This window comes from Sebastes umbrosus, chromosome 1 (genome assembly GCF_015220745.1).
Source record: "Sebastes umbrosus isolate fSebUmb1 chromosome 1, fSebUmb1.pri, whole genome shotgun sequence".
NCBI classification, from domain to species: domain Eukaryota; kingdom Metazoa; phylum Chordata; class Actinopteri; order Perciformes; family Sebastidae; genus Sebastes; species Sebastes umbrosus.
The window spans coordinates 8,465,677-8,598,861 of record NC_051269.1 but is presented as its reverse complement, the minus strand read 5'-3'; the positions used below and the strand labels follow the sequence as shown (position 1 = coordinate 8,598,861).

At 42.6% G+C, this 133,185-nt stretch overlaps 12 protein-coding genes and 1 long non-coding RNA gene across 18 annotated transcripts; 9 read left to right on the top strand and 4 right to left on the bottom strand.

The window, feature by feature from the left end:
• The first annotated feature begins 1,097 nt into the window (after window positions 1-1,097).
• tsen2 (TSEN2 tRNA splicing endonuclease subunit) lies at window positions 1,098-14,551 on the top strand. The gene is made up of 12 exons (XM_037784840.1): window positions 1,098-1,472; window positions 7,580-7,646; window positions 7,737-7,776; window positions 7,886-8,101; window positions 8,348-8,537; window positions 8,879-8,953; window positions 9,553-9,603; window positions 9,815-9,959; window positions 11,886-11,922; window positions 13,096-13,207; window positions 13,279-13,368; window positions 14,222-14,551. Exons 1-12 carry the CDS (start codon window positions 1,302-1,304, stop codon window positions 14,279-14,281), a joined length of 1,254 nt encoding a protein of 417 aa, XP_037640768.1. The 5' UTR covers window positions 1,098-1,301; the 3' UTR covers window positions 14,282-14,551.
• A 1,093-nt stretch (window positions 14,552-15,644) lies between these two features.
• Window positions 15,645-30,326, top strand: LOC119492271 (RNA-binding protein 39-like). Its single transcript, XM_037776606.1, is given in 16 exon segments — window positions 15,645-15,802; window positions 17,469-17,531; window positions 20,706-20,755; window positions 21,606-21,753; window positions 21,755-21,783; window positions 23,530-23,583; window positions 23,674-23,791; window positions 25,663-25,815; window positions 26,114-26,260; window positions 26,382-26,447; window positions 26,794-26,992; window positions 27,091-27,177; window positions 27,740-27,845; window positions 29,388-29,493; window positions 29,722-29,800; window positions 29,878-30,326. Coding segments are annotated over 15 exon segments (1,497 nt in total). The 5' UTR covers window positions 15,645-15,802; window positions 17,469-17,480; the 3' UTR covers window positions 29,982-30,326.
• Window positions 30,327-32,424: 2,098 nt separating this feature from the next.
• LOC119484820 (pyruvate dehydrogenase [acetyl-transferring]-phosphatase 1, mitochondrial-like) lies at window positions 32,425-36,567 on the bottom strand. Its single transcript, XM_037763938.1, has 5 exons — window positions 36,519-36,567; window positions 35,714-36,256; window positions 35,518-35,570; window positions 34,516-35,062; window positions 32,425-33,206 (listed from the first exon to the last, which is right to left on the bottom strand). The coding sequence occupies exons 1-5, from the start codon at window positions 36,565-36,567 to the stop codon at window positions 32,932-32,934; spliced, it is 1,467 nt and encodes a 488-aa protein (XP_037619866.1). The 3' UTR covers window positions 32,425-32,931.
• A 6,086-nt stretch (window positions 36,568-42,653) lies between these two features.
• cnbpb (CCHC-type zinc finger, nucleic acid binding protein b) lies at window positions 42,654-53,544 on the top strand. Of its 2 annotated transcripts, none has more exons than XM_037769043.1 (5): window positions 42,654-42,766; window positions 45,834-45,952; window positions 46,601-46,666; window positions 47,780-47,978; window positions 53,133-53,544. In XM_037769043.1, the coding sequence occupies exons 2-5, from the start codon at window positions 45,850-45,852 to the stop codon at window positions 53,221-53,223; spliced, it is 459 nt and encodes a 152-aa protein (XP_037624971.1). In that variant the 5' UTR covers window positions 42,654-42,766; window positions 45,834-45,849; the 3' UTR covers window positions 53,224-53,544. The 2 variants fall into 2 exon arrangements, with proteins under 2 accessions (XP_037624971.1, XP_037624963.1); XM_037769035.1 differs by having other exon boundaries at window positions 52,621-53,544.
• On the top strand, window positions 47,985-52,614 carry LOC119487952. Of its 2 annotated transcripts, XR_005206833.1 has the most exons (9): window positions 47,985-48,193; window positions 48,262-49,184; window positions 49,221-49,255; window positions 49,362-49,396; window positions 49,433-50,048; window positions 50,254-50,546; window positions 50,583-51,407; window positions 51,550-52,342; window positions 52,396-52,614. It is a non-coding gene; the product is annotated as an uncharacterized LOC119487952 (long non-coding RNA). The 2 variants fall into 2 exon arrangements; XR_005206832.1 differs by having other exon boundaries at window positions 48,262-50,048; window positions 51,550-52,412; window positions 52,466-52,614.
• A 3,838-nt stretch (window positions 53,545-57,382) lies between the features above and the next one.
• Window positions 57,383-64,461, top strand: isy1 (ISY1 splicing factor homolog). Its single transcript, XM_037769021.1, has 11 exons — window positions 57,383-57,537; window positions 58,436-58,458; window positions 60,202-60,253; window positions 60,388-60,453; window positions 60,824-60,866; window positions 62,068-62,180; window positions 62,267-62,384; window positions 62,481-62,603; window positions 62,781-62,902; window positions 63,187-63,276; window positions 64,259-64,461. The coding sequence occupies exons 1-11, from the start codon at window positions 57,535-57,537 to the stop codon at window positions 64,364-64,366; spliced, it is 861 nt and encodes a 286-aa protein (XP_037624949.1). The 5' UTR covers window positions 57,383-57,534; the 3' UTR covers window positions 64,367-64,461.
• Window positions 64,462-65,644: 1,183 nt separating this feature from the next.
• On the top strand, window positions 65,645-73,645 carry zgc:77375 (uncharacterized protein LOC402927 homolog). The gene is made up of 9 exons (XM_037794897.1): window positions 65,645-66,740; window positions 68,734-68,925; window positions 69,608-69,720; window positions 69,959-70,052; window positions 70,132-70,165; window positions 70,643-70,817; window positions 71,260-71,436; window positions 72,192-72,369; window positions 72,610-73,645. Exons 1-9 carry the CDS (start codon window positions 66,642-66,644, stop codon window positions 72,805-72,807), a joined length of 1,260 nt encoding a protein of 419 aa, XP_037650825.1. The 5' UTR covers window positions 65,645-66,641; the 3' UTR covers window positions 72,808-73,645.
• Window positions 73,646-75,801: 2,156 nt separating this feature from the next.
• Window positions 75,802-94,422, top strand: pcif1 (phosphorylated CTD interacting factor 1). 4 transcript variants are annotated; one of them, XR_005206585.1, is made up of 17 exons: window positions 75,804-75,982; window positions 80,303-80,461; window positions 80,634-80,758; window positions 81,166-81,291; window positions 81,423-81,556; window positions 81,670-81,824; window positions 82,806-82,953; window positions 83,093-83,176; window positions 83,691-83,790; window positions 85,285-85,444; window positions 86,273-86,442; window positions 87,777-87,863; window positions 87,970-88,154; window positions 89,141-89,234; window positions 89,548-89,723; window positions 89,894-91,473; window positions 91,570-94,422. XR_005206585.1 is itself a non-coding variant. In XM_037767124.1 (16 exons), exons 2-16 carry the CDS (start codon window positions 80,335-80,337, stop codon window positions 90,273-90,275), a joined length of 2,253 nt encoding a protein of 750 aa, XP_037623052.1. In that variant the 5' UTR covers window positions 75,802-75,982; window positions 80,307-80,334; the 3' UTR covers window positions 90,276-94,422. The 4 variants fall into 4 exon arrangements, 3 of the variants coding, with proteins under 3 accessions (XP_037623052.1, XP_037623039.1, XP_037623061.1); XM_037767124.1 differs by having other exon boundaries at window positions 75,802-75,982; window positions 80,307-80,461; window positions 89,894-94,422; XM_037767111.1 differs by having other exon boundaries at window positions 89,894-94,422.
• Window positions 94,423-95,338: 916 nt separating this feature from the next.
• Window positions 95,339-103,169, top strand: LOC119486777 (deoxynucleotidyltransferase terminal-interacting protein 1). Its single transcript, XM_037767148.1, has 13 exons — window positions 95,339-95,676; window positions 96,677-96,747; window positions 97,352-97,448; window positions 97,993-98,091; window positions 98,332-98,391; window positions 98,465-98,521; window positions 99,175-99,236; window positions 99,326-99,368; window positions 101,573-101,631; window positions 101,793-101,853; window positions 102,571-102,642; window positions 102,776-102,831; window positions 102,938-103,169. The coding sequence occupies exons 1-13, from the start codon at window positions 95,602-95,604 to the stop codon at window positions 103,047-103,049; spliced, it is 924 nt and encodes a 307-aa protein (XP_037623076.1). The 5' UTR covers window positions 95,339-95,601; the 3' UTR covers window positions 103,050-103,169.
• Window positions 103,163-106,458, bottom strand: polr2j (RNA polymerase II subunit J). The gene is made up of 3 exons (XM_037767161.1): window positions 106,220-106,458; window positions 104,489-104,597; window positions 103,163-103,335 (listed from the first exon to the last, which is right to left on the bottom strand). The coding sequence occupies exons 1-3, from the start codon at window positions 106,360-106,362 to the stop codon at window positions 103,234-103,236; spliced, it is 354 nt and encodes a 117-aa protein (XP_037623089.1). The 5' UTR covers window positions 106,363-106,458; the 3' UTR covers window positions 103,163-103,233.
• Window positions 106,459-108,708: 2,250 nt separating this feature from the next.
• On the top strand, window positions 108,709-113,747 carry ube2c (ubiquitin-conjugating enzyme E2C). Its single transcript, XM_037781399.1, has 7 exons — window positions 108,709-108,872; window positions 109,294-109,423; window positions 109,872-109,899; window positions 110,334-110,420; window positions 110,691-110,895; window positions 111,962-112,021; window positions 113,596-113,747. Exons 2-7 carry the CDS (start codon window positions 109,317-109,319, stop codon window positions 113,631-113,633), a joined length of 525 nt encoding a protein of 174 aa, XP_037637327.1. The 5' UTR covers window positions 108,709-108,872; window positions 109,294-109,316; the 3' UTR covers window positions 113,634-113,747.
• A 1,441-nt stretch (window positions 113,748-115,188) lies between these two features.
• On the bottom strand, window positions 115,189-118,099 carry zgc:109913 (regulator of G-protein signaling 9-binding protein). Its single transcript, XM_037786163.1, has 4 exons — window positions 117,898-118,099; window positions 117,605-117,808; window positions 115,976-116,118; window positions 115,189-115,589 (listed from the first exon to the last, which is right to left on the bottom strand). Exons 1-4 carry the CDS (start codon window positions 118,097-118,099, stop codon window positions 115,407-115,409), a joined length of 732 nt encoding a protein of 243 aa, XP_037642091.1. The 3' UTR covers window positions 115,189-115,406.
• Window positions 118,100-126,665: 8,566 nt separating this feature from the next.
• LOC119484816 (E3 ubiquitin-protein ligase RNF182) lies at window positions 126,666-131,446 on the bottom strand. The gene is given in 10 exon segments (XM_037763926.1): window positions 126,666-127,745; window positions 127,748-127,772; window positions 127,871-127,897; window positions 127,900-127,947; window positions 127,949-128,043; window positions 128,046-128,102; window positions 129,631-129,754; window positions 130,742-130,882; window positions 131,097-131,216; window positions 131,393-131,446. Coding segments are annotated over 10 exon segments (891 nt in total). The 3' UTR covers window positions 126,666-127,545.
• Between the last annotated feature and the right edge of the window lie 1,739 nt (window positions 131,447-133,185).

Below are 133,185 nucleotides of genomic sequence, written 5' to 3'. Positions count from 1 at the left end.
GGAAACAACAAATCAGAGTCGAGCTGGAGCCTTGCCGTCTCTGAGCAGCTGTCAATCAATCGCAAACTCCGATCAAACAGTCAAACTAGGCAGCGCTGATCAAATATGAATCAATATTCTGTTACTGTAATGCCTATTTCTCACATAAGATGTTTTCAGAATCATCTGAGAAAGTTTGTTACCCGGCAGCCATGTTGAGATCAGTTGAGGAAATACCAAGCACCGCCCACCAGACGGAGCAAACTTTCTCATTTTACAGCTAAACAGTACACTACAAGATGTTTCTGAAATCATCTGAGGAGAGAAATAGGCATTACAGTAACAGAATATTGATTCATATTTGATCAGCCCTGCCTAGTTTGACCATTTGATCGGAGTTCAGGAGTGACTGACAGCTGCCTCCGTTGAATGAACAGCCAATAGGAACGCTCTCTCTCTGAAATGACCTGTGATTGGTTAAAGTCTCCCGTCTGAAAGTCTGAAAACAGAGCCATGATGAGGTGCAGAAGTCTAGTTTTCTCTCAGAACACTAGAATTACAATATGCTGAAAGGTTATTACGTAATTTCTGCCCAATGATGCCAAAAACATTCTGCCTACTGCAGCTTTAACATTGTATTGAACATTCAATACAATGACCAAGACCTCAGTCCAAAATAAAAGACGTCCATATCGTCTCCACATGGACTTCCTCCATGGGAGACTTGAATGCCTCATCTTCACTATCCAAGCTGTTCTCAGAGTGTTATTACTGTGTTTTTCATTTAAGGGTCAGTTCACCCAAATTTACCTCTGTGCATTTTATTTGTTTATGTCTCTGTTGTTTTCACAGAAATACTGCAGCTCCTAACATATGTTGTCAGTCAGCTTTGACTTCAAAACATAAGGAATAAAAATAAATCTTTAACTTAATTTTTTTATATATTAAAACAGAAAATAAACAATACTACATTTTCTTTTGAGACTCGGTTTTCTTCTGAAATGACTTTCAACATATTTGAAGAGAACTTTTACATTTTCTGAGACTTAATTTAAAAAGATGAACAGAAGGTTTACAGAAAGAGGAACTGACGGAGGAGGCTGGCAGTTGCAGCCGGACACAGATTCGGTGACACCACAGCTCCACCAGCAAAACATGCCCGACCAGCCCCTCTGAATGAATGGAAGGTTTGACGTGTTAACAAGCTAACAGGCTAACAGCTAGCAGCGTCTCTCAGCAGCAAAGTCCGGATCCAGTAGAGGACTCCTGGTCCGACCCGGTCTGACCCGGTCCCGACCCGGTCCCGACCCGGTCCCGGCAGCATGCAGGCGGAGTTCCGGGCTCCGCGGAGACGCACCCGGGTCCGTGAGGAGTACGAGGCTCCGCTGCCGGTGAGCCGCAGTCCGGAGGAGAGGAGCGACTTCCGGGCGGAGCTCATCAACCAACACGTGCTGGTCTGTCATCCAGACCACATCCGGAAGATCCACAACCAGGTCTGAGTTAGTCCACATCATGTAGAACCAGGTCTGAGTTAGTCCACATCATGTAGAACCAGGTCTGAGTTAGTCCACATCATGTAGAACCAGGTCTGAGTTAGTCCACATCATGTAGAACCAGGTCTGAGTTAGTCCACATAATGTAAAACCAGGTCTGAGTTAGTCCACATCATGTAGAACCAGGTCTGAGTTAGTTCACATCATGTAGAACCAGGTCTGAGTTAGTCCATGTCATGTAACCAGGTCTGAGTTAGTCCACATCAGGTAGAACCATGTCTGAGATAGTCCACATCATGTAGAACCTGGTCTGAGTTAGTCCACATCATGTAGAACCAGGTCTGAGTTAGTCCACATCATGTAGAACCAGGTCTGAGTTAGTTCACATCATGTAGAACCAGGTCTGAGTTAGTCCACATCATGTGGAACCAGGTCTGAGTTAGTACACATCATGTAGAACCAGGTCTGAGTTGGTCCATGTCATGTAACCAGGTCTGAGTTAGTCCACATAATGTAGAACCAGGTCTGAGTTAGTCCACGTCATGTAACCAGGGCTGAGTTAGTCCACATCATGTAGAACCAGGTTTGAGTTAGTCCACATCATGTAGAACCAGATCTGAGTTAGTCCACATCATGTAGAACCAGGTCTGAGTTGGTCCATGTCATGTAACCAGGTCTGAGTTAGTCCACATAATGTAGAACCAGGTCTGAGTTAGTCCACGTCATGTAACCAGGGCTGAGTTAGTCCACATCATGTAGAACCAGGTTTGAGTTAGTCCACATCATGTAGAACCAGGTTTGAGATAATCCACATCATGTAAAGGCAGGTCTGAGTTAGTCCACATCATGTAGAACCAGGTTTGAGTTAGTCCACATCATGTAGAACCAGGTCTGAGTAAGTTCACATCATTTAGAACCAGGTCTGAGTTAGTCCACATCATGTAGAACCAGGTCTGAGTTAGTCCACATCATATAGAACCAGGTCTGAGTTAGTCCACATCTTGTAGAACCAGGTCTGCAATAATTCACATGAAGAACCTTGTTTGAGTTAGTCCACATCATGTAGAACCAGGTCTGAGTTAGTCCACATCACGTAGAACCAGGTCTGAGTTAGTCCACATCTTGTAGAACCAGGTCTGCGATAATTCACATGAAGAACCTTGTCTGAGTTAGTCCACGTCATGTAACCAGGTCTGAGTTAGTCCACATCATGTAGAACCAGGTCTGAGTTAGTCCATGTCATGTAACCAGGTCTGAGTTAGTCCACATCATGTAACCAGGTCTGAGTTAGTCCACATCATGTAGAACCAGGTTTGAGTTAGTCCACATCATGTAGAACCAGGTCTGAGTTAGTCCATGTCATGTAACCAGGTCTGAGTTAGTCCACATCATGTAGAACCAGGTCTGAGTTAGTCCATGTCATGTAACCAGGTCTGAGTTAGTCCACATCATGTAGAACCAGGTCTGAGTTAGTTCACATCATGTAGAACCAGGTCTGAGTTAGTCCATGTCATGTAACCAGGTCTGAGTTAGTTCACATCATGTAGAACCAGGTCTGAGTTAGTCCACATCATGTGGAATCAGGTCTGAGTTAGTACACATCATGTAGAACCAGGTCTGAGTTGGTCCATGTCATGTAACCAGGTCTGAGTTAGTCCACATAATGTAGAACCAGGTCTGAGTTAGTCCACGTCATGTAACCAGGGCTGAGTTAGTCCACATCATGTAGAACCAGGTTTGAGTTAGTCCACATCATGTAGAACCAGGTCTGAGTTAGTCCACATCATGTAGAACCAGGTCTGAGTTGGTCCATGTCATGTAACCAGGTCTGAGTTAGTCCACATAATGTAGAACCAGGTCTGAGTTAGTCCACATCATGTAACCAGAGCTGAGTTAGTCCACATCATGTAGAACCAGGTTTGAGTTAGTCCACATCATGTAGAACCAGGTTTGAGATAATCCACATCATGTAAAGGCAGGTCTGAGTTAGTCCACATCATGTAGAACCAGGTTTGAGTTAGTCCACATCATGTAGAACCAGGTCTGAGTAAGTTCACATCATGTAGAACCAGGTCTGAGTTAGTCCGCATCACGTAGAATCAGGTCTGAGTTAGTCCACATCTTGTAGAACCAGGTCTGCGATAATTCACATGAAGAACCTTGTCTGAGTTAGTCCACATCATGTAGAACCAGGTTTGAGTAAGTCCACATCATGTAGAGCCAGGTCTGAGTTAGTCCACATCATGTAAAAGCAGGTCTGAGTTGGTCCATGTCATGTAATCAGGGCTGAGTTAGTCCACATCATGTAGAACCAGGTTTGAGTAAGTCCACATCATGTAGAGCCAGGTCTGAGTTAGTCCACATCATGTAGAACCAGGTCTGAGTTAGTCCACATAATGTAAAACCAGGTCTGAGTTAGTCCATGTCATGTAACCAGGGCTGAGTTAGTCCACATCATGTAGAACCAGGTTTGAGTTAGTCCACATCATGTAGAACCAGGTCTGAGTTGGTCCATGTCATGTAACCAGGTCTGAGTTAGTCCACGTCATGTAACCAGGTCTGAGTTAGTCCACATCATGTAGAATCAGGTCTGAGTTAGTCCATGTCATGTAACCAGGTCTGAGTTAGTCCACATCATGTAACCAGGTCTGAGTTAGTCCACATCATGTAGAACCAGGTTTGAGTTAGTCCACATCATGTAGAACCAGGTCTGAGTTAGTCCATGTCATGTAACCAGGTCTGAGTTAGTCCACATCATGTAGAACCAGGTCTGAGTTAGTCCATGTCATGTAGAACCAGGTCTGAGTTAGTTCACATCATGTAGAACCAGGTTTGAGTTAGTCCACATCATGTAGAACCAGGTCTGAGTTGGTCCATGTCATGTAACCAGGTCTGAGTTAGTCCACGTCATGTAACCAGGTCTGAGTTAGTCCACATCATGTAGAACCAGGTCTGAGTTAGTCCATGTCATGTAACCAGGTCTGAGTTAGTCCACATCATGTAACCAGGTCTGAGTTAGTCCACATCATGTAGAACCAGGTTTGAGTTAGTCCACATCATGTAGAACCAGGTCTGAGTTAGTCCATGTCATGTAACCAGGTCTGAGTTAGTCCACATCATGTAGAACCACGTCTGAGTTAGTCCATGTCATGTAACCAGGTCTGAGTTAGTCCACATCATGTAGAACCAGGTCTGAGTTAGTTCACATCATGTAGAACCACGTCTGAGTTAGTCCATGTCATGTAACCAGGTCTGAGTTAGTCCACATCATGTAGAACCTGGTCTGAGTTAGTCCACATCATGTAGAACCAGGTCTGAGTTAGTCCACATCATGTAGAACCAGGTCTGAGTTAGTTCACATCATGTAGAACCAGGTCTGAGTTAGTCCACATCATGTGGAACCAGGTCTGAGTTAGTACACATCATGTAGAACCAGGTCTGAGTTGGTCCATGTCATGTAACCAGGTCTGAGTTAGTCCACATAATGTAGAACCAGGTCTGAGTTAGTCCACGTCATGTAACCAGGGCTGAGTTAGTCCACATCATGTAGAACCAGGTTTGAGTTAGTCCACATCATGTAGAACCAGGTTTGAGATAATCCACATCATGTAAAGGCAGGTCTGAGTTAGTCCACATCATGTAGAACCAGGTTTGAGTTAGTCCACATCATGTAGAACCAGGTCTGAGTAAGTTCACATCATGTAGAACCAGGTCTGAGTTAGTCCGCATCACGTAGAATCAGGTCTGAGTTAGTCCACATCTTGTAGAACCAGGTCTGCGATAATTCACATGAAGAACCTTGTCTGAGTTAGTCCACATCATGTAGAACCAGGTTTGAGTAAGTCCACATCATGTAGAGCCAGGTCTGAGTTAGTCCACATCATGTAAAAGCAGGTCTGAGTTGGTCCATGTCATGTAATCAGGGCTGAGTTAGTCCACATCATGTAGAACCAGGTTTGAGTAAATCCACATCATGTAGAGCCAGGTCTGAGTTAGTCCACATCATGTAGAACCAGGTCTGAGTTAGTCCACATAATGTAAAACCAGGTCTGAGTTAGTCCATGTCATGTAACCAGGGCTGAGTTAGTCCACATCATGTAGAACCAGGTTTGAGTTAGTCCACATCATGTAGAACCAGGTTTGAGATAATCCACATCATGTAAAAGCAGGTCTGAGTTAGTCCACATCATTTAGAACCAGGTTTGAGTTAGTCCACATCATGTAGAACCAGGTTTGAGATAATCCACATCATGTAGAACCAGGTTTGAGTTAGTCCACATCATGTAGAACCAGGTCTGAGTTAGTCCACGTCATGTAACCAGGGCTGAGTTAGTCCACATCATGTAGAACCAGGTTTGAGTTAGTCCACATCATGTAAAAGCAGGTCTGAGTTAGTCCACATCATGTAAAAGCAGGTCTGAGTTAGTCCACATTATGTAGAACCAGGTTTGAGTAAGTCCACATCATTTAGAACCAGGTTTGAGTTAGTCCACATCATGTAGAACCAGGTTTGAGATAATCCACATCATGTAGAACCAGGTTTGAGTTAGTCCACATCATGTAGAACCAGGTCTGAGTTAGTCCACGTCATGTAACCAGGGCTGAGTTAGTCCACATCATGTAGAACCAGGTTTGAGATAATCCACATCATGTAGAACCAGGTTTGAGATAATCCACATCATGTAGAACCAGGTCTGAGTTAGTCCACATCATGTAACCAGGTCTGAGTTAGTCCACGTCATGTAACCAGGGCTGATTTAGTCCACATCATGTAGAACCAGGTTTGAGTTAGTCCACATCATGTAGAACCAGGTTTGAGATAATCCACATCATGTAGAACCAGGTCTGAGTTAGTCCACATCATGTGACCAGGTCTGAGTTGGTCCACATCATGTAACCAGGTCTGAGTTAGTCCACATCATGTAACCAGGTCTGAGTTAGTCCACATCATGTAGAACTAGGTTTGAGTTAGTCCACATCATGTAGAACCAGGTTTGAGATAATCCACATCATGTAGAACCAGGTCTGAGTTAGTCCACATCATGTAACCAGGTCTGAGTTAGTCCACATCATGTAGAACCAGGTCTGAGTTAGTCCACATCATGTAGAACCAGGTCTGAGTTAGTCCACATCATGTAGAACCAGGTCTGAGTTAGTCCACATCATGTAACCAGGTCTGAGTTAGTCCACATCATGTAACCAGGTCTGAGTTAGTCCACATCATGTAACCAGGTTTGAGTTAGTCCACATCATGTAACCAGGTCTGAGTTAGTCCACATCATGTTTAACCGGGTCCACATCGGGGTTGCTATCTACTGGACTATAATTTTAATTTATATATAATTTTAATTTAAAGAGACTGTTTGTAACTTCTTACACGTATAAATCTACCGGGTCGGTGTCCCATGCGCGCTCACGTGTGGCTACACTGTTCAGACTCAGAATCCAACACACCAAAACCACAAAGTTCTATCTAGTGAAGCCCGTCTGTTAAACAGTGTTGGCCGCGGTCGGAAGACGCGGGGGAGACTGTAGCTTTGGTCTCCAGGGCCGGAGTCTCTGCTGTACTCGTAGCTCCGAGAATATCTAGTGAATGTACAGTGGACGTTTGTGCAGATATAACTGCTGCAGCTCCTCCAGACCAACAGAGGTTTCCCGTGTCTTGTGAAGTGACGGGGCTCCGCTGCGAGTTACTTTATCGACTACGACCGGGTGCCGGTGTCTCCCCTGTTCCCTCCGGCCGCGGTCGGGAGGCTGAGGCAGGAAAAGCCAACACTAGGATCAGCAGTGATTCATGGAGAGACCTTCGTCTGGTCTTCTAACATTACTGCCAAGCAGCTGAAATATAGAGTGCTATTGTGGTTTTAGCTGACATGTGTCGCCTCACTGTTTTGAGCGATGCTCGTTCATGTCTATTTAGAGCGAGCAACCGCGAGCCCGACGCTGACTTTCATTGACTTAACGGCCACAGGTGTCGCTGTTAACAAGCATTTCTGAAAGTTATAAACAGTCCCTTTAATATTTAATTTAATTTACAGGCTGAGTTAGTCCACATCATGTAGAACCAGGTCTGAGTTAGTCCACATCACAGTCTTGTCTTGTTTCAGGGTTACTTTGGTAAAGGCATCCTGTCCAGAGCCAGACCGGACCACAGCATCTCTGACCAATGGGAGCGTGAGTTCACACCCACACCATGACATCATCATCAGTCCGGTCCAATCAGGGTTGTTCACTGCAGTCAGCTGCCCTCTGTTTCTGTTACAGAACACGAAGGTTTGTTTCTACCGGTCATCTCACAGTCCAGGTGAGTGACATCACATCCTGTCTGCTCACATGTTGACTTCACATATTAGGCTTGTAGCAGCGTTGTGTTTCTAAAACACTTTCGTCCTCCTCCACCTCCTCACATGCAGGTATGATGAACTCCTGAGGTGGGCGGGTTCAGCTCTTTCTGCTCAGGGATTGGATGAAGAAGCTGTCAATCAAACCCTGCTAAACCTCTCTAAGCCAGTAGAGATGGAAGATGTGAGAGGGGTGGAGGAGCCAGGACCAAAGGAGGGAGCCTGTTCCCACACAAAGAGGCTGCGGCCGGGGTCAGAGGTCAGGCCAGAGGCCAAAAGAAGCTGCAGGTAGAGTGGTTCTCTTCTCTGTCACCAGACTCCTCTGAAAATGCTGTCAATTTTATAATCTGCTTTGTGTATTGGAAAACACGCAACTTAGAAACTAAAACATCACACGTTTTCATAAGTTGTGGGTGCTCAGCTGATTCACCATGTTTATAATGTTAATAATAATAATAATAAAAGGTTTAAAGGCTCAGCTCACCCAAATTACAAAACAAAAACACATTTTCTCTCTTCCCCTTAACATCTCAGGTTGGGCCCACAAGACCACGACCCTGATCCCAGCTCAGACCACGACTCTGACCTAGACCCTGACCCTGATCCCAGCTCAGACCAGGAATCTGACCTAGACCCTGACTCCAACTCGGACTCTGATCCTGATCCTGATCCTGATCCTTTGGTTCCAGGTCCTGGTTTCGTCCTGGTGTTCCCTGACAGTGAGGTGAATCTTCAGGCGTTTGTTTTTATTGTTATCCTAACTGTGACGTCTCACTCGGATCACAAAGTGAGTTGTTGGTGTTTCAGTTTAGTCAAAAATTATCTTAAATAAATGAAAATGAATAATTTCTCCACAGCCAGTAAATAGTTTTATCAGCATCCAGAGTCTAAACTGGAAGTTTGATCTAACGGAAGACATTTCCATTAAAGACTGGAGGGAAACGTGTTCAAACTCAGACACAAACTTTATTAATATACAAAGTGACAGCTGCTTCAGTACAACTGGATGATTCAGAAGAACTGTTGTTGTGTATAATTAGTGTATATGTGTGTGTGTCTCTGCAGGTTTGTGGGGGGGTCAGGGAGGTCCGGCGTACTCCGATCTCTCTCACAGAGTGCCTGCAACTCAGTCTGGAGGAGGTAACCCACCAACACTCCCACTAACCATCAGACTGGTTCATGTTCTCACCTCCAGTTTGAATTATTTACACTTTTTTTCTCCAGCTTGTTTCTGTCTATAAATACTACATTACCCATGAGCCCCAGCTGCTGATCAGAGAGTGAACTGATATGTATCTGAATGGTTGGTCAGAGAGCTGAAGGTCACTAATGGGTCATTAAAGGGTCATTCTGTAAATTCTTCAGCAATCAAACTGTCAATCACCTCTACCTGTACCTGGACAGCAGGTAGTGGACAGCTGACTCGCGAACTCCGACCAAACGGTGAAACTAGGCCGCGTTGATCAAATATTAATCAATATTCTGTTACCTTGATGCCTATTTCTCGCCTCAAAGGTTGAGTGTGCCTGTTTGATGTTTTTGTGGATAAAATATTTCTTTTAGTCCAAAACTGAAACTGATTTCTGTGTGATGTTTTATGCGTGACACTTTTATTGCATACATTTTGTATGAAACCCTGGCTGGCGCCCAGTTAAAAACAAATCTATAAAGGTTTGTTGCACAAGAAACCGTTGCAGCGTCTTCACTGCTCTTCATCAGCTGTCTGTCTGTACCTACAGGCCTTCTTCCTGGTCTACAGTCTGGGCTGTCTGTCTGTCTACCTGCACCAGGTAACTGTCTGCCTGCCTGTCTGTCTGAGTTAAAGGATGATTCCGTTCATTTAAACTTGAATATTATTTTCTTGTCTTGTTTGACTTTCTGCTTCTACATTTGTATTTATAAGTGATTAAATAACAAATGAAATCCTGTCACAGTCAGGGAATTCAAACTTGTTTCAGTCATTTAATGACATCATCCATGTCCTCTCCTGTGATTGGTCAGGAGCCCCTGTCAATCATCCAGCTGTGGAGGAAGTTCCGGTCCCTGCGGCCTGACTTCGTCAGCTCGTTCGCGGCCTATCAGCACTGTCGAAGCAGGGGTTGGGTCCCTAAAGGAGGAGGCGGGGCCAAGTACGGCGTTGACCTCAGTAAGACACACACTGAAACACACACAAACACACACACACACTCACACACACGGGTGTGTTCCATTTCAGGCTCATTTCAGTTTCCCTGGAAAAGAAAGAGTTAGAAATCAGTACAGTGGAAACCGCTTATAGTAGGGGTGTAACGATTCATCGACTACATCGATGTATTGATTATATTCCTACGTTCCAACTACATCGATAGGTACTCAGCAAGTTGTCCTTCACGGGGGACGTATATCGATATAAAATCGATTTGAAACGCAAAAATCGATTGTATCGATATTAAGGATTTGCACCTTGTATTTAAGAACGACAAACGTTATATGAAATTGTTTTTTAGCACTTTTATTAGTAAAGAAATGTTAAACGTTAGTCCGGTTGACTCTCCAGACATGCGGCAGCTTGCCAGCTCTGCCCTCTTCAGCGCGATCACGCATCCATGGCGTGCATGCAGACGAACGGCGCACTGGACTCCTCGCTCTCTCACCCGGTAGCGCCGTTGAGTGAGACGGGCAGCGGTCTGCATGAGCTGGCTGCATGTTTCAGGCGCTATCAATCCGCTTGGCGAAAGCGGCTTCACCTACAGGTGCTCGCCCCGTGCGCTGTCGTTTCTTCATTCAGAGAAAATGACTTTCCTTTCCAGTCATGATATCAATGTGCACGCAGCATCAGCCTCAAGTATCCAGCCGGAGACCAAAAAATAAATTCAACTAACGTTAGTCTAACGTAGTTTTAAAATGCTTTTCCGTATGTTTTCATGTATGAAAGACCCCAAATGAACCATGTATGTGGACTACTGGATTACAATAAGTGAATTATTTAAACAGTGTTTGTATAGGAATGATTAGTGTCCCAAGCTGGTTGATCACTATCAGTGGTTGCTCTCTGTATTATTGCTCTACTGTTTAAATTGAAAATGAGGACAGAAGCAGCAGGTTGAACCAATGTTTATTTAACTTGAATAGAAGTTGGTTAATTATATTTTTTGTTAATTATTGCACTGCCTCGTATCTTGAGAACTGAATTAGCAGGTCCTGAAGTTGCACTTTTTATTATTTCAAATAAAAGCTGTATGTATTTGCCATTAATCATTGTGTTTACTTGTTTATATCCATAATTAATTTATCCCTGATTCCCTTACAAGAAAAACTTTGAGGAATCCTGACCTGCACTGTCCAGTATCAGATTTTTATTTCACAGTCACACTGATGGAATTTTTGGCAAAAAAATCGATTTCAAATCATTGAATCATATCATATCTTTCACTTTAGATGAGCCAAATATAGCCCTTGAATCGTATTGGAACCATGGAAATCGTATTGTAGCGTTGTAAAAACGTATCGTTACACCCCTAGCTTATAGTGATCAAAAAGCTATGTGCACGGGGAAAGCACATGTGGTTGAAGCCGCCCTAGTCAAGTGGATTGATAATGCCTGGTCACATAATGCGTGAAAACTGAGTGAAACTCTGTCGATCCTCAACCAGCTCTGCGGCACCGCAGCACGGCAACATATGCAGACGTATGATGCCCGCCTCCCTCCATGCCACTCACCAGGTGAGCAAGTGAGGAGCCCCAGCAAAGGGCAAAGGGACGCCGATCATCTGCATGGTGCTGCGCAGTGCTGCATATGTGTTGCATGGTGCTGCATGTGCTGCATGTGTTCACTTGGCGGTTTCACACAAAACTAAATGGTACAAAAACAAACAGAGATTTTCTTGACTTGAAAATGTATGTTTTAAATTGACAAACGCATGTGTGATTCATGGCACAATTCAAACAGGATTAATAAAATACTTGTCTCTCTGTTGACTACCGTGCATATTTTTTTGTAATAAAGTCCCATGGGGTCCACCAGAAGGGGAGAGACCTCGCCTCTATTATGTCTGTCACATTTTATATGATTCACTTGTCTCTGTACTTTCAGTGTTGTATAGGAAAGGACCACCCTTCTACCATGCCAGGTAACATACACACACACACACACACACACACACACACACTATGGGGGTTGCAAAGGTTCACAGAGGACAAGACGCACATACTCACATGTGATTATTTACTAAAAGTGCCACATGTGTATAGAGTATGTACGTGCGTCTGTGTGTGATTAGTACAACTCAGCCATGCAGACGCATGATGCAAACGAAAATAAAACAATATGAATTGAATTTTGGAAATAATTGTTGATCTTTTTTCAATCAATTTTGACTTTTTTATTTTACCGTCCTTGAAACCCTTAAAGGGACTATTTGTAACTTTCAGAAATGCTTCTTAACAGCGACACCTGTGGCCGTGAAATCAACGAAAGTCAGCGTCGGGCTCGCGCTTGTGCTCGCTCTAAATAGACATGAACGAGCATTGCTCAAAACAGTGAGGCGACACACGTCAGCTAAAACCACAATATCACTCTATATTTCAGCTGCTTTGCAGTAATGTTAGCTGACCAGACGAAGATCTCTCCATGAATCAATGCTGATACTGTGTTTGCTTCTCCTGCCTCAGCGCAGGCTTCAGCAGCGGGGCTCCGTAGCGAGAAACTCGTCTCCCTCCGCCCGCAGCCGGAGTGAACAGGGAGACACCGGCACCCGGTCGGTAACGAGACGACAAGGTTTCTCTCTGTAGAGCCCCGTTACTTCCCAAGACACGGGAAACCTCTGTTGATCTGGTGAAGCTGCAGCATTTATTTCTGCACAAACGTCCACTGAACATTCACTAGATATTCTCAGAGCTAAACTAACTCTTCTGCAGTGTGGAGTGAGCACGCGAGAACGCGCGCGCTGTCTGAGTGAAGGCAGGCAGGCAGAGGAGCGGGGACGCCGGCCACACGTGAGCGCGCATATGCGAGCGCGCATGTGTCCCGACCCGATACATTTATACGCTCAGAAAGTTACAAACAGTCCCTTTAAAACCAAGTTTGAACCCTCAAACTCGAAAACATGTCGCTCTTTTTTTTATCTATCTTTTTTTTTTGTTTTAAATCTTCACTTTCTCACAAATGACTCTCTTAAAAACTCTCCTCACTTTAAAAAGTAAATTAATTAAAAATTAACTTTAAAATTAAAAAGTACATTTTTAGTAAAAAACCTGTCCTCCATACAGAAATGTCACAAATTGTCCCTCTCCTCTTCCCATAGTTATTCGGTGGTAATTGAGCGGGTTGATGGTGAATTCAGGGGCTCCACATTGCGTCCGTTTTCGTGGCGTTCTCTGGCGGCTCTCAGTAGGATCACCTCCAACGTCTCTAAGGTAACGAGTCGTCAGACGACAGATCAGGTGAGATCTGATTCAGGTGTTTCATTTCTCTGTTTGTTTTACAGGAGCTGATGTTGTGTTACATCATCTATCCAGCCGACCTATCAGAAGCTGAGCTGGACTCACCGGCCTGTCTGAGCAGACTGAAGGTTCAGGTAAACAACAGGAAGCAGCAGCAACTATTCAATAAGTCAAATTATTGATTAGTTGATTGAAAGAAAAATAATCTGAAACTTTTAATAATTCAAGAAACTTTTTGTTAAAAATTATTTTAAAAGCAAACGACCTCTGTGAATAAATGATGAAGCAGGAAGAGCTGAAAACATCAGATGTGTGTGGAGAGATGAGAAGACTAACCTTCCTCACATTAATACAGGAAACAAACAGAATGTCATATTTCCATGTAGGGCTGTCAATTGGTTAACATAGCTAATTACGATTATTTGCACATTTTTTATCTGTTCAGAATAAAAAAGGGAGATTTGTTAAGATTAATTAAGCTGATTCATTTTCTGTTGATGGACTGATCCATTATGGTGGACGAAACATGCCCAAATAAATAAATTAAATAAATAAATGACTCGATAAATGAATAAATATGTCATTAAATGTAGCAAAATAATATTGAACATAAATGTAAAATGTGACATTTACGGAAATAAATAAGTTTGGGGGAATAAATAAGGAAAAATTGTGCAGAAATGAATAAATGCGTAATACATAAATAAATATATACATGTAAAAATAAATAAATAAAATTAAGTAAATAGATAAGGGAATTAATAAAAAGCAAAATCTATATAAAAAAAAGCAAATTAAAACAGAAATAGCACTTTATGTCACATTTTATCAATTAATGGCTGCATTTATTTTTTATATTATCTTTCCTATATTTATTGACATATTTATTTACTTATTCATTTATTTTGGCAGGTGTCCTCCTCCATAATAATAAAGTTTGATCAAACAAAAGAGGCAATAAAGTGTAAAGGTCTTTTCTCTCAACAGGAAGTGATTGTCAGCAGGTGGGTTTCTTCCAAAGAGCGAACGGAGCAGGATGACATCTGACTGGCTGACAGGAGACTTCCGAAACTGATGATGTCAAAGAGTGACGTCACAAAGAGACAGAGCTAAAAATGGATAAAGGATAGGAGAATAACATTTTTGTCATGAGAGTCAGGAACAACATGAAGAGTTTGAAAGCTCAGATGTCTGAGTGTCCCTGATGCCAGCATGAATCCTGACAGGGAGTTCCAGACCAGATATGTGTGTGGTGCTGCTGCATGTTGTTACTTAAAAACAACAATAAACAATAAATGTATGAATCAAAGAGCTGCACAGCTGTGTCATGTGTAATGTTCCTGTTTTATATGTGACCATGTTTTAACCTGCTGTTGATACAAACTCAACATGTCCTCCATGTTCACCTGTTTGTCTCTATAATGTGCACCAGCCTCTGAGGGTTGATTTACTTTCTTTAATTTCAATTTCTGTGTGTTTCATTGGAATGATGTGAAGAGATTTGTGCTGCCAAAAACAAATAAGTAAAATAATGCACAAAGAAAATAAAACAGTGGTGATTATTTAGGTTTAGGTTCTTTTAATACAGGGGTCAGCAAACTTTAAAAGAGCCATTTTAGGCAAATAAAAAAAAAGAAATCTGTCTGGAGCCGCAAAACATTTGATCATTGTGATGAAGGTAACACAGTTTATAGTCTTAAGTATTTAGTATATAAGTCTAATGCAGTGAGGGCCAAAGAGCAAATGTACTATGGAGTATTAGGGCCACATTGAGGGAAAAAACATCTGAGATTTCCAGAATAAGTCATATTATTACAAGAAAAAAAGTCGTAATATTACGAGAAGAAAGTCATAACTTTACGAGAAACAAAGTCGTACTATTACGAGAATAAAGTCATAACTTTACGAGAAAAAAGTCATATTACAAGAATAAAGTCATAACTTTACGAAAAAAAGTCATAAAATTTGGAGAATAAAGTCATTACTTTACGAGAAAAAAAAGTCATGAGTATAAAGTCCTAGCTTTACGAGAAAAAAAGAAAATGGCACGTACAATTACTACTTTATAATATTATGACTTTATTCTCATAATACTACGACTCTTTTTCTCGTAAACCTCTGACTTTATTCTCGTAATATTGTGATTTTATTCTGGTAATATTATGATTTTATTCTCTAAATCTCAGATTTATTTTCCTTCCTCAATGTGGCCCTGATACTCTTTCGTATCGTCGTACCATAGACCTACAACAATGATTAATAAAAATGAAAATGTACACAAAAAAAGATCCGCAGGGAGCCACTGGAGAGGGGCTAAAGAGCCGCATGTGGCTCCGGAGCCCTGCTTTAAAATATCTATGATGCAGCTACAAACAGCATCACTTCCATACTAGTCATTATTCTGTGTTATGATCTCGCGGCAGGAATATCTCGCGAGAACAGCGAAGCTCCGTTCAGCGCCATTTAGAGCACGCAGTATCGTCGCGAGGGCAACTACCGAGAAGCGACCGTTAACCGGACAGAGATCCGGTCTGCTGGTGATCCTCCTCAGAGCCGCTGTGTGTTCAGGTAAACCTCTCTCTCCAAGCTGCCCCGGTGTTCTGCCGGTAGATACCGGGGAAACACCTGCTCGGCTCCGTCTCGCTGCTCCACACCGACAGACTCCTGAGCTAACAGCTAGCTGCTAACGGCTAACAGCTAACAGTTAGCAGTTAGCCGTTAGCTGTTAGCTGCTAGCCGTGGAGGACTCAGGTAGAGTTCACCTGATATCAACCCGGCTGAGGTCACAGCACCGGGCTGAGGGACCCACCGGACACGCATTAACGGGAGCTGAACGGTGACGTCCGGTGGTTGTTAGCGGGACACTGAGCGACGTGTTTAGCTCTTAGCTGCGTGGCCAACAGCTAATGTAGCCTCCGAGCTGTTCTCTGAGTGACTCTGTGTGTCATGTTATTCTACTCTAGTCAAAGTATCACGAGTATCAAGAACATATAACAGCATTTGTATTGTTCTATTCAAGTAGTATTTACTTTACTATAAGTATTCTGCGTATCAAAGTACTCCGAATTTATGAAACTATTTGTGTCGAAATAGTTTTTGCTTTAGTCAAAGTATCATGAGAATCAAAGTACTCAGAATATATGAAACTATTTGTATGGAAGTATTATTTACTTAATTTAAGTATCATGAGTATCAAAGTACTCAGAATATATGAAACTATTTGTATTGAAGTATTATTTACTTTAGTCAAAGTATTCTGGGTATCAAAGTACTCAGAATATATGAAGCTATTTGTATGGAAGTATTATTTACTTAATTGAAGTATTATAAGCAGCATTTTAATGTTGGACAAGAACTCATATAGTTTTATCAATATAAATACATCTTATTTATTCATTCATCATACTTTTTAACTGTCAGATAAATGTACAAGTACTTCAGAAAAGTACTGAACGGACTGTCTGTTCTAACCTCTGACACTGACCACGTGTACATCAGATTATTGATCAGATACTTATCAATATTTACTCTTCATGACAATATTTAGGATTTAACTCTAAAACACACCGGAGTGCTGCTGTGTGTTAATGTCACATCATTTATTGAGTTTTCTTTATGTGCATTCGTCTCCTCACAACTAAATCAAGTACGGTTCCATTAAGTTAGAAACATGTGATGCTAACAAAACTTTTATTCTGTTTAAATCTAGAAGACGGTGGACGGCAGCAGTGTGTAGTGTGTTGGGCAGGTGGTTAATGCGTCCTGCTGCTGTCCAATCAAAATACAGAACATTGATGACACAGCAGAAACCACTCGGTCTCTAAAAGCGAGGAGATGATATACATAATATAATATGAGATAATATAAAATGATGATATTGAGTCTTTATTGATCCCCAGAGGGAAATTCAGCTGATCCATTTGTCTCTGTGGTTATTAACCCTGTCAGTCCAAGCTGAACGCCGGCGTCTAGCCCCCTGTTTAAGTAAGGCTCTAAAACGAACCAATTGGTCTATCTTATTGTCAATAAACAGATCAATAGCCTTGGTCCTTATGATCAAATCAAACTATTTTGATTGGTTGTAACTCCTTCGTGTGTGTTATTATGGTGACCGTTGATTTTAGATTTGAGTTAAGGTGTCACTAAATCTTTATTTTTCTTTATCAACTCTTGCCTGTCCTATTTATTATTTATGCTACATGTTTATATAATGTGTGTGTTTGTGTGTGTGCAGAACAGCAGCAGAATGGCAGACGACCTGGACATTGAGGCGATGCTGGATGCTCCGTATATGAAGGTGAGACTCAGTCTGTCCTCTGTGGTTCTAAGACTCTCAGCCGGACTCTACTGCTCCTCACAGCTCACATAGAACCACATCTGAACGTGGTCCTCATTCCTCCTGTCTCCTCCTGCTTGTTGTCTCAGCCAGCAGATAAGTTTACAAGAATTTGAGGATACGTGGCAAACTAACCTAAACAGTTAGACTACATACAGACAGCTTTTGTTTTAGTTCGTATAGACGATCGTTACGTTGCGCCTATATTTTATGATAACACGGAGGCTCCGTAGTCTGCAACAGGATGGCCTTCCGACTTCGTCAACGACACAAAGTTGTGGCGTGTGTGACTATTTCAGCCTTCTCTCAGCTGCATCCCCGTCTCCGGCGGTGTGAAACAGACTTGAGAGCAAGTAAAAAAATAAATATTAAAACATAATTCAAAGCGGTAAACACCCACAGCATATAGCCAGCTGTCCTTCCTGCATCTGTCAGTTTAAACTGTGTTGCTTTTAGCCTGGATTATGATTGTAACTTCTTTGTATTTGTGTAATATTATCATATGATCCGTGCACCGAGCTCTGATTGGTCAGTAGGCGGGGCTTTTATACGAGTTGATCTCTTATCTGGAACATAACCTGCTCCGGAGCAGGTTAGGTGTGCAGCATAAGTTAGGATCTACCCTGGTAAGAAGTGAACCATCATTGTAGGACGAAAACCCCGAAGTTACCTCACTAACCACAAATCCTGCTTCTTAGTACAGGCCTCTTGTTGCAATTCAGATTTAAAAACAATGAAGACAAGGAAGAGCTGGGCATGAGCAAAGTTGTATGTAATATGTGCAAATTTGATGTGAAATATTGTTGAAATACCACAAATCTCAGAAATTCCTTGGTATCTCATGCTTCTGTGACTATCGATTCCTATGTATTGATGCTTTCCCACAATTACACGCTGTATCATGTTTCAGTTTGTTTAGGGCCGGAGCCATGGCGGAGAGAATAAAAAGCACACAACACCTTGGTGCTACTAAACCTGAGGAGCGCACCCTTTTTTTCCCCTGATAAAGCTACACTATGAACAACAAACCTGCGTTGAAATCAGCAGGAGGAGAGTTAGTAACGATACCTGTTAGCAGCCGGTGGGCAGCACAGTCCTGGTGGCTAAATATCAGAGCTACTAACATTAATGGAGGTGCCATTGAGTTATTATTATGAGGCGTTCAACCGCTGCTCAGGAAAAATGACTATAGGGCGATGGTAAATTACAACGTTATCATGTGTTCATGATGTGTTTTTGGCAAGAAACTTTAATAAATCCAGTTGTTTGAAGGAGATGTTTTCACAGCAATATAAAATAGATCTTCAAGAGGGACTTATGACCTGTTTAACTTCCTAACACTAGCTCTAAGCAGCTTGCCAAGATTTTCTTAATCAAAGCAAATATTTAAATAATAATCATTTGAATTGTGCGTTTTTATGCAAACAACCACAATAGATGACAATAACAAAGTACAGTACAGTACTGTGTGCAGTACCCTCCCTACCCCAAAAAATAGGGCACCCCCGGAAGCTACGGTGAAATTCGAAAACTGTAATTTACCATGTATATATCGTTTTTTGTGTAAAATATATCGGAACATTGAATGACATCAGATCTAAAATGTTATTCCTTCATTTAACGCAGAGATTTCAAAAGTGGCAGATAAAATTTCTGATAAGCAGATAAAAAAAGTTGGTTTCAGACCCTGAACTAGTGTCTTACAGACTGTGATCATTTACTGCCGAGCTGAGGCCGGCAACATGAAGGAGATTCAATTTCATTAGAGGTGGGAGGAGGCACGGCACACGCTGTGTTTGTTTACTAGAAAGTTCATGTGTTTTTTGGGGCGATGAGACATGGAACAGTTGGTCTTAAAGAAAACTGCGCTAATTTGGGATTTGAAGCCGATGAAAGAGGTGAGCCCAAAAACACAGACGAGGTAACTTGTAAACACTACACTGCAGTCACTGCTAGTGGTGGGGGAAAAAATCAATTCACTCATGTATCGCAATTTCTTTTACGATTTTGAAATAGATTTTTTAATGCCAGGATCGATATGTTTGTTTCATTTGAGTCTATGTGGAGGTAGAAGAAAATTACCGCTTTTATTGTTGTAGTCTGATTAACGTGACGTCATATCCGTTCCGTATCCATCAAACAAAACAAACCGCAGTGAGCCGATATGAGAAAGTATAAAACGTCGGAGGGTCTGCGTGGATGCGACCTGCACCCTCACATTTTAAATCCAAAGTGGTAAACACTACACACCAGTAAAGTATGGGAAGACTTTGGGTTTCACACATTGCCAGGAAAAGCAGAGCTAGACATCACGGCTAAAGCTGCATGCTAACTCTGTCATGGACAGGAAACATTATCGTATTGCGGTAACGTCTATCGGTATCGCTCTCATCTCCATGGTCAAATGGGCCACCGCTACAACTTTAGAGCACCCATAAACTGACATTTATGTTAAATGCCTTCGATGGAGCTGATCATGGATGTATAAAGAGAACAGAGCTAACATTTATTGGTTACATTTTGTATACTGATGTTTGGCCTAATAACCGGTTTGACATTTTTTACACCGGCCCAACTCTAGTGTTGAGTCTCTGAGCAGTAGAGTCGGGCTGATGATGATAATGATGATGATGATGATGGCATTCCTTCATGAATAAATGCCCGTCTATCTCTCTTTGTAGACTTGCCTAACGATTTCTCACCTCTACTCCCCTGACTGCCAGTGTGATCTGTCACAAACATGAAGGTAGTAACTGTACTGTGGTCCCCATGGTAACATGACTGTGGTTCCATTGGTAACTGTAAACTTGTCACCTGGTCTGGCCTGGTCTGGTCTGGCTTTAGTGTGGAGGGTTTTGGGCTGAGTTGAGTGACTAAGACTCCTGTCTGCTTCAGGGCCCTTCAGAGGAGTCTCAGAACCCAGAACCCAAAACCAGCACAGCATCCAGCCAGCTGAAGAAGAGCTGGACTCTGGAGTCTGTCTGCTGCCGGAGCTCCAGCCCCCCTCCCACACACACACAGAGCCCGGGCTGCAGCCCGGGACTGACTGACTGACCCAGACTGACCACTGACCCCCAGCCCCCCACCCCCCAAATGTTGCTTCTGCCTCCTCATGCTGTTCTCTGTCGACCTTAGGAGGAGTCCAGGAACCAGAGCCCCAACGGACAGGAGGAGCGCCCCAAGAGGTAAACACACCTGTCTGTCTACCTGTAACAATATTAACAATTGGTGCATGCAGAGCTGAGTACTACCGTGCATATGCACATGGTATGTTGTGTGTGTGTGTGTGTGTGTGTGTGTGTGTGTGTGTGTGTGTGTGTGTGTGTGTGTGTGTGTGTGTGTGTGTGTGTGTGTGTGTGTCCACTTTTATTTGTGTGTATATACTGTATATCTAATATATACATGTTATATATCGGGGCTGCACGGTGGTGCAGTGGTCAGCACTGTCGCCTCGCAGAAAAAAGGGTCGCAAGTTCAAACCCGGCTTGAGGCCCTTCTGTGTGGAGTTTGCATGTTCTCCCCGTGTTAGCGTGGGTTTTCTCCGGGTTCTCTGGCTTCCCCCCACAGTCCAAAGACATGCAGGTTAATTGTTGATTCTAAATGTCCCGTAGGTGTGAATGTGAGCGTGAATGGTTGCCTGTCTCTACAGTATGTGTCAGCCCTGTGATAGTCTGGCTAGTCTAACCTGTCCAGGGTGTACCCCGCCTTCACCCAGTGTCAGCTGGGTTCGGCCCCAGCCCCTCTGCGACCCTGAATAAAATGAGCAAATACGGATAATGAATGAATGTTATATATCCCATGTGGGATTATGGGAAATGGTGTTTGTTAAAGGCTGCTAAAAATGGCAGTACTATAATCCGCAGTAGAAATGTACCATCCCTATTAATAATAAATGAATTATTATTAATTGTCTAGTCCCGGTTCGCTCTGTGTGTGCTCAGTGTGAGCTGCAGGTGTGTGTGCATTTTTCCTCATGTAGTACGAGGTAAACAATTAGCCTCGCTGTACTCTGATTGCCTGCCGTGTGTCTGACAGGAAGAAGCGCAGCCGCGACAGGAAGCGCAGCCGTGAAAGGAAGCGCAGCCGGAGTCGAGAGCGTAAACGCAGCCGCAGCAGAGACAAGAAAAGAAGTCGCAGCAGAGAGCGTCACAGCAGCAGAGAGCGCCGCAGCAGCAGAGAGAGGGGGGGGCCGCTACAGAGACCACCACCAGCAGTGAGTAACTCCAGCAGGATAGAGGTTGCGCCGATGGGACGTTTTTCAAACTATCGTTATCGGTGTAACTGGGCTCAGATGGTGGCCGATGGCTCCGCTGCCTCCACCAGTCACATGGGGACTCCAGCCATAAATGCACAAGCACGACAGACGTTAAATTACGTTTTAGATATTTATTATTTAGATAGTTTGAGATCCTTTTTTTTTTTTTTCAGAAAGCAATTCCCCACGCCGTGAAAAAAAAACCACATTATTCTGCCGATAGCGTTACAAACTTTACATTCCCGGTGAACAGCTGAGCAGACAACAAGCAGACAAGTGGTATTCACCTCATATCAGACCAGTTTTCAGTTTATTTCTCCCCACAAAGGTTATCGCTTGAATATATAATGCAACACTATTGGCTCTTTGCCCACGATACAAGACAGGCAGACAGGGAGGAAAAGAAATCATTCAGCTGAATTTACCAATTTGGCATTCTCTTTTCCAAATAATCCAGCCACTATCCATTCTCTGAAGTGAAATCGCACACTTTAGGACCATCCTTACACCGGCAATATGCACAAACATTAATGGTTTATAAAAGTTTGATCTTCAGTTTCCGATCTATGTATTAGTTATTTATTACTTTGATTTTGATGTTCAGTTCCAGATTTATTAATTTAGTTATTTATTACTTTGACTTAGATGTCAGTTAGTTAGGGGGGTTTATTGGCCGAGTAATCGGCTATCAGCTTTTTCCTGCTCCAAACTATCATTATTATATCAGTCTTTAAAATCCACTATAGGTCGACCTCTACAGCAGGACTAGGTGGACACACACCTGCAGTCACATGATCACTTCAGTATATTGTGAGACTTTCCACTCTGCTGAGAACACTTTGTGTCTTAACAGAAATTGTGGTTTCAAGCTACCGTCACCAACATGTTTTTTCACATTAAAAGCCTACTTACACAAAGAAGGCTGCAAGACTTTTAATGTGACGACTCTGGAGGAAGTGTTTTAACATTGATCTGGGAAAACATGACAACTGTTGTTGTACCGTTGAATCAGTGCTGTGGAAACATCGTACAGAATTTATGAAGACGAACGGGTAAACATGGAGGAAGAGTTGAGTTTGTATTAGGGCTGCACCGAATAGTTCGAAGCTTTGAAGCTTCATTTATAATGTTGACATTTGAATTCTGAATCAATATTCGAATACTCCGCAGATTTTTTTTTTTTTTGCATGTCTATTCATTGTGTTTAAACCCGGTATTTCTACACAGTTGCAGATAATGATCAGGGCTACATTAATATGATTAGTATTATACTATTTGTAGAATTAGATTCCAGCGGTGGCTGCGTAGGATTGTTTCCGACTCATGTGATCCAAACATTTCCAATAACTCCAGAGCGTTGTAAAGTCCAAAAGTCAAAATTTATTGAAAAAAGATAGATTTAAGCATTTCCAAAATTCATAACATGTTTTTATCTAATGAAATATTCTGCTTCAATCCATATTTGTTGGCGTTTCAAGATCAACACTATCACTGCGATCAAAAAACTGTTTGCTCTCTTGCTTGCCGCACACAAAGGGAGGCACGCACATGTGTCAACAGGACGGTCTAGCAGCAATCTAACAGCCCCATACATTTTTTAAGGTTGATGACGTCATAAAATATGACGACAGACGTCCGAAGCTTCAAATGTATTACATGTATATATTTACAGAACTCTGACTGTGTCTCTGTTAGTGTTTCCAGTCGCCGGCGGTCAAAGAGTAAAAGTCCCGTCAGGAAGGAGAAGAGTCCACTCAGGTGAGTTTATGACTACATGCTCATGAGCAACGGCAAAGCATGCAGAAGTGTGAGACTGAGTGCTTTGTTGGTTTGTTTGTATGTGTGCAGGCAGCCCATAGATAACCTGACTCCAGAGGAGCGGGATGCCCGGACGGTGTTCTGTATGCAGCTGGCAGCCAGGATACGACCTCGAGACCTGGAGGATTTCTTCTCTGCTGTGGGGAAGGTAAACATTGCTGCCCTCATAGTCGGGGTCCGAAATTAACAAGCGCCAAATGCGGGTACATTTTCCTTTTGGCGAGTAACTCTCGGAAGGCTGTCCACCACACTGGCGGGTAAACATTTGTACCAAAATCATGTTAATCATGTTAGAAAAACTAAACTCGATTACACTGAGAGTCTCTACCATGTTTTGGTGTCAATTAACGTTACGGGCGTACTGCTTCTGTCCTCTGCTCTCTGTGACGGAGTTTGACAGACACACACACACACACACACACACACACACACACACACACACACACACACACAAACACACACAACAGTGCCATACAACAGCGTCGGAGATGTTGGGTTTGTTTACTTTTTGAGAGATCCTTTATTAATTTGTTCAGGAAGAGGATTCACTCGTGTGGAAATAATTGAACTGAACAAACTGATCAGAGATCCTTTATTGATTTGTTTGGGAAGAGGATCTAACTGATCGGAACTGAACAAACTGAATTTCTATCTTTTGTTGCTTATTGCTAAATCTCTGAAAAGTGGTGTGTTTTTTTTATTGAACTCTGGACTCTTTATTTCCGGTGAATGTTATTGGGACTTGCGTTTGATTATCTTACACTTAACTCCCCAGATCCACTTTGTTTGAACCAATCCAGCAGCATCCAATCACGTTTCAGGAGAAAACCATGAAGAACTAACGTTACGTTACTGAGCACCAGTTGGATCCAGTTACTCTGCTGTTAAAATTATGTTACATTTGGTGCATATGGCTTGTTTAGGACTCAAGACCTGAGTTGGGACTTGACTTGGGACTTCAGTGCACAGACTTGAGACTTACTTGTGACTTGCAAAACAATGATTTGGTCCCACCTCTAGTAGCTTTTAACCAGTTAAATGTCAGGAAGGTATACGAAATAGATACCTCCCAAGCGCAGTATTCAGGCTTCAATTGATTAACTATTAATATATTTAAGTTAATTTGCTTTAAGTTTTGCTCTGGTCTCTTCTCTAAGATTGTATTCAACATAATACCGTATTATCTCAATGAAATGTACTGAAACAAATGTAAATGTGACACCGAAAGGCAAATAATTATTTTGGCCAGTAAGAAATATGCTTGGCCGGTGGATTTTATCTCCCAGTCACTTTGGCCGGTGAGTCAAAAAGTTAATTTCGGGACACTGTTCACAGTAAAAGCCTCTCACTGGTTCTCCCATTTAGACCTGGTATTAACATGTGATCTGAGGTGTAAATAACATAAGATCAGAGAGACTTTATTGTCATCCATCTACAGTATATACAGTGTGGTAGTAGAGGAACAACATTGTGTTTCCCTGGTGCAAAACAAAAAGAAATCTAGCCACAAGCAGCAGTCCCGGGTTCAAACCCACAGAAGGAAGCAGCCCAATTTCCAAAATTAAAGCCACTGTGTGGGTGACACAAAGCTGAGCAATGTCACTTACTAGTTTAATCCTGGTTAAAGAAGATTAACGTTTTAGTTCAATCAGGATAGTTCAAAGACAACTTGAGTTTTGAGTTTTTATTTCCTGCTAAGCCCCACCCTTTTTAAGACTTTTTATTGATAGCTTCCATGTTTTTTGACTGATCTTGCTCATTTATAATAGAAACGTGTGTCTCAGTCCGACAATGCAGTTTACCAAATTTTGTGTTGTTTCAGTCAAAATCCCCAAATTAGATGTCACGTTACTGTTTTTCACATTATGTAAATTAGCAAAAACATCCATCAGGGTGGCTTTTATTGCTCAAGAGGCTTTTTTAGAGAGGACATTGATATGTGTTTCAAATTATAAGTCAATTGGACTCACGGTGTGAGGGTGCAACCATTTCAAAGTTTTCACTTTTTCTGCTCTTCAGGTTCGGGATGTGAGGATGATTTCTGACAGGAACTCCCGAAAGTCGAAGGGCATCGCCTACATCGAGTTTACGGAGACTAATTCAGTTCCTCTGGCCATCGGCCTGACGGGACAAAGGCTGCTGGGAGTTCCCATCATCGTACAGGCCTCACAGGTACACACACAGAAATACCTCCATGCTGGTTAAATGGAGCAGATCTCACAAGGATTGGCAGTTCGATCCCCGGCTCCTTCTGTCCACATGTCCAAGTGTCCTAGAGCGAGACACTGAACCCCAAATTTCTCCCCGGGTGTTCTAGCAGCCCACTGCTCCTAAATGCTTAGGATGGGTTAAATTCAGAGGTCAAATTTCATGTATGTACCTGTATGTATATGACGATAAAAATAAAGTTTAAGTTAAGTGTGTGTGTGTGTGTGTGTGTGTGTGTGTGTGTGTGTGTGTGTGTGTGCAGGCAGAGAAGAACCGAGCAGCCGCAGCAGCAGCAGCAGCCAACAACCTGCAGAAGGGAACAGCAGGACCGATGAGGCTGTACGTCGGCTCTCTGCACTTCAACATCACCGAGGAGATGCTGAGAGGAATCTTTGAGCCATTTGGACGGGTCAGACATGCACACAAACACACCCACGCGCACACACACACGCACACGCACACGCACACGCACACACACACAGGTAAAGTCTTTGTGTGAGACAGGTGGTTTATGTTTGCTGTCTTCACAGATTGAAAGCATCCAGCTGATGATGGACAGTGACACAGGACAGTCTAAAGGCTACGGCTTCATCACCGTGAGTTCTTTGTCTTCATCAGCGTCGCTATCAATTATTGATCTTCTTATATTCATCTTTCAGTCTATACAAAAAAATGTTGAGTGTCCATCTCAGAGTCCTGCGTGATGTCTTCAAAGGAGTCTCTCAGTGTTTTAAAGTGTCTTAATCAGCCGTCAGACTGAAATGACTAACTAACTAACTAACTGTATGAACAGTATATGTATTTTTATGTGTATTGATGTAGATATGGATGTATCCGTTTTCACATTTTTGCTGCTTTTTTGTACAATTTGTATGTAAAGCACTCTGAACTGCTTTTGTATGATATGGTGCTATACAAATACATTTGAATTTGACCTGTCAGTTTGCAGATGCAGAGTGTGCTAAGAACGCTCTGGAGCAGCTGAACGGCTTCGAGCTGGCGGGTCGACCCATGAAGGTGGGTAACGTGACGGAGCGGGGCGACGCCTCCTCCTCGTTCCTCGACAGCGACGAGCTCGAACGCACCGGCATCGACCTTGGGACTACCGGACGCCTGCAGCTGATGGCCCGACTAGCTGAGGGTGAGGCACCACCTTTACAAACATCCACCTGCAACATCCACCCATAACCTTCATCTGCAATCTGGTCATGTTTGTGTGTGTGTTTGATCTGTGAGCAGGTACAGGTCTACAGATCCCTCCTGCCGCTCAGCAGGCTCTGCAGATGAGTGGAGCAATCGCTATCGGAGCCATGGCTGCTGTTTCAGGTACACACACACCATAGACTGTATATAAAGATGGATGACATGACAGCTCCACAAAAGTGAAGCCAAAACATCTGGATCACTCCATGGTGGCTGGCTGCAGTATAGGTCATAAATCCCACCTCCTCCATGTTAGCAGATGGAACATGGGCCAAACTAAAAAGTCAAAATACACATCAAATACATTTTTCCCAAAGATGGTTTCTGTCATTTTAGGTAGTTCTTATCACGCTGATGTTTGTTCAAGTGTTAATTTTGCTGATCAGTTTGGTTTTAATTAGTTATATGATGCTATAAAAAGGGGGTGAGACGTCATGATTGACAGCTGTTTATGCTGCACTGTTAGCTGCGAGCCACTGGCTCAGTCGTCGCCATGTTGAGAGCTGTGTGCAGGCACTATATATGCCCTGGATTTTGAATTTAGCACCTTTTAAGTGATGTGTTACAGATAAATATGGATAATACAGCAGCAGTACTGCAGTAACAGTCCGTAGGTGTTAATGTGTGAGTCCTGTATGTGTGCAATGTAATTAGATTTAAATCAAGTTTTAAATGTGTGTTTCAGCTGCCATGAATCCGTCTCTCAACATGAACTCTGCTGCTCAGTGTCTTCCCTCTCAGCCGCTAGCCACACACTGCTTCCAACTGTCCAACATGTTCAACCCCAACAGGTACGCACACTGTCTGTCTATACACCTGTCTGTGTCCAACTATCCAACATGTTCAACCCCAACAGGTACACACACACACACACACACACACACACACACACACACACACACACACACACACACACACACACACACACACACACACACACACACTTGTCTGTCTCTACACCTGTCCAACATGGTCAACCCTAAGAGGCACACACACCAGTCTGTCTCTCCGCCTGCCTGCAATACACTATATATTATGCTATATGACTACATTTCACCTTATATTCTATTTGATATACTATATTATGTCAATATGATATACTATTTTCCATCTTCATACACAGTCTATGGTATATACTGAGCTGCAAATCATAAATGAGCCTATAATCAATACATTTAAACTCTGTTAACTATTAATTAAACTCTGCATCGCATCTGGATTCAAAGATGTGGAAGAAATGGACATGCTTGTTTTTTGTTTGTTTTTTTAACTTTATCTCGAACAATTCAGTAAATTACAATTTCTAGTAGTAATATTGATTTTTGCATTCCTCAAAACAATATAAACAGATTAAAAACATGTAGGCCTATTTAAAATAAATAAAATCAACAGGGATTTGTTATTATAATTTATTAACGTACATAAAATCCAATATGCTCTCCTCAAAGCTTCCAGACTCCTTTGAAATACACAGTAACTTTACCTTGCCGATTGTAAAACGCACTTAATTCAAAGCCGACAGAAACAAAATAAAACTCACCAAAACCGTCTTGGTCTTCCCACCGTTTCAACAATCACCAACTCTGGTTCGGTCAAAATAAACCCTTAATTCACCGCTTTAGATGTAAAAAGAAACAGCTGTTATGCCCTCCTCAAAGGGACCAGACTCAATAGAAAAAAACACAGCAATTTTACCTTTGCATATTGTAAAACACTTTTCAACCGACGGAAACAAATTAAATCCCCTCAAACCCGTCTTGGTTAGTCTTTCCACTGTTCCAACAACCTTTTCACTCTGGTTTGGTCAAAATAAACCCTTCATTTATTCACCGCATTAGATGTGAAAATCTACCAACTCTACATGCTGTTTTTCGCTGCTGTCTCTCTCTGCCGTTGCTGGCCTCTTCGTGCTCGTGCTAACGTTACTGGGTTAGCTCGCTAAACGAGTCTGTCGCTGAACAACGAAAGTCGGAACAAACTTGTAAATTAGGCCTTGTAGATGTAATATGAGTGGAGATTCAGCAACTGGATTGCGAGTTTTCTCGCCTCATATTTGTTCAGACACAGATTTTGGGGGACTGCTAAGGTGAAATAAGTGAAAGTTTACCCGCATATTTTGGTGGAGAGGAAATGCATGGTGCTCATAGGATCGTGGGTGTTTTTAGGAGCTCAAAAAGACAAATCCTGTGAATGAAGGACTCCGTCCCCGGTAGAATTCAAAGGATCCTCAACATTGGAACAATCCTTCAGCGGGATCCGATGACGTAGCATCCTTGAAATTCCGCCATTGAAGAATCCTTCCATGACTTTGACAAACAACCTCTGTGTTTCAGTGAGGTGGTTCCTGGTTGGGAGATGGATATCCAGCATGATGTCATAGAGGAGTGTAACAAACACGGAGGAGTCGTTCACATCTACATCGACAAGAACTCGGCTGAGGTACACATGACCTCTGACCTCACTGTTAGTCCTCTGATCTCACTGTTGGTAAAGGAAGGCAGTAGAATTTAGTAAAGAAACGTTGATAACTAGTTACCCATAGATATAAAAGAAGTTTATTTCTATGTAGTTTCCTCAGTTCTGTTTCTTACCTGTATCTTTGGGATCCTGTGTGTCTGTCATACTTTAACCTCTAGGGTTTGACCTTTGACCTCTGCTTGTTTTCAGGGAAACATTTACGCAAAGTGTCCGTCGATACCCACCGCCATGGCCACCGTCAACGCTCTACACGGAAGATACTTTGCTGGTAAGACATCCTGACACCTGTGCTCTGTGCTGTGAACCAATCAGAAAGTAGCTGTGATGTCTCACCCTTTGTTTCAGGTAAAATGATCACTGCGGCGTACGTCCCTCTGCCCACCTACCACAACTTGTTCCCAGATTCTGCTGTCGCCACACAGCCGCTGGCCCCGCCCCCGCGACGGTGACTCACCAACAACACTGCCCTCTGATTGGACATCGGACTCTTTTATATCCTCCTCCTAGTGGTCGATACGGACGAGTCAGTTTCACTTGTGTTCGTCAGGTCTGAGACGAGGGACGCTGTTTTTCTTTCCTTCCTGGTTACTTCCTGTTCATTCTCATTAGCATTTCTGGGCGTGGTCCGTTTTGAGTATCGTCCAAAGATTGAGCTCTGTGAGCTGTGAGGAGGCCGGCCGATGATGAAGATGATGTCAGCTGATTGGTTGGTTTGAAGCCGTTTGGTATTTAAGTGTTTTCTAATCAAGAATTTGATTTTGTAAAATGTTTATTAAATTTTATTTTGAAGTCACTGACAGCTGCTGTGTCCTTTTTACATTATGTTCACTGAGAATACTGCATTCTGATTGGCTATCACACAACACCTGTGAACTTTTTAAGCGTATAAATGTAGCGGGTCGGGACACATGCACGTTCGCATATGCGCGCTCGCGAGTGGCCGGAGCCTCGTCTCCTCTTGCTTGCTTGCCTTCACTGAGACTTCTCGCATACTCGCTCCACCTCTAGACGTGAACGCGCGCTCACTACACACTGCAGGAGAGTTAGTTTAGCTCTGAGAATATCTAGTGAATGTACAGTGGACGTTTGTGCAGAAATAAATGCTGCAGCTCCTCCAGACCAACAGAGGTTTTCCGTGTCTTGTGAAGTGACGGAGCTCCTCAACGAGTTACGTTATCGTCTCGTTACCGACCGGATGCTGGTGTCTTCGGCTGCCGGCTGCGGTCGGGAGGCGATAACGTAACTCGTTGAGGAGTCCTCGCTCCCTCAGCCTGCGCAGAGTCAGGAAAAGCCAACACTAGGATCAGATCTAAATCATGTTCATGGAGAGACCTTCGTCTGGTCAGCTAACATTACTGCCAAGCAGCTGAAATATAGAGTGATATTGTGGTTTTAGCTGACGTGTGTCGCCTCACTGTTTTGAACGACGTTCGTTCATGTCTATTTAGAGCGAGCAAGCTCGATGCTGACTTTCGTTGATTTCAAGGCCACAGGTGTCGCTGTTAACAAGCAATTCTGAATCTTACAAATAGTCCCTCTAAGTAGCCTCAGAGAGATTCAGACAAATTTAATGTTTAAAATCTGAACTTGGGACTCCCTAAAAACGTCCTGCGTCACAGAGTGTTGTGTGTCTGAGGCTCACATTGGGTTGTCTCATCACCTGGATAAGCTCGCAAAACCATAACCTAAAAAGTTGCTTATTAATAATAATATTTGCCTTAAAGGGACGGTGTGTAGGATTTGACGTCATCTAGTGGTTTGGTTGCAGTTTGTAACCAACCGAGCCCCTCCGCTCACTCCTTCCTTTCCAAGACTGCGGTAACGTGAGCCGGCGAGTGCAAAACCGTGGTACCGCCGTTGGCCTCTTTCAGAGGCCATCCTTACCATAATAACACTACTTTAGGAGCAGATTTTCAAATGACATTTACCTGACTGTTGATAAATTCTCAAACTGACCATAATAACGTTGTACTGCAAAATATGTACAACTAAATGATCTATGATAATGATGTGAAACTGATATCAGTGGGTGCATCCCAAGTCTCTTATTTGACATTTCCCTTCTCCTCAATCCTCGATTGAACTGGAAGTCGTTCTGGTGCGCCAACTTGAATATCATCTCAAAGCTTATTTCTGCACGGAGGAGGGATCTCTGAGGAGCCATGAGCGAGGATACACGAGAGCAGCCTTCACAGAAGTCTTTTACTGACCGACACGCCCCCTTGTTGGATATCAGTTACTGATTGGACGTTGCAGCTGATCGGACTGATCTGATAGACGTCAACATCACTGAAGTTTCATACCGGAGTGAAGACGGACAACAGATTAAACTCAAGTGTTTCACTCCCAAGTTTTATTCTTTGTTTTCTGATTCACCATCTTGTTAAAAACATGTTAATTTGTAGGTCTGAACAACAGACTGACCACAAACAACTTTCTTCATTTTTTTTTTTTTTTTTTGCATGATCTGTTATTTACCCCCATTTACTTTTATTAAGGATACAAGTAAAGTCAGAGAGAGAAGGAGAGTCTGTCTGTCAGCAACAAACACGTTTTACATCATTTATCCTCATTTCCATTCAGTCACGTGAGGCTGATAATTCCTGAGTGTCGGGTTTGATATGAGTTACATCATTTTAATTTTCCCTGAAATATTCAGCTTAATACATAATGTCCAGTGTTCAAAAGACACCATAATCATATTCTGGGTTATTAAATACTGAATTCACAATCAAAACTAATATAAAGGCATTGTGACGGTTGAGATGGTTCCTGGTCCTCTAAGCAGGACTCAGTCCACAGTAGAAATACAGACTGCAGATGTTATTCATGTGCAGGTGTTTGTTAAACAGGTAACAGGCTACAGAGAGAAAACGCTGCTGCTCTGCCACTGAGAATAACTGTCTTTATTAGTATTAGATCAGTGAACATGTGTGCAGAGACCAACTCCATCAGAAGTCTCTACAGCTGTTAAAGCTGACTGACAGCTGATCCAGCTGTGATCAGCTGCTGCTGTCATCAGAAACGGACGTTGCTTCGCGTGACGCTTCAGAGGAAAGGATGTCTTGTTTCTCTAAAAACACATTTAGCTTGTTCGAGATGAACTGCGACTCGCCAGGAAAGTAGACGAGATCAGGCGTCAGCAGCATGGGGAGGTGTCAAAAAGCTGCGGTCAAGTCGGACAGTTTCCAGCCGTTTCCAGCCGCCTTCAAAGAATTTACAGGAAGTCACAGGAATAGTTAAATCCTGTTAAATCCGACCTGTAGGCTACTTGTAGTTAAAGTCAAACTACAAAGAGAAGACAGGCGAACACGTAACAAAGTTCAGAGTAAAAGCACAAGTTACTAATTTGTCACATGCCTGTTTACCGGGTATGTAAACTCCTGCAGGTGTCCTGATTTAAAGGTCGGGCTCGTTCAGGTGGATGACAGTGATGGTGATGTCATCGCGGTACCTCCTGGCCAACTCTGCTGGCAGGCTCAGCATCTTGGCCAGGCGGTTTGGTGCCACCGCTCCGTACCCATCATCCCCCAGGGCGTGGCGGAGAAGGTGGGTGGCCGCGTTCTGGTCCTCAAGCACTGACAGAACACGCCCCTTCCTTTCCAGCAGGAGGCGCTGCAGGCCACCAAGCGTCATGCCCGCGCCGGGAATTATGGGTCTCTGCTGCTGTAGGCCTGTACAACAACAAATTGCTTCCACTGTTTACACTGACACTTCAACTGCTGTCATTATTTACACTTCAACTTCTTTCATCAGTTACACTTCAACTGCTTTCATCATTTACACCTCAACTGCTCTCATCATTAACACCTCAGCTGCTAACATCATTAACCCTTCAACTGCTTTCATCATTTACACCTCAACTGCAGTCATCATTTACACTTCAACTGCTCTCATCATTAACACTTCAATTGCTAACATTGTTAACCCTTCAACAGTTGTCATTAACACTTCAACAGCTGTCATTAAGACTTCAACTGCTTTCATCATTTACACCTCAACTGCTGTCATCATTTACACTTCAACTGCTGTCATTAAGACTTCAACTGCTTTCATCATTTACACCTCAACTGCTGTCATCATTTACACTTCAACTGCTATTGTCATTTACACTTCAACTGCTCTCATCATTAACACTTCAACTGATTTCAGTACTTGCACTTCAACTGCTTTCATCATTTACACTTCGACTACTTTCATCTTTTACACTTCAACTGCTTTCATCATTAACACTTCATCTGATTTCATCATTTACACTTCAACTGCTGTCATGCACACTTCAACTGCTTCAACAAACAAATTGGGATCAATGACGCGCTCAGTTTGGTCGTAACCCCAAGTTTGTTTTTGTCACGTTTAGTGAAGCCTAATCTGCATAAACAGCTGTTTAAATCACACAGAAATCCAGCTGTATATGTGTTTTGGACTTTATCATCATGGATTGATCAAGGCTCTCAGTCTGTCTGTGAGCTCGCCTGTTTCACTGCAGGCAGATTCCCCTCACTGGCTACAGGAGCTGGGGAAATAAAATCCATGAATACAAACACTGCTGATTTCTTCCCATGGAGACAACATGAAAACTATTTTGGTTCAGTAAATATCAGTCAGTCAGTCTGGTGAAAGCAGGTTAGCCAGTCACAGTCCACTCAGCTGCCCAGGAGCAGCTGCCGACGGGCGGCTGAAGTCGGTGTGGATCGGATAACAGAACACTTGCACGCCGCTCACGTCTCACTCACATCGCGCTTCTAATGGGGATTCCAAGTAAGCAAAAAAGATTGTTCAACCACAGCCTTCAACTTGCTTCACTTCCATGTCTGGGTAGAATTTCCTCCTAACAAATACATCAGGACATGGTCCTGCTCTGCGATACCTCTTCAGGTGGTCTAAAGTCTCAGCGGTCAGGCCTCCTTATTATCCCACAAACTGGAACACAATCTAATAAAACTTTCTACTGCGACTTAGTGAGGATCTTAGTTCTCTTACCTGTCAGCTGTTCCCCCACCAACTGGATGACCGTCTGTCGGTGCATCAGTTCCCAGAGTCCGTCAGTCGCCAGGACCAGGAACTTGTCAGCAGGTCGGATGCGGTGTTGGGTGACCTCCGGCTGGGCACTCAGGTAGGGCGGGGTCAGGTAGTGTGGCGGCTGCGTCCGGACTGCCTCGCTGACCATAGACAGGACGTCCGGTCGCGTTTCGTAGACTCGACTCAGCATCTCTGCGCTCCATTTGAAGCGGACGTCACCGAACGCCCTGAAGGGCAGCAGCAGACCCAGCAGGCGTTCGTGGCGGACCACCGTCTTCCGCTCTGACAGCGGGTGTTCCCCCAGAATCCTTTGCAGCTCGTCTGGGTTCTGTGCGTTGTGGTCGTTGGTGAGGCTGACCGCTGACCAGCTCCCGTCTGGCTCCTTGACACCCAGAACGGCCCGGCTGTCTCCCAGGTTGGCCACGTGCAGGACACCCTTGGAGACATGGGCGATGCAAGCCGTGCTGCCAGAGAGTGCCACCCGGAGGGGGGAGGACAGAGACCACGCCTCCCCAGGGACAGACAACCATCTGTGGACAGAGAGGATTCACGTAGTGACTAACGCTGGAAGCAACCAATGAAAACAGTGGATCCAGCAGCCAGGAAATTGAACACAGAATTGTCCGATATGAACATAATTCATCTGGGCTGAGATCTGTCGGCCTCTTCCACGACAGGAACTTAACACCTGTAACTTCAGGTGTATCCATCGTCTCTGCTTTTGTTTCCTCTATTCTGCCCCCGCTTTGAGGACGAGTTTCTTACAGGTTCAGGTTCTGTGAAGAACCAGATTACAGGTCAGTAAGTTCCTGTAGTGGAAAAGGGCCGCACTTGTTTTGATTAACACAAACTGTTGAGGACTCGCATTATCTGCCTTATCTGTCACAGTGAAGGAGTTTAGAGCAGAACAGAAGGAGTGTGACTACAGGAAGAGGACCTGGGTGAAGACATGGACAGGTGGACCTGGGCTTCCACAGACAGGTCGTAGTCAAGGCGACAGAAAGCGTTGACCAGCGCTGATGTCACCCTGCCGCCATCCTGCAGCCAATCAGAGAGGAGACAGATAATGACATCACGACATGTGAAAGCTTTGTTCACTTCCTGTCAGAGGAACTGAAAGATCAGTCTGTTAACATCAAACCGGTTTGAAAATGTTGACACCAGTCCACCCCTACCTCCGCCTCCTCCCCCTCCTCCTCCTCCTCCTCCAACTCTTCATCTTCGTTGTCCAGCCTCTCCTGCCAGTAGTTTCGGAGGCTGTGGAAGGAGCTCGCTCCGCCGTCGAGGCAGCTGTGGTCTTGCGGGTGTTTGTGCCATTCCAGCAGGGGCGGTACGGCCCGTTCCTCCTCCACCGCCCGTTCAAGCTCCGCCAGCGTCCTTAACGGGAGCGTTGCCACGGCAATGTAGTACAAGAGCCTCTGGCTGACAGCATGAGCGCACGCCGAACCCGCGTGGCCGTCAAACACGCCAAACAGCACGCCGCCGCGGCCCGGCAGGCAGGTGGCGCTGCTCCGGCGGTCCTCGCTGGGATGGTTGGATGACAACATGTTGCTATGGAAACCCAGGACACCATGGGAGGCAGGGCCTCTGGGGAGGGTGTGGCTGTATTCGTTGGCCTGGTAAAAGAAGACAGACAGATCAGTCAACACGTTCTCATCCCAACTCGTCACATACCGCCGCTTTGTCGCACACCGTGGCGTCACTTTAGGTTTAGGGAAAAAAAACACTGAGTTAGGTTTAGGAAAAAACAACATGGTTGGACTTAAAACTTTTGTACAGTGAAAATGAAACCGACAGTTGTGAACAGGGGACACAATGAACAGATGATTGTAACGTGAAAGTGAAACTTAACACACAGGACACGAACAGCGGTCTCCTGGATGAACGCCTTGTGTTTGTTGGACCCATCAACCTCCCACCAAACTACATCACCACACTCCCGGCGCACATCTCTTAGTGTTTACCGTTGTTGCAGATGGCTTTATGAAGTAATTGATGGAAAGCCCGGTGCATCTTATATAGGTGCTAGAGGGTGCCTCGTACGGCGGTATCGAACGCCGACGGCCGTAACAAAGCAACGCGCTGGATCAGTAGTTTGACTGGTTGATTGATTGACACCTTGAAGTACAGATTCACTTTCTCACCTTTAACATGCGGTTGATCTGATCTGAGCTCATCTGCCCCGCCTCCTGCCCCATCCTGTACTTCCTGATCTCACTGCCTGCTCGGTAATGGAGTCTGGGGAGCTCAGGGGGAGGGGGAGGGGAGGAGAAGGAGTGACGGCACTGCCGGAGCTCAAACCTGCAACATCCACTGAAGCTTCCTGTTCTTCCCAGCATGGCCGCTCGTCAGAAGAACCAGCAGGAGAACCAGAAGAAGAACCAGCAGGAAAACCAACGGAGTGAAACCTGGAGGAGAACCAACCGACAGTGAAACCATCCCAACAACTATTACAAAACTAGCTACATAGAGTTTATTTTGGGCTCAGTTTTAAAGCTAGAGTGAAGATACTGGTATCATGTGAAACTAAAAAACCCAAGGAATCCATTGGTACCAACCATGTCATATCAACTCGTCATGAAGGAGGCTAAATAACGCTACAAAGTTACACTCAATTTTGGCGAGGAAAAACTGGCATGGCCATTTTCAAAGGGGTCCTCTGACCTCTGACCTTGAGATATGTGAATGTAAAGGGTGCCCACGACTCTCCCCTTTACAGACATGCCCACTTTATGATAATCACATGCAGTTTGGGGCAAAAACCATGCAGTTGTTTACACGCAGTACAAATGTGTTATTGGGAATGGCCGTCATGTACTTCTTTCATAATGTTCTGAATACTTATACACTTTTCCAATTTATTACAGGTTCTCAGCTTTCAGATGAAGTACACCACTTTTATGTGACATCTACTGTTGACCTGCTCTCTCCCCCTAAAGACCTCCTGGACCCCCCTAAAAAAGACAGAAACGGATCTATTGTGGGTCTCAGAGGGTTAATATCCAGTGGCTTCAGAATGTATTCAGTCAATCCTCGTCGATGTTGCTGAACAGAAGATCAGTGAAGCTGAAACTCACTGTGTGTGTGTTGAGCGTCTGATTCCTGGTTAACTCTTCATCTTCATCCTCAGTTCAGTTGAAGGAGTCTGGTTCTTGTTTCCTGAAGCAGATCGGTTCTTTTCACAGAGGCCTGTTCATGCAGCTGCACAGGTGTGCTGTTGAAGGATGTTTGTACTTTCTGTCGGTCGTCGTCTTTGTTTCTGTGTGTGACCTTTGACAGATTTCATATCTCACCCAGTAATCAGTAACCCATAAACGTCCTGCTGCAGGCCGTGAAGCATGTTTCTGGTCCACTTCAGCTCTAACGGGGCCTCAGTCCTCTTCCTGTTCACACTATAGTTGAAGAAGTTGAAGTTTTAATTTAATTTTTGCATTTTGTTTAATGGTTTTATTTCAGCTACTTTAACAAATGTAGTAAATTTAAACTGTCACTGAAATGCTGTTAAAACACATTCAGACTATACACAGCCTATTTAAAAATAAACTCATTCTGCAGTTGCACCACCATCCTGCTCACTCAGAAATATTAACACACGATCTACAGTATCTAAGCTTCATACTGATTTTTAGTATATAAACTGAGATTACACATTATGTGTTCAAAATCTCAAGCCTGCAGTCAATCCTGTGAAACCAGGTAGAGGGAACAGAGTCCCCTTAATCACCAGGGGAGGAGTCTAGAGAAGGGGAGGCTACATAAAGGCTGGGTGTGTTCGGTTCAGGTCACTTCTTGACTGAGACCATGCTGACACACCAGCAAATTGTTTGCACAAATCTGTTTGTTTGAGACCATGCTGCCAACCCAGTAAGTTGTTCACAGTGATTTTGATCATTTGTTTTAGACAACATATGGTTTATATTCTGAGTTATTTAAACATATTCTCTCTTAATTTAATGTGTATTCTTGATAGATCCTGGTACTGTTCTGGCGTGGTGTAATATAGGCCACTTACCTGTGAGCTAGAGTCAGATTGAGTAAGTAAGGCAATCTGTTAATTTTGAGAAGGAAGTGTTTGTATATTTTGTTAAATTGTATTAACTTATGTTTGTTATAATTAGGTTTCCGGATGGAGAATGTTAAAGTATTTCACCCTTAAGAAGCCGATGCATTAATAACATAAGATGACTATGTACCTCTTATTTTTTTATTACTAATTGTGGAAAGCATGGTAATATAATAGATTTCATTTGTTTATTGTGCAGACAAATCATCAACATCCATATCTTCATCCCTTATCCATCCTTCAACCTGCACCCATTATCCTCTCTGAATAAATGGTTAACTGGCTCTTGGATCCTGGTGTTTAATGTGCATCCCAGCTAGAAGTTCAATGGTCCAGCATTAATACTTTCAATCAAGGTAACAATGATCTAACTTAGGCCTAGATTATTAAGTCTTTTTTTCAATGTGTAAACATTTTAGTGGAACTGCTCTAATTGACAGCTGTCTCAGTCAGTGCTTTAAATGAACGTCGCAAAAGGACAAGCAGAGGTTTTATTCTGAGCTGAGGGGGACTTGATGCTGTGATAGATTAGAATAAGAGGGCAAAAACTGCTGTTCAAAGAAATTACTGACTGTGCATAAAAGCTGTAACTTGATACAGTCCTGAGTAACAAACTAATATCTTTAAATTCTGACATGAACTTCTGCTAATTAATGCACTTAGATACAGGCTTTAATACGGACTGAATGAATGTAGAAATAAAGCAGCGTGAGCGTGAGCTGCCATTGTTCCGTGTTGTTTTTTTCGGAGCGTTAGTCAGCTAGCTGACGACACAACCTTTTTTTAAGGAACGCCTCTCAGGTTTCTATTGCAATGAATGCCATACAGACATTTTCTAAGGCCTCTGGGCTCTGGTTGAACCTCGCTGAATGTGAATTGCTTGCCCTTAAACTGTGAAATATCCCACATCTGTAATATACCCATAAAAGAAACTGTCACATTTAGGTATTAAAATTGTTAAATTGTCAGAACAAAGATTCCAGATGTAACATAAACTTTGATCCAATAATGGATAAAACTGAGAAAAAGCTGAATCATTGGTTACAGAGGGACGTATCTATGAAAGGAAGAGTTTAACTAAGGTAGAGGGTATTTCACGTCTCACTTATGCAGCCATTTCACTTTATGCCAATAATAACACAGAAGACAATCGATAGCATGCTCTACAACTCCATCTGGAAAAATAGAACTCACTATGTTAGGAAATCTGTTATTATGAATACATATGAATCAGGAGGACTTAACTTCCTTGACTTCACCACCCTTAACAATACATTCAGTCAATTGGATTAAACAATTTCTAAATAACTCCACATCAATTTGGAACTTTATACCCCATTACTTGTTCTCCAAATTAGGTGGCCTCAAATTTATTTTAGTCTGCAATTATAAGATTGATAAAATCCCCCTAAAACTCAAATTTTCATCAACAGATGTTACTTGCTTGGTCCCTCATTTATAAGCACAGCTTCTCGCCTCACAAACACTTTATTTGGAACAATAGAAATATATTATATAAGATAAGTCATTATTTTATGAGAAATGGTTCACAAATATTATTTTGGTGACAGTTGTCTAATGATAATGGGATTTTGCTGAGTTATACAGAATTTCTCACTAAATATAGTATATGTGTAACTCCAAAGGAGTACGCTGTTGTCATGGACGCTGTTGTCATGGACGCTGTCCCATCTGGAGTCATTATGTTATTAAAAGGTACAACTGAACAGGGATTTGTACCACAGATTCCTAATCCAGGGGACATTCCCGTGGGCAGGATATGTTTCTTTTCTACCAAAAATAATAACAAAGGTATATGTCATTTATTTCAGAATGATATTGTTTGTGTGCCTTATGTTGTCAATTACTGGAACAACCTGTAAAAGACCTCAGGTGGAAGAACATCTGGACTCTATCCTATAAGTATCTTTTGACAAACTAAATAAGAGAAGTATTCTTTAAAATCCTTCACAGGTATTATCCAGCAAGTCATTATCTTGTTAAGTTTAAACAGGACATCAATGTAAACTGTTCATTCTGTGATGTACTCCCAGAAACTCTTCATCTATTCTGGCACTGTGACCATGGCAACAGGCTGTGGAAGGACTTGAGGAGATTCCCTCACCCATACATGTATCGGAGGTAAATCCATTTTTCTCCAAGACAAAGCTATCATTCTCCTGGCCTGCAGGAGTCCAAAGTTAATTAAAATTAACTGTTTTGAGCTAACAATAAAGTTATCTGGATATATACCTATTATACATATCTTTGCTTGGTGAAGCACCTTCACTCCAACAATCTCAGATATTTTCTGAACAATTGTTTCCCAGTATTTTTTTAACTTCGGACAGTCCCATACACAGTGAAACAGAGTACCCCTTCCTTCTAAACATTTAGTACAACTGTCTGGGATGCCAGGGGACCATTGGTTCAGTTTGGCCGGGGTAATGTAAGTTCTCATTAACCATTTGTATTGTAATAGTTTCATTCTCGTATTGATTGATTGTGTTTGGGCCTTTAAACATGCAAGTTCCCAATCAGACTATTGTATGTCCTCTTGAATATCCAGTCTCCATGCCTCCAGCCTGTCAATCGTAGACTCCTTATCATATGACATCAAAGCTGCGTAAAATAAAGAAATCTGACTTCTCCAATTTAAATTCAGAGGTATCAGGTTTTCAAGATGTGATAGCGGTGGTTCAGATATTATGAACTTATTTTTTGATAATATAAAATGCTTCAGCTGTAAATATTTATTAAAGTGTTTTTTAGGGATGTAATATGTCTGATATAGCTGATCAAATGTAAGAAGGTTACCATCCATATAAAGATCATCTATTTTCTGCAACCCATTTTCTGCCCAAATTCTGAAACCACCATCTGCCCTTCCTGCCTTAAAGTATACATTGCCCCATATGGGGGAGAAGCGAGAAATCGGCGGGGTATCCCCAATATGCTGATGTGCTTTATACCAAATGTCAATAGTATTTTTAACTGCAGCGTTTACTTAATGATATTCCTTTAAATGATCCTGCTTTAGATTATTAATTGCTAGCTGTTGAGTTGGTCCTGACGTTTTTAGGTCTATTATCCAACTCGGTCCAGTGTGATTTCAATTTTTCATTATTGATGTTGAATGTGAAAATACATGTATCTGGACAATTCGATATATTTTTTCCTTCCTTCATAAACTTATGATTTAAACATTGTTTTATTTGAGATGAACTTGATGGGTTATTTTTTGCTTGTGCAGTTATGGACCTACAACTGAGATGTTTGCCATCTTACAGGGTCATACGGTGATATTTTCAGCATTCAGCATTACAGCGTTGATTCTCTCCTCCGAAAACTAAAAAGCTATTAAGAAGGTAACTTTATGCACCTCCTTTAATATATGTTATCTAAATGTTTATTTCCCCTGGCTTTGTACTTGTATGATGTTCATCCTCTGGCATATGTTATTTTGTTTTGTTGGTTTTCTTACAGAGGTGTAGCTCTCTGTGTAGCTGAACCTGTTTGATCAGTTTGTGAAATAAAGAAAAGAGAAAAACAACCCGAGCGTCACAGTGCACTAGCGCGTGTGTGATGCGTCTACGGCAACAATAGAGGGATAAAATACAATAACTACAACAGTAGAAGGAAAAGGCGAAGCTGTAGCGCGTTGAGTTCACACCGTTTCACAGGAGGTCTGAGTGCTTCTGGAGGGTTCACATAATATGCATGTATAAATACTGACTCATCACTCTGAGTCCGTTTGGAGGACTGAAAGGGATTACGTGTTAAAACACCCTCAATATAGTTTCACCCATTAATTTCTAATGACTCATTTACTGAGAAAAAACACTTACAATTTAATGAAAATCGTACAAATGTATTGTGTGTGTTCAGATGTCCTGCTGTGTGGACCAAGTCATGCCACCTCATGACAGTCACATTTAATGAAGTACAGTTTCCAGAGAGAACTCATCAGGAGGGTTGATAATAATAATGTGTTTGACATTTCCCGCAGCACCTGAATGCAGCAAGACGCGTGTGTGTGTGTTTGCGTGTTTATGCGTGCGTGTGTGTGTGTGCGTGTCCGTGGTGCGCAGACCGCGTGTGGCGCAGTGGAGAGAAAACAAACAGTTTCGGGTGTTTGAGGTGAGTTTGAGCTCCAGCCGACCAATCCCCTCCGTCCTCCCCGCAGCAGGCTCTCCACCTCCGGGCTGCGCTGCCGCGGCGTCCCGCTGACTCACCCGGAGAGGAGACTCCGAGGAGCGGACAGAGTCCCGCTGGTTACCCGCTGTGGAGCCTCTGCTAACCTGATAGCAGGCTAGCTGACAGGCCTGTTTATGGGCCGAGTCTCCACACACACAACGGGGGAACCCTCAGAGCTGAGCCGGAGGAGGGACCGCCCTATCGGGCGTGAAACGGAGCTCACCCCGGAGAGGAGCCTCTAGCTGCTGGCCGCTCAGAGCCGCCTGTTAGCGGCGTTAGGCCGGGGCAGCCCGGGGGGGCGGTGCTGCCTCTGAAGGCTGCTGGTAGTGAATCATACTAACTCCAGCAAACATTAAAGGTGCTCTATACAATAATCAGAGCATTGGTATAGCAGCAAACAACTAGTGTCCATGTAAAGATATAGAGGAGTAATGTCTACCTGAGCAGAGGATGAAGTCTCTCTCCCTCTGTGTCTAGTAATCTGAGTTTTACTGTGATTTGTTGACGTGCCTTTTAGTGCATGGTTTTGCATGTGAGCATGTTGCCATTGTTTGCACATTTAAAGGGACTGTTTGTAAGAATCAGAATTGCTTGTTAACAGCGACACCTGTGGCCGTTAAGTCAACGAAAGTCAGCATTGGGTTTCGCGCTTGCTCGCTCTAAATAGACATGAACAAGCATCGCTCAAAACAGTGAGGCGACACACGTCAGCTAAAACCACAATATCACTCTATATTTCAGCTGCTTGGCAGTAATGTTAGCTGACCAGACGAAGGTCTCTCCATGAATCAATGCTGATCCTAGTGTTGGCTTTTCCTGCCTCCGCTGCGGAGCCCCGTCACTTCACAAGACACGGGAAACCTCTGTTGGTCTGGAGGAGCTGCAGCAGTTATTTCTGCACAAACATCCACTGTACATTCACTAGATATTCTCAGAGCTACTAACTCTTTTGCAGTGTGTAGTGTGCGCGCATGCACGTGAGAGTGGAGTGAGCTGTGAATGAAGGCGAGCAGGCAGAGGAGCAGAGTACAGCAGAGACTCCGGCCCTGGAGACCAAAGCTACGGTCTCCCCCGTGTCCTCCGACCGCGGCCAACACTGTTTTGCAAGACGGGCTTCACTAGATATAACTTTGCGGTTTTGGTGCTTCCGTGTAGTTTGTGTTACAGTCTTGTCTGAACAGCGCAGCCACACGCATTGGACACCGACCCGCAATGATTTATACGTGTAAGAAGTTACAAACAGTCCCTTTAAAGCTGCTAGCACTGTTAACTGTGAGCCACAGCAGCCGTCACCATGTTGATATCTGTGCGGAGGCAATAGAAATGCTCCCATTCTGGCATTTAGCACCTTTAACCAACAGTCACCTTAATACAAACAGAAAACACATGAACTCATCAGAGGTTGTTATCACACTGCTGCTGTAAATAAAGGTTAACGGTGCTCAAGGTGAGATTGGAGCATTTCTATTGCCTCCGCACGGCTCTGCTGACCGAGCTAACAGTGTTTACCTGAGGGGGAGTTGGTTGGTGGGCGATTCACTCAACGCCATTAGTCAGGACGGCGTTATCAGCTGTCACCCCCGTATGAGAGCAGTGCAGAGTAGGGATGTCACGGTACCAGAAATCTAGTAGTCGATACCAATACCAGTGAATTTCCACAATTCTCGATACCAAATTCAATACCACAGTAAAAAAACAACAATAAATCCCATGTAATTCAACACGCACTCTTTTATTAAAAACATTTGAACATTTCAAAAAACAGGCATGTAGCCTTTAAGTAATAAATAAAAATAATTGACCCATTTTGTTCATTTTGGCGTATCAGCGGCGTGTTATCAATCGATAGTCAGACGACGGACACTACATACTGACCGTGAACACATCTGGTCCGTCAGCTCAGAGAAGTAGGAGTAGGAGCAGAGGATTTGTTATGGAAGCGAAAAGCAAACGCACTTATTTGGCAATATTTCACGTTCAATCCCAACGCTATAAGGGAACCATAACGTTAATGAAGCAATCGTCGCGAGGCAGATGGAGTCGTCACAGCCAGTGTGCACGGAGCAGCGGCGCCAGGTAGACCCCCGCAGCAAAAGCTCTACCGGAGAGGCCAGACACAACGCCACCCGACGGTAAAGATCATAGTCAACGCTCTGCACATGTTGACCGTCATCTTTTCTTGTAAAATGTCCGGTGTAATCGGTGACACCGGTGTTGTCACAAGTTTATTAACTGGTGGGAAAATTTTCCTCACTGTCACATCCCTACCAACGACCATTACAGGCATCGTACGGTACCTTCGGTACTGTAGAAAAAGAGTACCGTCACTTTTTTAGAATTTTGGCATCGACTTGGTACCAAAGTATCGGTTCTCGTGACATCCCTAGCGCAGAGCGGCGGCCGTAAGCGAGCCAGTGGGGCACGCTCACATGCACGAACATAAACTAAAAGGCATGCGTGGCCGGCCCGGCTATGTCAACAAAGCATGGAGAAGCTCAGATAACAACACACACACACAGAGCGAGGGAGACTTCATTCTCTACTCAGGTAGATATAACTCCTCTATATCTTTACATAGCTAACAGTTGATTACTGCTTTATTAATGCTCTGAATCCTGTTTAGAGAACCTTTAAAAGCTCAAGATATTATTTTATAAAGTGATCAACTGATCAACAGAAATGTTTGATTTATCATGAAACCCTCCTCTGCTGTCAGGTCCTCAGTGGATCAGAGAGTCTGTTGTGGACCCACAGAATATAATCCAGTTCAGTTTGTCTCTCAGCTGGTCGGTAAAAATAGACGCAGCAGAAAACACCTGAGCACCTGAACTCATCAGATGTGTGTCATGTCCTCTAGACGTCTACACAGAGGACACGTTCAGAGTTTTCAAGTGAATATTTTAAACAGCATGTTCATGTAGAGAGTGAAGTGATCCACAGAAGACAGAGGAGACATTAACATTGTCTCTGCCTGTCTCTCTCTCTGTCTGTCTCTCTCTCTCTCTGTCTCTACCTCTCCAGCCGTTGCCGTGGTGATGAGCTGTAATGAGTGTTTCGGCTGTGGCCGCAGTGGTCACTGGGTGAAAAACTGTCCAAGCGCTGGGCGAGGACGAGCGAAAGGTCGTGGCAGAGGCAAAGGTGAGCTGCTATTATTTATAATATATTATATTATATTACATTATATATTATAGACCTTTTCATTGCTATTCTGTTGCTAGGTTAACAGCTTTGGTCCAAGTTTACTTCCTGTCAGCTACTGCATTAACAACCATAGGAACAGGAAATACAAAGGGGTCCTTTTAGAATGTTTATGTTGTCAAGTTCAAAAGGTCTATGTTATATTATATTATATTATATTATATTATATTACATCACATTATGTTATGTTATTATGATGGTGCAGATGTTCCACCAACAACAACACTTTAAGTATGGGCCCCTGAGAATAAAAGTCTTTTTAAATAGGTATAAGGTATTTTAGTTTAAGAAGTGAAATATACAGTATGTACTTAGTTACTTTCTGCCTCTGAGCAGATGAATGAATGCATTTATTTTCAATCTGTTTGTGCTCAAACTGATTTCTGTGTTGAATCATTTGATTCAGTTCACGCCTTTGTTAATAAAATTTACAGACACACCTGTAAACTGTGTGTGTGTGTGTGTGTGTGTGTGTGTGTGTGTGTGTGTGTGTGTGTGTGTGTGTGTGTGTGTGTGTGTGTGTGTGTGTGTGTGTGTGTGTGTGTGTGTGTGTGGGTGGGTGGGTGGGTGCGTGTGTTTGTGTTTCAGATCTGTTCTGTTATCGATGTGGGGAACCCGGACATGTCGCCAGAGACTGTGAGAAGACTGAGGACGGTGAGGACACACATACGTACACACACTGTGTATAGTGTTAAACAGGACTAACACTTAACTAACCCATTACCCCTTTCACACCGAGGACTCATCCAGGGTTGAACCAGGGTTGATTGTGTGTATGAAAGGGTTAACCCGCGTTGATCAACTCACCTTTGCGACCCAGGTCGAGAGGTGGGTCAGACCAGGGTCGGACCAGGGTCGATTTTGATGTGAATTGCACGGACCAGGGTCGCTAACAAAAGGGGCAAACCTATTCGCTTGCACGGTCCGTGACGCAACTGTCGCTGGTGGCCGTAGCTCATAAACAAACAGTGGGATGGCAGCAGGAATGTTTTCGGACGGACGAGAACAACATAGATGTGTGGCAAGACTTTAAGGTGCGGGAGCTCCTGGCCTCACACCTGAGCTAATTGGTTGCATTGCTCCCGGGTGTGACCCAGGTCGTATCTGAATTGTCCTGACCAGGATTCAACCCGGGTTGACTGGCTTGGTTTGAAAGGACAAGAGGAGGGTTGAACCAGGGTCAGATAACCCTGGTACAACCCTGGTCATTGGTGTGAAAGGGGTACATGACTAACATTTACTAGCACTTTAATAACCCATGATTAACACTGTACTAACCCCATGAACAACACTTTACAAACACATAACTAACATTTACTAGCACTTTAATAACACATGACTAGCACTTAACTAACCCATGACTAACACTTTAATAACAATTAACTAACACTTTACTAACCCATGATTAACACTGTACTAACCCATGATTAACCAATTACTAACCAATGACTACTACTTTACTAACCTGGGATGAACGTGTTAGTAGCTGCAGGTCAATGACATTTTGTGAATAACCCTGAACTGTCAGAAATAACCCTGCTGTAGTTCTGGGTTTAGTTAGTCCTGGTCTAAGGTTGTTGGACGACTCAGTCCTGGACTAAAGGAAGTTTGAGCCCAGGTCTGAATGTAGTCTGAGAATTCTTAGTAAATAATTTGTGATATGTATATAAAGCTGTATGAAGTGATGTTAGAGGACCAGAGAGGAGGACGTAGAAACAAACTGAACCGTGTTGAAATTGGTGAACCAGACTGCTATCGTCCCTGCAGCCTGTTATAACTGCCAAAGAGCAGGTCACATCTCCAGAGACTGCAAGGAGCCGAAGAAGGAGCGAGAGCAGCTGTGCTACAACTGTGGGAAGTGCGGCCACATGGCCCGGGACTGCAACCACGCCAACGAGCAGAAGTGCTACTCCTGCGGCGGCTTTGGACACATTCAGAAATGCTGCGACAAGGTCAAATGCTACAGGTAAACCAACAGCTACAAGTAAACTGATGCTACATATAAACTAATACTACAGGTAAACTAATGCTACAGGTAAACTAATGCTACAGGTCAACTAACGCTATAACTAAAACAGGTAAATAACGCTACAGGTAAACTAACGCTACAGGTAAACTAACGCTACAGGTCAAGTAACAGCTACAGGTCAAGTAACAGCTACAGGTAAACTAACGCTACAGGTAAACTAACGCTACAGGCAAACTGTTACTTTTGTAGCGTTACTTTTACAGGCAAAGTAACGCTACAGGTAAACTAACGCTACAGGTAAACTAACACTACAGGTAAATTAACGCTACAGGTAAACTAACGCTACAGGTCAACTAACGCTACAAGTAAACTAACGCTACAAGTAAATTAACACTCCAGGTAAACTAACGCTCCAGGTAAACTAACGCTACAGGTCAAGTAACAGCTATAGGTCAAGTAACAGCTACAGGTAAACTAACGCTACAGGTCAACTAACGCTACAGGTAAACTAACGCTACAGGTAAACTAACGCTCCAGGTAAACTAACAGCTACAGGTAAACTAACGCTACAGGTAAACTAACAGCTCCAGGTAAACCAACGCTTCAGGTAAACCAACAGCTACAGGTAAACCAACAGCTACAGGTAAACTAACGCTACAGGTAAACTAATACTACAGGTAAACGAATGCTGCAATTAAACATGAGTTCCTCACTGTGCTATTCACCCTTGGGACTCTACATGACAGAACACATAACTTGCTATGGTGAAGTAACTATGCTGATGATGTACCATCTCTATATGACACATCAAGTAACCTGGGGCCATTCTTTTGATGATATCATACATACAGTTTCAACTGATTTACTCTCAGCGCAGCTGGTAGTGGGCTTACCTGCTTAAACTCCAGGGTTCTCACATGGGTTTTTGGGGGGACATTCAATTATAACTGTTAATTTGTATGACCTGCTTTCTGCTTTTCAGCTTTTGCGATAAACCACTAAACCAGGTCGAGCATGCATATTCAAAGTGACACTGGATCAAGGCAACAACCAGCAGTTTCCTTATCCTAAAATTAAACGATCTAGTGTAGCGATACCGAAATCTCAACTAATGGTTTAATTCTCTATGCAGGAAAAACCCTGACTACAGGTAAACTAGTGTTACAGGTAAACTAACAGCTACAGGTAAACTAACAGCTACAGGTAAACTAACAGCTTAAGGTAAACTAACAACTACAGGTAAAGTAATGCTAAAGGTAGACTAACAGCTACAGGTAAACTAATGCTATAGGTAAGCTAACAGCTACAGGTAAGCTAACAGCTACAGGTAAACTAACAGCTTAAGGTAAACTAACAACTACAGGTAAAGTAATGCTAAAGGTAGACTAACAGCTACAGGTAAGCTAATGCTATAGGTAAGCTAACAGCTACAGGTAAGCTAACAGCTACAGGTAAGCTAACAGCTACAGGTAAATTAACACTATAGGTAAACTAACAGCTACGGGTAAACTAACTGCTACTGGTAAACTAACAGCTACAGATGAACTAAGAGCTACAGGTAAAGTAATGCTACAAGAGAACTAAGAAGTACAGGTAAACTAAAAGCTACAGGTAAACTAAAAGTTACAGGTAAACTAGCAGCTACAGGTAAACTAAAAGCTACTGGTAAACTAACAGCTACAGATGAACGAAGAGCTACAGGTAAAGTAATGCTACAAGAGAACTAAGAAGTACAGGTAAACTAACAACTACAGGTAAACTAATGCTACAGGTAAACTAATACTACAGGTAAACTAACAACTACAGGTAAACTAAAAGCTACAGGTAAACTAACAGCTACAGATGAACTTAGAGCTATTGGTAAAGTAATGCTACAATTAAACTAAGAAGTACAGGTAAACTAAAAGCTACAAGTAAACTAAGAACTACAGTTAAACTAATGCTACAGGTAAACTAATGCTACAGGTAAACTGATGCTACAGGTAAACTAAAAGGAACAGCTAAACTAATACTACAGGTAAACTAATACAGGTAAACTAAAAGCTACAGGTAAACTAACAGCTACAGGTAAACTAACACTCCAGGTAAACTAACGCTCCAGGTAAACTAACGCTCCAGGTAAACTAACGCTCCAGGTCAACTAACGCTACAGGTCAAGTAACAGCTACAGGTAAAGTAACGCTACAGGTAAACTAACGCTACAGGTAAACTAACGCTACAGGTCAACTAACGCTACAGGTCAACTAACGCTCCAGGTAAACTAACGCTCCAGGTAAACTAACAGCTACAGGTAAACTAACGCTACAGGTAAACTAACGCTACAGGTAAACTAACGCTACAGGTAAAGTAACGCTACAGGTAAAGTAACGCTACAGGTCAACTAACACTCCAGGTAAACTAACGCTCCAGGTAAACTAACGCTACAGGTCAAGTAACAGCTATAGGTCAAGTAACAGCTACAGGTAAACTAACGCTACAGGTCAACTAACGCTACAGGTAAACTAACGCTACAGGTAAACTAACGCTCCAGGTAAACTAACAGCTACAGGTAAACTAACGCTACAGGTAAACTAACAGCTCCAGGTAAACCAACAGCTACAGGTAAACTAACGCTACAGGTAAACTAACGCTACAGGTAAACTAATACTACAGGTAAACGAATGCTGCAATTAAACATGAGTTCCTCACTGTGCTATTCACCCTTGGGACTCTACATGACAGAACACATAACTTGCTATGGTGAAGTAACTATGCTGATGATGTACCATCTCTATATGACACATCAAGTAACCTGGGGCCATTCTTTTGATGATATCATACATACAGTTTCAACTGATTTACTCTCAGCGCAGCTGGTAGTGGGCTTACCTGCTTAAACTCCAGGGTTCTCACATGGGTTTTTGGGGGGACATTCAATTATAACTGTTAATTTGTATGACCTGCTTTCTGCTTTTCAGCTTTTGCGATAAACCACTAAACCAGGTCGAGCATGCATATTCAAAGTGACACTGGATCAAGGCAACAACCAGCAGTTTCCTTATCCTAAAATTAAACGATCTAGTGTAGCGATACCGAAATCTCAACTAATGGTTTAATTCTCTATGCAGGAAAAACCCTGACTACAGGTAAACTAGTGTTACAGGTAAACTAACAGCTACAGGTAAACTAACAGCTTAAGGTAAACTAACAACTACAGGTAAAGTAATGCTAAAGGTAGACTAACAGCTACAGGTAAACTAATGCTATAGGTAAGCTAACAGCTACAGGTAAGCTAACAGCTACAGGTAAACTAACAGCTTAAGGTAAACTAACAACTACAGGTAAAGTAATGCTAAAGGTAGACTAACAGCTACAGGTAAGCTAATGCTATAGGTAAGCTAACAGCTACAGGTAAGCTAACAGCTACAGGTAAGCTAACAGCTACAGGTAAGCTAACAGCTACAGGTAAACTAACAGCTTAAGGTAAACTAACAACTACAGGTAAAGTAATGCTAAAGGTAGACTAACAGCTACAGGTAAGCTAATGCTATAGGTAAGCTAACAGCTACAGGTAAGCTAACAGCTACAGGTAAATTAACACTATAGGTAAACTAACAGCTACGGGTAAACTAACTGCTACTGGTAAACTAACAGCTACAGATGAACTAAGAGCTACAGGTAAAGTAATGCTACAAGAGAACTAAGAAGTACAGGTAAACTAAAAGCTACAGGTAAACTAAAAGTTACAGGTAAACTAGCAGCTACAGGTAAACTAAAAGCTACTGGTAAACTAACAGCTACAGATGAACGAAGAGCTACAGGTAAAGTAATGCTACAAGAGAACTAAGAAGTACAGGTAAACTAACAGCTACAGGTAAACTAACAACTACAGGTAAACTAATGCTACAGGTAAACTAATACTACAGGTAAACTAACAACTACAGGTAAACTAAAAGCTACAGGTAAACTAACAGCTACAGATGAACTTAGAGCTATTGGTAAAGTAATGCTACAATTAAACTAAGAAGTACAGGTAAACTAAAAGCTACAAGTAAACTAAGAACTACAGGTAAACTAATGCTACAGGTAAACTGATGCTACAGGTAAACTAAAAGGAACAGCTAAACTAATACTACAGGTAAACTAATACAGGTAAACTAAAAGCTACAGGTAAACTAACAGCTACAGGTAAACTAACAGCGACAGGTAAACTAAAAGCTACAGGTAAACTAAAAGCTACAGGTAAACTAATGCTACAGGTTAACTAAAAGCTACAGGTAAACTAAGAACTACAGGTAAACTAATGCTAGAGGTAAACTAATGCTACAGGTAAACTAAAAGCTACAGGTAAACTAACAGTTAAAGGTGAACTAATACACCAGGTAATCTAATGCTACAGGTAAACTAACAGTTACAGGTAAACTAACAGTTACAGGTAATCTAATGCTACAGGTAAACTAACAGTTACAGGTAAACTAACAGTTACAGGTAATCTAATGCTACAGGTAAACTAATACTGCAGGTAAATGAACTGCAGTGGAGGTAAATAAAGCAGACAGGTACGGTTCAGTTTAGTTTTGAGGCTCTTCAGTATGTGTTGTACTTGCTGGTTTCCAAGTGAAACCAGTGTTACTGCAGCAGTGCATGTGTTTTGCTTCAGGTGTGGGGAGATCGGCCATGTTGCGGTGCACTGCAGCAAGGCATCGGAGTTGAACTGCTATAACTGTGGAAAGTCGGGTCACCTGGCGAAGGAGTGCACCATCGAGGCCACCGCCTAACTGCCACCCCTCACCCTCTTTTATCTCTTCTTTCTTTTTCTTTATTAATTTCCTGTGGTCCTCCTCTTCTCATTGGGCCAGAGACCTGTCAGTCAGCCTCACATCAGCCAGTCAGATTAGACGGAGGAAGGAGAAGGGGCGGACACACACACAAAACATTTTTTTTGCATTTCTAAAAGAAAAAAATGAATTTGTGTTTTTAGTTTGGTAGCGGTGTCATGATGTACAAAGCTTTGTTTAAGAATCCTTTCTGCCCAGCCCAGCCGATTGGCTAAGAGAGTAGAGTGATTGGGAAAAAAAGTTAAGCCCCCGCCCCACCTCTGTCCTAAAGTGGGAAGTTTCTTTCTTCCAACACGGTGATTAACTTTATTTTCTTTTTCTGGACAAAACCCAGTTTGTCTGAAAGAAACGTGATTGGCCCTGCCTCCATCAATCAGCCAATCACCTCGCAGGTCTGGCCACATCATTGCCACACGGGGGAATGAACGAGCCAATCAGAGCAGGTCACAGCAGACAACAAAAGGAACATTAATAATTCATAAATTAAAGGTGCGTTTTGTTGCTGTTTGGACCAGACGGAGCGACTCACCGATGGAGACGAAAACTAATATTTAAAAAAAAAAAAAAAAAACATCAACAAGAATTTTAAGTCTGGAGAGAGAATGTTTTCACAAAAAAAATCCAAATGTTATTTTTGTACAATATATCACTCAGAGCTACAGTAAAAATGTCATTTGGTTGTACTGCAAACTGTAAGTTTAACCTGACAATAAAAACATGGAGGAAGAAGAAGAGTACGAAAACGAGACACACTCCTGTCTGATCAGTTTTTTTTCACAACAACAACAACACAAGAAAAGTTAATTAAGGTTCTGTTTAACACATCTGTCATTTATGAATAATTACCAAGATGTTTCCTGAAAAGAACTATTTATGTATGGAGGATCATTACTGTTTAACTTTCAACGACATGCTTTACATAATACCCCAAAAGCATTAAGACAAGATATAAAAGGCAATATAAATGACAAATATAAATAGGATTTAATAGAAAAAAAACTAGTTATGCATAATTAAAATACAAAATACTTGTGGTAAGAAAAAATTATGGCATTAAGTTAGAATGATGAAAGGTCAACATTTGTTATGAGATAGTGATTTAAAATAATGACAGTAAGTGAAAACTTTGAGTTAATAAGTTTAAATTTTGACTGAGTATTTATACTTTCATTATGTCGAACTTTACATGTGTGTTTTTTTCTTTTCCTGGAGGAAATGAGCTGTCATAATGATTTGGTTCTAATTAGAGAAAAACATGGATTTCCTTTAAACACAGGTGAATATTCATTAACTTACATTTTTATAAATAAAACTTTATTCCACATGTATGTTGAATTGTATACTCACTTTTCCGTGTTCATGTGCTCTGACTGAATGACTCTTCAGGTTACACCTCCAATTAATAGGGATTAATGAATTTATTGGATGTGTATCAAACGAACACTATGTCTATTCCCCTTTGATTAGTGACAAATTAAATAACTATTTCTGGGAATATTCTTAAGAAATTAGCCAAAAAAATGACATACCCGTAAAATAAAGCGTTTACACAATGCTTTAAAAACACCCTGTCTTCTGCATGATTATAAGTGATTGTTTCGTATAATTTGGCCTGATAAAAGCATCAAAACATAATATACAATAGCCTATATATAGAGGCCCGAGGGTTGAGCGTTGGGGAACTCCATGTTAACAAAATAACACACTCTCACCTTATAGCTGTTCTTGGGCTTTCAACCATTTCACATGGTCCTCATGGAGTTTGCTCAGTTGCCATGGAACTGTAGTAAATGGAGGAAAATGTGTGTTTGAGCTTTACATGATTCAAGAACCTTCAAAAGTTCTCGACTTCACATGACATGTCAAATTATGCAGAAGATGACAGAATATTTTCATATTTTATTTTATTGTATTGTATAGTTTATTAAATTTCAATTTATTGTGTTTCTTTACATTTAGAATTAGAATCAGATTTCTGTGAATGCGTAGAAGGAATTTGACTTCAGTTTTAAAGGTCCCATATCGTGCTCATTTTCAGGTTCTTACTTGTATTTTGTGTTTCTACTAGAACATGCTTACATGCTGTAATGTTAAAAAAATATATATTTTCCTCATACTGTTGGCATGAATATACCTGTATTTACCGTCCGTCTGAAACACTCCGTTTTAGCGCATTTTGACAGAATTGCAACAGAATTGCAACAGAATTGCAACATATTTGCAACAGAATTGCGTTGCTAGGCAACAGCTTGGGTCCATGTGTACTTCTTGGCAGCTGATAACATTCACATACACTGCAACAGGAATAAACTGGGACACATTTAGAATGTTTGCGTTTAAAACTGTGTCAAGGGTCTAAATATTGTATATTTGTGACATCACAAATGGGCAGCAATCCTGACAGCTTGTTTCAAATGCAGAGTTTCTGAATACGGGCTGTGTGTATTTCCCGGTGGATTGAGCGTTTCGATACTTTCACAGTATTTATATAGGACTTAAGCCTGCTTTATAATAAAAAAACATGAAAATCTCACTTTTTATAATATGGAACCTTTAAGCTACTCTAAATGTTACACACAGAATAAATTACAGTAAGATATAAATAGACATATATACCTTCTTCAAAGACATACTGTATATATATATATATGTATGTGTATATATACATCTATGTATATATATATGTATATATACATAAATGTATATATACATATATATATTTATATATGTATATATACGTATATACAGCTCTGGAAAAAATTAAGAGACCACTTCAAAATTATCAGTTTCTCTGGTTTTACTATTTATTGGTATGTATTTGAGTAAAATTATTTTTTTTGTTTTATTCTATAAACTACTGACAACATTTCTCCCAAATTTCAAATAAAAATATTGTCATTTAGAGCATTTATTTGCAGAAAATGACAACTGGTCAAAATAACAAAAAAGATGCAGTGTTTTCAGATCTGGAATAATGCAAAGAAAACAAGTTCATATTAATTTTTAAACAACACAATACTAATGTTTTAACTTAGGAAGAGTTCAGAAATCTATATTTGGTGGAATAACCTTGATTTACAATCACAGCTTTCATGCGTCTTGGCATGCTCTCCACCAGTCTTTCTCTTTGCTGTTGGGTGACTTTATGCCACTCCTCAGCTGGGCTTTGTTTGAGGGCTTATGACCATCCATCTTCCTCTTGATCACATTCCAGAGGTTTTCAATCTGATTCAGGTCTGGAGATTGGGCTGGCCATCGCAGGGTCCTGATCTGGTGATCCTTCATCCACACCTTCACTGACCTGGCTGTGTGGCATGGAGCATTGTCCTGCTGGAAAAAACACTCCTCAGAGTTGGGAGCACCAAAGAGGCAAAGAAGAGCCAGGCTGAGGTTTGTACTTGGCTTGATTCACAAAGACAAATCTGCCCGATTCCAGCCTTGCTGAAGCACCCCCAGATCATCACCAATCCTCCAACAAATTTCACAGTAGGTGCGAGACACTGAGGCTTGTAGGCCTCTCCAGGTCTCTGTCTAACCATTAGATGACCAGGTGTTGGGCAAAGCTGAAAATTGGACTCATTGGACTCATCAGAGAAGATGACCTTACTCCAGTCCTCTATGGTCCAATCCTTATGGTCTTTTGCAAACCTCAGCCTGGCTCTTCTTTGCTTCTTTGGTGCTCTGACAATGTTCCCCAACTCTGAGGAGTGTTTTTTCCAGCAGAACAATGCTCCATGCCACACAGCCAGGTCAGTGAAGGTGTGGATGAAGGATCACCAGATCAGGACCCTGTCAAGGCCAGCCCAATCTCCAGACCTGAATCCCATTGAAAACCTCTGGAATGTGATCAAGAGGAAGATGGATGGTCACAAGCCCTCAAACAAAGCCCAGCTGAGGAGTGGCATAAAGTCACCCAACAGCAAAGAGAAAGACTGGTGGAGAGCATGCCAAGACGCATGAAAGCTGTGATTGTAAATCAAGGTTATTCCACCAAATATTGATTTCTGAACTCTTCCTAAGTTAAAAAAAAATTAGTATTGTGTTGTTTAAAAATTAATATGAACTTGTTTTCTTTGCATTATTCCAGATCTGAAAACACTGCATCTTTTTTGTTATTTTGACCAGTTGTCATTTTCTGCAAATAAATGCTCTGAATGACAATATTTTTATTTGAAATTTGGGAGAAATGTTGTCAGTAGTTTATAGAATATAACAACAAATTTAATTTTACTCAAACACATACCAATAAATAGTAAAACCAGAGAAACTGATAATTTTGAAGTGGTCTCTTAATTTTTTCCAGAGCTGTTTACATATAACAAATACAAATAGTGCAAAGAAATAAATGTTGAATTGGAATATTTAAATGTATTTTGTGTATTTTAGATATTTTTTTACTTTTATTTTATATTTGTTTATTTTATTTGTTTATTTTATTTATATATTTATTTTATATTTTATTTTATTTTAATGTAGTTTGATTTTGTATGATTGTATTGTATGTTGTTGTGGTGTAAGCTGCTGGTAGAGGCTCCTCTCCTCCAGTAGGTGGCAGTAGCAGTAGTTAATCTCTTGCAGTAGTGCAGCGATAAAGACTTCCCGGAACCGGAAACAGGAGAAGACGCTGCTGGTGTACTTCCTGTTTGTGTCGGCGTGTGTGAATCGTTAGAGATTCCTTCAGTTCTTCTTCCTCACACGGATTCTTCATCAGCTCATAAACAGCAACAGCAGCAGAGATGGTGAGCAGCAGACCTGCAGTCTGACTCTGACAGGATCTCTTCACACTCACACACAGCTAGTTACCATGATAACCTGGTAACCTGGTAACCACAGCTGGTTAACTCCACCTGGCGGGTAACGGCTCAGCTCAGTAACGATGGACAATATAAAGCTTTGAGCCTCGCCGAAACACTTAAATAACATAATTAACTAATAATAGTAGTCAAACTCAGTGATGAAAGTCTTCTGTCAGCCAGGCAGAGCTCAGGTCCTTTAAGTAGCAGATTTGTGAATGGAGTCTGGTGTGAGATGGCTGCAGCTGTATTAAGCTTGTATTAAACAATACACTCTTTCAGGTTATGGATCCACATTATGTACAAAGGTAATAGTTAATATCAAACACAATGTTGCTCTGAGCTTACAGCCAGCAGAACAACCCTCTCTGATTGGTTGGGAGGGCTGAGTGATGTTGTATGTTGTTCATTCAGACAGTCCCAGATATGAAGTGATAGATTTGTGAATGGAGTCTGGTGTGGGCTGGTTGCACCTGTCCTGGCCTCAGTTCAGCCTCCTGTTTTAAAGTAATCATTTTAGCCATTTTATCAAATCAAACCTTTTATTCGAACTTAAGATTCACATCATGTAAAAATAATGTGAAGTCTTATTATATTAACAATACTATATATGTGGTTGAACTGCTGAAGACATCAGTCTTCATTATTTTATTTTTTTGTTTACGTTTTCATATATTTCAGACACCATTATCCACCTTTTTACAAAAATAAAACCTATAAAGATGTAATTTGAATTATAATGATTTCATAATATTGATTTAATAATGTTGTCTGAATGTTTGTATTGCGTACCTGATTCATTGATCATCAGCAGTGTTATTATAACATCTGTCTATTTCTACAGGCGAGAAACGCTGAGAAGGCCATGTAAGTACTGACTGTGTACTCTGTATATACTTTGTCTGTGCTCTGTGTACTCTGTGTGTATACTCTGTGTGTAGTCGGTGTACGCTGTAGGGGTGTAATGATATATCGATCTGGATCGATATATTGATTAGGGCTGTGTATTGCCAAGAATCTGGCGATACGATACGTATCATGATACTGTAAGCAAGGAGATATATTGCAATTTTTTTAGATCTAATTTAGGGAAAACTGTCATAATATAAAGAACAGACCACTGTATGTATACAACTTAAGTAAAAAAAAGTTGACTTTTATGCATTCAGAACAGAACACAGTCCCTGTAACATCCAACATCATTCACTACTTTTTGTGCAATCTGAGCTACTTTCGGCCACAAATCTTTGCATGTAAACTATTGATTAAAAAGCAATAGTGTTTTTGAGAATTGATACAGTGTCTCAAAACATAATTTTTCAATACTCAAGTGTATCGATATTTTCTTACACCCTTAATATCGATTCAGTGACCAACGATCCAATATCATCGATGCAAAGTGAAAACATCGATACATAACAGCTTTAAAGGGGATGTATCATGCTCATTTTCAGGTTCATGTTTGTATTTTGGGTTTCTACTAGAACATGTTTACATACTTTAATGTTCAAAAAACACATTATTTTTCTCATAATATCTGTCTGAATATACCTGTATTCACGCTCTGTCTTGAGCACTCCGTTTTAGCGCATTTAAAAGGAATGGCAACGGAATTGCGTTGCTAGGAAACTGCTTGGGTCCATGTTTACATCCTGTAAGCTGATGTCATTCACATACACTGCAACAGGAAATAAACTGGGAAACATTTAGTATGTTTACGTTTAAAACTGTGAAATGGTCTAAATATTGTAGATTTGTGACATCACAAATGGACAGAAAATGCTGACGGCTTGTTTCAAACGCACAGTTTTTGAATACGGGCTGTGTGTATTTCTCTATGGATTGAGTGTTTTGATAGTTTAACAGTTTTTATATATCACTTAAACCTGCTTTATAATATAAAAGACATGAAAATCTCACTTTTTACAATATGGGGCCTTTAAGATAAGCCTTTTATTTTTGAAATTCCCATGGCACGTCTGTGTCACCATTTCCGTCCAAGCAGATTTGGTTTCTTTTTGTGAGTTGATATAAATGTAACCGATTGTGTTAAATAAACATATGATATCGTCTCATATCGATCACAGCCCCCTGAATTCAATCAAATAGAAATAAGGGTCAGACAGTTTTATCGACCGATATTGGCCTTTCACGGATACAGTATATCGGTGTTGGCGAACATGTTCTCCGATTTGCGCCGATACAAACACTCTTTTTAAACGAACATAATTCAGTAACAATGTTTTGATAGTTCATTAATATTATTATTAACTAGTTTTTCCAGTAGAGAGCGCTCTGCACAACACTGTGGCTTTCAGCGTAAATAGCCAAGAAGAAGCTCTTGGTTGAAATAAACCCTGACTTCACAGAGTTAGATGTGAAAATATGCCGTTTCCCTCTTCCTCCTTTTTTCTCTCTCTCTCTCTCTGCCTGCTGAGCAGCTGAGTGGCTCTCGTTCTTCGGAGGCAGACCATTGAATTAGCTAAATAAAATGACAAACATAAACAAAATAAAAACAAAAATTCACTGACTTCTACTGGTTCTAATGGACCGTCATGTTCTGCTATGGTTCTACTGGCTTTAACTGTGTTCCTCTGCTGTGTCTCTCAGGACGGCTCTGGCTCGGTTCAGACAGGCTCAGCTGGAGGAGGGAAAAGTCAAGGTCAGTTTATACTCTGTGTTCTACAACATTAATTATTCTACAGTTTCTTCTGTAAATCAAGCCATCACTGTAGCCTCACTGTGGCTGATGTTCAACCTGTATGATGATGTTCACCTGTCTTCACCTGTCTGCAGGAGAGGAGACCTTTTCTGGCGTCGGAGTGCAGTGAACTTCCTAAAGCTGAGAAATGGAGGCGACAGGTACACACTACGTGGTACTAATTCAAGTATTAGCTCCACTTCCTTTAGTATCACCTGTAGCTGTTCTGTCAGCCAATCATACAGGTTTAGGTTTTTGATTATGACAAATAGATACTACTACATTTCCCATGACCATCTGTTGCTTTTGCCATGGGATTGTCTGTCTGTCAGAGAAATGCACCCTGTGAGTTGTAGTTGACTTCTCTCCTTCGGTCTTTATGTCCACAGGCTTCTTGTAGCTTTTCATCTAAGAACCAGATCATTTCTAACTCAATTGTTTCATGTTTCATCGCAAACTGTCAGCCGCACTGAACATGAAGCAGAATATCTAATGTGTGTGTGTGTGCGCGTGTGTGTGTGTGTGTTCCAGATCATCAGTGAGATCTCAAAGAAGGTGGCTCAGATCCAGAATGGTGAGTATGAGTCACCCTTCTACATATTGTGTTATAAGTAAGGGATAATGTACAGCAAGCCGGTCATTGTTGTGAAATAAACCATGACAGGGCAATGCGGCGACCCGACGACGGTCCTGCATCAGGGTTTATTTCACAACAATGACCCGCTAGCTGTACATTATCGCACTTATTACACGGCTACTTACTTAAGAAATCAATAATTTGACACAAAAACGGTCCGCCAGAGTCCGACATCAGAATTGCACCCATAGCAACGGTCTGTTATACTTAGCAACGGTCTGCTATAATGAAATAACAGACCGTAGAACGCCGTGATTGACCAATCAGAATCGAGTATTCAACAAAGCTGTGTAATAAATATGCATAGTGAATGCCCTATACTGGTTGAAACCCGGTAATTTGCAATTGAATTTTGCTATTAGCTGATCTGGAGACAGGTGACGTATATGGCGTCATCTTTCGTCACCAACCAACCCCCTCTCTCCCCGCCCCTCCTATAAAACCAACATCTTCCGTCCTGACACTGCAGGCTGTTGAGAGAAGAGTATTAATGAAGAGTAGCTGTTACCCTTTTAATTAGCCTGTAAAACGCTTATGCTAATAACGAGCATACACATGGTTAGGGTAGAAAACGCTGGGGTTTAGTTCCTCTTTAAATCACATTACTAAACTGAAACTCTGTGAAGGATCTCAGATCAGTTTAGAAACACGTCTGGCTGTCTCTCTCTCTCTGACCTGTCTGACTCTCTCTCTGACCTTTCTGTCTTTAACCTGCCTGTCTCTGTCTCTGTCTCTGTCTGACCTGTCTGTCTCTCTTTGACCTGTCTGTCTCTCTCTCTCACTGACCTGTTTGTGTCTTTCTCTCTCTCTGACCTGTCTGTCTCTGTCTCTCTCTGACCTGTCTGTTTCTCTCTCTTGCTGACCTGTTTGTGTCTTTCTCTCTCTGACCTGTCTGTCTCTCTCTTACATGTCTGTCTCTCTCTCTTTGACCTGTCTGTCTCTGTTTCTCTCTGACCTGTCTGTTTCTCTCTCTGGCTGACCTGTTTGTGTCTTTCTCTCTCTGACCTGTCTGTCTCTGTCTCTCTTTGACCTGTCTGTCTCACTCTGACCTGTCTGTCTCTGTCTCTCTTTGACCTATCTGTTTCTCTCTCTCGCTGACCTGTCTGTCTCTGTCTCTCTCTGACCTGTCTGTCTGCAGCTGGTCTCGGGGAGTTCAAGATTCGGGACCTGAATGATGAGATCAACAAGCTGCTGAGAGAGAAGGGTCACTGGGAGGTCCGGATTAAAGAACTGGGAGGACCGGACTATGCGGTAAATAGAGTGATGATGTGTTTGTGAGGTATAGTGTGATGACGTGTTTGTGAGGTATAGTGTGATGACACGTTTGTGTGTTTCAGCGAGTCGGTCCGAGGATGTTGGATCATGAGGGGAAGGAGGTTCCAGGAAATCGAGGATACAAATACTTTGGAGCAGCCAGAGACCTGCCCGGAGTCAGAGAGCTGTTTGAGAAGGAGCGTACGTAAATAAACCGTCTTTACTGCCTGATTTCTATCAAACCATCCGTCACTGTTCCATCGTCTGATCGGTTCTCTCTCATTATGTGACTCCCAGCTGCCCCGGCGCTGAGGAAGACGAGGGCGGAGTTGATGAAGGAAGTGGATGCAGAGTATTACGGTTACAGAGACGAAGACGACGGAGTGCTGCTTCCTCTGGAGACGCAGTACGAGAAACAAGGTTTGATATTTTATTATTTTATTATTTATAGGGTCAGGTTATTTTATTACGTATACAATCAGATTATTCCATTACATACGCTGTCACATTATTACGTATATTGTCAGATTATTATTTTTATTGCATTATGTATGCGTTCAGATTATTTTATGTATTCAATCAGTGTATTTTGTGTAGCTGTGTTGGAGGCGGCGCAGAGGTGGAAAGCGGAGAAGGACGCTCGTCTGTCAGGAGACAAACAACAGGAGGAAGAGGAGGAGGAGGAGGAGAAGAGCATCTATACCATCCACAAGGAAGAGGTGAACTGTCCCTTTACATTCCAGGAGTTTTGTAGAACAGCAGAAGTCTTTCAGCATCACCTCTTCAGTCTCCATGAACCGACTCAGATCTGATGTGCCTGAACTCAACCTCACGTCCTGTAAACCGCTCTTCCTGCCTCAATCGCTGATTGACTAAACTAATGAACTAATGGATTGAATAATATTATTATTTTGAGACGGTCTACAGGCGGTGGAGGTGGTGGGCAGGGCTAGACGTGGAACTCCCTGTCAGTGAGGTGTGTTTGTTTTGTGTGTTTGTGCAGCCTGATGATGAGGAGAGCCGGGAGGAGCAGGAGGGAGAGGAGGGGGGTGTCACCTTCATCGCACACGTACCTGTTCCTTCACAGAAAGAGGTGAGAGACACACACACGTCTGTCTTTCTGTACATGTTTGGGATGGGGGAAAAAATCAATTCACCTATGTATCGCGATTGTTTTTTTTTTAATGCCAGAATCGATATATTTGCTTCATTTGAGTCTATGTGGAGGTAGAAGGAAGTTACCGCTTTTATTGTAGTTTAGTAACGTGACGTTATATCCGTTCCGTATCCGTCAAAAGCAAAACAAACCACTGAGCCCAGCCGAGAAAGTATAAAACGTTGGAGGATCTGCGTGGATACGACCTGCACCCTCACATGTTAAATCCAGCGTGGTAAACACTACACATCCAGTAAAGTATGGAAAGACTTTGGGTTTCACATATTAAAAGCAGAGCTAGAAATCACGGCTAAAGCTGCATGCTAACTCTGTCACGGACAGGAAACGTTATCGTATCGCGGTAACGTGCGGTCGAGCCGGCCGTCACTCTCATCTCCGTGGTCAAATGGGCCGACGCTACAACTGTAGAGCACCCGTATACTGACATTTATGTTAAATGCATTGAAACGGCCCCGATGGAGCTGACCATGGATGGATAAAGAGAACGGAGCTGACGGGAGAGCTAGAGACCACCTTGGAGAAGTTAGAGGAAGTAGACACGTGTGAATACGTCCCCATGCACCATGAGCTACACCTATGGGTGTAGACCGCCTCTCTTTTAACCTGACCCTGACCCTGACCCTGGACCTGACCCTTAAAAACAAGTCTGAACATTCAGATAGTCCTTTGAAGTAGTAAGGACCGGACAAAATGTCCTCACAACACTCTGTCTGACTGGTCTGTCTCTCTGTCTGACCTGTCTGTCTCTCTGTCTGACTGGTCTGTCTCTCTGTCTGACCTGTCTGTCTCTCTGTCTGACTGGTCTGTCTCTCTGTCTGACCTGTCTGTCTCTCTGTCTGACTGGTCTGTCTCTCTGTCTGACCTGTCTGTCTCTCTGTCTGACTTGTCTGTCTCTCAGGTGGAGGAGGCTCTGGTCAGGAGGAAGAAGATGGAGTTGTTGCAGCGTTACGCCAGCGAGACTCTTCAGGCTCAGAGTCAAGCGGCAAGAACTCTGCTGGGACTGTAACCCGTCTGTCTGTCTGTTAACTGTCTGTCTGTTGATGTAAATATCAGCTAATTTTTATACTCGGCCTGTTTCTTATTAAAACATTGTTCAGCTCAGTTATTTGTTCTCGTCGTGTTTTGTTGGTTCTACAGATTTTAAGAGAACAGAGAATCTGCAGGTCTTCAGAAGCTCTGAAGATTTAAAACCACCACAAAGAAACTTCAAATCACCTCAAAGAGTCTCAAAACCATCACAGAGACTCAAAACCACCACAAAGAAACTCAAAACCACCACAGAGACTCACAAAGACCACCTCGAGCTGATGGTTTTAAAGAAACCCTTCTGATATTCTGTTTGGATAAAGGACACTAAAGGCTGTAATAACCTTTTAAAACATGTATTAGAGCTCCCCAACACCTGGAGACACTAGAGGCCTGTACTACGAAGCAGGATATGGCGTTGGAGAGGTAACTTCAGGGTTAACCCTTAAGGGTTTTCAGTCCTACGAAGCTGGTTCACTTCTTACCGGGGTAGATCACCATGGTAACGGATGCTGAACACAACCTGCTCCGGAGAGCTCAGTGCGCGGATCGTATGGTAATATTACACACATATGAAGAAGTTTAAGTCATAATCCAGACTAAAAACAACACAGTTTAAACTGACAGATGCAGGAAGGACAGCTGGCTGTATGATGTGGTTGTTTACTGCTTTGAATTATATTTTCATACTTATTTTTTAACTTCCTCTTGAGTCCGTTCCACACCGCCTGAGAAGGGGGACGCAGCTGTAAGAAGGAACAAATAGTCATACACGCCACAATGTTATTACTGGGCCTGATTAGGTGTAATCCAGTCATCTGTTATACATTTAAAAGCTATTTATATCTAGACGAGTATCTAACTTTTGAATGTTCCTTTAAATTAATAAATCTGTTAATTTACGCATTCACACATCCGGAGTTTTTTCTTTTTCCAGCTGTTCTTTTTGCATTTAGCAGCTTCAACTGTGTTACTTTTAGCCTGGATTATGTGTTCAATTTCTTCGTATTTGTCTAATATAGTTTACTCTTTGTTAAATGTGCCGCTCTGCCTGCTGTCTGTAGACTTGTTCATGTCTGTGATTGGTCAGATGCTGCAAACACCTCCTCGTTCATGTGAACGCGCTCACAGCCAGACTGAGAAACCCTGGGTTGATTTACCGAGTTGACAACCAGCTTCGTAGGACCGCTTAGCGTGATCTCGGTTGTTAGGGTTAGTGAAGCCAGAGAAGGAGAACATACCCTGGGTATGTTGAACTCGCTTCGTAGTACAGGCCTCTGATGAGTTCACCTTTAAAGTAGACAGCATGAGAATATGTTCTGCATCTTGGGTGATCGGATCACAAGTGGACAGCTCTAACATGTTAGTTCACACCTGTGAACTAACATGTTCGCACCACTTGTGCTCCGATCTCATTTCCCCGCTCTATATGCAAATAAACACGTAACCTACATCATTTCCGTTCGCGAAGACCAAATACATTGTTGTTTTAACTGGCGGGAGACGGCAGTAGTAATAGCCTATCCTTCAAATTCGTGAATTTAGGTACATTTTATGTACCTACATAGGTACATTTTATGTACCTAAAAACATAAGATTATTGTCTACCGGCGGCCCTCGGGGACCACCAGACCAGGCAACAGCAGCTCTGTGCAGCGCACCGCAACAAAAACACTGACACATTACCGACAGTATGTTAATAATGCACTTCCTGTGCCTAGTCCTATAGCCTGTACATAAGATATATAGTATTTTAATAAAATACAGTTGTACCGACAGAATACAATAGAACACAGAAGCCGTTTATTCACATGAGGAGCACAGTGAGACCCCGTGGATCCAATCGTAAGAGCTGTCCACTTGTGATCGGATCACCCAGGACGCATGTTAATACCAGGTCCTCTGTCTCTCCTATTTCTGTCTGTCTGTCTGTCCTCTTCAGTTTTGAGCTTCCTCAGAGTGCCTCTGTCTGTCTCATAATGTGGTTTCAGTCTGCCAGCTGATTGGTTGATTGGTTGCAGCATTCTGCAGCATGTGATTGGCTGATTAATGGCTGAACGCTGCATGTGATGTCATGTGAGGAGGAAACTGCCGTCAGCCGCATTTAATCAGTGTGTGTGTTTGTGAGTGTGTTTGTGAGTGAGTGAGTGTGTGTGTGTGTGTGTGTTTGTGAGTGTATGTGTGTGCGTGTGTGTGTGTTTGTGAGTGTGTGTGTGTCCTCTCCCCCTGAGGATGTCACGGCTCTGTCAGTATAAATGAGCAGCAGACAGCTCGTGTCTGACAGACAGACAGGCGTCATGTGGTGTCGAGGTTTCCTGCAGCAGACGGTCAGATCCATGTCGACCAGCCGTCAGGTCAGTGTGTGTGTGTTGGTGTTTTGTGTTTTGCGGGGAAAGACTGATATTAAGGGGACTCACCTCCCTTGTGAGGACCTGCTTATCATCCCCATTAAGTTTTAGGGTTCAGGCTTGGTCACGTGTCCTCCTGAGTGACAGTTCAGCTGCTCATCATCACCTTTAAACTTGTTTGATGAAGTTTTAAAGAACTTCCAAACTTGACTGTAATATAATATTTACTATAATTAATAGTGGGATAGATAGAAATTATATTTATAAAAACATCTACAGCAGTTATTACAAATACATGTGAAAATATTAGACTGAAATGTAAATGTGATATCCTAAAAGAAATTGACGACTGGAAATATTTTGGTCTCAAAGTTCATCTAATTTACAATGGAAGTTAATTACTTTAAGAATATATTAGTATATGTATATATGTGTATATATACTGTATATATAAATATATATTAGTATATGTGTGTAAATATACTGTATATTTATATATATATATATAAATATATACTGTATATATATATATTAGTATATACTGTATATATGTGTGTGTATATATTAGTATATTTACATATACATTAATATATGTATATACTGTATATTTTAAAAATGCGTGTATGTATATATTAGTATATGTATATACGTATATGTGTGTGTGTGTATATATATGTATATACAGTATGTGTGTGTGTGTGTGTGTGTGTGTGTGTGTGTTTATATATATATGTGTGTATATATATATATGTGTATATATATAAACTGGAAAAACAAAGTTTGGAAACTTGTGTTTGGTGGATTATTTCTCTGTTGTTACAATGCTAATTGTCATTGTATTTTACATCGTTGGAAAGCCTGTTTATTTACCTTCGCAATGATGTCCAACTTGTAAGGATCTTGCATTTGTGGGATGAGCAGCAGAGCTGATTATGTGGGTAGCGCCCAAGAAAAATTTGCCAAAATGCTCTAAACAGTGTATTCTCATAAGGCTACCAGGAAGCCTGCAATGACTACCCTTCACCATCAGGCCCATTTGCGCTGGTGTCGACAACACAGACAATGGAACCTTAACATGTGGGGGAATGTCATGTTCAGTGATGAGTCCCGGTTCTGTCTGCGAAAGTTGGACGGCAGGGTCAAAGTATGGAGACGACGCGGAGAACGCTATGCTGATTGTTGCACCGATGGAGTAACAGCTTTTGGTGGGGGCAGTGTCATGGTGTGGGGCGGCATCTCCCTCACTGGCAAAACAAGGCTTGTCATCATTGAAGGCCATCTCAATGCGGTGAGATATCGGGATGAGATTCTGCAGCCAGTGGCGATCCTATATCTCCACAATCTGGGACCTAACTTCATCCTCCAAGAAACAACGCTCGCCCCCACAGAGCCAGGGTTATCACAGACTACCTCCACAATGTGGGAGTAGAGAGAATGGAACGGCCTGCCAAGAGTCCACACCTCAACCCAATTCAACATGTGGGATCAGCTTGGGCGTGCTGTACGTGTTAGAGTGACCAACACAACCTCGTTGGCTGACCTGCAACGAATCCTGGTTGAGGAATGGAACGCCATCCCACAGCAACGTGTGACCAGGTTGGTGACCAGCATGAGGAGGAGGTGCCAGGCTGTTGTGGCTGCGTATGGATCTTCCACCGCTACTGAGACTCTTGACGGTAGATTAAATGAATAAAGTGTCAAATAGCCAATATGTCTTGTTTGTTCCTTGTTACTGATAGAGAGTTCAATCATCTAATCCACCAAACAACTCAAAACAAGAGTCAACACCAACAGGAGAATACACTGTTTACCATTGACGGAGCATTTTGGCAAATTTTTCAGCTGTGCTGCTCATCCCACAAATGCATGATCCTTACAAGTGGGACATCATTGTGAAGGTAAATAAACAGGCTTTCCAACGATGTAAAATACAATGCCAATTAACATTGTAACAACAGAGAAATAATCCACCAAACATGACCCGTCTTGTCTCCAACAGGCGGGCGTCCTCTTCGACGTGGACGGCGTCCTGCTTCGCGGCGGCTCGTTGATTCCGGCAGCTCGTCGAGCTTTCCGAAAGCTTGTGGACCGAAACAACAACTTCCTGTTTCCTGTCATCTTCGTCACAAATGCGGGAAGCTGTCAAAGACAGCACAAGGCCCAGCAGCTGTCTCACCTGTTGGAGGTCCAGGTAGGACAGACAGGTGTAGAACAGACCTGTCACAGAGAGAGAGAGAGAGAGAGAGAGACAGACAGGTGGCGATAGATGGGTGGAGAGAGATACAGAGAGAGAGAGAGACAGAAAGACAGACGGACACGCAGACAGACAGGTGTTTTATTTTCATGTCTGCTTGTTTGTTTTCAGATTATAGTATTGTTTTAAATCTCTGTGTGATTTAAAGTGATATGATCATGCAGTTTAGGACCCTTTCACACCTCGTTTGGTCCTAACCTTCTAACTCTCCAGTTTGATCCAAACCAAAAAGATTAGAGAAAGAGGATACGAGAGGACAGGAGAGCCCGTCTACTAACCAATCAGTGTCAAGTATCGGGAGATGCAGCTCATGTAGGTGATGATGGCGGGATGTAGGTGATAATATTGACAGGACATACGTAACGTAGACGGGACGTAGGTGACGTTGACGGGACGTTGACAGGACGTAGGTAATGACAAAGGGACGTACTGTGGGTGATGAGCGTAGGTGACGATATTGACAGGACGTAGGTGACGTTCACAGGACGTACTCGACGTCGACGGAACGCAGGTGATGATGACGGGCAGGGCCGGCGCGTCCATATAGGCGGACTAGGCAATTGGCTAAGGACTTTGGCAAGGGCGTCATGTGACTCTCTCTCTCTCTCTCTGTCTGTAGATCGCCCCGGAGCAGGTGGTCCTTTCCCACAGTCCTTTGCGAATGTTGAAGAGTTTTCATGATAAATGTGTGCTGGTGTCTGGACAGGGACCAGTGACAGACATCGCCAACACGTATCCTTCACATCTGACCTTTGACTGGCTTCTTCTCCATGGCAACAGCAGCTGAGGCTCATGGGAATTGTAGTATTTAGAGTTTCAATAATTGAAATCATCCAGGAAAGTTTCTGTGTTCAGTCATATATATATATAAAAACTATATATATATAGTTTTTAAAGTTTTATACAGTGAACCACAGCGAGTGTAAAAAGTCTGAAGGATTCACGTTTGAAGCCTTGACCGTGTTGTCAGTTTGGGTTTCCAGAAGGTCGTGAGCGTCGAGCAGCTCAGAGAACATTTCCCCCTGCTGGACATGGTGGACCACAACAGGAGACCCAAGCTATCTGTGAGTACTGTACCTGTGATGGGTGACTTCAGGTCTCTGACAGCAGCTCCGTAATCTAACAGTATTTTCTCTGTTTCAGTCGTCTCTTCTGAAGACTCTTCCTAAAATAGAAGGTAACTACACATCAAATATATAATACACTGTTTATGGTTTTATTTTAATATTCTGTAGTTTGTATTCACTTTATATTTATTTATTTCATATTCTTATCTTGGTATATCTTGTTTCCGCTCTTCATTCCTACAATGATGCTGTCACAGTTCACCTTTGTCTAAGTAAAGTCAAACAGAGATCTTTGTCAGAGTGTTTTCACAAAGTTTAAATAAAGGTTTAATGGAGGGAATGGACTTTTTTTATTTACATGAGACCTGAAAAGATATTTCGACACGATAGAAACACAAGCAAATAAAATAAATAATAATATAATTTTAAAAACATATAAATGGGCTTTAAAATAAAAATAAAATAAAAGTAAGCTAAATTGAACTCAATAAACAGAAGAATAAAGAAACACAGCCCTATCTATCAATTTATGTTTCCTGGCTCTTATTTTGTTGACTAGTCCTCACTGTCTTCTTGTGTTGCCCTAGCGATCATCCTGTTCGGAGAGCCAATAAGATGGGAGACCAACCTGCAGCTACTGATTGACGTGCTCCTGACCAATGGGAATCCAGGTGGCATGTATGATCCTCAGGTGCCGGCCCAGCTGCCGGTTCTTGCCTGTAACATGGACCTGATGTGGATGGCCGAGGCCCCTTCACCACGGTAACCAACACACAACAGGAAGTCTGTTTAACCTGTTAGCTCCCATATCGCCAGGCTAGGGCTGTCACAATATCAGAGTTTCACGACAACATTATCGGGGCCAAAAGAATTTATAATAATGATATTATCTATAAAAAATTTGAAAAAATATAAAATGATGCTTTCGGTTAAATTCATCTTTAACTTTGTTTATTGTACGTTTCGTCACTTTCTTGACAAATGAATTACACTCAAAATACGAGTGTAGGGAGGTGGAGAGAGAGTCTATAACCTAAACTGTATATATAAAATAATTTAAGAGGTGCTGGATTATTTACACAATATTATCATATGTGTATTATTAACGTGATATCAATATTTCATTTTAAAATATCACGGTTATCCACAATACCGGTAAATCATGTTCATGTTGATGAGTTTTGACCCTGCTGTGTTGCCATAGGTTTGGTCACGGGATGTTCATGCTGTGTCTGGAGTCCGTCTACAGGAAGCTGACGGGTCGAGAGCTTCAGTACCAGGCGCTGCTGGGAAAACCCAGTCTGCTGACATACCAGTATGCCGAGCACCTGCTGAGACTGCAGAACCAAGACCACAAGCTAACCACTATCTATGCCGTAGGGTAACTAAACCGTCCATAACACCATCTACACCATTTGGTAGCCAAACTGTCCATAACACCATCTACGCCATTGGGTAGCCAAACCGTCCATAACACCATCTACGCCATAGGGTAGCCAAACTGTCCATAACACCATCTACACCATAGGGTAGCCAAACTGTCCATAACACCATCTACGCCATAGGGTAGCCAAACCGTCCATAACACCATCTACGCCATAGGGTAGCCAAACTGTCCATAACACCATCTACGCCATAGGGTAGCCAAACCGACCATAACACCATCTACGCTATAGGGTAGCCAAACTGTCCATCGACCATCTACGCCATTGGGTAACCATACCGTCCATAACACCATCTATGCCATTGGGTAACCAAACCGTCCATAACACCATCTACACCATTGAATAGCCAAACCGTCCATAACACCATCTACAACATTGGGTAACCATACCGTCCATAACACCATCTATGCCATTGGGTAACCAAACCGTCCATAACACCATCTACGCCATAGGGTAGCCAAACCATCCATAACACCATCTACGCCATTGGGTAGCCAAACCATCCATAACAACATCTATGCTGTTGGGTAACCAAACTGTCCAAAACATCATCTACGCCGTTGAATAACTAAACCGCCCATAACACCATTTACGCCATTGGGTAGCCAAACCTTCCACAACATCGTCTACGCCGTCAGGTGACCTAATGCCATCTACTACATTGGGTAACAAACCTCCTCTTGTTGCCTAGTGACAACCTGATGACGGATATCTACGGTGCTAACCTGTACAACCGCTACCTGGGTCAGCAGCATGCTGCCATGACGACCACCTCCAAGCTTGTTGCCCAGGGAACGGGGAGTACGGTGACGATGGCTGTGCCGGAGGAGGAGTTGGTGTCTGCTGCTGCTCAGTGTCGCTCCATACTGGTAGGTTAAAGGATGTTTTCAACTCTGGTCTTATTTATTTAGTCATCAGTAATAATAACTTTGTACTCTCCAAGTTAATATCTGAGATCTGGTTACACGGTGACATCACAGTGATCACTAAAACTAAGTCTGACGGGTCAGAAATACAGTCGTAGTTTGCTGAGTTCCCAGTGACCCTCTGATAATAACATGTTGTATTAAAGTCTGTCATTAACACAGAGTTGCTCTACCTGTCTACAGGTGTGCACAGGTGTCTATAACCCTGGCTCCCCGTTGCCTAGCGACCGGAGCAATGCCATCACAGAGACGGTGTTCCACGGTCACAGAGATCTGGTGCTCGAGCCAGACCTGGTGGAGCCGAATCACGTGGTGGAGGACGTGGAGGCTGCAGTCGACCTACTGCTGCAGCAGGAGACCTCTGTTGCCTCCAACACCTGACCTCTGACCTCTGGATGGGCCGCTACTACCTGCAAGATGAGGGTCACGTGACCTTTGAAGACATCTTAAAGGAACAGTGTTTCAAATTTCGGGGATCTATTAGCAGAAATGGAATATCATATTTCATAACTGTGTTTTCATTAGTGTATAAACCTGAAACTAAGAAATGTTTGTGTTTGCGTTAGCTTAGAATAGCCGTTAATATCTACATAGGTAGCGGGTCCTCTGGAGTCCGCCATGTTGCTCCACCATGTTTCTACAGTACCACAGTAGCTCTAGTGAGAACCTTTTGCATTTTAACATTACCTGAAAGCCAGCGTAGTTCTCCGACACGCTTTTGAAACTGCAGTAGTGTCTGACATCTGTTGCTCCTAAAGTAGTGTTATTATGGTAAGGATGGCCCCTGAGCGAGGTGAACAGCGTTACTATGGTTTTGCACCTAGAGGCTCAGGTTACAGCAGTCTTGGAAAGGGAGGAGTGAGCAGAGGGGTTCTCAGTAGGTTGCAATCTGCAACCACACCACTAGATGTTGTCAAGTCCTAAACACTGTACCTTTAAGGCAACAGATAATTTTCTGTAGGGTTGTTAGCTGGTCCAAAGAACATATTGCTAAGACGTGAAAGTCAATTATATGTTCCATTGCAACACCAGCGGCCAGCAGCAGACCTACGCCTCCGCCATTTTGGACTGTAATCAAGTTGACTACCATAATGACGCTAGTTAAACGTCCGCCTACAAACAGCCATACAAAAGTAAAAAAAATTATATCTATTCTATTGTCATAATTTTAATGTGTCTGCCGAAATGGCCTGTGTAAGCAATACAAACATTATAAATATGCATACTATTTTAACTATTTACTTACTTACTTATTTATTTAACTTTTTTGCTCGTCTGCTTCCCAGAGGAGCATAAAGTGTCCCACGTGTTAATAAAAAGCCTACAACTACATTAAATCCTGTTGATGTCATGCTACTAGCACTACTAGCTACTGGCCGATAGCCGGTTGTTTGGGAACAGAGACGTTAATACATCCACCACGGTACAGGCTTACAGCATACAGCCCATGGGTGTATTAGAAGATAATAAAAGTGATGAATTACAGCCAATCTATCCATTATTACAGCCGCATACAGCTAGCAGGAAGCTATAGTGTGTTTATTATGCCGAGGAAAATAACTCTGGATTCAGCTATTAGTGAATTTTACAACTTTTAGGACATCATGATTTTTCATCATTTTGTTCAATAAATATAAATATGATGTGAGTAGAATGGACATTCCCATTCAAAATAGCATAGCAGGATAGTCAGAGCGGCAGACATTTTTGTGTGTACCGTTGCCATTGCAAAGAACTGTGACCATTGTAACGGGCTAACTCATTCTATTTCTATGGTCAATGCACAGTGCTGAGGGGCATTTTCTTTTGAACTAGTCAGATGACCACGGCAAACCATTATATATATCATTGTTATTAGTATTATATAATTTATAAAAATATATAACTTATTGGAATCTTGTTTGCATTGCCCATGTTTCTGAAACATCATTCATCACTTCATAAGCTGTCAGTGTTGACGTGTAATGGTCTGCGCCTGCCACGAAGCTGCCCCTGAAATGTAACTAGCTAGCTCAGTTGCTAGCGTCTAGCTGCTAATTCATAAAAATGGACATATTTTTTAAAAGGAAAATACCCGACGAGCAGACACAAACATACACACACTTAATATTGTTGAATGTTGTAAAACTACACTGACAAAAAATGCTTGTAATGGAAAACAGAAGTAGTGAATCTAATGGAATGATTAATGATTTGAAATACAAATGTTATTATTAATGCGTTAATAAAAGTAAAGAAATAAATTCTAAATTTTTATTTAAAAAAAAAAAAGATTAACATTTGCAATAGTATTGTCATTGGGTTTTTAAAGACCTCTTGCAAAAGGAGGCCCCCGGCCATAAGCTGCTATTTGGAGGCCGCATGGAAAAGTCTGGGAACCTAGAAAGTAAAGGTAAAACTAGAAAAGTGTACACTTCATAGGACAGCTTGGATTCAAACGTGCACATATTGTAGGGAGACACCACCGCAGTGATGGCGACTCTTTTCATTTCCGGTACTTCCCCGGATTTGTGTATATACACGTAGAAATTACACCTTCATATAATTGAGTGTTGAGATTTAAAGGGACTATTTGTAAGATTCAGAAATGCTGCTTAACAGCGACACCTGTGGCCTTGAAATCAACGAAAGTCAGCGTCAAGCTCGCGCTTGCTCGCTCTACATAGACATGAACGAGCATCGCTCATAACAGTGAGGCGACACACGTCAGCTAAAACCACAATATCACTCTATATTTCAGCTGCTTGGCAGTAATGTTAGCTGACCAGACGAAGGTCTCTCAATGAATCAATGCTGATCCTAGTGTTGGCTTTTCCTGCTCAGCACAGGCTTCAGCAGCGGGGCTCCTCAACGAGTTACGTTATCGCCTCCCGACCGCAGCTGGCAGCCGAGGACACCGGCACCCGGTCGGTAACGAGACGATAACGTAACTCGTTGAGGAGCTCCGTCACTTCACAAGACACGGGAAACCTCTGTTGGTCTGGAGGAGCTGCAGCATTTATTTATGCACAAACGTCCACTCTACATTCACTAGATATTCTCAGAGCTAAACTAACTCTTCTGCAGTGTGGAGTGAGCGCGCGTTCACGTCTAGAGGTGGAGCGAGACAACGAGAACGCGCGCGCTGTCTGAGTGAAGGACAGCAGGCAGCGGAGACGAGGCTCCGGCCACACGCGAGCATGCATATGCGAACGCATGTGTGCCGACCCGCTACAGTTATACGCTTAAAAAGTTACAAACTGTCCCTTTAAAATAAATTTTATTTAAATTGATTATAAATGTATATTTAGATTTTCCATCAAAGAAGAACAGTTTATCTTTAAACACATGTAGAAGCTGTGAGGAGGAGGAGTCTCCATTAATGGGAGGAGTGACCTGCCCAACATGGCGGCACGACGCGGACGTTTCAGAACAGGAAGTGGGACACCAGCCGCGCATGCGCAGTGGCTCGCTCCGGGCCCCTGTAAAGATGTCTGAGCAGGCGGGGAGGGAGCGGAGCGGAGGACCCGAAACAAGCGGACAGAACCCGCGACTCTCCGTGACTTAACCGGCCAAGGTAAGGGTACGAGGCCCCGCAGAGCCGCTCCGACGGCACCGACATGCGGCGGAAGGTTCCGTCCTTCAGATGAGCCGGACTCCCGGTGCGCGGAGCGGCTCAGTTTGTAGTGAAGAGCAGAAAGGCTGTGCAGGACGCGCAGCGCTGTGGCAGGGGCGTGTCCGCCATCTTGTCTGAAGTGGCGCCTAAACAGCAGCTGTCGCTTTGAGCGGAGAGCGAGCGGGTGACGCAAAATGGCCGTTAATGGCGGGACCTAAAGGCGTCCCGTTGTCTCCTCGGTGTTTTTAGATCACTTTAGCCCGGTTCGGCCCCGTTGTGGACCGAGATAGAGAGCCGCTGTGTCCGTGTGTTCAGCTCGGGCTCCAGAGGAGCAGCCGCAGCTTTGTGTTGTCCTCCCCCCCTCTCTCCCTCACCTCCCCCTCTCCCCCTCCTCTCCTCCTCCGTGTTTGTTTGGAGAGCCGTCCAGGCGCATGCGTGTAACCATAGCGCTCGTTCCTGCGTAGAGAAGGAAAACATCAGGCTTTATTTAATCTATTCACCTCCCAGCACTCTCATTTCACCACAGTCGATACACTAATACGCTGTTCCCTTATTATTCCCTTATCGATTCATTTTTGATCAGATTAAAACCTATATTGGTCCGTTTGCCGCCACATTCAGACGGTCCGTGAGTCTGTTCATGTCAATCTGTTATCGTCTGTAACGTTAAGCTACAGCGCCTTCTGTTACTAGTCACACACCGAGCGTTACTACAGTTATACACTGTGCGTTACTACAGTTATACACTGCGTTACTACAGTTATACACTGTGCGTTACTACAGTTATACACTGCGTTACTACAGTTATACACTGTGCGTTACTACAGTTATACACTGCGTTACTACAGTTATACACTGTGCGTTACTACAGTTATACACTGCGTTACTACAGTTATACACTGTGCGTTACTACAGTTATACACTGCGTTACTACAGTTATACACTGTGCGTTACTACAGTTATACACTGCGTTACTACAGTTATACACTGTGCGTTACTACAGTTATACACTGCGTTACTACAGTTATACACTGTGCGTTACTACAGTCATACACTGTCCGTTACTAAAGTTATACACCGTCTGTTACTAGTCACACACCGTCCGTTACTAGTCACACACCGAGCGTTACTACAGTTATATACCCTCTGTTACCACAGTTATACACCGTCTGTTACTAATCATACACCGTCCGTTACTACAGTCATACACTGTCCGTTACTAAAGTTATACACCGTCCGTTACTACAGTCATACACCGTCCGTTACTACAGTCATACACCGTCAGTTACTACAGTTATACAACGTCTGGTACTAGTCATACACCGTCCGTTACCACAGTCATACACGGTCCATAACTACAGTCATACACCGTCCGTTACTAGTCACACACCGTCCGTTACTACAGTCATACACCGTCCGTTACTACAGTCATACAACGTGTGTTACTAGTCATACACCGTCCGTTACTAGTCACACACCATCCGTTACTACAGTTATACACTGTCCGTTACTAGTCACACACCATCCTTTACTACAGTCACACACCGTCCGTTACTACAGTCATACACCGCCGTTACTAGTCATACACCGTCCGTTACTGGTCATACACCGTCTGTTACTACAGTCATACACCGTCCGTTACTAGTCATACACCGTCCGTTACTAGTCAAACACCATCCGTTACTACAGTTATACACCGTCTGTTACTACAGTCATACACCGTCCGTTACTACAGTCATACACCGTCCGTTACTACAGTCATACACCGTCTGTTACTACAGTCATACATTGTCCGTTACTAGTCATATACTAGTTATACATTGTCCGTTACTAGTCATACATTGTCCGTTACTAGTCATACATTGTCTGTTACTAGTCATAAATTGTCCGTTACTACAGTCATACACCATCTGTTACTACAGTCATACACCGTCTGTTACCACAGTCATACACCGTCCGTTACTACAGTTATACACCGTCTGGAACTACAGTCATACACCGTCTGTTACTACAGTCATATACCGTCCGTTACTACAGTCATACACCGTCTGTTACTACAGTCATACACCGTCCGTTACTACAGCCATACACCATCTGTTACTACAGTCATACACCGTCTGTTACTAGTCATACACCGTCCGTTACTAGTCACACACCGTCCGTTACTACAGTTATACACCGTCCGTTACTAGTCACACACCGTCCGTTACTACAGTCACACACCGTCCGTTACTACAGTCACACACCGTCCGTTTACAGTCATACACCACCGTTACTAGTCATACACCGTCCGTTACTAGTCATACACCGTCCGTTACTAGTCATACACCGTCCGTTACTAGTCATACACCATCTGTTACTACAGTCATACACCGTCCGTTACTACAGTCATACACCGTCCGTTAATAGTCATACATTGTCCATTACTAGTCATAAATTGTCCGTTACTAGTCATACATTGTCCGTTATTTCAATGATACACCGTCCTTTACTGACATCATTCACTGTCTGTTACTTTTGTAGATTTCTTCATTAATCGATTAATCTGAATATTCCTTATAATCTGTAGGGTAAATTTAGATTAATTTGTAGGCTAGCTATTGATCCTGATTAATCGATTAATCGTTCGGTCTATAAAGTGTCATAAAACAGTCAGTTTTTCAAAGTCAAATAGATTCAGTTTAATCCAAAACAGAAAATCATTGGAAAAACTGGAACAAGATGGTGTTTGTTTAATTTAATCAAAATAGTTTCTTATTGATTTGAAGAGTTTAACAACATATCATTTCTTCAAATGCTCACTACGCACCATCAGTGTAACGTTTCTCATTAAAAATAGTTTAACATGACACATTGGTTGGTTACAACAATAAACTTCTTCTGTAATAATACATTTTTATAAAGAGGAAAAGACACTGTATTGTTTATAAACTCATTTGTCATTTTTCAAGATACAAAGTCAAAATGTCCCAGTTTCTTCAATGTGTCATTTTATAGACAATCATTAGTCAATGAATCCCAAAAGTGATCAGCAGACTAATTGATAATGGAAATATAATTATTAGTTATAACAGAATGTGAATCAGGGTTTAACCGTTTCAAACTCACATTGGTGTAGAGAGTAGCGTATTTCCCATCAAGGAAAGTTGTGTATTTATTTCACTTTTATGACATAATCTAAAATTCCATCCTCAGCAAGTCAGTCGTTCCTCAGTTTGAACAAGAACTGCAACAACTAAGGCGCAAAATTAACATTTGCCTCCCGTTCGCTTCCATTCTATGCAAGGCAAATCCCATCTTCAGACTGGCATGGAGTTCAACTTTGGTTAGCTTTCAGGCGAATATTGCCACGGCAGGCGATGGTCAAGAGGCACATCAAATTGAACAATTTAATGCTTAATCCACACACGGTGGAGGAAAGCACATTACTATTGCCATTGGAGGCGGGGCTCCGTTCATTCCTATGGAAGTTGCTCAGTGGCGCATGATGCCAAAATGGCTCGACTTTCGTCTGAAAAAATACCCGGATCTTCCGACGACCTTCCGCATCCATTAGGCCCATGGAACGTGCAGTAGCGTCCGCTCAGTCACATGACTCGGTCATGGGGTCCAAACGTCACGCCGTTGTCAAGGTTTGCCCTGTCGTTACAGTCTGTGTCTCATTCACATGAACGGAGGAAGGGAAATAACTCTGGATTTGGATATTAGTGCGTTTTACAACTTTTAGGACCTAATGATTTAAATAAGGACTATTAGAGTGTTCGTACTGGGAAGTTGATTCACCTCAAAAAAATTATCCGCTGGGTTACAGACGGCTCTTTCCCAATATAAGTTTATGGGAAAAAGTATTTTTGCGCCCAATTGCATCACGTGACTGACATGGAAGTTGTTATACCGCCATTTGGCCGCTACGATTTTGGGATCAACTACCGGTGCACTTCCTGGGGGCTTGGTTGAAGCATGGAAGCATTGTGAAGCATTATGGAAAATGAGCCAAACAGCAAGCTTGTGACCAGCAGCAGCGCCGGGTCTAAACGGTGCCTCCGCTTGGGTAATAGCTACCAAGCTAACTAGCCAGCCAGCTGCTCTCTTTTCCGCAAGCTGCGACCACACCACTGACGTGGGTTCTGTTGTCAACATAACAACTAACAACAATCGCCATTTTCTTTTGTACTAGTCAAATTACCAAAGCAAGCAGTTAATTTACCCTTCGCTCCTATTTTATTTCTGTGATCTCACCCCTGTTTTATTTTGAAAGTTAAAGTGTGTCTTCCTGTCCAGGCAGGTCGATGTCATTCTGACGAGCAGCTGAGATGTCCAATGACAGCCAGGGACCGGTGAAGGGGGAGGCGACCATGATGCCGTCTCCCTCTGGCTCCGCCTCCTCTCAGGGACCGCCCCTATCTCCGTCCACCACCTCCAAACCACCTGAGCTCCCAGGTACAACTGTCTGTCTCTCTACCTGCCTGTCTGAACTCCAAGGTACACCTGTCTGTCTCTCTACCTGTCTGAGATCACAGGTACACCTGTCTGTCTCTCTACCTGTCTGAGATCACAGGTACACCTGTCTGTCTCTCTGACCTGTCTCTCTCTCTCTCTGTCTCTCTGACAGATGAACTGGTCCAGGCTGGATGGTCTAAGTGCTGGTCTCGGAGGGAGAACCGACCGTATTATTTCAACAGATTCACCAACCAGAGCCTGTGGGAGGTCCCAGTTCTGGGTCAGCATGATGTCATCGTGAGTAATGTCACTGGTTCTTTTAATGTCTGAAAGGACAGGTGCATGCAGGTGTTTTAACAACAGCAAGGAAGTTAGTTATTGTAGTTTGTCAGCAGGTGGAGCTGATTAAGATACTTCACAGACTCTTATAGTTTGGGTCATACTCTTGCACATTTTAGTCTCTCCATCACCAATGAATGTGAATAAATCCACTTAGAAATCATAGAAAAAAGACGCTACAGACCTTGCCTGAGAATCATCATGTTTTTAGTTTTCTTCAGTGTCAAAGTTATCCAGTGATAGCTGTCTGTACATCCATGCTACACTGCAAACAGGAGCTGCTAAAAGTTAATATGTAGTACATAATGTATACAGTTAGTATGTACTTTGGAACTGAGACTGTCTGTCCGTCTGTCTGTATGAAGTCTGATCCATTAGGTCTGAATGCAGCCCCAGCAGAGGGTGGAGAGAGTAACCTAGGTAACGGTCAGAGGAAGAGGAGGAGCTCTGAGGAGCAGGGGGCGGGGCCCAACAGCATCAAACGAGTCAAGGTAAAAAAAATAAATGGTCATGGATCAGTTTACGACTTTAAAGCTGACATTTAAAGTAGTCACTGGTGTGCAGTGTATTGTGGGAAACTGCATACTCAAATTTACTTGATAATCTGACCTGTTGTTTCCAGGGTGAGCCCACCACGCCCATCTCTCCCAGCACCCCTGGGGTCAAACCCTGGAACTCTGCCCCTGAGGACAAACAGGCCCAACCAGCCACGCCCACAACCCCAAGCCCCGCCCCTGCTCCATACAGACCAGCAGTGTGAGTGCTGAGGCCATGCCCCTCCCCCTTTAGCATCTTTAGCTTCTCTGTTGATAGCATTTTTGAGGTTTAACGTTTATGTTGTTGAAGTTGTTTATTGTTGTTGTTTTCAGTATCTACTGGGACCTGGACACCCAGACCAATGCTGTGATCAGAGAGCATCCCCCCGCCAACCACCTGCCCCCCCACCCTGAGATCGAGCTGCAGAGAGCTCAGCTGGTCACCAAACTTAGGCAACACTACCACGAACTGTGCCACCAGAGAGAAGGTACCCTCACACCTGATGATTCACTGTTGATAAACAAACAGCTTTACGTAGCTCTTAGATGGTCGGGCCATCGCTGAGAGTAAGGGTACATGTCCACAGCCTCCATCCGCTCCACGCTTCCCATTCATTTTCCATGTAAGCAGCCATGCAGTGCATTCTGGTAACGTGGTAGCGTGATTCGAAAGGCAGGGCGTCACGTTGGCCGCTCCTCATTTGCATAAAGTTGAGGTCTAGGCTACGTTATGCAAATCATGGGCGTTCGGCACGACTCGCCGCCTCTTGAAACTCCATAGAAGCTTTTAAACTAACCCTTGTTGATCCAAAATAAAGACAGATTCAGAAACTGCATGGCTCACTTCTTGCACAAAATGTTTTCAGAAACACATTTTGGAGAACTATTTACGTAATGTCGGAGAAGAAAGTTTCAAAACAAGTTGCAATGTTGGTTCCAGTTTGAAAGCTGGGAGCAGCAGCCCATGAGGGTACGCGTTCGTCCAATCAGGTGCCTAGTGCCTTGTGTCTAGAGGCAGCCCATCAAGCGTCCAATGCTCGGGAAGCAAGGCGATCCCTCGGGATAAAAAACGCCCTTGTGGACATGTACCATAAGGGTGCTCTGATAAGGATCACTGATTGCTGGAAGCAGTATCAGCCAATACAGATCACCGGGTCTATTTCAAGCCTTCTATTTATCAGTTTAGTTTTTGTTTTTCTGAAAGGATAAAGTTTGTATTTAGTATCGGTGTTCCAACAGTTCAGTGTCAGTTTAGTGTCAGTTTTAGTTTACTATACTAACCCTGGGCTGTACCTCTGCGGCCCACTAGATGGCACTCTGAGGCTCACCAATGGGCCCTGACCCAGTGGTTGAGAGTGGCTGCTCTAGGGTAATGATACCTTCTGAAAGTCAATGTACTGCATGGAAGCGAATTGTAAGTCTGTCTGTGTCTGACTGACTGACGGTCTGTCTGTCTGTCTGTGGTTCAGGTATTGATCCGCCCCGGGAGTCGTTCAACCGTTGGCTACTGGAGAGGAAAGTAATCGACAAAGGTCACGACCCCTTACTGCCGAGTGACTGCGACCCCGTCATCTCCCCGTCCATGTTCAGAGAGGTCATGAACGACATTCCCATCAGGTACCTGTTTGTCTGTCTGTCAGTCAGTTACTACAAACTGCACACTAAAGTGTCTGTATTGAAAAAGTCTCTCCTTACCTGTTTTGATTATCTATTTTTATATTGGTAATGTATTAATATCTGTGTGTATGTGTCTAAGGTTGTCGCGTATCAAGTACAAAGAGGAGGCCCGGAAGCTGCTGTTTAAATACGCTGAAGCTGCCAAGAAGATGATTGACTCCAGGTAGGTCACAACAGACCTTTTAAAAGTACCGACTTCAGTACCCCAAGTTTAATTGTCACCAATACCTAATCCAGCTATCTGAATCAGTAATGGCCTAATATCCGACCAATCGGTATTGGTGCATTCCCAGAGCGTTATTTAGCCCCCGTCTTGTCAAGCTAGTATGACATGGTTGGTACCAATGGATTTCTTAGGTTTCTAATTTCATATGATGCCGGTATCTTCAGCTTCTAGCTTTAAAACTGAGCCTGCTACGATCTCTGAAAGACAGAACAGAGGCCGGATGGGTTGGCAGATTTTTAAGAGGTTAATGCTCTGAATGTTGTATAGAGAAATAGAGCTTGTCGTTTAATCTGTTGATTATTTTCTTGATTACTCAATTAGTTGTTTGGTCTAAAAAATGTCAGAAAATGATGAAACAAGTTGATCAGTGTTTCTCCCAAGTCTTCTCCTAATCGATTCATCTTTGCAGCTCTATAGAGAACCTTTAACCTTTGACCTCTGACCTGTACAGGAATGCGAGTCCAGAGAGCAGGAAGGTGGTGAAGTGGAACGCTGAAGACACCATGAGCTGGCTGCGCCGAGATCACTCCGCCAGCAAGGAGGACTACATGGTAACCGCTGACCCTTGACCTCTTCTGGTTTTTACTGTGTAAATTCTTCTTAAGATGTCCAGTCTGGCTGTTTCATGACGAACACCGTGTTCGTGTGCAAGGTGGTTCATGAATGTACCTGGTTCCAGAGCACCTTAGGTCAAAGATCAGATCTGTGGTGGCGCAGGCTGTTGGGCAGACCCGGTAAACCCGAATGTATGTAGCGAGGCTGAGCTGGGCTGGCTGTGACCCGTATCAGCGAACTCCCACCTCTGTAAGAAATGTCTGCAATGTTGAAAGGATGGGTTCATGGAGACTGAGGGGGTCATGTTCAGATTTTCCATTGGGGAAGCAGCTGTTATGAGTTGTGGCCAGAGGGTTGTTGGTGCCTGTTGTGGCAGCAACCAAAGAACCTGCTGGTGGACAGCAGCTGTGAAGGAATCCTTTCAGGTTGGTCGGACTAGAGGACTCTTGAAGCAGCAAATCAATATCGGAAGCACTGCAGCTGCTGTGGTCACAAAAACTCTGGTGTTAGTTTACAGAGATCATGGACATTTTGGGGATGTCTCGGTTGAGACACCTCTTAAATGTCTAGTGGAGGTCGGAGACGGTACCTTAGGACTGGCAGATCGGGTTGGTTGTTCCCATATTTAATAGGGGGGACTGGAGAATGAGCTCCAACTATCAGGGTATCCCACTGCTCAGCCTCCCTCGGAAAGATGATGTCAAGCTGTTGAAAAGAGACTCTGGCTGATTGTTGAATCTCAGATTCAAGAGGACTGATGTGGATTATGTCCTGATCAGGGCTCTAAACTAACCATCCTCCCAGAACTGTCCCATAATACAACCCAATCTGTCCCAAAATGAATGTGGACCGTCCCAAATTTAAAATCTTTAGTTAATTATTCAAAGTGACCTTTAATATATAATGAACATCAAAAGTGGTTTATTTTTGTTCATTAATTTATAATTGATCCCCAAAAAAAATATTTTAAAAAGTTTTCCTTTTTTATTTATATATATATATATACATATATATATATAGGAGGTTTAATAAGAACGGTGCGCTACAGAAAACATTTGGTTTTAACTAATGCGCAATGTTGAGGTGCTTGGGCATTGACGTTGTGTTCCCGCCCTTATAAGATATAAACCTAGTTCATAAATGGCATTTTGCTTCCTCCTTTTAGACAGTGGATGTATGTTTGTGAACCAGTGATTTGATTTAAATGACATGACTCTCGTCTCTCGAGACGTACTGTGGCAGTGTGGGGCACCGGGGCCGTCACTGTGAGCCATTCTGTCCTTGTTAAATTAGAGTGAGAGGTGTGATTACATATCAGGCCTTGGAACACCTCGGGGTCCTCCAGGAAAAGCTGACGGATGTCTGGGCTACCTGGCTCAGTCTGCTGCCACCACAGCCCGAACTGAACGGATGATTGTTTATTCACAAGCTGAAGACATGTTCATTGTGCCAGGATGTAATGTAGTTACTGTGTGTGTGTGTTTGTGTAGGACCGTCTGGAGCACCTGAGACAGCAGTGTGGTCCTCACGTCACCGCTGTCGCCAAAGACTCTGTGGAGGGAATCTGCTCCAAGATCTACCAGCTGTCTGCAGAGTACAGCCGCCGGATGAGACAGACACACCTGAGTCTGCTGCAGGACCCCCCCACAGGTACACACACATACACACACAAAATCTCTATAAACAGATTATGCATTTACATGTAGAATCTGTAGGCAGCAGGACAAGATTTTGGCACAGACTGGGGTAAATAAACAGTCTTTGAATTACATAAATTGGGTCTCATTGTAAAGTTGAGTCTCTTGTGGATCCAATAAGCCCAACTGTATTCATGTGTGATGATGTAAGTCCCCATAGGAGACATTTCATATAGTGAGACCATTTGAAACCTGACCTCCCTGTATAAATGACCTGTGGTGACCTCTAGGATAATCACAGCCTCATGAAACTTTACAGCCACAAACTAGAGACCTAGAGCATTCAGAGGATGGATGGCTTTCCTAGATAGGAATAAAAGTGTTCACTGTCTGTCTGTCTGTCTATCGATCTCCTGCGCTCCGTTTCAGTAGCGGGGACAGCACCGATACACAAGCTCCCGCTATCCATCTGAGAATAACTAATAATAATGTTGATGCATGTTGACTATACATTCAGCCATACTAATTAAAAAACAAACCAAGATCAAGTTTTAAAAAAATGGTCTCACTACTATGAAATGGCTGGTATGGGAACTAACATCATCACACATGAATACAGTTGGGCTCATTGGATCCACAAGAGTCTCAGCTCTACAGTGATACCCAATTTATGTGATTCAAGACTGTTTAGGGACCCCAGTATGCAGAGATATTCATGTGGGACTTTTAGTAAATTACCTGCCATACCCACAGGTACTCACACGTACACACCTGAGCCCTGCCTGCAGGTAGCTTTGTTTCCTGTGTTGGTTATTAATGTGTTGTTTGTGTGTGTGTTCAGAGGCGTGTGCGTCCCCCCAGCAGTCCCGGTTGGTCTACTGTTACCCTGTGCGTCTGGCGATCCCCTCGCCGCCCCTCCCTCGAGTCGAGCTGCACTTTGAGAATGACGTGGCATGTCTACGCTTCAGAGGAGAGATGGTCAAAGTCAACAGAGGTCACTTCAGCAAACTGGTCAGTACTGATGGCAGTACTCTGAGTACTGAGAGAGACTACTGATACTGATGTTACTACGACAACATAGAAGGTACACATTCAGGTGTAACAGCAGGTGGCTGATGAGCACAGGAAACTACTAGACACTCTGTCATGGCTTTTAATGTGAAACTTCTCCGCAAGAAGTGTTGAGTTCAATTGACCCCTTGCTAAGCCCCACCCCTTTGTTGTTAGCAGCTGCTACTCCGTCATGCTGTCGGAGCTAGCATGGAGCCCACACTGTTTTTTTGTTCAACCAGAAACAGCAGCTATATCGCTCTCGCCAAATACACCAGACTCCATCGACAAAAACAGTAATTTTACCACGACCATAAAACACATTTCAAAGTCGACAGAACTCACCAACCGTGTCTTGGTAAGTCTTTCCAATGTTACAACAATCGAAGATGTGAAAATATTCTGGCTCTACAGCTGTTTTCCCCCGCTGCTTCTCTGATGTCTGACCTCCCTCTCGCTTTTCTCACGATATTTTCACACCTAATGCGGTGAATTAAGGGAATCCACCAAACCAGAGCTGGTGATTGTTGAAAAAGGGGGAAAGATGAACAAAGGTAGTTTTGGTGACTTTTATTTAGTTTCTGTTGAGTTTGAATTAAGTGTGTTTTTACGACGCGATAAAATTACTCTTTCTGTCAATGGAATCTGGTGTATTTGGCGAGAGCGATATAGCTGCTGTTTCTGGTTAAACAAAAAGGATTTTACTCTTTAACAAAAACATCTATGACTAGCTCAAAATCCACAAAACCGGCCTGAAAATGTTGAGAATCTTAAACGATTGTATGTCTATGAAGCAGAGTCGTATAGTTGATGGACCCTGGTCAGAGCTGGCCGGTGATCAGCCTGTCTGTTAAAGGGGCGAGACTTAGCGAAGGGTCAATTGACAGAAGCTTAAATGTGATTTTAGGAAAAGGGTCAAGCCGTCGGGAGTTCACACGGCGGTGAGTTTGACCAATCACAAACCGGTAAACATGGAGGATGTGTAAAATAATTAAAAATAAAGGCCCTGCTCTGTATTGAAGAAGTTGCGGTAGTTCCAACAATTACTAATAATCCTATATTAGCAATTTTAGCAGTGAAAAACACAGTAAGTAGCTGAAGTCAACCAGCGGAGGGCGACATTCTTTCAGTAAAATGTAAATCTGTCTGCCTTTTGTGGAAGATTGTGTGTGTCTCTGTCTGTCTGTGTCTGTGTCCGCACAAACATGAATATTGCTGTGGGCGCCAGCACATCTGCAAGAGGACTGATTGTCTGTGTGTGTATGTCTGACTCTCTGCCTGTCTGTGTTGTCCAGGAGTTGTTGTACAGGTACAGCTGTATAGACGATCCTCGCTTTGAGAGGTTCCTGTCCAGAGTCTGGTGCCTCCTCAAGAGATACCAGGTCAGCTGACTCTCTGTTAACCAATCAGGGTTCACCTGATCTCACCTCATCTGTGCTTGGTAACGACTCATTGATTGGTGAGTTAACGAGGTGTGTGTGTGTCCAGGTGATGTTTGGCAGCGGAGCTAACGAGGGGACGGGTCTGCAGGGGGCGCTGCCGGTGTCTGTGTTCGAGGCGTTGATCCGACAGTTTGGAGTTTCCTTCGAGTGTTTCGCCTCGCCGCTCAACTGCTACTTCAAACAGTTCGGCTCTGCCTTCCCCGACACCGACGGCTTCTTCGGATCCAGAGGGTGAGACAGGTGTTAACACCGCTACACACTGTCTGTCTGTCTGTCTGTCTGTCTGTCTGTTTTTACCCATGAGGTTCAACAGGTGGGATACACACAGACAGCTAGTACAGACTATTAAAAAAAAGTCTGTATGTTACTGTCGTATGCATCAGAATCATATGTTGGTGGTATATGTTGGTATTTAATAGTATTACAGCAGTATATTCTAAAAAAAAAAAATGTGAAAAGGTAGCACATCCCAGACTTTTAAGTCAGGGAGGACTAAATACTCACATTTCATTTGTTTATTTGGTTCACAATATTTGTAGGCCAACCAGGGAGTTAGCATCGCCCTGGTTCCCTTGACAAAAGGCCAATTGGATTTTTCCATTGGGTTTTGGATTATTGCAGAAAACAAGCTCTGTGGCAAAAGCAAGTTCATGACACTTACACTTTTCGTTCAGCAAGATAACACCACCAAATGAACACCACTTTTATGATTTTTGAAGCGTGAATGCAAACGCCAGAAGTAAAAAGCATACGTTAGGCTATAAACAAACTACACCATGGTTGCATGAGCGCGAGAATTAACAACGAGGCTGTAAAGGCAGACGAGTCGGCGTGATGACGTTTAGTAGTCTCATTTAGCCACTTGTTAGCAACCATCATATATAAGCTTCAGAATTCACTAATGGAATATTTACTGACGTATTTTATATCGTAGAACCAAGCATTAAAATCTATTCAGCTTGTGTTAACCACAGACCTTATCTCAGGCATCTAACTTTAAAACCATTGACTTCCAGACGAGGGAACCGGAAGTAATAAAATGCTAACTCATTTCCGGGTTTTAGGACTCATTCCTGCACCACTCTATAGGACTTTGGTTTTAACACTCCACTGTAAATCCCATTGTTGAAGCACAACCTCCTTCTCCGTAACAGTATTACAGTAGTTTTACAGTCTTATTACAGTATTATTAACCCATTATATGTGTGTGTTTTCAGGCCGTTCCTGTCTTTCTGTCCAGTCAGCGGCTCGTTTGAAGCCAACCCTCCGTTCTGTGAAGAGCTGATGGAGGCCATGGTGACACACTTTGAGGTCCGTCCATTAGATTGTATATTAGATTGTACCATACTGGTCCGCACTGGTTTGAACCAGTCTGTACCTGCTTATACTGATCTGAGCCAGTGTGTTGCTGCTTTTATCAGTACCAGTATGAACCAGGCTACCCTAGTCTGGATCAGCTTGCGTCATACTGGTCCGTACTGGTTTGGTACTGGGTCTTAAACCAGGCTGTATGGGTATAAACTGGGCTGTGCGAGTCTTAAACCAGGCTGTACGGTTCTGAACTGGGCTGTACTGGGTCTTGTAGATACAGGTCAACATATTGCAGTCTGTCTCTGTCCATCAGGCGCTGTTGGAAAAGTCCTCTGAGCCTCTGTCTTTCATCGTCTTCGTCCCTGAGTGGCGTGACCCTGTGACTCCGGCTCTGACCCGCATGGAGGGAAGTCGATTCCTCCGTCACCAGCTGAGCGTCTCGGCCTACGAACACGAGTATCGCTCCGGGAGTCAGCACCTCTGCAAGAGGTACTAACACTGCACTGTACTACACTGATACACTGTACTGTACTGATAACTAAACTCAACTCCAGAGTACAGCACTGCAATGATACTGCACTATATTTTCCTACGCAGTAGTACCTATGTTGGTCCCTGCAGGGAGTAGATTTACTACATTAAACTCTGTGTATTTTCAGAGATGAGATGTACTACCGGGCGGTACACGGTACTGCAGTAATCTTCCTTCAGAACGACGCTGGTTTTGCGAAGTGGGGGCCGACTCCAGAACGTCTGGCCGAGCTAAGTGCAGCATACCGCCCATCCCCCGCCCGACCTGCCTCCCTGTCCTCTCCTGGCCCCGCCCCTATTGCTCCTATTGCCCCTATTGCCCCTGGAGACAAAGACTCTGCCCCCAAGGCCGCTGAAAGGACGCAGAGTGCCGTGACGTCACCTGGTGGCCATGACGATAACAACAACACCAACAACAACACCAACAACAACAACAACAACAACAGTAGTAGTAGTAGTAGTAGCAGTAGTAGCAGCAGCAGTCCTCATGACAAGACGGCCGCCGTGTAAAAGGGGCGGGGATTGTAGTGTGACCACGCCCCTTCGCCTGTGTAAAGTTTATCTGTTTTTGATCGTCGTCTCGTCTGTTCAGATTGTCCTTCACCAGCACCTGTAGCATCTGTCCACATACCCACAATACCGTTCTGCCGCCGCCAGCAGGGGGCGGCACCAGAGTTATTCCTTTCTGTTGGCTTTCACCGTCTCCCCTCACATCAGCTCTTCTGATTGGTCGGAGCTCTGACATCACAGCGTTTGGAGCTTTTTTTTTCACCTGCAACTGATTCACGTCCAGGTGTGGCTGCTCCCGTTGCTCAGCAACAAGCAGTCAATAAGAAGATGTAGTTGAGCTCCAGCAATAAAAAACCTTTTCACTCACCTGTGATGTCATCTTTGATGTCACTGGAGGACTTCTGATTGGTCCCCACACCGACAGGGCTTGGTGATTGGTTGACAAGGCAGCTATCGTTTCTATTGGACTCGTCTTTCTTTATTGAGTCGGACAGAATCTTCAGGCCCCGTCTCCTCGGGACAACCTGGCCAATAGGTGCGCGTCCTTCACAGGAAGAACCTTCTCAGCCCGCAGTGCATTGTGGGAAACTCAGTGGGCAGGAGGTGGTGGAGCGTTCGCAGTGAGGTCATATTTGCTTGTGTAAGGAGGCGGAGTCAGAACTGGGGCTCAGATTGTGTCTCAGACTGGTCAGCAATGATAGACGACTCAGAGGTCCCATCAGACTTCCTGTGGTGTCTTTATTGAACAGGAAGTTTGATCAGAGATGTGACAGGTTGGACCAGGTGCGTTTGGCACCAGGTGGAGCTGTTGGAGACGGTCCTCCGTGTTAAATAGAGTTGTGAAGTGTGAGAAGTTAATTCAGGGTTCCTGTTCCGTTCTCATCGACAGAACCCCGTTTACCACATAAAGCAACCTTTTTCTCCTTATACGACTTTTGTTCTCGTAGCATAACTTTTTCTCAAAAATATTTTTCTTGTCATGTAAACTTTTTTTTTTAAAAAGTATGAAATATTATGTATTTTTTTTTCTCAGCATTTTTCTTGTAATAAGACGTTTTTTCTAAAAACTGACTATTTAGTCCAAATGAATTTGTTTCAGTTTAATACTCTAATATTGTAGAGCATGAACTTTTTGTCAGAGCCCTGTTTCGGAAAGCGTGTTGAGTGAAATCTCTGAATTGGTTAACCCTGAGATGAGGTAAACTCTGAATTGGTTAACCTTGAGATGAGGTAAACTCTGAATTGGTTAACCCTGAGATGAGGTAAACTCTGAATTGGTTAACCCTGAGATGAGGTAAACTCTGGATTTCAGTTCCAGGAAGAACTCTGGGTCAGTTACCATGGTAACTGACTCTGTGAACCTAACCTGCTCTCTGGCAAGTTTTCCCCAACAAACCCTGAGTTTCTCTCTGTCGCCTCCCTCTTACAGAACCGGACACATGTAATGTAGGCTACAGCCTAATACACAATCAGATTTATTTATTTAACACTTCATCCATTGAGGAAATGTCATTCTGGTAAACGAATTAATGGACAACACTGAATAAAAATTGTGTTATTGACACTTCTCCCCGCGCTTACTTTCTTTAGAGATTACTGTGCACAGTCAGCATATACCTGTATTAACATTTCCGCCTCATTTTTACCTGTTGCCATGGTGAATCGTAGTATCAGAGCTCTATTGATGATGGCTTTTTATGTTCAGGTTCAACCTACTCCGATTTGATTGAACTGACTCTGGAACCTCAGGATTAGTGAACTCAGAGTTTGTTAAACCTGCTTTCTGAAACGGGGCCCTGGTTTGATTTAGTGTTTACAAACAGATCTTAAAAAGGAATTGTTAAATAACGAAGAATACTCAAGGAACCAGCGACTCCTCACACTTGGTAACTTGACACCATGGATGTATAATAAGAACTGGATACCGGACTCCAAGGTGGCGCCTATTCAGTCCAATTAGAATCGCTCACCTGGTACATACGCCAAAAAAGTTTCTAGCTTGCAGGTTTACTTCCGGGGCATGCGGCCCGCTGAATGCAGTAGTAGTTTCTCTCGATGTTCCCGCTAGACTTTACATTGTGATGACGTCACAGATTTTTATATCGAGGAAAGTTTTACAAATATAAAATCTTCATGGATCATAAAATCATAATAGTCATAATTGACCTTTGCAGTTCAAGATGTCCTGTTAACTGTCTCATTTACAATGGTGGCCTATGGGGAAAATGCTTTTTGGGCTGCAGGGGGATTTTTCGCTGCAATACCACGAGTGGCCACTGAGCAAAATCGGAAGCGAGGCTGAGCGGCGGCGCAGTATCCAGTTCTTATTATACATTCATGCTCGACACCAGCAGCAGACTGTCTGTTCTCTGATTGGCTGATGAGTCGTCCTATCGGGCGTCTGTCTTCGTGTGACAACAGTTTCTGCCCCAGCTGTGTAGATACTGTACAGTTAAACTGATATGAAGTCTGTTGATGTTATTTTCCTCATCTGCTGTTAAATTGATTGAAAAAACAAATTTAATTGTTCTTTTTTTATTTGATTTAATTTAACATTTTTTTAAAAAGAGATGGAGATCTGTTTTCTGTATTATACAGCTTATGATAGTTTGTTTTAAACTAAACCAAAGTGTTATTAAGAAAATCTATATCTTGTATGTAAAAGTAGAAGTGTGTATGCATCGGTAATGCTGAAGTCTAACCAGCAGAATACTCCTCCACATTATTTTTATAATTCTCAGCTGTTCTCTTTTCAGTAACTGTTTGTTTTTATGTTTGTTTTGGGGTTATTTTGTTTTTTTTGTTGTGCATGAAACCTTTTGGACTCTAAATGATGTCGTAATCCTGAATGTGTTTTTTAGGCCGAGTCTTCGGGCCGCGTGGTGTCGCCACATCTTCATCGCCGCGTCACGGGAAATCACACTAAAAAAGTGTAAACGTTTTCTTTAAAGGAGCAGTCCAACATTTAGGGATATTGTGTTTACTGCAAATCTTGAGTTGTTGGAAGATTATTTTTCCTGCTAAGCTAGCAGTTCCCCCCTGCTTCCAGTCTTTGTGCTAAGCTACGCTAATGTTGGAATGTCCCTTTAATATTTCTAGAAAGCGAGTAACACTTTGGTATTCCTGTGAAACTACATTACAGTCACCAAAGAAAACAAATTGGAGATGTTTTATTGTAATTAAGAGTTATTTTTCCTAATTCTGGGATCTGTATCTTATAAAAAGTTCTTGTGATTATGAGATAAAAAAAAAAAAAAAATTGTGATTAAGAAGGTCTCTTGTAATTATAGGAACATTTGATTAGTTTTCTGGTCATTATAACGTCTGCATTTCATAATTTCAAGAAAACTTTTTTTTTTATGATTCGAATAGAATAAATACGGAATTATGTTCTTGTAATTATGAGATAAACTGATAATTACGATAAAACTTTAATCACAAGAGAACTGTTGTATGTTTTTGGATAGTTGTTTTGCAATTACATCTTCTCTTGTACTTGAGATCCATGTCTAATACTTGGAACATAAATTACAACAAAGATCTCGTAATTATTAGACAAAGGCCATTTAACTAAGTAATTATTTTTTTATCTCATAATTAATTGAACTTTATTTCTTTATTTTGAGAAAATATTTCATGAAAGTTTTCTTGTATTTATGACATCCGTCGGGCTATCTCATGGTAACAAAATAAAGATCTTGTAAGTAAAAGATAAAATAATTATACTTACGAGAAGATCTTGCAATTACTATGTGATAATATAATAACGAGAGAGATCCCAGTAATCTTTAGCTGCAAGATTTTTTTTATTTCAAGATCTTTAAGTTTTAATTAAGAGCTAGCGTCTCATAATTATAAAGTTATAAAACAGAAGTCCTAATTACAACATGACGCCTCCAGTAATTTTGTCTTGATTCAAACCATCAAGTTGTTTGGATTCCCTCCGATTCAGTGAAACCTCTCGAGTCTGGGTTAAATATGAAATAACCATCATTGTGATGTCACGTGGCGATGCTGCCGGGCGGTGAAGACCCGGCCATGTTTGTGGTTCTCACAGCTGGAGAATGTAAATACAGTCTGTCCTTCATCCTGCCTGCAGACAAAATGCAGCTTCACTCTCCCAGTAAAAATATATCCAACCCAGTTACTCACCAGTCCAACTCGTCTTTCTCACGCTCTGATGATGGGATATTTACACATGTTGTACTGTCCATACAACACAGGACACAGGAAGTGTCCAACCATGAAAAGTTAAAAAATAAATACACTTTACAATTAACCCGGTTAGATAATTAACACACAAGAGGAATAATTAAAATATTCATTAAATAAATCTAAACTATGCAAGTCAGATCAAATCAGATTTTGTGACCAGACGTCATTATCTGATGTGTCTATGGAAGTATATCTAAGGTTTTTCTCCTGTATCACTGCAAGAATACCAGAACGCTATTAAAATGGCAAAATATCTCACAATTTGAGAAAACATTTTGTAATAACGACTTCCAATCTCACTATTTCAAGAGAACTGTATTTTCCCTTAATTTTTTAGATCTGCAATAAGTGCAGAATAAAGGTATTTATGGAATAAAAAATATTCTATACATTATCTGATAACTGAAAAATCAGGACAGTAGAAAACAGTACTGATCTGTACCTCTTTTCTCCATATCTAATAGTTATATATCTAATAAGATAAATATAACGTAGTTATTAGATAAAGGGTTTGTATTTATTGGTTATGCATATCATAATTAGCAGAACTTCATCACATAATTGAATTTGATCTCATTTTCTTTTAGAAATGACCATGTAAAAGACTAAAGGCATCTCATTATTTCAAGCAAACTTATTGTTGTAATTGAGATTCATATCTCCACATATCATGAGCTCGAAGTATTTAATGTTAGCTATGCTCCTTAAAATAATAATAACAACAATAGTAATAATAACGTAATAAATAAATACTAAATAAACCGTTTCTTCTGGATTTGTGGAGATGGTGCTTTTATTGTGAAGTGCTGACCGGAAGATGGTTGGTGTTGTTGTTAGCATGTTAGCATGCTAGCTTCACACAAGCGGAAGAGACGGAGTGAAACAAAGATCTGTTCTGTTGAGTATCGATCATCAGTTGATCAGTTTATCAGTAAACTGCTCTCAGCCTCTCGGTAACTTCACGTTAACCGTCAGCACGGTGACTCTCGGTAACGAACCGGTAACGTGACTTTGTGATATATTAGTGAATATAGATTAAACACAGCTTTACCTGCTGTTAGCCTAGCCTAGCACAGTTAGCTCGTCTGAACCGGACCGGACCGTTTGTACCATGGGAGCCCACCGCAGTGAGGGAGGCCGGGACTGGCTGCAGCAGGACGGACCCGAGCAGCCGGAGCAGAGCCCGGTACGGACCACCTCTAACCGGGGCTAGCATGTTAGATTAGAGAGCTGTCTCAACCAGAACTCATTATATTATATTATATCATATAATATTATATAATGTTATGTTATATTATATTATATTATATTATATTATATTATATTATATTATATTACATCATATCATATTATATTATATTATATTACATTATATAATGTCATATTATATTATATTATATTATATTATATTATATTATATTATATTATATTACATCATATCATATTATATTATATTATATTACATTATATAATGTCATATTATATTATATTATATTATATTATATTATATTATATTATATTACATTATATAATGTCATATTATATTATATTATATTATATTATATTATATTATATTACATCATATCATATTATATTATATTATATTACATTATATAATGTCATATTATATTATATTATATTATATCATATCATATTATATTATATTATATTATATTACATTACATCATATCATATTATATTACATTACATCATATCATGTTATATTATATTGTATTATATAATATAAATTTATATTACATCATATTACATATATCATATTATATTATGTCATATAATATATCATATTACATCATATCATATTATATCATATATCATATCATATTATATTACATCATATCATATATTATATTATATTACATTAACGCATCATATCATATTATATCATATCATATAATATATTATATTACATCATATCATATATTATATTATATTACATTACATCATATCATGTTATGTTATATTATATTAGTTTTATTTTGTTATTGAAGAAAATAAACTGAAACTCTTTGTAGACATCATGTTAGAGTACCATTAACAGTTTTACAGTTTTAAATGTTTTTCTTCAGTAATGTTATTATAAAATGTTTCTCTCCTCTGATGTCAAATTAATATGTCCTTAATTAATTAATTGATTATTTTGTGTGTACGTGTGTGTGTGTGTGTAGAAGCCATGGAACTTAATGATCAAACACAGACAGATTCACAGAAGAGGACGACGCTCACACATGACAGTCAGGTCAGGAGTGGTGTTCTGGTTTATACTGGGTCGTACTAGTCCTGAAATGCAGTAGAGTTCAGTAAAGAAACGCAGTAGAGTTCAATAAAGAAACGCAGTAGAGTTCAGTAAAGAAACGCAGTAGAGTATAGCAATAATTCTGTTGCAGATATTCAGAATGTTCATTCTGGATATCTGAAATTTAAAGTCCAATACACATCAGTTGAAAAAGTGATGTAATTTTTCATAGGGTGAATGACGTTGCGGACATCTGAAATGTTCATTTTGACTAGGAAGAATTACACGGAGAGCTCTGCTTGCTCGCCGCCTCTACCGTGTCTTCTAACGTAATACCAGAGAACGTCTCTCTCTCCGTGTCTCTCTGCAGAGCATGTGTGATTGTCAGTAGACCCTGCTTGCAGTAGCAGAACCAACAGGTACGGGAGGGGTAGAGCGACGGGAGATTGTCCACTAATTAATTGATCGCGGATGGCGTTGTTCTCTCGGACAGATTAAAGAATGAAAATAAAAATTGCTAAAATGGGTCGCCAACTTGGGCGACCTTTAATATACCTGGGTGGCCCACTCAAATAGATTGTGTGTGTGTGTGTGTGTGTGTGTGTAGCTACACTGATCCTCAGGTGTCCATGGACCTGTTGAGGGCTGTGCTTCAGCCCAGCTTCAACGATGACATCATGGCTGTGTTCAAGAAGTACAATAAGGTCAGAGGTCTCTCTTCGTTGGTTCAAGTATACATTTTTTAACCGGCCACTGTCAGCCAAACAACCGGAGATTGCTGATATATTCGTGCAGGTGTTCTAGCGGCAGAGCATCGGAAAACACACTTTATTCAAACTTGACAGAAGCAAAATAAATCTCACCAAAACCGTCTTGGTTAGTCTTTCCAACAATGTAAAATAAACCCTTATTTCACAGAGATTAGATGTGAAAATATGCCGGCTCTAAGCGCAGTTTTTCCCGCTGTCTCCCTCTCTGCCTGCAGAGCAGCTGAGCAGCTCTCGTTCTTCGGAGGCAGATCATTAAATTAGCAAATCAAATGAAAAAAATTGACCAAAAAAAACAACAGGCGATGTCCTCAGCCAATCGCCATTAGCTGATGTATTCATCCATTTGCCCAACTCTAGTTTGTAACCAGGTGTGAGAAGGTGGGAGCAAGTGGGAACCGGTTGGAACCAGTTGGAACCAGTTGGAACATGTGTGTGCAGATGTGTCAATGATGTTCTCATGTTGCTGTTTTTGTTCTAGTACTTTGAGAAAGCGGCGGAGAACGTGAAGGTGAACGTTGGAGACGACGTTCAGACCGATCTGCTGATCAGAGAGGCCTGCAGGAACATCCTGGAAAATGTGAGATCACCCTGCTGGTCATGTGACCACCTGTACTTACCTGTGTATCTGTCTCATCACCAACATGAACGCTCATAAACAGAAAGCTAGCGATTGGCTGAAATCAGCTGTCACTGTGACATCACACCAGGTGTCATATGATTGGCTGCAGATCCTACAGGGTTCTGACCTCATGAACTTTGACCTCATCTGTGTGTTTCTCTGTGTGGTTACCATGGTTTCCTCTGATGTCATCACCAGGCGAAGCAGCTGTTTCCAGAGGTGGAGGCGAAGAGGGCGGGGTCAGAGGCTGCCATCAAGGTAGGAACTGACCAATGAGAGCATCAAGAACATGTACCTGGTCCAGTTCTGATCTGGTTCTTTGTCCTTTTAGAGGTCCAGACCTGCTGATGAAGACTACACCCAGAGAGGAAGCCCCGTCCCCAAGAAGGTACGGTCACCTCTTACCTATCAGGTGTTTGCTCAGCAGTCAGGTGATGAGGTTCAGGTGGCATCACTTTGTAAAACTTTGGTGACAGTCCAGTAAAACCTGTGTTTACAGCGTTTCTCCTTTCATATTATTAAAGTTACTTAATGTCAGAGTTTAATCATCACACAGACAGGTGTGACAGGTGACATACAAGTGTGTAACATGTGTGACAGGTGTATAACAGGTGACAGACAGGTGTGTAACATGTGTGACAGGTGACATACAAGTGTGTAACATGTGTGACAGGTGTATAACAGGTGTGTAACATGTATACCAGGTGTATAACAGGTGACAGACAGGTGTGTAAAAGGTGTGACAGGTGAAAAACAGGTGTGACAGGAGATGGAGCAGTCAGTGGTTTGATCCCTGGCCTCTGCCTGTGGGCAAAATACTGAACCCCAAACTGCTCCCGAGTGTGAGTGAGTGTCGCTCCTGATGAGCAGGTGGCACCTTGTACGGCAGCCTCTGCCTCCAGTGTGTGCTGGATGCATGTGTGTGTGAATGGAGGAATGTTGGCTCGTGTTGTGAAGTGCTTTGAGTGGTTGCTGAGACTGGGAAAGCGTTGTGACAGGTGATTAGCTGCATCATTAACTGCGATCATTGTGTGTCTACAGAGAAGGACTCGTCCAGGTGCGGCGGCGAACTCCTCCGATCGACCTCACACCTTCTCCACTCAGTGAGTATCTGACAGCAAACAAGTGACATCATCATCAGTATTCAGGTAGATTCCAACACCTGACCAACCTGTGACTGTCCTGTCCTCAGAGTGAAGCCCAAGGCTGAACCCATCAAGAGAGAAGGACCGAAGGTGAGTCAGTTAAAGGAGCAGTTCACACAAACTGACATTCACTCAGGTGTATCTACATCGATATAGAGCCCCCCTGTTCCAAACTTATCAAAATAGTGTGGTGTGGCTCGTAGGGCTGTAGCCTACCGAATAGTTTGAAGCTTCATTCATAACGTTGACATTCAGATTTTTATTAATACTTTACTGAAACACTGCACTCAGTCCATCTCCTCGTCTCTCTGTCTCTCTCTCAAGCACGCACACAGTCACAGCGAGCGCGGCGCGGTGCTCCTCGTCTCGGTCTGAAGTCCAAAAGTCAAAATGTATTGATGAAACATAGATGTAATCATATTCATATCATCATTGTAGAGGCTGGGTCCGAGCCACTTTGTTCACCTCGTATTTACACCGTCAGCTGGCTGGGTAAGTAGACTGGCTTGCTGGCGCACCGTGACGAGATATTCACTGAATTTGACAAAAAGTGTATTCGATTAGAATCACAGCGGAGCGGAGGCATTTAAACTTTTGTATTATATAAGTTAATATTTAAGTTGTCTTGGCAACATATCTTCCAATATTAGGCTATTTAATATGCTATTAATTAATTAATTATTTATTTGGCATATTTCCCAACGGCCATTTTGATTATTTAATCTGGGACAACTACACGCGATGGTGGCGTTATGTCAACGTTATTAAACTTCTAAACATCAAACTATTCGGTACAGCAGTAAACAAGAGAGAGGAATATAAAGTGGCGACTCCTTACCTTTGAAGTGGTCATCAAGTCTGAATATGTGTCCGTTATTTATATTCCTTTAGCCTGTAGGGCTGTTTGTTTATTTTGTCTGTCCCATATAGACGTCTGTCCCAAATATAGGCCGGTTGAGTCAAGTGACTGAAGCAAATAAAAGCCTGGGCTATTTATGTCATTTTTATGTTATTACAGCTAAAAAACTAAAAGTGAAATTAATTTATTCATTTTTATTTTTATTAGATTTTTACCCAGGTCATATAGTTTACAGTTTAGTTTTTCTTAAAGGATAGCGTTTTTATTTAGTTTCAGTTTACTAACATTATGTTACCATAAAAGCAGTGGTGCAGAAATTACTTTTAACGTGAGGGCAAAGAAGAAACATTTAGGAAATCAACGTTAACATTAAAGGGACTATTTGTAACTTTCAGAAATGCTTGTTAACAGCGACACCTGTGGCCGTTAAGTCAACGAAAGTCAGCGTCGGGCTCGCGCTTGCTCGCTCTAAATAGACATGAACGAGCATCGCTAAAAACAGTGAGGCGACACACGTCAGCTAAAAGCACAACATCACTCTATATTTCAGCTGCTTTGCAGTAATGTTAGCTGACCAAACGGAGGTTACTCCATGAATCACTGCTGATCCTAGTGTTGGCTTTTCCTGCCTCAGCGGGGCTCCGCAGCGTGTCTCCCTGCTCTCTCCGCCCGCAGCCGGAGTGAACAGGGAGACACCGGCACCCGGTCGGTAACGAGACGACAAGGTTTCTCTCTGTAGAGCCCCGTTACTTCCCAAGACACGGGAAACCTCTGTTGATCTGGTGAAGCTGCAGCATTTATTTCTGCACAAACGTCCACTGTACATTCACTAGATATTCTCAGAGCTACTAACTCTTCTGCAGTGTGGAGTGAGCGCGCGTTCACGTCTAGAGGTGGAGCGAGCTGAGCGAGAACGCGCACGCTGTCTGAGTGAAGGCGAGCAGGCAGAGGAGGAGAGGCGAGCGTGCATGTGTCCCGACCCGGTACATTTATATGCTTCAAAAGTTACAAACAGTCTCTTTAACAGAAACCGGCGTGTTGATAATCCTACTATATCATGCGTTGGTCAGGTAAGTAAGCAGGACTACGGCGCTGTCTTGCTGGCGCTGCCGTTTGGACAAAACGTTCCGTGATGCTTCCGCTTTCAGAGGTGTTCGTGCATAGCAGTTGTCCTGCTGTGATGAGCCATTTCCAGTTTGCTGAGTTCACAGAGCACCACAGTGTCGGGCTTGCGCGGTCTCTGTCCAATACTTCCACACTTTAGAGGATTGTTGGCGAGGTTTTCAGTTGCAGTTTGTTCTCTGGGGGAATGCATGCTTTGACCAGGCGCAGCCACTCTTGAGACGCCCCGAAGCACGTTATGCAAATCAACGTATTTCTGTAATCTTTGACCGAATGACCTACTGAATAGTGTGTGTGTGTGTGTGTGTTTCAGTGGGATCCGGCCAGACTGAACGAAAGCAGCACGTTTGTTCTCGGCTCCAGAGCCAACAAGTGAGTCAACATCAAGTAAACATGTAAACATCATGTCAACATGTAATCCTTGTGTATACATCATGACGTCAACATGCCAGTAAGGTCACAATGTCTGTGTGTTCATGAAAAACCGCTGAACAGGAAGTGAGTCATCATGTGTTGTTGTGATGTCCCTGCAGAGCGCTGGGGATGGGCGGGACCAGGGGACGCATCTACATCAAACACGCTGATCTGTTTAAGGTAAACAAACAGTGTCTGTGTGTGTCTCACTGTAGCTCTCTGATGTCTGTACAGTTTATTGACGCTCTGAAACTCACTGTGAATGTGTAGAAATGTCTTTATTCATGTGATGAGGCATTATATTTGTATTCACAGTAAAACATGTTGTTAGCAGGCGACAACCTCCGGGGTCTGAGAAGTGAAGCCAATGCTGAAGTACCTTAAACTTGCATTCTTTCTAATTGCTAGCAGGGGGCGACTCCTCTGGTTGCAAAAAGTATAGAAGTCTATGAAAAAATGAGCCTACTTGTCACTTGATTTATTACCTCAGTAAACATTGTAAACATGAAAAAGTTTGTGCCCAATGATGCCAAAAATATACTGCCTACTGACACTTTAATGACATCAGCTGTTCTGTGAAAGACAACAGATGGCTGTCATGTTCAAGTACAGACACCAAACATCTGTTTCTGTCTGAGTGCTGAAAAACAGACGTTTCTGAAATGTTTCCAGTTGACAGTAAAGTCCTCAGTTGTCGGGATACTTCACTATCACGTTTCAGCGTTCACGTGTCAAAACAGCTGTTTATAGTTTTTAATATTTTGGGTCTTTTATTAGACAGTTGAAAGGAAGTCAAACAAAGTCTGACTGGAGACACATCAACACTTAACATGTGTGACATCTGGTGTGTGTGCTATACTTTTAAATGACGTGTGTGTGTGTGTGTGTGTGCGTCAGTATGCAGCAGATACAAAGGATAAGCAGTGGCTGGCAGAGAGACACCACATGAGAGCAACAGGAGGGAAGATGGTGAGGGGACAAATCATTTAATAGAAACAACATTTAGCCGCTGAAGGCTGCTCAGACTATCCCACTGTCATACTGCACATGAATGCACCACTGCTACACCTGACTCTCTCTCTGTGTGTGTGTGTGTGTTCAGGCCTACCTGCTGATCGAGGAGGACATCCAGGATCTGTCTCGCAGTGACGAGTACAAGTGAGTTTGACGTCACTCCTCTGTCTCCATGGTTACCAGCTCAACAGATGTGACTCTGTCTGTGGTTACCGTGGTAACAGCTCTGTGTGTATGTTTGTGTGTGCAGGGACTCTCCGGACGTCAAGATGGACGAGTTGAAGCCGTTCTCAGTTCCTTTGTGGATGGTGGAGAAAATGCAGAGAGCTATGGAGGCTCAGAGAGACGCTGCTGACCTCTGACCCCCACACACACACACTGGACTGATCACATGACCTCTGACCCACCCACTGATCACATTTTGTTATTGTTGCTGCAGTTTTTTTCTAAAAAAATGAAATAAAAACAAACCCTGCAGGTTGTGTCATCGCATTTTATTTACAAAAATAAATCAATAATCAAACAGAAAGTGATGTCATCAGGGCGTTACTCGATCCCTTCCTGTTTGTCCTTGATGGCGACTCTGAAGCGTTCTTCCAGCAGAGAGAGCTCGCTGATGAGATCAGTGATGGCATTCGTAAACGCTTCCTGTCAAAATAAAAGCCTGATGAGATGCTGGACCCATCTGACTCATCTCAGGTGAGTATGTGTTATAAGAATGGCACGTTGAGGACAATTTACAAGTAGAGATATTAGTTGATGACGCGCAAAATCGGTGGAGCGCTTACTTTGATCTGGCCTCTACATTACCCGGCTCGATCTGCTCTGTGCAACACGCCACGGCTCCTTCAAAAATAGAATAGGCGTGTTGTGTGTATATTTTGATCAGAGCAGAGACGCTTCTGAAACTCGCTGCAGCGCCTCCAGTGAAATCACAAGCATTGTTTAGAGTGGCTGCGATTAGCGCCGGCGGCCGCACCGCAGCCGTAACACCGGGCCCGGTGGAATCCAAATGTGGTGCGCTTGGAAGGTGTGTGTGTTAGATTAGAGGTGTTGCCTCCAGATGCTGCCACCTTCATCACACAAAGTTTACAGATTGCCTCATTAAAGTTATCAGGTTCCCTATTAGCACTGGGTTTAAATAAAACTTTTTGCCAAATAGGCATATCTGCTTTTCGCTCTGTCACCAAATCCTCTGCCAACGTGTTGTCAGTCAACTTTTCTTCCTCATTTCTCCTGCTACTCTGTGCTGCTACTCTGCTGCTGTACAGACACTTTCGCTTTATAATAGCAGCGTCTGTTGTCAAACTATGTGTTGATAACATGTTTAACAATACGACGGTGGGGGCCGGTGACACTGGCAAGCCTAGTGCGTTACCTATGACTGGGACTGTACCTGTGGACCATACCCGTGGACCGTAGTCGGGCGCCTACGCTACTTGTGGACCGTAGTCGGGCGCCTACGCTACCTGTGGACCGTAGTCTGGCGCATGCGCTACTTGTGGACCGTAGTCGGATATGTGTGTTACCTGTGGACCGTAGTCGGATGTGTGTGTTACCTGTGGACCGTAGTCGGGCGCCTACGCTACCTGTGGACCGTAGTCGGGCGCCTGCGCTACCTGTGGACCGTAGTCGGGCGCCTACGCTACCTGTGGACTGTAATCGGGCGCGTGCGTTACCTGTGGAATGTAGTCGGGTGTGTGCGTTACCTGTGGAATGTAGTCGGGCGCGTGCGTTACCTGTGGAATGTAGTCGGGTGTGTGCGTTACCTGTGGACTGTAGTCGGGTGTGTGCGCGTTACCTGTGGACTGTAGTCGGGTGTGGTCTGCACTCTGATGACGATCTTGTGTTCCAGAGGATGAGGAACTTTATAACCAGCAAACAGAACTTGAGGATCCTTCAGCAGCTGACTGACACACACAAAGAAACACACACACACACACACACACACACATCTGGTCAGGATCTGAAGTTTTTACCACATAAAGAAGGTTTAAAAAAGCAGCTCTTAGTGTGAACACCATGGTGTCGCTGAACACTATTTTAAACACTATGTGATATAATCGTATTGATTATATAGTTTGGAGTAATTGTGGTAATAACGGTGTAACTAACTGATCTATGACCAATAGTCCTTGAATGTCTCAGATTGATCTTTTCACAATAAGAGCTGTTGCACTGAGCCTGTAGCCTGCTAGCACTGTTTAACAGAAACCCTGCTATCTTGTTAGCATTCTGTGAGCCTTTCAGCACTGTTTATTAGGAACCCCAATCTGACCCAGTAGTCCTGTGATGACATCATGAAGGTTATAATATTTGTGTTTGTTCAGCTGTACGATCACTGAAGAGTTTCTGTTATTCTGTCCATCACATTTATATCAACAAGGGTAGACTAAATAACAGAGACACCTCTCTGGCTGGGTGTACCTAATAAACTGACCACTGATAAAGATTACTTTATAAAGAGAGGTAAAATACACAAATACTCTAAATATCCAGTGATGGTATATGCTGATATTCTACTCCTATTAGATAGTTATTATAGGTCTATAAATACAGTATGTTTATGATAATTATTAGACTTCCCCACGATTATGGCCAAAATGATAAACACGATTGTTTTGATCAATATCAAGATCACAATTTTTTATTTAACAACAAGCAGTGCTGTCTGTCTTTGTTTATTGACTTTTCTAAGGCCTTTGATACCGTTGATCACATCACTTTAATTGGACGTCTTTCAACTATCGTTTTTTCTAAACAAGCAGTTGGTTGGTTTGCAAATTATCTCACAGGCAGAACCCAGGCTGTTCAGATTGACGGTTCTGTCTCGGAGGTATTGCAAGTAAAAAAGGGGGTCCCTCAAGGTTCAGTTCTGGGCCCGTTATTATTTACTATATACATAAATAACCTTGGACAGAATATTCCAAACTCAGCCTTTCATTTCTACGCTGATGACACTGTCATCTACTGTTCTGCACCCACTCCTGCTAAGGCCCTTGAATACCTACAACATGCTTTTGATATGGTACAAGAGCTGCTTTGTCATCTGCAACCCTGATCTTAATGCAGACACAACAAAATGTATGTTCTTTACCACTTCAGAAATAGCAAGATCAGCACTATCAGAGAACGTTGTAACGAGAAATGGTCAACAAATTGAGTTGGTATCTACTTTTAAATATCTAGGATTCATAATTGACGACCACTTGTCTTTTAAGGAGCACATTCAGTATGTTGTAAAAAAGCTGAAGCTCTTATCAGGATTTTACTACAGAAACAAGTCTTGCTTTTCTTTTCGTGACACACTGACTATGGATGAAGTACCTCACACTGAAACAATCACAACTCTCCCTTTAACTGGTTGTTTAGTATAATGTCCGTCTGGTTAACTCGCACAGCTTCTGCAGGGTGTTAGTTTAGTGAGCCTCTGCTGATGTTGATGAGAGCTGTTAGCCTCCGGTGTGTAGCCTGTTAGCATTGTGTTAGCATGGTGTTAGCATGGTGTTAGCTCAGAGAGCTAGCCTCTTACGCTCGGATGATGTTGCCCAGCGTGTGGTCCTCCTTGTTCAGCGTGAACAAACAGGCGTTGGGCACTTTGGTGTCTTTGCTGATGCTGATCTTCTTCTCTCCTTCAAACAGCAGGAACGACTCGAAGGCGGGAGGAGCGTTCATCTTCTGTCTGAGAGAGAGAGAGCACCGAGAGCAACCGGAAACACGCTGCTGGTTCAAAACAACAAGACTTCCGGCTTCTTCTTCTTCTTCTTCTTCGTTGTGTTTAATGGCGGGTGGTATCTGCCGTTAAAGGCGCATTACCGCCTCCTACTATGCTGGAGTTATATCCTCCCTTGAGCTAGTTTAGGGGTCAGCAACCTTTACTATCAAAAGAGACATTTTAGGCAAAAATAACAAAAGAAATTCTGTCTGGAGTCGCAAAACATGTGATCATTGTGATGAAGGTAACACAGTTTATAGTCTAGGTATATAGTATATAAGTCTAATGCATTGAGGGCCAAATGTACTACGGAGTATTAGAGCCACATTGAGGGAAAACAAATCAGAGATTTACAGAATAAAGTCATAATATTATAATGAGGAAAAAAAGTTGGAATATTACAGAATAAAGTCATAACTTTACGAGAAAAAAATAAAATAGCACGTAAAATTACTGCTTTATAATATTATTACTTTATTCTCATAAACTTATGACATTATTCTCATAATATTACGACTTTCTTTTCTCGTAAACCTCTGACTTTAATCTCGTAAAATGATTTTATTCTCGAAATCTCAGATTTATTTATTTTCCTGAATGTGGCCCTAATACTCCGTTGTACCATGGACCTATAACAAAGATTCATAAAAATGAAAATGTACACAAAAAAAAATGTTATTCCTTTCCATTTTTATAAATCCCCAGGGAGCCAGTGGAGAGGAGCTAAAGAGCCACATGTGGCTCCGGAGCCGCAGGTTGCCGACCCCTGAACTAGTAGAAAAGAAAAGACCCAAAAAAGGAAGAAAAAATGAATTATCTTCATTAATCCAGTTTCTTTTCAAAATTTGAACAATGCTTTATATTTTCCTTCCTCAATAGGCTACTAAATAAATTCATAAGATTCAACACTCCCATCGCACAATTCTTTAATTCCTTCTTTAGTTTTTCTCTATTTGTTTCATACCTCTGGCAGAGATAAATAATGTGTTCTACCGTTTCTTCTCATAAGCCACATTGACATAGACCTGATGGATGTTTCCTCATTAACTGCATTGTTTTATTTAACCCTGTCTGCCCTATAACCTCAGTCTTGATATGATTGTTTGCTCTCTAGAGTTTTTTCGTATTGTTATCAATCCTCCCACTTTTTGCTTTATTTCATATGGATGACTCCCTTTGTTTCCTTCATCCCAATGCTTTTGGTCAGTCATCTTTGGCTTACCTCCATAATGGGGTCCTGTTACAGAGCTTGTTTAGGGAGAGAATCCAGTGTTGGAAATTAACTTTTTTGTCCGCCTGCCACTGTGGCTGGTGGATTCAAAAATCTACCAGCCACTCAATAGATTACCATTGTTTTTTTTGGCTGGTGAGTGAAGCAAATCTAGCATCTATTTGCATATTTTACAAGCATTTGGCTGGTGGTTGCCTGGTGCTAATTTCCAACCCTGACAGAATCTGCCATTTCATTTCTCTCAATGCCCCTATGAGCTGAAACCCACATAAACCTGACTGCTGTCTCTATATGATGTAGCCTGAATGGTAATTCATATATTTCATAGAGTATATCTGGTCTGCTTTGGGTGACGTGGACTGCAGTGAAACCAGCGCGCATTTTAGAAATTGATTTTGCTCTATCCACTGCAATGCTATTACAATAGCTAACATTTCAACTGTACTGTTAAAGTGGCAGTAGGCCGAATATCAGCATATTGTAATTCAAGTGTTTTGAGAGAAAATTAAACTTCTGCACCTCCTCATGGCTCTGTTTTCAGGCTTTAAAAAATCTAATACGTGACGGGAGACTTTGGCCAATCACAGGTCATTTTAGAGAGAGAGAGCGTTCCTATTGGCTGTTCATTCAACGGAGGCAGCTAACATTACTGCCAAGCAGGTGAAATATAGAGGGATATTGTGGTTTTAGCTGACGTGTGTCGCCTCACTGTTTTGAGCGATGCTCGTTCATGTCTATGTAGAGCGAGCACAAGCGCGAGCCCGACGCTGACTTTCGTTGACTTAACGGCCACAGGTTTCGCTGTTAACAAGCATTTCGGAAAGTTACAAATAGTCCCTTTAAGAAAGTGATGAAGGGATTGGGACTATTCAGAGGCCAAGAATCCTGTCCTTTTCTTCACTTGCTTATTAAATATCATGGTAAACATTTTGAAGATTACTGGTCTTAGTTTTGAAAATAACTTGTCGCTCAGCTCTCAACTCTGACGTCACCATTAAACGTAGTTCCGGATGTTCCTCCTGACCAATCACATCGCTGCTCCCTCCGTCCGCGCTCTTCTCATTGGTCAGGAGGAGGTGGTTTGTTTTTGAAGCTCGGCCGCTGATTGGCTGTGAGTGTGAGGAAGAGCCGGTTTAAACCGGGGGGGCGGGAGCGAGCTCAGTTTGAATCAGCAGCAGCTCGGACCAACAACACACTCCAACTCACCAACACACCAACTACAGGGTTATAGTCCCACAGGTACAGTCCTCACCTGGAGGTGTTTGTTCTGTGTGTACCGTTACCTGTTTACCTGCATCTACTGTCTGTTTCTCTGTGCTTTAGAGAAGAAACAGGCTAACGGAGGAGCTAGTCTCCAGTTAGCAGGCTGAGCTACCTACTGTTAGCATGAAGCTAACACACAACCAGAGCTAAACATACTGCTGTTAACTACCGACGGTTACCGGATCACCGGCTGGTTATCCCCGTTAACACCAGACTGTGTAGTTTATAGTTTAACCAGTACATGTTGTTCAGTGATGTTATATCCGGTACATAACATGTAGCTAATGGTAGTTTAAGGGAGAGTTTATCCGCTGTATCAGAGCTGTGTGTCGGTGTCTGTCTCCCAGTCTGTCCTCCATCTGTCTGTCTCTCTGACCGACCGTCTGTCTGTCTCCAGCAGTAACAGCACCATCAGTACTCATGGCCTCCCAGAACATGGACCCGGCAGCGGCAGCAGCCTCCTCCACAGCCGCCCTGAAGGGCAGTGAGAGCGGCGGCAGCGCGACCAGAGGCTCGGTGTCCAAACGGTGAGACAGCATGTAAACGGGTCTCAGGGTTCAGGGTCTTCTGATCCAGGGCTCAGGGTCTGATGATGGACCTGAGGTCTCTGGTGGAAAATAATAATATTGTGACTCTATGAAGCCTGAATCTCACTGTATTCCTTCAGTTTGACAACATTGACACATGATGTTTATCTTGTTCAAGCAGCTCTGAAGCCTGAAATTCACTGATTATATATTTTATTTATTGGTTATTAACTCGTGTAATATATACTGATGTCTGTCATGCATGGAATTTGTCTCAACATAAACAAAAAGTAGTTTTACAGGTTTGTTAACTTGTGTTTATATATAAACCTGTAAAACTAGTTTGTTTGTGTTGAGACAAAGTCAATAAAGCCTCAAGTACAGTGAGATATAAAGGTGAGGGTTGGTGCACCACCATAACAATACAATTGTTTCTGTGTGTCTGCAGGCTGCAGCAGGAACTCATGACTCTGATGGTGAGTTTATATCTCATTTATATACTTTATATGGGTGTGACATTAGGTGACTTCTCTCTGCGTCAATTTATTATTCGTCCCGCGTGGGCAATTTGTGTTGCAGCAAGCATAACGACACACTCACAAAACAATATAACATAAAGTAGATGGCATACATAATTGTCCCGGGTTGTTCAAGCTCATCTGGAGCACAATTTAAAGGTGCTAAATGTGAGATTGGGAGCATTTCTATTGCCTCAGCACGGTTCTCAACATGGCAACAGTTGAGCCACCGTAGTGCCCACGTAGTCATACAATGTGTGTATTTCAGTATATGCCAGTATTTGAGTGTTAAGAATTATGTCCAATGAGCAAGTGACCTGTCTCTCTCTCTCTGTGTTGATGATGCGTTGTTGACATCACGTGACCTCTCTCTGTGTGTGTTGATGATGCAGACGTCGGGTGATAAGGGGATCTCAGCGTTTCCAGAATCGGATAATCTCTTCAAATGGATCGGGACCATCGACGGAGCGCAGGGGACGGTACGTACAGACAGACAGAGAGCAGTGATTGGTTAATAATTAATGGTGACATCAGAACTGCACCATAAACACTGTCTGATCAGACGACCTCAGGGGAAACAAAATCCCCTGCAAGCTTCTGTTTACCTGTCTTCTCCGACCTGTCTGTCTCTTAGGTGTCAGAGGGTCTCAGGTACAGGTTGTCTCTGACCTGTCTGTCTCTCAGGTGTATGAAGGTCTCAGGTACAGGTTGTCTCTGACCTGTCTGTATCTCTACTGTCTGTCTCTCAGGTGTACGAAGATCTCAGGTACAGGCTGTCTCTGGAGTTTCCGGCTGGCTACCCGTATCAGGCTCCTCGTGTGAAGTTTGTCACTAGCTGTTTTCACCCCAACGTGGACGACCAAGGTTTCATCTGTCTTGACATCCTGAAGGACAAATGGTCGGCGCTCTACGACGTCCGCTCCATCCTGTTGTCAATCCAGAGCCTACTAGGAGGTAACCAGTTGACCCAGTTTAACCAGTTTAGCTCCTGGCTCACCAGCAGTGGTAAAACTGTAATAAGTGATAATCCAACTGTGGCCATCCAACAAAGATATTTGCCCCCTGATAAAAAGCTGTTTTCTCTTTTTATAATTAACATTTTATTCAATTCACAGTTTTATTCAGTAAATGAAATGTAACTGCTAGAGATGCACCCACCTATTTATATTTATTATGTAGAATGAAAAAAATAGAACTTAAATTTGGGACATTGGTTGTTGTATCTGGGACAATTGAAAGTAGAATTTGGGACAGTTGTGGGACACGGAGTTAAGAAGTTAATTCCGAGCCCAGCTCCCCGCCACCAGGAGGCTGCTTCACTGGGAGTAGAGCGTGTGGCAGCTCCAGAAGACGTACCCCCAGTTAACAGTTCAGCCAGTGCAAACCTCAGCACTGGAGGTCTGCTCCTGGGTGACTCCTCACCGGATCAGCAAACTCTCTGTTACTACCGTTAGACCGGTTAGACCCAGCGCTCCACCAGCTCGCTGTGACTTCAGGTGCTGAGGTTTGTGCTGACCTGAATTTGAGTTACTGCAGCCGATGACTGGGCGTCCGTCTACTGAAGCCGCTGAGTGCCGACCGCTCTCCTCCCGGCGGGGTGGTCTCCTGGCTGCAGGGAGGACGAGATTAAGGTGTTGGTCATTTGGATTTAGTCCAGCGTTGTTTGGAGCAGGTGGCTAGGCATTACCTGTTGCACCTTTTTTAAACAACCAGTTTTATTCTTTTATAAATTAATATTTATAAATAAAACAACATATTGTGTTCTGCACCTGTAAAACGGTTTTTGCTTGTTAAATGCAAATAAACTCCTAACTAACCTGTAAATAAGTTGTGACCAACCAGTAACTAACCTCAGGTGTAACTAACTAGTCCTATGTGAGGTTTAACTCGCTTGTAATCTGCCTAATGGTTGGACCAAACTGTCCATCAGGATCTCAGATTATAACATTTTAAATAAATGATTTTTTTGTAATGTTGATGATGTTTGTTTGAGTAAACAACATGCTAATGTTTGTTTCAGAACCGAACAACGAGAGTCCTCTGAACACGGCTGCCGCTGAACTCTGGGACGACCAGGAAGGTGAGATGCTGCTGCTGCTGACATCAAGTCTAAATGCTGCATTCACTGACACCATGTTTAAATGCTGCTGCGTTCATCGACTTCCCGTCTGGATGCTGCTGCGTTCGTTGACATCCCGTCTAAATACTGCTGCGTTCGCCGTCACCTTGTCTAAATGCTGCTGCAATTGCCGTCATCCCGTCTAAATGCTGCTGCAATTGCCGACATCCCGTCTGAATAGTGCTGTTTCACATCTAACACAGTCGAGCCTCCAGGGCATGTAGGACAAAATTCCTAACCATCATGCAATGCACTTAGCTAGCGGAGGTCAGCGTTGGTCTGGATCATCTCAAACGAGCAAAATAGTGCATTTTACAACTTTTAGGACCTAGAAGCCTAATCCAATTATTTCCCTCAGCATAATAAACTGAGCAAGCCGAGACCCAGTGGCTGGGAGGCAGGGTTAAAGGAAAAATTATTTCACACTTGGCAGTCGAGCCATTTTGGCTTCATGCTCCACTGAGAGACTTTCCTAAGAATGAGCGGGGTCCCGCCTCCAACGCTGTATCCAGCTCTGTTTCTATATCCATGGTTCACCAACGTTCACTGACATCACGTCTAAATGCTTCTGTGTTCACTGATATCGCATCTAAATAATTCAGAATTCAGAATGTGATCAGTTATTTATTCTGCATAATGTGCCGACGGGTAGATAATTCTTATTATAATAACTGCCTAATATTCATATTTAATACATTAATAGGTGCAAACATTGTGAAAAGGATAAAGGCTTTATTTTTTAATAACAGCACCATCGTTTGAATAAAGAATAATGTATATTCATCTATGTAAAGTTTTTTTGTAGGGATGTCCCGATCAAGCATCCTTTTAATATTGATTATCTGCTGATCTGGAGTCCGATCAGATGCTTATATTCACTTAAATATTAATATCACTTCCTCATTCACCTGACGACCTGGGGAAAACATCAGGACTAGTAGGTAGCCTATGGTGTCCTGCCTACAGAAAAGGAGTGACATCCTAACTGAAGACCCGCTTTGATGAGAGGACTGACAGATTTTAATTTTGACCTAAATATTGCTTGCATAAAAGGAAAATCAGGTTACATTGTTTATATTGCATTTTAATTTTTAGAGTTGAATCAACATTTGAATATTGGCAACTGTACAACGGGTTACATCTTGGGAAATTAAATGTCAAACAGCTTTTCCATTCTCATTTTAATATAGTCACAGAACGCCCATACAAGTGTGTGTGTGAAAATACAAATTGGATCATTGCCTTTTTATTGTTATTATTTTTACTCAACACATACATGCGTGGAAAATTATAATTCTATTGCGGAATTACAAATTAATTTTCAAGTTTACATTATCATTTTAATAAAGTCCCCTATGGGCTCCCATAATAATCAGTTCTGTCATTCCGATCATTATTGATAGCTGATCAGTTTTAAACTGAAACGTCTCCTGAACGCAGCATCTGTTCACTGTACAACAGATCTGAGGTCAGATCAGACGGGCAGCAGGGGTTGATGGGAGTTGCAGTTCTAACAGATATTTTGTCTCTTTCAGCCTTTAAAGCTCATCTACATTCGACCTTCCAGAAATGAGGCAGCTCCACATTTTCTTCTTCTTCTTCTTCTGTCTTGTCTTCTGTATTTGTACAATATTTTTATGTTTGTTCACATTGCTGTATGAATAAAGTTCTTAATTCAAAACACAGACACTGACTGGCTCTTTATTGGACAGAAGCTGTTTGGTATACCTTCAGATATCCGTCTGCAGATGAAGACCATGTGATACAGTCAAAAGTTCCATTACAACGTACTGCTGTTCCTGTGGACCTTAGTTGAGATCATGTAGTCTAATTAAAATAATTTGTATTTTTAATTTACTGCTAGACTGCGATCAAGCCTTACACACGATCAACTGCTGTCTTAGTGTAGCTCTTCCCTTCCCATGATGCACTGCTTCACCAGCTGGCATCCCTGCTGTTACAGAGCCATAGCCAGGTGTATAAAGCACCAAACTGACAAAGTTAAACTACTTAATTGAGATATATGTCCTTAATGTGCACACTATTCACATAAATAACAGGTGCTTTTATTTTGTCAGTCAGTATTCAGATTGTTGGGGGTGGGGGGTGAAATATATATATATACATTTATATATATAGATATATATAGATATAGATATATCTATAGATATAGATAGGAAAAAATTGTAACTTGAGAAAAAAAGTAACGTAAGAATTAAGTTATAAGTGTAGGCATTTATTAATATAAATAAGACTGTTTCTCATAAAATTGCTAATTAATTAAATTACTGTATTTCCTCAAATACAAATCGGTGCTTTTATTTACTGCAACTGCAGAAGGCAACAGGCTTTTGTCTGAAGCAAGCTTATATTAGAGGCAGGCCTTTATTTATAATTCCGTCTGTTTGATAAGTATGATTGGTCATGTTTTAGTACGAAGCCTCGATCCTGTCTGCCCCGTTAATAACAGATTCAGCAACAAGCAAAATCCGAACTAAAAAAAAAAAGGATATTGCTTAAATTTTAACGAGTTTACCTTAATAAATGAAAGATGATGAAGTGCAATCACGGATGGTTAATCCTCATCAAAATAACGATCCTCATCTTTATTATGGTCCTCCACATTATCAAGAACTACAAGTTCATTGATTGTTAAACAGCTTCTTTTCATCTTCCTCCTCCTGAGCTGCTTCGTGGCGATTCTCCCGGCTCTGCTGTCAGAACCGAGTGTGCGCCTCCCATTCGGCGGCGCAGGGTTGTCCCTCCCTGAAGTAGAAGATGAGGTCTACTTTATTCCTGTCAGTTTTCACAGGCAGTCCACAAACTCTGAAAAACGTTCTGATATCCATATCCAGTTTGTCCCAGACGGTGACCAGGAGTTTATCCGCACTTATTTTTTACACAGCTTTATTTTGCGGTCGGCCTTTATTAGTTTTTGTCGAAGACACCCCTGGTCATTATCGGAGGCCTGGCGTTTAATTGATTACCGTTTTTTATTTGAGGACATAAGGTATGACCTTTTCAGGTACACCTACTTCATCTTTAAATAGTACAATTCTCTCATAGAAATATGACTCATCTCATATCTGATATTATTAATTACTTTATAATAAAATTACAACTTCATTCGACAATATGACTTTTTCTTATAGAATTATTACTTTATTCTCATACTTGTTAACTTTTAACTCAAAATATTTCAACGAAATTTCTAAATGTTTTTCCACTCACAGTCGTCGTAGTAAAATAATGAAGAATGAATATACAGTATGAGAAACCTGTTGTCAGGTGGGTTTCATCCAGGTGATGTCAGTGATCTCAGTCTTGACTCTGCTTCCTCCCCCCTCTACCCGACACAGCCCAGTCCACAGCACGGTGGCTGGCAACATGCAGCCATGTTGTTGCTGTTGTTGGAGACAACCTCAACCTCCATCAGGTCCTCCAGGGTGTCGTCTGGTTCATACAGTTCACCACAAGCTTCGGCCCATGCTGGCTGGGTCGCCTCTACCGACCAGAATGCGACAGGAACCTGCAGAACACCGCAAAGTTTAAACAAAACATAGTGAGAGACTCCCAGGTACAAACACTCCTCCAGGTACAAGACACTCCCCTAGGTATAAGGTACTCCTCCAGGTACAAGACACTACCCTAGGTATAAGGTACTCCTCCAGGTACAAGACATTCCCCAGTTACAAACAAACACTCCGCCAGGTACAAGACACTCCCCTAGGTATAAGGTACTCCTCAAGGTACAAGACATTCCCCAGGTACAAACACTCCACCAGGGTACAAGACATTTCTTCAGGTACAAGACTCGGTTCCACCTTCAGACCGGTGTCTGGTCTGCAGGTGAAACCTTGTCATGTTCCATCTGTTCTAAACAGGAAGTGTTCCCTCTCTCTGGTCCTGTCTCACCCTCAGCTGCATCTCACTCAGCATGGCCTCCAGTCCTGCGATGTGATTGATCAGATCAGGGCTCAGCTCCTCCTCCAAGGTGAGCCATGGTGCCTGGACTGAAGCCACTCGAGCTGCCACGCCCACCACACCATCAATACATCCTGGAGAGACAGAAGAGACAGACAGACCGGTGACAGGTTTGACGTTAGTAAAACATATTAGATTGTCAGTAGGTATTAAGACAATGAGATTGGACTCTACTGATACAGTATTCTTGTTTCATGGATCCTGGAGGAGTTTTTACGGCTCCTTAAAGAAGTTCCAGTGGTTCTAAAGGAGGTTGTAGGGGTCTTTGAGGATGTTACAATCCTAGAGGAGGCAAAACCTTCTAATGTTTGAGGATTTATTGCAGATACTGTATACCAGAGGAGGTTCTAGGTATCACTAAGGAGGCTCTTTGAGACTCATTGAGGGAAAGGTATCATTGGTGTCCTTGAGGATGTTCCAGTTTTTCTTGAGGAGGTTTGAGGGCTCCTTGAAGAAGTTCAAGTGGTCCTCAGTAAGGATGTAGGGGTTTGTCCTTGAAGGATTTACTGCACTCATTGACAATGTTAGAGGTATTCATGAGGTGGTTCCATGATTTTTTGAGAAGGCTCTAGAGGTCTTCCAAGGATTCTTGAGGTAGTAGCAAAGATCTTAGGGGAGGTTCAATCTTTTTTAGGATTTCTGGAGAATGTAATAAGTTATAAGAGAATAAGAGAATGAATAAGTTCCCGTGCTCCTCATGGAGGTTGTAGGGGTCCTTGAATGTAGCACTCCTTGAGGGAGTTCCAGTTATTCTTAAGGAGCTTTTAGGGAATTTTGAGAAGGCTTTGGGACCATTGAAGAGGTCCCAGTGGTCCATGAGGAGATTGCAAGAATCCTAAATGTGTTTCTTTCCCTCTAAGGTATGAGGATTCCTTGAAAATGTACCAGAGACCTTTGAGGAGGTTCTGCGGTAGCTTGAAGAAGTGGTATCCCAGAGAGGGTTCTGAGAGTCCTTGATTAATGTTTATTGGTCCTCAAGGAGGTTTAAAGGATCATTAAAGGAGATGTATTCTTAAGGATGTTTCAGTTGTCCCTCCTGAACAAATACCAGTAGTCATCAGTTTATTCTTGAACATCTATTGGTCCTTGAAGAGATTCAACTACTTAAGGAAGGATATCCAGGATTTTTTGCAAAAGTTGGGGATTCATCAGAAATATGAATCCCCAAGGAGAGATACCAAGAATCAGTGAAAATGTTCCAGGTAGAGGTTGTAGATGTCAGAGAGGAAGTGACAGAGAACCTTGAAGAGGCTGTGAGAGTTCTTGATAAGATTATGGATGTCCTTATAGAGGGTCTTTGTGAAGGATATAGGGATTTCTGAGGAAGCTCCAGGAATCCATGAGGAGCACACAGATGTCCTTGAAAGGTTCACAGGATCTTTAAGTAGTTCCAGATCATTAAGGTAGTTCCAGGGTTCAGACAGCCTGGCAGCAATTCAGCGGGAAGTAAGGAAAGATAGGAAGGAAGGAAGGAAGGGAGGAAGGTGAGGAAATAAGGTAGACACCTGGCTCAACCAATCACAAAGCTTTCACACACAGGAAGTTGATGCCTTCTCTGACCTGTGTTGACTAGCGAGCGTCTGTCGTAGCGCTGGCTCAGAGGGAACCGTCCAATCAGATAGCAGGCCTTACGGAGGTCAGACAGGAAGTTGTCTAACGCCGACAGGAAGAGAACCCACAGACGCTCTGACGCCTGTCTTTCCTCCACACCTGAGGGGGCGGAGTCACAATCTGACAGCAGACGCACCAGCCGCCGGGACAGACCTGCTGACAGACAGAGGGACAAACAGACAGGTGAAATACAGACAGACACAGGTGAATGAACAGGTGTTTGGGTGGACAGGTCTTCGTACCGCTGGAGATTTGGTGTGCTAGTGCTCTCGTGTCATCCATCTCTTCTCGCAGGAAGCTGCAGTCTGCCGAGCTGCCGAGTGACGCCGCCAGCTGCTGGAAACAGGAAGTGACCCGACTGAGAGCCTCCTGAGCACGCTCACACTCGCTCTGCTGCCGCCGCCGCGCCGCCAGCTCGTCCACTGAACGACGCCACCGGCTCATTATGTTATCACCCACCTGCCGGGGAGGAGGGCAGGTGAGCCAGGGACAAGTGTATGGATCTGTTGTCATCGTTTAAGGGTTATTATTACTGAAATCAAGCCAAGATTGGTGTTGTTGATGATATTATACTTTTTTCCAAAGAAAATCCAGTAGTTGTGTCCACAAAACATCTGTGAAACATCTGCCTGTGTTTCAGAGCATCAAGCTCACCTGGGTGTGAAGCTGCTCTTTTTAAAATTTACCAAATAGAAATTTACATCTTAAAGCTGCAGTGGGCAGAACTGGAGCAAATATAATAAAAAAAAGTATTTTTTATAAAATGGTCACTATATCCTGACAGTAGTGCATGAGACAGGTAATCTGAAAGCTGTCAATCACACGCGAACTCTGATCAAACGGTCAAACTAGGCAGCGTTGATCAAATATGAATCAAGATTCTGTTACAGTAATGCCTATTTCTCTTATAGTGTACTGTTTAGCTGTAAAATGAGAAAGTTTGTGACCCGGCAGCCATGTTGAGATCAGTTGAGGAAATACCAAGCACCGTCCATCAGCCGGAGCACAGCCAATAGGAACGCTCTCTCTCTCTGAAATGACCTGTGATTGGCCAAAATCTCCCGTCACGTGCTAGATTTTTTAAAGCCTGAAAACAGAGCCATGAGGAGGTGCAGAAGTCTAGTTTTCTCTCAGAACACTTGAATTACAATATGCTGAAAGGTTATTATGGAATTTTTGCCCAATGATGACAAAAACATCCTGCCTACTGCCGGTTTAAGAAGGCCTTCATTAATAAATTAAAGTGTTCTGCTGGAGGACGATTTCTACAATCTGGCAACCCAAAAATTGCTCTAATTAAAAGGCTCATTACTAATACAGAATTAGTAAATCTGATTTATTATCCATTAATAAAACATTAGTAACAACGTATTAAGTGAGGGATAATGTACAGTGAGCCGGCCATTGTTGTGAAAGAATCCCCGACAGTGAAAGGGTTTCTTTCACAACAATGACCCGCTAGCTGTACATTATCCCGCTTATTACACGGCTAATTACTGAAGAAATCACAATTAACACAATTGACACAAAAACGGTCTGCCAGAGTCCGACATCTGAACTGTGCCCATAGCAACGGTATGTTATACAGAAATTACAGACCGCAGATTGCCGTGATTGACCAATGAGAATTGAGTATTCAACACAGCCGTGTCATAACTCTTTATAATCAGTGACTTATTAAAACGTGGTAGGTTTAATATTACATTTTAAAGGAAGCTGACAGCAATGAATTTGATCTGTGATATAAATATTAATAAATTATAGAATTTATATAGTTCTAATAATGAAAATCAGAGACAAGGTCGTAATCGAGACATCTGAGAGTTCAGGTTCGGAGAAGTTTAAAGCTTTAGATCGTGTGTTGTCCTACCTGCTGCTGATCACGACTCCATCAACCTTCTTCTCCTGTAGTGGAGGAGTGCGTGTGTGTCAGGTTTCTATAAACACTCTTCTTCTCCTCTCAGGGGATCCTCAGTGTTTTTAATTGCGGCCAGCTGAGGTCCTCCCAAGAGACTCTTTATTTTACCTGTCCAGGTAGACTGCGTCATGACGGGGTTATTTATAGACAGAAGGACCTGGCCAGGTAGTCAGGCGATGTTGTGCCAGTCTTTCCTATCCCGTTACCGTCATCACAATGAAGAGGTTTGTTCTCGATCGTTGTTTGACTGAAAATAATTTCATCTTTAGTTTCAGACTCAGTTTCACAGGTGCTGCTGGAACAGACCTGCTGAAACTACTAGGGGCGTGGCGCTTGCACACGGACACAACGTCGGAGTGTGCTTGCGGTGCCAACGGGCCTGGCCCGCCATTCGGAACCTTAAACCAAGTACCAAGTGGCACACACACGCACACACACGCACACACGCACACACACACACATACATACCTGCGCTGAACGTGCCACACACATTTTACCGGTAGTAACGTTACTACCAGGCAGTGCCTGCAACGGTTAATACAAGGAAAATATATATTTTTACCTCCGACAAGGCCGAAGGCCTAGGATGGAGGCTATGTTATCACCGGCGTTGGTTTGTTGGTTGGTTGGTTTGTCCGTTTGGAGGACAACTCCAAAAGTCTGCGACCGATTTGAATGATTGTTTTTGGAGGGGTGGGGTGTGGCACAATGAACAATCCATTAGATTTGTGGCGATCCGGATCATGATCAAGCTTCGGGAATGTTTTTTAATAACTCCGCTCAGCCTGCGCATTAACACCACAGGCTTTAAGACATGCGCAGTGTAACTGATGACGTGTTCATGAGGCAGTGTTACTCATCAAATCCACATTCAGCTTACTTCGTGGCGAGGCGCCCCCCCCCTGGCGGCAGCAGATTGCTACATCCTTCAGATCCAGCCTACAGCTTCACCAGCCAAACCAGTCGATCCAACTGGAACAGATGGGCTGGACAGGAAGGGTACGGACTCTGCCGGTATGGAGGGTGAACACATTCGACTATGTCACAGTACACAGCAAAAAAAACACAGAATAGCCTAGTTGAAGAATAGAAACAATAGAGGTTATTAAACAGAACAACTTTACTGCCTGAAAAATACATTAAAAGTAGAAATAATCTGTAGCAAGTTTAACAGGGTGAGGAACTTTCTAAGGACAGTTTTGGCACTACTCTCCTCTCTCAGGTGTCCAATCTCTTCAACCTCAACCCGGAGAAACCACTAATGAAGAATCGAGCATCAGCTCAGTTAGATGTGACTTACTTGCTTAAATCTGTAAATAAAGATTTGGATTATTACATGTAATAACACATGCCTGTTTTAGCATTAGATATACTGAATGGTATATGTAATCTAGCAGCAGACCAAACACAGACATGTCAGTACTGTTCTTTAAGACTGAACTTGAACGCACTGATATTGATTTTCTACGGGGCAGACACACTGAGCATGTTTAGAGTGGTTTCATCACACACTGCTGCAAGTTTTCCTGTCATACCACCTTCTTACGGAATGACCTCCCTTTAAATCACATAGTCTGTTTCTCTCTGACTCCCCCTTTCTCCCCCCGCACACCATCCTTCCAATCATACCTCTGTCTTATGGAATATTGTTCCCGTGGACATCCGACAGTCTTATTATGCGCCCCCACCCAACACCTTCAAAATAAAAGCCCCATAGAGTAACTGTATCTTGACAGGAGGCTCAGGATGGGGCCTAATAACCTCTTTCTTATGGAATATTGTTCCCATGGACACCCGACAGTCTAATTATGCTCCCCCCCCACCGCTTCAAAATAAAAGCCCCATTGATTAACTATTTCTTAACAGGAAGCTCAGGATGAGACTTGTTTTTCAAAACAAAAGCCCCAGACTCATTGTATGTTAACAAGTAACTAGGGATGGACCTAGTTTTTCAAAATAAAAGCCCCAGAGGGTAACTATCTTAACACTATTCATAATGCTTCAGATGCTTTTTCATGCATTTACAACTCCTATCTACTGATTCATACTCCACTTAAACCTTAAAATATTCCACACCTTTCATACGTCATTGGTACTATTCAAGTTTTAAATCCAGCAATAAAGTGTAGCATCAGCTTTTGGAAAAAAAAATTAAATATTCCAAATCTTTTATACATAATTGGTATTATTAAACTTTTCAATGAGTTTAATATGAATTAAACCCATTCCCCACTTTTCCAAGTATCCCGACTGCTTCACCTTCTTCTTACAGATAAAACCCAGCAATACAGCGTATCGTTAGCTTTTCAAAAAACCTTGAACTAATCCACATCTTTAATACATTATTGGTACTATTCAGCTTTTAAAGCCAGCAATGCAGTATAGCGTCAGCTTTTCAAAAAGAAAATAAATAAATAAAGTATTCCACAACTTTGATACATTATTGGTATTATTCAACTGTTCTGTGACTTTCATACAAATTAAACCCATTCCCACTTGTCCAACTATTCCTACTACTTCACCTTCTTCTTACAGATTAAAGCCGGCAATCCAATGTAGCGTCAGCTTCCACAACCAGGATTTCTTCAGAAATTGAAGTCTCTAGTTTTATTTGTTATTCTTGTTTTTTTTATTTGAGCAGCTCTTATCATGGCTGCTACTGAGATACGTCTGGGTCATTTCACTCAGTTAGGAACCTTGCTAAGCAAAAAAGACTTTTCGACTGCAGCCCTATAGTGTCGCCTGATCATCAACATCAAATCAAACAATAGCACTTTAAAAAGACAGAAAACTTAAAGGAACAGTGCAACAGCTCATTAAATCATCTTGTTCTCTGTTTTCTCAGAGGGAAACTGTTAACTTAGCACAAAGGTTGCAAGCAGGGGGAAACTGTTAGTTTAATCATAAGAGAAATGATTTCTATGTTGTATGTTGATTATTGAACAGCTGTAGGAGCAGAAATGTAAATTTAAAGATATATGGTAGTTTAACGCTGAAGTGACTCCTTATCTGAGGACTGTGTGTTGGTGCAGCAGCTCTCTACAGATCTCATGGTGTTCTGGTGTGTCCAGAGGACACAGGTGAAGAACAGCAGAAACCTAGCACGACACATTTAAGTCATAAAAACCACTGTGGATCAGAGCTGACCTCAAAAAACAAAGACAGCTTTGAGGCTCTATGTTTGTGTAGGACTGCGACCCATCGGGTCGTGATATGACATCATATCTTGTTAACATGTGGTGGTTGTTATTTTATTATTTGACATTAGCAGTGGAAAACATGTCGTGAAATACATCCACAATCATGATTTCTGCACCAACGGTGTTGTTCTCTGGAGACAATATCACAGATTAATGTGTTAAGGTCACGTAGGAGAGATTCACAGGACATCAGGTGATTTGCCGCAGGGTTGTTCGGAGGTCTGGGAGAGTCACTTTAACGGCCCATTAACTGCCACGATTAACGGCTTTTGTTCCCTCATGGCTGCGCTGTACAGCTCTGGATCGATGATGTCGGGTTGCGTTTCCCCAAACATTTTATTCTGTTCCTACTTCTCCGCCGCAGGCCGCTGTGTGTTCTTTTTTTGGCACCCCCTGCAGCTGCCGCAGCCCGAACACACTACCCCTATTCAAAATGAATGGGAGGACTTGCGTTTTCGTGTGAATGCACACACACACACACACACACACGGGTATCATAAATTTGTGACAGGTGTGATCTCTCTCAGCTGCTGAAAATACACACAGAACAGTTACAGTTACAACAGTTACATCTGAATAAAATACAACATTCAAATTGAATGAATCAACTCAGATCATTAAAAAGGGATTTATACACGGTTTGTATTTTAACAAACTGCTACAAATACACAACAAAAAGAAGCTAATTTAGGCTTTATTATTATTATTATGTATATTTATTAAGGTATCTCAGAATAATGTGTGAACACTTGGAGTCGGAATAACGGGAGATTTTCCTTTTCTTCACACTCTGCCGACATTGTGGGAATATGGAATATAGGTCAGTTTGACAGGAAGCCAGCACTTTGATGGAGCTAGCTAACAGTTTCCCACTACTTCCAGTCTTTGTGCTAAGCTAGGCTAACAGTCCTGGACCTCTCTCTGTATTGGACTCTGGAGAAAGTAGAGAACAAGAGGCTTCAATGAATGTCAGTTACAGACTCACACATATTAATAGTTACATGTTTTGTTTTCCAACATGGTTAATTTGTGATATTTAAAGTCTCTGTCATCCTGCACAGTACAGTGTTCAGTCTACAACAGCTTTAATGTCCAGAGGACAGACGTCTCCTCTGATTGGCTGACAGGTGTCCAGTGACATCAGCTGACAGTCTGGATCCGTCTGTTGTTTCTGAATATAAAATAAAAGTTTGTTCTCAGTTTGTCCAGCAGGAGGCAACAAAGAGAAAAAACCTTCACAGTAAACATGAGAGAGTGAGATAGACTCCGCCTCTTCTCTGTGATGATGTCATCACCTGGTCCTGGTCGAGGGGGTGGGGGTAATGCTGGTATTCAGAGGGGGGCGGGGTCAGAGTGGACAGGTGTTTCAGCGTCTGATGGGTCCATCTATAGGTGAGTCATTCAGTTGTTCTGGTTCTGGAGTTGTTCCGTTGTTGTTCTGGGCCCTGTACTACGAAGCAGGATTTGTGGTTAGCGAGGTAACTTCACGGTTAACCCTTCAGGATTTTCAGTCCTACGACTGTGGTTCACTTCTTACGGGGGTAGATCGCCATGATTACTTAGTCTGAACACCTAATCTGCTCTGGAGCAGATTATGTTTCAGATAACAGATCAACGTGTATAAAAGCCCCGTCTACTGACCAATCAAAGTTCAGTTCGCGGATCGTGAGCGTGTCTTGGAGGACAAGAGTGTTCAGAGCCGGCAAAGCCCTTTGGCTTTCTCTGATGAATTTTAATGAGATATAGATTGTCGTTGGAGGGACTGACTTCTGAATCTGAATCAGCTTCTTGAGCCGTATGTTGCTGCGCGACACGTCAGAGTTGTGTGCTTACAGTTCTGCAGACTTTATGCATTGCCTTGCCTTACTTTACTACGAGTACTTTTATGTATGCTGTGGACATATTCTACTTGAGTAAAAGTAGGGATGCACTGTTAACAGATCAGATATCGGGGATACTGACTCAAATAGCTGGATCGGGTATCGCTGACAACGAGGCCGATCTATTAAATGAAGTTCTGTTTATATACTACATACATTATATACTGGAATTTTAATTCCTGTTTAAGTTTTGACCAATTTGTTGCTGCATTAAAAAGGTTTACACTTGAATTTTAATTCTGGTTAATTTTTAAGATTTTTTTACCAAGTTGCTGGTGTAAGATTGATTATTTTAATAATCAATAATTCATTAAATGTATATCTATGCATTTATTTGTCACATTTTGTTTTATAAAGTTAGGAAAGCATGTTTAAGTCAAGCCTGATGTTGCCTTGCACATAAAAGAACAGTCACTTCAACAAAGAGCGGTATACAGCTTATTAATTAAACACTGGTATCGGATCAGTACTGTGTATCGGCTGATATTCAAAGCCCAGGTATCGCTATCGGTATCGGGACAAAAAAAGTCGGATCGGTGAATCCTGAAGTAAAAGTCTGGCATTCAAAATCTTACTGAAGTACAAAAGTCTTATCATCAAAATATGCTTAAAGTACAAAGTACTCATTATGCAGAACGGTCCATTTCAGAATAATATATATTATATTATTGGATTATAATTATTGATGCATTAATGTGTTCATTACTTTAAAGGAGCAGTGTGTAGGATCTGGCGGTATCTAGCAGTGAGGTGAGGAGATTGCAACCAACTGAAGCCTCTCCCGTGTGCCAAGCGTGTTGGAGAGCTACGGTGGCCGACACAAAAATGCGAATGTCCCCTCTGTAGTGCCAGTTGCAGCAGAGCCAGTGCGTAGAGTGTATATGTGCGTGAGAAGTGAGTGTTGAAGCAAGAGAGAGAGAGCGGCGGTGGTGGGACCGAGTAATGTTATCGACTCCTGCCCAAGCAGGAAAAGTTAACAATGTTTGGTTTGTCCATTCTGGGCTACTGTTGAAACATGGCGGTGCAACATGGTGGACTCTGTGGAGAGGAACGCTCCCTATGTAGATATAAACGGCTCATTATGAGGTAACGAAAACACAATGATTCTTATTTTCAGGTGATTATAAATGAAAGAAAACATACTTATTAATATTATATTCCATTTCTGCCAATAGATCCCCCTAAATGTTACACACTGGTCCTTTAAAGGTGCTAAATTAGATATTTAGAGCTTTAATATAGCAGCAAACAACGATTTGCTATGTTAAGATATAGAGGAGTTAATGTCTACCTGAGCAGAGAATGAAGTCACTCTCCCTCTGTGTGTGTTGTAATCAGTGCTTCTCCATGCTTTGTTTACATCGCTGGCCCAGCCGTGCATGCTTTAAGTGCCGCTCTGCGCTGCTCTCATACGGCGGTTACAGCTGAACCATAGCAGACACCCTCTGGTTATCCCCCAGATAAACACTGTTGTCTCCGTCAGCACTTTCGTTGTTGTTTGCTGTTAGCTGTGAACTGGTGTCTCGCGTTCGCCATGTTGAGAGCCGTTGGAGGCAATAGAAATGCTCCCAATCCCGTATTCAGCACCTTTAATGTTGAAGCTGGTAAATTTCTGGGTAATTTTTCTTTTATATACACCGCCGGGTAGCAGTCAAGACTTTATCCACAACAATACATCATAATTTATTTGTTGATTATATTTCGGCTCATTAATCTGGATCTGTGAAGTAAGCAACGCTGTCCAATAAGTGTAGTGGAGTGAAAAGTACAATATTTCTCTCTGAATTGTAGTGAATTAGGTCTACAAGTGTCAAGACGCAGAAACTGGAAATACTCAAGTAAAGTACAAGTACTTCAAAACTGTAGGCCTAATCAAGTACAGTACTTGAGTAAATGTATTTAGTTACTTTCCACCACTGCTGACCGCTTTGCATTATGTTTTTATATTTATTTTTTATTTGCTCCCAAGTCCGTTTCACACCTCCGGGGTTGCAGCTTAAGTATAAGACCATAATTTCCCCAATGGAGTGAATTAACTATATCTTCTATTCTATTCCCTAAGAATACATCCAAGCAACACATTCATTTAATGGAATACACAAATGTAATTATAGTCAGATCTACTCGTGCCGTAGATGGGACAGTGACATTATAAGCCTGATAATTTATGCATTTACACAGTCTGTGATTTTTTGCCAGCTTCTTCCTGCGTTTGGCAGCTTCAACTGTGTAACTCTTAGTCTGGATTATGTGTTTAACTTCTTCATATTTGTCTAATATTATAGTTTGCTCTTCGTTTGTAAAATATGCCTCTCTGCTATCAGTAGACTTTGTCCATGTTCGCGATTAGCCCCTCGGACTTACTGAGTTGATAACCACCATCATGGGACCGCTTAGCAAGATCGCGGTTGTTAGATAGCGAAAAGGTACCCTGGGTATGTTGAACTGGCTTCGTAGTACAGGCCTCAGGTTCTGGTGTGATTGAAGTGTGTGATGGCTCATGCTGTGAATGTTGTTGTGACTTGTTTTGTTGCTGGTTCTGGTCGTAGTGTTGTTGTTCTGACTGTTGTTTTGGTTGTTGTTGAATCTTTGTTCTGGTGGTTCTCACTGTTGTGTTGTCATGGCAGCTGTCTTGTTAGTTCTCATGGTGTTTGTTAGAGGAGCAGTGATGTGTTGTCGTCGTCGTCATGGCAGCGTGTTCTTGTCGTCATGGCAGCGGTGAGGTGTTTTTTTTATCGTGGTTATGGCAGCAGTGATGTCTTATTCTTGTCGTTGCCATGGCAGCGACGTTGTTGTCGTCGTTGTCAGGGCAGCGTGTCGTCGTCATAGCAGCGCGTGTTGTCGTCGTCATGGCAGCGTTCGGTGTATTGTCATGGCAGCGCGCTGTCGTTGTCATGGCAGAGCGCTGCCGTCGTCATGGCAGCGGTGTGTTGTTTTCATGGCAGCGTGTGCGTGCGTGCGGCCGAGCGCCTCCATCAGCTCGTGACACAGACACTGACAGAAGCCGTAGAGGACGAGCAGCAGCAGCGTGGAGGGAACCAGACTCACCAGGACCACGCCGAGCCACAGCTGACCAATCATCAGCAGGTAATCCCCAGAGGCAGAGAGCTGAAGTACACCTGTCCAAACACACAACGACACCACGTCAGACACACACCTGCCAGCCTGTCTGTCCTTCCTCCTGTTTACTGGTTGGACTGGTTCTGAATGTACTGACCAGGCAGAGCGCCCCCAGCAGGCAGCGGGTGGGAAGCTGCGGGAGGTCCAGGCGCGACACTTCTGAGCCGGCAGGTTTGCAGGGCAGCGAGTCCAGGCTAGGCGGGCGGTACAGACCCACCACATTGAGCATGCTCAGTGAGTCAGAGGATGGAGACTCCTCAGGAAGCTCCAGATGGTGATGACCAGACAGTCTGAGGAGCGGTGGGATGACTCCACAACTCCTCCCCCTCCTGACAGAGAGGGAGTCAGGCAGAGGGAGAGAGGGAGAGAAAGAGAGAGAGAGAAGTTTTGAATTTTCAAAAAGAAAATTTGCTAAAAACAGAAATTACAACAAAAACCAGGTCATTCTCCACAATAGAAACATTATACATTTTTAAAGCAACATATATGAAGGTGAGTCAGGCAGACAGAGAGGAGTTTTATAATCAAAACATGAACATAAAAAAAAAGAGACTCGTCGTGTTATTTTACCGGTCAGACTGTTTGGACTCAGCACCACCTCCCCCCTCCTGCTCCTCGCTCCTCCTCCTCCTCCACCTCCTCCCCCTCCACCTCCACCTCCTCACTCCTCCTCCTCCTCCTCCTCGGCGGGGCTCGGTCCTGACAGATAGAACAGCCAGGATGTGTCGGTCGTCCTCCATTAACCAAACCTGAAGAAGAAGAAAGAGAACTCTTTCTTTGACCTCCTCGTTAATAAAATAAAGTCTCTCCTCCTCGTTAATAGAATAGTCTCTCCTCCTCGTTAATAGAATAAAGTCTCTCCTCCGCGTAATAGAATAAAGTCTCACCTCCTCATTAATAGAATAAAGTCTCACCTCCTCGTTAACAAAATAAAGTCCCACCTCCTCGTTAACAAAATAAAGTCTCATCTCTCGTTAACAAAATAAAGTCTCACCTCCTCGTTAACAAAAATAAAGTCCCACCTCCTCGTTAATAGAATAAAGTCTCACCTCCTCGTTAATAGTATAAAATCTCACCTCCTCGTTAATAGAATAAAGTCTCACCTCCTCGTTAATAGTATAAAACTCACCTCCTCGTTAACAAAATAAAGTCTCACCCTCCCTCGTTAATAGAATAAAGTCTCACCTCCTCGTTAATAGTATAAAATTCACATCCTCGTTAACAAAATAAAGGTTCACCTCCTCGTTAATAGAATAGAGTCTCACCTCCTCGTTAATAGTAATAAAATCTCACCTCCTCGTTAAACAGAATAAAGTCTCACCTCCTCGTTAACAGAATAAAGTCTCACCGTCCTTGTTAACAAAATAAAGTCTCACCTCCTCGTTAACAAAATAAAGTCTTACCTCCTCGTTACTAGAATAAAGTCTCACCTCCTCGTTAATAAAATAAAGTCTCACCTCCTCGTTAAAAGAATAAAATCTCACCTCCTCGTTAACAAAATAAAGTCTTCACCTCCTCGTTAATAAAATAAAGTCTCACCTCCTTGTTAATAGAATAAAGTCTCTCCTCCTCGTTAATAGAATAGTCTCTTTGCCTCGTTAACAAAATAAAGTCTCACCTTCCTCGTTAATAGAATAAAGTCTCTCCTCCTCGTTAATAGAATAGTCTCTTCGTCTCGTTAACAAATAAAGTTCTCACCTCCTCGTTAATAGAATAAAGTCTCACCTCCTCGTTAATAGAATAAAGTCTCACCTCCTCGTTAACAAAATAAAGTCTCACCTCCTCGTTAATAAAATAAAGTCTCACCTCCTCGTTATAAAATAAAATCTCACCTCCTCGTAACAAAATAAATCTCACCCTCCTCGTTAACAAAATAAAGTCTCACCTCCTCGTTAATAGAATAAAGTCTCACCTCCTCTTCGGGGACGTGGGTCTCGTGCCGACAGAATGGACAGCTGATGACGGGACGGCGAGGACTCTCCTGAAAACCAATAAGGAGAGGACACATGACACACTGGAGGATGTCAGAAAGATGTATAAGCGTCACACTGGTCGTACTGGTTAGCTGTGGATCTGATTGCCTGGATGTATCTGCTGATTGGTTCGAAACAGAACTCAGTCCTGAAAAAACTTCACTCACTTCACGAACAGTGTGTAACAATTCAGAGGCGCTATTAGCAGAAATGGAATCTAATATTCATAACTATATTTCATTAGTGTATAATCACCTGAAACTAAGAGTCGCTTGTGTTTTCATTAGCTAGAATGAGCTAGGGATGCACCGATTATATTTGCCTTGTTGACTGCCATCGGCCTATCAGCAAATAAGATGACATTCGCTGATGGCAGTGGCCGATGTTTATCTGTTGTGTTGCATCGACTTTGTGCCGGCTTACTGTTGTGTTGTTTTTTTTGCGGTCGTTCTCAGAAACAGTAACCAGCTGCTGATTCGGAGAAGAAGCCACTGGCTGGACAGAACTCTGGCATGACGGTGGACTCGAGACTTGACACTTTAGATGTCCTCTTTTTCGTAATATCTGACCCCGAGTTCACATCTAAAGTCCAAGTCATGTCTTAAGTCATTAAGGACAAGTCCAAGTCAAGTAACAAGTCGTCATTAGAAAATATTAAGTCATTCCTAGTCTTTCAGAGACGTGAGACATCCTTTTTGTGACCTCAGTCTAACTCGAGTTGAAGTTCTATAGCTTCAGGCAATGACAGGGAAGCCATCGACTAAGGAATAATTTCTTCACAGTTGATTCCTGGGAAATAAGATGAGGAGCGCTTTTGCTTTCAAATCTCAAATCAAGTTAAGTCTTAGAGACTAGAGTACAAGTCTCAGGTCTACAGCTGTGGTTGGTGTCAAGGGAGACCATCGACCGGCCTTGTTGATTCACGTGTAGGCAAGTTGATGAGCCCCCCATGGTCAGTAATCTTTACCTGACAGGTGAACTCACCCATGTCGGACCATCTTCTTCAGACACTTGGCACAGACTCGGTGCAGACAGCCCAGCAGTTTGGGTTGCGGCTGCGAGTGTCGTAACGGTTGTAGCAGATTTACACTCGAGTTCCCAGAGTGTAAACCAGGAGACTGAGCCCAGGTCTGCACCTGAAACACATGACAGCAAAGGGTTAATAACAGCTGAATGATCAGCGTCTCCATCTCCAAGAACTGAATAAAACTTTATTCAAATTCTCAGAACTTTATTTAAATTCTGGTTGAAGATCTAATAAAGTTTAGAGTTCAGATTTTCCTGATGGACCTGTTCTGATGTGATGCGATGTCAGGTGACACTGCAGTTAGGGCTGATGAGAAATCTCACCTTGGCTCCATCTCCCGGCCAGGCTCCGCCTCCTTCAGCAGGCTCATTTCTATTGGCTGTCGTCTTCGCCTGAACCAGGAAACAGGGCCAGCGGTGGATGGAACTTAACTCAACCTGAGGCTGTCAAGCCGGATGGAAGAAAAACAAAAGTTAAAAACACTTTAAAAAAAACGTTAAAAGTACAGCGGAGTAAAACTACTCTTAACTATTCGTGTGAGGTCACAATAGGCTATTAAAGTGAAAAGCATCTCTTATGCTATGAAACTGAAAAATACTAAATTTGGGTTGCATTATACCTCGTCCCAGCGATCGGCACAGCTCGGTGATTGCTGTTGAATGCGCGTTAGCATGTTGGATGTGTTTCCATTTATTCAAAGATGCTACAACGGTGGCGCAACGGCGACACACGTCCATCATTTTATACACAACTCTCTCTCCGTTGCTGTTTGTAGCTGACTGGGACCCCGCAAGCGGTCTTACCAGCTCTGCTGGTTTATTTGCGCTCGCCACACATCTGACCCGGGCACATACGGGGTACTTCGCAAAAAGTCTAGGCCGCGCCCCCTTTTGGGGGAAAGAAAACCAAAGATCTCATAGACTTCAATGCAATCTACATATGTTTGGATTATAATTTTGATAAATTCGTATGCATTCATCTCTTGTTATACAAACGTTTGTTTTATACACATGTTTAATAATTATTTTGCGATCTTGCCTTAATAAATGAAGGTTGATGGCCCGCCCTGTCCCTTCAGTCTTCCCCCGTCCAACACATGTGGCCGGATATTGCTTATCCAGACTTCTATACATATCTAATTAAATCCTGTTAGGCGAAGTGTTGTCTGTTAATAACCAACTGTTTGATCTATAAACTGAGATTTAGTTAGAGACGACAGTCTGATGCTGCTATAACGTTAATGTATGACTATTACTGCAGCAGCCTTCCGCTCAAGCTAACGTTAGCTAGCTATACTAGGCACTGTCACCAGCATCATTTAGCCATTTAGCACAGAGCAGCCTCGGCGATGACGCCATGCTGGTCTGGTCTATAGCTTGGAGCCATGAAGCCATGCTGGTCTGGTCTATAGCTTGGAGCCATGAAGCCATGCTGGTCTGGTCTATAGCTTGGAGCCATGAAGCCATGCTGGTCTGGTCTATAGCTCGGAGCCATAAAGCCATGCTGGTCTGGTCTATAGCTCGGAGCCATGAAGCCATGCTGGTCTGGTCTATAGCTCGGAGCCATGAAGCCATGCTGGTCTGGTCTATAGCTTGGAGCCATGAAGCCATGCTGGTCTGGTCTATAGCTTGGAGCCATAAAGCCATGCTGGTCTGGTCTATAGCTTGGAGCCATAAAGCCATGCTGGTCTGTTCTATAGCTCTGGAGCCATAAAGCCCCTCTATTAGATCTTTTTTAGGACACGGCAGGAGAACAAATTCTGAGATCAGTGTTTTGGGATTTATTGTTGGTGCAACCAACTACACAGCAACTTTTCAGCATAGCGTTTATTACCATTACCGGTTTGTTTAAAGGTAAAGGTTTGGAGACATGTTTCAACTTCTTCTGTTTTTTCTCTTTTACCGTCTGTGACGTACACGGGATGGTTTCCCCCAAAAGGGGGCGTGGCCATCCGAGCCTACTCTGGATGACGTATTGCCGGTCTGATGTATAGTGTGACTGACTCACACGCGACTCAGCTTGTTGTGCTAACCTTGGCACATGTTGCAAATGGCATAAGTTTACAGGTGGAAATCGCGCTTGTGAACTTTGGTTCTGCCTTACGTGCATCAATCTTACTATGTATTCTGCGTAAAGCTGCGTGCACTGAACCGTGACCCTCGCACCCGTGATAGTTCGGCACCAATACACAAACCGTTACAGCCATATTCTTACTGAAGTGTTGGCCTTTCTCTACACAGCAACAGCAGCAGGTACCTACCTGACTCCAGATCAGCCGATCAGTCTGACAGTCTGAGAGGACACCCATCTAGAGAGACAGAGACAGACAGGTCTTGTCACTAAAATGAGAATAGCTAGTCCACCTTAAAAGCCAGTCCATCTTAAGAGCCCGAGCCGAAATTGGGGCTGACT

Coding starts and splice junctions, on each gene's coding strand:
- tsen2 (XM_037784840.1), top strand. CDS start 1,302: ATGCAGGCGGAGTTCCGGGCTCCGCGGAGACGCACCCGGGTCCGTGAG. Junction 11,923..13,095: donor CCACCCTTCTACCATGCCAG/GTAACATACACA, acceptor CTCTTCCCATAG/TTATTCGGTGGTAATTGAGC. Junction 13,208..13,278: donor TCACCTCCAACGTCTCTAAG/GTAACGAGTCGT, acceptor TTTGTTTTACAG/GAGCTGATGTTGTGTTACAT.
- LOC119484820 (XM_037763938.1), bottom strand. CDS start 36,567: ATGCACCGGGCTTTCCATCAATTACTTCATAAAGCCATCTGCAACAAC. Junction 36,257..36,518: donor TAAAGCCATCTGCAACAACG/GTAAACACTAAG, acceptor CTAAACCTAAAG/TGACGCCACGGTGTGCGACA. Junction 35,063..35,517: donor ACCTGTCTGTGGAAGCCCAG/GTCCACCTGTCC, acceptor GTCCCTGGGGAG/GCGTGGTCTCTGTCCTCCCC.
- cnbpb (XM_037769035.1), top strand. CDS start 45,850: ATGAGCTGTAATGAGTGTTTCGGCTGTGGCCGCAGTGGTCACTGGGTG. Junction 45,953..46,600: donor AGGTCGTGGCAGAGGCAAAG/GTGAGCTGCTAT, acceptor TTTGTGTTTCAG/ATCTGTTCTGTTATCGATGT. Junction 46,667..47,779: donor CTGTGAGAAGACTGAGGACG/GTGAGGACACAC, acceptor TCGTCCCTGCAG/CCTGTTATAACTGCCAAAGA.
- isy1 (XM_037769021.1), top strand. Junction 60,454..60,823: donor CTGAGAAATGGAGGCGACAG/GTACACACTACG, acceptor TGTGTGTTCCAG/ATCATCAGTGAGATCTCAAA. Junction 62,604..62,780: donor GACGCAGTACGAGAAACAAG/GTTTGATATTTT, acceptor TATTTTGTGTAG/CTGTGTTGGAGGCGGCGCAG.
- zgc:77375 (XM_037794897.1), top strand. CDS start 66,642: ATGAGCAGCAGACAGCTCGTGTCTGACAGACAGACAGGCGTCATGTGG. Junction 70,053..70,131: donor ACAGGAGACCCAAGCTATCT/GTGAGTACTGTA, acceptor TCTCTGTTTCAG/TCGTCTCTTCTGAAGACTCT. Junction 70,166..70,642: donor GACTCTTCCTAAAATAGAAG/GTAACTACACAT, acceptor GTGTTGCCCTAG/CGATCATCCTGTTCGGAGAG.
- pcif1 (XM_037767124.1), top strand. CDS start 80,335: ATGTCCAATGACAGCCAGGGACCGGTGAAGGGGGAGGCGACCATGATG. Junction 82,954..83,092: donor ATGAACGACATTCCCATCAG/GTACCTGTTTGT, acceptor TATGTGTCTAAG/GTTGTCGCGTATCAAGTACA. Junction 87,864..87,969: donor GCCTCCTCAAGAGATACCAG/GTCAGCTGACTC, acceptor GTGTGTGTCCAG/GTGATGTTTGGCAGCGGAGC.
- LOC119486777 (XM_037767148.1), top strand. CDS start 95,602: ATGGGAGCCCACCGCAGTGAGGGAGGCCGGGACTGGCTGCAGCAGGAC. Junction 98,092..98,331: donor GCAGGAACATCCTGGAAAAT/GTGAGATCACCC, acceptor TGTCATCACCAG/GCGAAGCAGCTGTTTCCAGA. Junction 99,237..99,325: donor CCTCACACCTTCTCCACTCA/GTGAGTATCTGA, acceptor TCCTGTCCTCAG/AGTGAAGCCCAAGGCTGAAC.
- polr2j (XM_037767161.1), bottom strand. CDS start 106,362: ATGAACGCTCCTCCCGCCTTCGAGTCGTTCCTGCTGTTTGAAGGAGAG. Junction 104,598..106,219: donor CTGGGCAACATCATCCGAGC/GTAAGAGGCTAG, acceptor TGTGTGTGTCAG/TCAGCTGCTGAAGGATCCTC. Junction 103,336..104,488: donor CACCCGACTACAGTCCACAG/GTAACGCGCACA, acceptor TTATTTTGACAG/GAAGCGTTTACGAATGCCAT.
- ube2c (XM_037781399.1), top strand. CDS start 109,317: ATGGCCTCCCAGAACATGGACCCGGCAGCGGCAGCAGCCTCCTCCACA. Junction 110,896..111,961: donor AATCCAGAGCCTACTAGGAG/GTAACCAGTTGA, acceptor TGTTTGTTTCAG/AACCGAACAACGAGAGTCCT. Junction 112,022..113,595: donor ACTCTGGGACGACCAGGAAG/GTGAGATGCTGC, acceptor TGTCTCTTTCAG/CCTTTAAAGCTCATCTACAT.
- zgc:109913 (XM_037786163.1), bottom strand. CDS start 118,099: ATGAGCCGGTGGCGTCGTTCAGTGGACGAGCTGGCGGCGCGGCGGCGG. Junction 116,119..117,604: donor ACGCTCGCTAGTCAACACAG/GTCAGAGAAGGC, acceptor CTGTCTCTCCAG/GATGTATTGATGGTGTGGTG. Junction 115,590..115,975: donor TGAGTGAGATGCAGCTGAGG/GTGAGACAGGAC, acceptor GGTGTTCTGCAG/GTTCCTGTCGCATTCTGGTC.